Here is a 144,179-nt window from a genome sequence, read left to right as displayed (position 1 = left end):
TGCTATATTATGAGATAATAAACTATTTCTTCTTAATCTTATTAATGTAATTTTTTGTGCAGTATACACCTTAATGATACGTAGGTTTTAAATCTATAGCGTTTACTACTCTCAGTGGATGAGGATTATTATATATAAACTATAATTCATAAATTAAATGATTTATGAAAGATTTCTTTATTTGCCTTCAATTTTCAATACTAATAGGGATTCTTACTATATTTCTAATATAGACATTTTTTATATTTGAGATCATTACACAAAACCGATTTGCTTATATATACACGTATATGCAATCAATTCAGCTGGCTGAACTGTTCACGTCTCTGTGGTTGTCATCGGTGTATACTAGTAACACTTGTAATTACGTTTTTATACACCCGTACTATCATTTTTGAATAAATTCAAATTTAAGTTAACCACCAGCTTGTTATTTGTATATTTTAATGGTTTAGATATTTCATTTAACTCTTCCGAAATATGCAACTGGGTAATCCTTGCGCATGAAGAATATTCATTATCACTGTGAAAAAAATCACAACCCATTTTCATCACAGTACATATTTAATTCCAGTTCGATAACATTAAAGTTATTTTTCCTGTTGTGCAAGATTCTTTCTCATGATGATTATAATCCAATCAATCAGAAAACTTGTTATAATTAAACAAAGAATATAACGCCAACTTCAGGTTGCCTGATTCGCACTTACAGAGATCCGAGGCAAAACTAGGAAAAACAAGACCATACCATACCATACCATACCATACCATACCATACCATACCATACCATACCATACCATACCATACCATACCATACCATACCATACCATACCATTTCCACGACTTAATTTCATAATTAGGGTTCACACTTTGGTAAGAGACATGCAAAGACATCCGCCAACTATGTGTTATGGAGCGTAATTCATCGCTCCATAACACAGCTTTCCAAAGTTCCATACCACTCTACAAGCTCCTCGTACCACTGAAGACAGCGCTGCATATTAGTTCGGTAACGTGGGTCTTGCATGTGGGTCCTATGATGGAAACCCATGTTGTGAGCTTCGTTCTGAATGCCGAGAAGACAGGTCTCCAATATGGAATTCTATCACAACGCCACTTTCAAACTCCGTCAGTGCCCTATTCCCAGCCGTTTCACCGGACACAGATGCACTGACTTGGGAGTATCATATTCCTCCAAATTATACCGGCTACAAACACGTGACTCGTTACATGGCACGAAGCACCTTGCCTTTGGGAGGGTCTTCGTTGACTTCTTTTCACGGATTGTATTTTCACAGTTGTTCACCGGAATGAGCAGTCATAATTTCCTCAACCTTAGATTTCCTCCTTCCATTTATGGTCTACCTCGCGATGAAAGTAAAGAAAAAAACTCTTCTTCTTCACTGTCGATCGCTTCGCTACTTGAAGTCTTCTCGTATCTTCAAACAAATGTTAAAAAGTTTATTTTTGACTCCAATATGGAATTCTGTACTTATTCTGTAGAATTTTTTTAAAAATGCTTAGCAGGAAAGACTAATGTCGGACCTTGTGAAAACAATAAAAATTTGCACACACCCATATCTCACACTAAAATATCGCTTTAAATTATAGATCCATCTCAAAAAGCCGATTTATATGGTTTTATGAACACTAACAGTATGCTTCCTTATACTCGTTGCTCTCCGGTTTGCCGAGTTGTATGTGTATTACTCGTCCTGCAGCCAATAGGTTGAGCTTTCGAATTCTACAGAGCATGGTAACTCTCTTTATGATTTATTTGATGATCAAAACAACTGCAACCGAAACCGGTTTTAAGGTCATAGAAAGAACATAAAATGATAAAATAATTACTTCCTTCAGTTTTGACATTAGTTAGACAACACATTCTTGTTATTGTTCCCGTATCCTAAAGGAAGCTTTATACTTCTACAACGAAAGAATCCAAGTCAAAGCTCGCTGTTAATGGACCTTTTATAGAATAGCACAGATAACTGGATCTTTAGGTTCAAATAACTTTAAATTCTAAACTTTAAATAATGCATTTTAACCTCAAGAATCACTCGGTACTTACTTAAATTTCAAACTCAATACTGTATAATAGCAGGTTTTAGCACACGTCAGTGGCATCCCAAGAACGAACTGCCGTTGGATATATGCGTAATCACGAACACGAAACGCTCAGCTACCAGGGTTTGAAGTATCATTTTATCAGTTAGATTTGAAGGCAAGAATAACTGGACGTTATGTTCATGTAAGCGAAAATTTCATGTTGAGCTGCCTCGCTTTCAGATATCTAATTTTGCTAGCCAGAATAATAAGGATAAGCTTTAGATGAATTAATCTTTAATTTTTATCCACACTACATAAATTTGACAAGAAAATGGATTGAAAGGTTCATTTGGACTCTAAAAGGTAAGAGGAGATTTACAGACGAGATGGGATGATTTTGAGTACATGAAAGTTACTGCAATTCTATCCAACGTACTCTCAATTAACCTTACCGGCCATTATCGATCAAATACGCATCCTCATACGCTTCGTATCCACCATAAATTTCAATGTAATATCAATGGTATTACAATTTTGATATGCACTTCGCATCCATGATAACCTTGACCGGTAGCGTGGTTAAAACAGTTCAAGTTTAAATAAATACTTGACCTCGAACACTTCTTCTCAAACAGCAATGAGATGGAATTCGGCTCATTTTTGTAGAACGAAGACAGATGCATAACATATAAATTCGGAGCTAACAATAATAATTTGGAAGTTATTTATACTGCATTATAATAAAACACGAAAATGAGATGCGCTAAGGTTGCATTGGAAATAGGAAGTTCAACGAAAGGAAAAAAAACAAATAATCGTACACGATTTTTTAATCACGATTTACATGTGATTACAAAACCCACCCAATTGGAAGTATAATTATGTTTTAATATGATGCATTTCTAAATCAACAGTCCCTCGTTGCACAACTTCATTCACACCAGGAACTCATTCAGTTCCTTTTGTCACGTCGACAAACTTCCCCTGTTAGGAAACATTTTAATGCGTCACGGAACAAGGAACTTGCTTTAAGATCGGACCACTTTTCTGTTACTTGTCCTTGAATGAATATGGTAACCATCGCAACAAAACAGAAAATGAACAGCTACTGTATGACGTCATGTCTTGAAAGTTTAGGGCACACACAAACACACATTTTTTTTATTATCCTGAACAAATTGCAGTCAATCTCAATCGTAGATGTTTTTTTTTTTTTATATTAGAAAACTATAGAAGTAAAACACTTATTCAAAATACTATCATTAAGTTGTGCTTACTGAAATAAATAGCCAAAAGGTTCAGTTCAGCGAAGCAAAATTACACAAGCAAAGAAAGTGGATATTAGTTCCCGCATTATTTCAGAGCCGAATGTAGAAACTATGAAAGTTTCGTAAGTTGACAAAAGAGTTCGCGGGAATTTACTTACGGGAATTTATTCTACGGCAACGCGTGAATGCCGAGGAATGTACTCCCGCAAGCTCTCTATTCACTTACGAAACTTTCATAATTTCTACATTCGGCTTTGAAATAATGCTGGATCTAATATCCACTTTGCTTATGTAATTAAGTTATGCCATTGTCATATTAGTTTCCTTTTGCAACAGTGCTGAAATAAAAACATACATCTACAAATCGAGATCACAGACACGGTTTTCCTTACTACAGTTAGTCCATATCAACATTTCATAGCTGCTAATTCCAACAAAAATAAATGTTTTATGCTTATCATTATAACTCTTAGAATTTAAATGTTCTATTGTTAAAACTTCCAATAGGCCTACTCAGAAAATCTTCAAAATGATTATATTATTTGATGCAACTGATATACTCCGTAAGAATGATTGTTCCGCATTCTGCTCACTCCCTGCGTCCAAAACCACGTAATTTTTTATTTATTATTCCTTAAGAACATCCGTAATGAAATACAACACACGGATTTCACTTAGACCAATTATAGTTGAAGATGGTAGTCTTCAACTATAATTGTGAGGGGATTTCTCTAATGTTGCATTGTGGATACTACGTCCGGGTTTCAGTGACCTTTCCTTTCAAGCATCTTCCGTTTCTCTACTGAAACTCGAAGCCGGAAACGTTTGCGGACTAAGTGACGATAACTGCCCCCACTTATATAAGTGTCTGTTGAAGATTTGCGTCATAACATAACTAACTTGGTTTTCTATTCAACTTAGACGCAAAGAAAAGTCTGATAGAAATGATGCGGTTTGCGGAGCTGTTCCTTGTGCTGCTCACAACGGCTATATCATGGGGCGCCATAACCCGAAGAGTCCTTCTTTATCCTGCAGATGATGGAGTTCGAAGGTCAGAAAGGTGTCGAACCGTTTCAACCGGAGAAGAAGGGGTTTGCGTGAGTGTTTTCAACTGTCCCAATTGGATGCATTACACCGAAGATCGGCCGTGCGATTGGGACGGACTCGTACCTTACTTATGCTGCCCATACACGCTACAGTTGGTCAAGAGAAATGCCAAAAGTATCCGTGAGCTACAAAACATGAAAGTGGATGGTAAGTGTCCTTTTCTTCACTTCATTATTATTATTTTTTAATCTTTATGGACGATTAAAACATGTTTATAAGACCGAATGATACTGATTAGAAGAAATTTAAGATCAGCAGGCTAAACTTGTCCAAAAGTATGCACTGCTGAGGGAAATATATTTTGGTCACTCAAATATTGCACAGATCTTGAAATACACAAGGGGGGGGGGAACTGTTCCAAATGAAAATAGCAAAAGTGATGAATAAATAAGAAAAATGATCTGTGAGTTGCGAGTTCATATATGATGAACAGCCAGTAAACGTATTTGGACAGAATTAGAGAAGAGGATATGTGTGAGGAAAGAGGATTAACTAATGTGATTCTGATGAACAACTATCACTGAAACATTTCTAGAAAAGACATGCAGCAAAAATTGTACTTATGTATCTAAGAGAGTGGAGATAATCTGGAAGTATAGTTGCAGTAAGATATTTTGTTAGGCAACCTGGAAGCATGTTAAAAGATTGTCGGTCGACAGTGGAATAACTATAAAGCTATAAATTCCAAAGGAAGAAATATAATACACGATATCATATGCAAGTGGTGGTATGACGTTGAAATATAACTGAAATATTTCTAGAAAAGACCAGCAAAAATTGTACTCACGTGTCTAAGAGAGTGGAGATAATCTGATTTATTGTAGCTGAACTTTCTTGTTGTGCCTAATACCAGACAGGCTTGGCCTTTCCTCTCAGTGAAGTGGACGCCACTCTATCCCCATGCCAAATTAGTTAACACCACTCAAGTTTTTAATGCCTGTTGGCTGTGGAAAGTAATGAGGCACTGCTAATAGGCTCATGAAGTTGAAGATTTAGACATAGACTTTGGTTGTGAAAGATCAAGAAGACATTCCTATAGTTCGGTTGCATTCTCTACATTGTAGGGGGAAACATCCGTCTCTCAGAACACAGCTGATTTATTCATCTGTAGGTCTGAGGTTTGTCTTGTCTTTTTTCTTAACGAACGATTGGTATTATTAAGTTATTTTTCTAGTCATTTGGTATTTTGTCTGTATTTTCAAACTGTATTTAGAATAGGACATATTTCTTTCGTTAATTGTTTCCCCTCTATTATTTAATACTTCATTCTGTGTCATATTTATTCTAGCTGATTTTCTGTTTGTAAGTTTTTTAAGAGTTGTTCAATATTCTTTCCTTCGTAAACATCATTATTCTTGAATATACGCATAGCTGCCACTGAGTTAGAAACGTCTATGCAGATATACGCAAACGTCACTTACGCTGCGTATATGCAAAACACTTGGCAATAACGTGCATCGCAACGTATTCTAGGCAAGTATTTAAGTGTGCTGTTGGTCAGTAATTGTCAGTAGCGTTGGTCACAACAGGAAAAACAGAGGATGTTTCCGATTTCGATAACATTTTGAAAAAGATTTTGAAAACAGCAGAACTAACTAGTTTCGCAAAAAAAAAAAAAAAAAAAAAAAAAAGGTGAGATATCCTGGGTATAATCAGTCTGAAAATAACCCACATTGCTTTTCTAGGAAGCGTAACGGTGGTCCTAAGATAGTCTGTCAGGTGCGAGATCCCCGTCGTTTGAGAAGGATTGTACGAAACAAACGAAACTTCCTTACGCAGAAGTTGACCGAAGCATTTCATGAAGGCTGTTCCTGACCCAAACTATGCGCAGGGTATGAAAAAGGATCGGTATTGGCAGTCGCATGCCTATATGGAAACCACTGATTTCTGCGAAGAACAGGAAGGTAAGTGTAAAGTACTGTTAGGAACACCGTTACTGGACACAGGAAGACTGGAAAAAGTCGTATGGTCCGACGAGTCATGGTCAGAAGATTACATGCATTTCATTACGTATGATTCATACATTTACATATTTTTTTTTAAAAATTCAATCTTTTTTATTATTAAAATTATGATTACATATTGGGATTACATATTTACAACAGGTTTAATTCTTTTTTTTTTATAACAATGAAATTCGTACAGATTTTCTTTCTTTTCTTTTCTTTTTTTCTGTATAATGTAATAATAATAATAATGCAGCATTTATTCATTTAACAGTGAGTTATATATATCAACAATTTTGATTTTAGTATATTTAAGTTCTGTAACTACAGCACTTAAGTGTGATATATGGAATTTTTCTCTTTTTTTATTGATCATGGATGAGATATAATTTTTCAGCTTTCGTCCTCGAAGCTTAGTTGTTAAACTTATCTGAGGATGACACTAGTTCGTTATTATTTATTGGTTTGGTTGCTGTGTTGGGAAGTAAGTAGGCTGATGCTTAATAGGTTTGATTTCCCTACAGCCATTGATTGAGAAATTTGCTTTTGTTGCTTGGTACAACAGATTCTGATTAAATGGTGTTAAGTACTCAGATAGAAAGATTGGTGTATTGTCCTGTGATGCGTTTAAACCCTTGGCAACTGTTTTTTTTCAGTCTGCTGACGTTTATGAGATTGTCACTTGTGGACTTAATTGTCAGACAAACTATGACTGATGCGGGTCGTGGCAAGCCTTGTTTTTGTTCTTCCTGAGAATGTGATTTATGGTCTGAATATCATTATGCTGTAGGGGATGTCAATTACATGGCCAACTTTAAAACTACGTCTCTGAGATTTTCTGTGGATGAAGTTCCGGATGTGTCTTTCATCAATTTGTGTTGCCTGTCAATCAGTACGTTAATGCTGATTTTAATGTCTTTTACCGTTTGTAAGACTTCTTTGACTGTTGAATTATTATATGTATGTTATTTAACAAACTCTTCATATTCGCTAATTTTTTTTTGTTATTTATTCGTTCTGTTTATCAAAGAGTTCTTGGACAAGATCTACTATTCCCTAAATCTTTTTCTAGTAATAAATTTATGGAATTCAAATTATAAGACTCACCTGTATTTTTTGGTCTGCTCAGTTCATCGTTTGTTTCTGCCTCCGGTGTAATCGGTTGCGCTGTGGGTGGCGGCGTTTCTTTGTTCTCTCTACAGTATAGGCATTTCTATTCCTCTCGTTTGGTATTGGATTTGTGTTGCCATGTTGTTTCTGAAATTCCGGAACATGTAAAGTGAAGATTCCTAAGGCATTTCCTGCAGGTTATATGATATCCTTCGACGATAAATCCTTCAGGCACTTGTTGCACTTCATCACTCACCTTTCTTCCTGTGAGCAACTGTAAAGATGGCGACGTCCTTTGTTCGTTGGTGATCACGGTGAACTCTGTTCAATTTTCAGCACACTCAAAATTTGGATTCCACTTGGCTGATTTCAGTGAATTATATATCCCTGTCTTCAGCGTGACAAGTAGAACTGCTTTATGACACTTTAATTTACAGTAAAAACAGGATTTAGAACCACTTTAAAATTATAAAAAAAAGGGAGCAACGATATCACCGTGCAGCCGTTCATTTGCCTACACAGCGCCCTCTAATGCTAAATTCTACCATTTGTGTGTTAATATTTTTACAACAGTATTTATCTGTGTGACGTCAACATTCAACTTTCCTAAATGAAAGATTTTTTTTATAACTCAAATGCCAATTTTTAACTAGACTTCTGTCACAATTCCTAAGCTGAGAAAGGCAAAACACTCATTTTATTTAAAATTTATTTGTTATTCCTAATAAATAATGCACTCACTCAGTGATTACTCATGTTATATATATATTTCTTTTTTCCTCTCCTGATTTCAGGGTATTTATTTTAACCTATTGAGAAATCTCTGTTAGTTGCTTGGGAAGTAATTCCAAACAACTCAAACTAGGTTAGAGTTGTTAGCACCTACAGAGAGCAGCCATTCGCTGGCTGTAAAGCTAGAGCTGCAAAGTTTCACAGTCAAATTTCTTGAAGTATTGAACTTCAAGAAACTATACCCTAAATATGAAATGATAGACCTCAGCGCTGTATTTCTTTGTCTTTTACATTTATATGTCCTGAGGAGCACACCTGTTATCTAAATACGTACTTGCTAATAGAATCGATTTTTCTTTCATTGCAGCTTGAAGATTTAAAATCGTGATGAGTGATAGAAACTCTGCTTCCGGTTGGACATCTATTTTGTTCCCAAGGAATGTATGCCAGATGAAGAAAGAAAACAGTGGTTGTTAATAAATTGGAGACTGAAATAAAGATCTTGTGAAATTACATATCTGGAAATAAAGAAATGTAATAACAATTTGATCTTATTTTTGTATTCCCCCACCCATCAAAGCACTACATTTGTGGTATTGCAGGAAATATTTAATCCCATCTGAATTCGTGTAAATTAATATTTTTGAGAAAAAATAAAGAGATCTACAAATTCGCGACTTATTCTTTAGATTTCACAAACAATGATATATGAGGGTGGTCGGAAAAGTTCTCGGCCGCGACCATAGCTGGCAAGACTATGGGCAAGATTTTATTTTCAAAGTGGGGACATCTGTCGTACGCATCCGTGTGAAATTGAAAGTCATTCTATCAAGTAGTTTGTTTTATACAGCTGCATGAAACAAAAGTGTTGTTTGTATCTCTTGAAATGGATAAAATGAGTATCGTGCGGTTAGAAAATTCTTTGTAAAAAAAAAGGTTTAACGCCAAAAGAAATTCACTCGAAGTTCATAAAAGTTTATGGGTACTCTTCTCCTTCGTCTTTGACAATTAAGAAATGGGCTGCCGAGTTTAAACGTGGCTCTACCAGCCTTGATGATGATGATGATGATCCATGCGAAGGATGTCCGAAAAGTTTAACAACACCAGAAATCATTGATTCAGTGCACGATATGGTATTGGATAACCGGCAAGTAAAAGAGCATGAAGTTACTGAGACTATCGGCATTTCAAAAGAACGTGTAGGATATATTTTGCATGAAGAATTGCAAATGAGAAAGATTTGCACAAGATGGCTACCGCCAGATCAAAAACGCACTCGCATGAAAATCTGTGACCAGTGCTTGGAGCGTTTTAACAAGAATGAAACTGATTTTGTGCGTCGATTTATTACTATGGATGAGATTCGGATTCTATTACACACCAGAATCCGTGGACAGAGGTTGTTCAGTGGCAAAAAAAAAAAAAAAAAAAAAAAAAAAAAAAAAAAAATCGGTTCCATCAGCAGGAAAGGTCATGGCATCGATGTTTTGGAATGTTAAAGATATTTTGTTTATTAATCATCCTAAATAGGGTGAATGCTCCAACAATAACCGAGGAATATTATTCCGATCTTTTAACCAGACTAGGCGAAAAAATCGTGAGAAAAAACCCAATTTGACGAAGAAAAAAATCATCTTTCATCAGAACAATGCACTTGTCCATAAAAGTGTTTTATCAATGGGAAAATTCAGGGATCTGCAATTGTTGGAGCATCCACCCTATTCTCAGAATTTGGCTCGCTCTGACTTCTATCTCTTCCCAAAACTAATACTCTTCCTCGCTGGTCAGTGTTTTTTTTCGAATCAAGAGGTGATTGCAGCTGCAGAGGGATATTTTGCAGATATTACTGAGAACCACTCCAGGGACGGAATAATGCATTGGAGCATTCATTGTGGGATTAAATATATTAGCCTTGAGGACCATTATGTTCAAAAATAAAAATCATTTTGAAATTATAAATTCGTTTTTTCATTCTTAGGCCGAGAACTGTTCAGACTACCCTCGTATATAACAGATATACTCATTTTTAAATGAAAAAAATCTCTCAATTTTTTCTCGTGTTTTTCATGACACCTTCAGCTATAATTGGTAATAAGTAAAAACAAATAAATGTGAGCTTTTTTGATTTAATTGTTTACAGTGTTACTACTATGGGTGCTGCACCACATTTAAACGGTTGACACAACTATTTTAATCTACTACAACTTCTCTGTTACTCGTCACACTCAGACAAGTCGATATTTAATTTAAATATTAAATCAATTTAAAATAGACTTTTAGTAACTTCAAAAACACCTGAACACAGTTTTATATGAAGGGTAGAAAATATGAACAGCTTTTCTTCAAGTTGAATTCTTGGTTCAGCATGACGAAAACAGAATTACTGGCATATTGAACAGATGGATGAATGTTATTTGTCAAGAAAACTCTAATTCTTGTATTGAATTTGTTTTATTAGTTTCAATAGAAACCATAAAGACGACTTGATATCACTTCATTCTAGATTTGACTAACAAATATGCCGTTTCTTATAAAAACAAATCATGAAACATTTCTAGACTTTTTTTTCAGTCGACTTCCGAGTTATCGAATTTTGTCGTACAAAACCGGGTTTCTATCCTAGATGAAGATTTAATTGTTAACCCTGTAATTTAAATAAAGCATACCGTATAACACACACACACACACACACACACACACACACACACACACACACACACACACACACACACACACACACACACACACACACACACACACACACACACACACACACACACACACACACACACACACACACACACACACACACACACACACACACACACACACACACACACACACACACACACACACACACACACACACACACACACACACACACACACACACACACACACAGACACACAATCAGTAAATACCTGCTGTGATCAGGAATATCGTTCTTTGTGTAAGCATATGACACAACGCACGCTACTGCTACAAGGATGAAAGGCGGAGAAATTTCTAAAACGGCGTGGCTAAATTCGTCAAGGGTGGAATAAATTGCTTCCAGAGAATGAAAATAATTGATTTCTTGGTGAAAATATCCTAATTAATATCTCTTAGTTTAAACAAGGTATACGAAAGTCTCATGTTAGCAATAAATTTATATATAATTAAAAAAACAAACAAACAAACATAGTTTTTCTCAATAATAAATCTGTTTACTCTCTCCCCGATGAAAAAAAAAAACGCCCTGAAAAATGCGGACATTTTCGTAGAAGCTGATAATTAAGGAACTGAATTTTTTTTATGTCAGTAAGTGTTTTTTAATTTTGCAGTAAGTGCTTCATTATGTAGAACGTACTGTACTGTGTAGTGAGAAATATAATAAAGGAATTTCTTTTGCTCAAACAATTCATTAATGCAGAATGCGCTTGTAAACGTTTATTTTAACGATGTCAGTTATCAGATAAACTAAAGTCAGAAAGTCATATTTTAATTAATAAATTCTTGTTATACACTCGGAAAGAAGTCACTGGACACCATATTGTGAGGAACAAACGGCCATAGTTCTCACCTTAGTAAAATGTAGGACCTCTTTTCGCAGCGGTGTACAGCAGTTCTACGGGACATATTTTCCAGAAGCATATGATAGGGATCAATGAGAATTTTGGACCATTCTTCCTCTATGCATGTAATAAGGTCCTGGACTGTTGTTGGGCGAACGTCCCATCAGCTCTAATTCAACTCTGCAATTGACTCCACAGATGTTGAATAGAGTTGAGTTAAGGGCTTTGTGGAGGCCATTCGAGTGTGGTGATGTTCATGTGCACAAACCACGCAGTTATAGCAGCAACCTTATGCCAATGGGCATTGTCTTGTTGAAGAGACACTGGCCAGTTTCTTACAAACGCTAGAAAGTAAGATGGATTTTATCGTCCAGAATGTTCAGATACTTAATGGAATTCACTGTTCATGGCATCATAAACAGAGGTTCGAGGCCAAACGAGTTAAAAACAGAAAAATACTATCACACTGCTACCTCCAAATAATTTCATAGTTGGGTTTACGCACTCTAGTATATCATCACGAGTATCAAGGATTTAGGCCTAGCATGGCCTGTTCCGGCCTTAGAAGTCATTGTTGAATCGTTTAAGAGGACGTCCTGGTTTTCTTTTTCCTAATGGCTTGTACTTTAAGGCTTGTTTTGGTAATCTTTCTGTTTTCATTCTTTGAACGTGTTCCTTCCATTTATGTTTATTTTTTAATTTTTTCTATTACTGGTTCTTGGTTTAATTCTTTCATAATTTCTCCGTTTCTTTTGTGATCAAATAGGGTATACTTTGCAGTTTTTCTCATTACCTTCATTTCTGCTGTTGTTAATCTTTGTTTGTCTTTTTGTTTTATTGTCCAGTTTTCGCTTCCATACATGAAGTCTGGTAGGGCTAAGGTATTGTATACTTTCAGTCCGGTTTGTTTTTGAACTAGGTTTGGTTTAAATATAGAATTAATTACACCTGTTATTTTTAAATGTTTTGCAATTTTTACGTTTATATCTTTTTTCATTTTTATATGTGATCATACATCCTAGGTAGTTAAATGAATTCACCTGTTCTAAGATCTTGTTATCTAATACAAGTTTAGTTCTTGCTAGATCGTGTCCTTTAAAGGCCATAATTGTTGATTTTTCTGTTAATATTATCATACCATAATCGTTGGCTATCTCATTTAGATCTAAAATGACTTTCTGTAAGTTATCTTCAGAATTTATAATTATTATTTGGTCGTCAGCAAAAATGAGGGTGTTTACGTTCACTATAGGAGAAAGTCCTTAATGTATATTTTTATTCCATCATTTTATTATTATTTCATTTAAGTAAATATTAAAAAGAGTATTCATTTTAATATAAACTGACTAAAAATCCGAGAGTTATAACAAATTGAGATTTATTTGAAAACACAACATGTTTAGTCGGGATTGACTTCATCAGTCGTTAAGAACATAGAAAGCTATTAAAAGACATTGAAAAAAACATTAAGACACTCTAAATGTTTTATTCTTAATGACTTAAAAACCGAGATTACTTATAAAGATTTAATAAGATAAATACAACTAGTTTCGGCTTCTAATAGCCTTCATCAGGTATTTTTAAAGGAAGAGAATGGTAATAAACATTGAAGTATCTAAAAACTTGAAAATACAGGTAAAAAATCGCCACACATAATTGATACATAAAAAACGTTGTATTTTTTCAAGTTGTTCTAACAGGCGTGCCATTGTTTATTGCAAGTATGCGTGCAGACTCACGTGAACGCTAATATTGAATAACTGCAGCATGGTTATCTGGGATGTTATATCTCAAATTGTTGTTTAAGTGGACAGGATTCAGAAGGATTTCCCTTGATTCTATAATTTTTCTCTCAAACTCATCATCAGAGCGAAAAATATTTTCTGATCGATCCCAGCAAACGGAGTGGCTTTGTAGATCATCATTAGGATTATTTGAAAAAAGAACATGACTGGATAACGCAGGTGCATGAGATCTTCTGTAAGAGATGTCTCTTTTATGCTCTTCTATACGTTGCTCAACAGATTTGTTAGTTTGTCCGAAATAAGGGATATTGCAATCGCACCATAATTTATATACACCTGGATATTTCAGGTTGTGATGAGGAGGCTTTGGATCGCTGATTAGAGAACGGATTTTTGGAAGGGTGGTGAAGAACGCCTTGATGTTATATTTTTTAAGGACGTTTGCTAATTTGTTAGAGACTGTGCTAATATATGGGATGGAGATGCTGCCTTTAAAATTACTAGTTTCTGTGGTGCACTGTCTAGGAGGATCCAGAAGAAATTTCTTAATCGTTTTTTCAGAGTAACCATTTTGTTTAAAGATAAGAGAGAGTTGATTTATTTCTTTTTGTAGTTCATCTTGTTCATTCAAGAGAGCGCGTGCTCTGTGTCCTAAGGTAGATATAGTTCCAAGTTTTTGTAGTGGAAAATGATGAGAAAGATTATGCAGATATCTATTGGTATGAGTAGGTTTTCTATATATAGAGATTTTTAATCTTTCAGAGCAACGTGTAAGCATGACATCCAGGAAAGGCAAGGAGTTATTATTTTCTAGATCAGCAGTAACTTTTATATTAGGATGTTCGATGTTAAGATGATTAAGAAAGGCTATGAGAGATGTGTGTCCGTGATTCCAAACAATGAAAATATCATCAACATATCTTTTCCAAACTTTCGGTTTAAATGGCTTTCGCTTCAAAATCTTCAAGGAAGATGTTAGCTAGAACTGGGAACAAAGGATTGCCCATTACCAGGCCTAGTTTTTGTTGGTAAATGGAGTTCTGATATTTGAAGTAACCAGAATGAATGCAATGTTTTAATAAAGCAAACATTTTTTTGGATAATTTGTCCTTTAGTAATGTAAGTTCCTCATCTGTAGGAACGTTAGTAAACAAAGATATAATGTCAAAACTTGCTAGAATGTCATTTTCATTGATGGGAATATCTTTTATATGTGAAACAAAATCTGTGGTGTTTTTGATGAAAGATAAAGATTTACTGGAGAAACACTTGAGGTCTTTGCTAGATATTTTGAAAGTTTATATGTAGGAGAATCAATTCCTTCCACAATTGGGCGAAGAGGGATGTTTTCTTTATGAATTTTGGGAACTCCATAGATGCGTGGGATAAGAGGATGTAGAGAGCGTAAAGAGAGGCGAACATTATGAGGAAGTTCACTCGCAGTCTTTAACAAGTTGTTTGTACGATTTTGTAATTCTCTTGTAGGATCTTCCTGAAGAATGGAATATGTCGAACTATCTCCAAGTAATTGAAGCATTTTGTTGTGGTAATCTTCGGAGTTGAGGATGACCGTGGAATTGCCTTTATCAACAGGTAAAATAATAATGTTACTGTTCTGTTTTATATTTTTTAGGGCTTGTCTTTCAGCCAGAGAAATATTATCTGTTGGAGGTTTAGCATTATTTATAATGAAAATCGATTCAAGAAGAAGAAGAAGTTTCGCCAAATGATTAGGAATGAGTGAACTTGCCTTTTCTATTTTTGTAAGGAGAGATTCTTTAGGGATAAAATTTGGTGAGGGAATGAAATTGAGACCTTTGCTAAGAATATCCGTTTCCGCATCCGTTAAAATATGAGAAGATTTGTTCACTACAACGTTTTCAGGATTAATACGGGCTTCACTATGACTAGATCTGTTTTGTATCCTTTGTAGATTATTAAATTTCCGGATAAGAGTAAACTTATTATTGTTTTGTATTCAAGTGGATTGTGCTTCACTGTTAATGATAAAAATAAGTTATCATTATCCATCATTTCTTCAAGTTTTTGAGCTAAAGATCTTTTAGTGGTGAACAAAAAAGCTAAACAACGTTTTGTGTCTGAAATTCTTTCGCTGAGGAGATCCATCTTAGCTTTACGATAAATTCTCCTAGCGTGTTCCGTTGTCCTTAAGTCCTTAAAAAATATAACATCAAGGCGTTCTTCACCACTTCCAAAAATCCGTTCTCTAATCAGCGATCCAAAGCCTCCTCATCACAACCTGAAATATCCAGGTGTATATAAATTATGGTGCGATTGCAATATCCCTTATTTCGGACAAACTAACAAATCTCTTGAGCAACGTATAGAAGAGCATAAAAGAGACATCTCTTACAAAAGATCTCATGCAACTGCGTTATCCAGTCATGTTCTTTTTTCAAATAATCCTAATGATGATCTACAAAGCCACTCCGTTTGCTGAGCTCGATCAGAAAATATTTTTCGCTCTGATGATGAGTTTGAGAGAAAAATTATAGAATCAAGGGAAATCCTTCTGAATCCTGTCCACTTAAACAACAATTTGAGTTATAACATCCCAGATAGCCATGCTGCAGTTATTCAATATTAGCGTTCATGTGAGTCTGCACGCATACTTGCAATAAACAATGGCACGCCTGTTAGAACAACTTGAAAAAATACAACGTTTTTTATGTATCAATTATGTGTGGCGATTTTTTACCTGTATTTTCAAGTTTTTAGATACTTCAATGTTTATTACCATTCTCTTCCTTTAAAAATACCTGATGAAGGCTATTAGAAGCCGAAACTAGTTGTATTTATCTTATTAAATCTTTATAAGTAATCTCGGTTTTTAAGTCATTAAATCTATTTTTAAAAATGTATCACAACAATAGAGTTGAAGCATATATATATATATATATATGCTTCATATATATATATATATATATATATATATATATATATATATATATATATATATATATATATATATATATATATATATATATATATATATATATATATATATATATATATATATATATATATATTTTTTTTTTTTTTTTAATGTGAACATAACAATCTTATTTACAGGATTAACCGGTTTTTGGTTCTCTGCAGTCATGCAGAGAGGTTACATGCTCATATTCTTGTTGAGGTATGTTACATCGAAGTCACTTAAAAGACAAATTACATTTTTTTCTTTTAGATTAAAGCCATTAAGAGTTATTCTAACATGATACTGTATAAGATCATAAAAGTGGAAGAACATAGGAGTTTCTATTGCACAATATTGTCTATTTACATGAGAGTGCCAGCGGATTAATTTTCGGACTGTTAAGCACAACAATCCTTCTTTCTTCCCCCTTTCTTTGGGGGGGGGGGATGGTGTCACTTTTATGCTGGAAAGTGAATTATAATGCGGTCGCCCTGCTCAGCCAGGAGTTGATTCCGTGGATCCAGTCTTGGTGGAAAAGATGTAAGGTGTTGTTTTGCCTGTGGTGGTGGTGATACTAGTGTAGGATCCGACTTCTCACCTTTTGTGGAAAGGCTGCAGTGAGTTGTTCAGTTGCCTCTCTCTGTGAAGTTGCTATGCTGTCTGGTCTTGTATGTCTGAGGTAGAAGTTGTATATTACCGCTTTCGCGGTGATGAAAAGGTAGTTGCAGAATGAATGGTTATTTGACTCCGCATGGACAAGATTGAAATATTCCTCTTCTGTATGAAGACTACCACAGGTGAGAGCTGCCATTTCCCGAGACAAACTGATTAATTGAGTGTTGATTGGGCATTCCAAGTAGATATGCGGGACTGTTCCTAATGGGTAGCAGAACAGGCAGTTATCTGACACATTTGAGTTAAATTTTAGTAATATAGTAGGAGTGGGTAATATATTGTGCCACATTCTCCACTGAATATCTGCGTCAGATTTGATGGCTCTTGTACGATATGGTAGATCCCATTAAAATAGTGTTTGATCAGATGATGCAGGATTTTCCAACAAAGTGTTTTGGTTCGACTGTTGTGTTAGAGTGCTGTAGATCTTGTTGGTGTTGCTGGGTGTAAGTTTCTCCCATGAGTTATTGGTTTTTATCAGAAAGATAGGCGCCAGATCTTCTGAGTTGGGAGGGCTAAGCCCCCTCTTCTGTTATGCTATCGAGCATAGCGGCTTGAAAAGCGGCCTTGACGGTGTTTATCTGCTCAGACTGATTCCCATATTCGAGGTTTTCGAGAGAATTTGGAACGCGCCAGGTGAGGCTTGGAGAAAGAATGTCCCCCAAGATCCTCACGCTCCGCCAGCTCCATGAAGGAAAGAAAAACTCTTTCTGAGTGATCGGGCTTCTTACCATCGTGTTGTGAAAGATGGGTTCCATGAGGATTTCAGGTAGGGATGCTGTCTTCAGTGTGTGTTGGAGGTTTAGCTTCTTCCATCGTCGAAGGGCATCTTTGTAGAAGTTTGTTAAATTTACTGGCACTTGAGCTGTTGTTATTCTTAAGGTTGTGGAGAGAGAGAGACCTCTAGTGGCAGAAGTGAAAATATATTCAGTGGTGCATTTGTGTGATATTTCCTGTTGTATGGTATTCAGGAGAAATCGAGCGCGGAACGTTGTTCTCCTGTTGTCAATGGAGACCAAATTTTGTCCTCCATCTTTGAGAGAAGTACATAGCTTGGAGTAGGAAAGCAAGTTTGTTTTGTTCCATATGAATCGATATATGATTGACTTTATTTGTTTGATGAATTGCTCTGGTGGCGTAAGAATCTTTAGTGTAAGCCAAAGGACACTGGTGGCTATTTGGTTAACAATTATTGCTCTCCCTCTTATGGAAGCAGAGGCTCGTATTGCTGCCCACTTTCCTAGTACTTACTAGAAACGCTTGTTCAGTGCCTCCCAGTTCTTATCCATATAAGAGGGTGTGTTTCCGAGGTAAATCCCCAGGTATTTGTTTCCCTCTGTGGACCAAGTACCAGACATTGGGGAATCCGTTCGATTTTTCCATTTGCCACACCACAGTCCTGTGGTTTTATGTGTGTTTAGTTTCGCTCCTGAGGCTGCCCGATATTGTTGGTATGCCATCTGTATGTTATGGAAGTCCTCTTCTTTGCGGGATATGATTGTAACATCATCAATATATGCTGTCAGGGTTATGGTTTGTTAGGGAAGTTTAGGGAGGCATGCCCTGAGCAGCATGCTGAGTCTACACAAAAAGGGTTCAATGGCAATTGTGTAAAGAGGACCGGAGAGTGGACAGCCTTGTTTAATACCTCTGCTGTATGGTGCAGTTATGGTAAGCCTGTTGTTTATTTTCATGCAAAACTGTGCCTTGGCATACATTGAAGCATAAAAAAAAAAATAAAAAAAAAATAACCGCGACTCTGAAGTGTGCAGATCACGTCTCTAAGGTCGCTCTTGCCTAAAGTTGTATTTTGTGCGGTCGAATACGTCAATCAACATGAAGATTTATACCCACATAATCGTAAGCACCTAATCTATCGCGTTAAAAAATTAGTTTTCTAAATTTGTGAAGCTAGGAAAAGTTATTTTAATTTTTAAATTTTAAAATCTTCTTTGTTCCTGTGCTTATTGTTACAACGGTATGCCTTCGAGTAACGGGAAATTGTGATAGCTTGCGTTTCGCCTTATTAGCCCGAAGCAATGGCCAGTATAAACCACAGCATATCACCACCAGCAGCAGCCGGTCCACACCCGAGCTCAGCAGGAATCGGTCAAAGGTCGCAGAATTCCGATCAAGGAAAAGACGCCAGCCACAGCTCCCGAGAAGGAAAAGACATCAGTCACAGCCTCCCCGGACAACAACAGACAAAGGTCAGTACTCTCTGTCTCTTATGCCAACATTGTAGCTAATACCTCTGCTCGAATTAATACTACTGCAACAACCACCACCGCGCGTACAAACATTCAGCTAGCCAACCGTGTTTCCCGAGACAACGGAATTGTAATTTTCGCCGTTGAAAATACCCCACTGGTAAAATATCTAGAAGCAGTGGTCCAATATGTTCCCGCCAAAAATATAACTCACATTTCAAGAGTTGCCAGAACCGTACAAATGTACTTTAACAACGCATCTTGGTCTGAGACATTAATTGAAAAGGGAATAGACATCGGAGCATGCCACGTGAATGTCTCACCAATCGCAATTTCTCCCACAAAAGTAACAGTGTCAAATGTCCCACCGGAAATAAGCCATCAAATGCTTCGCGGATTACTATCTAAATACAGCACAGTGACAGGTAAAATCCGAACGCTACGTGCCTCTACAAGTAGTTCGCTCACATCAAGAGCTTTAGAAGACAGGCTCTAATGCACTTTGGCAACAATACAATCGGCTCCATACCCAAAATAATCAACACAGAAATAGACGGAGTACCCTACACCTTTTATATTACTGTTGCTGCTCAGTGCTTTTAATGCCACGAAGAAGGCCATGTAACGAAATTATGCCCGTATATATTCAGAAATGAGAAACCGGTTAACAATACTACCAACCCTAGCGGATCAGAGAACCAGAAGCAGCAAGCAGTCAACCCCAAAAAACAGAGCATCCCTAACAAACAACAAAGATCTCAAGGAAACAGCTCTCAGCCGAGTACCGGGGAAACAAAATCAAGTGGTAGCACTAACGAAATCCACCTTTCGGAAGAACCTCCACCAACATCGAGTAAAAGCAATCCTAGAGAAGAGGAAATAGAACACAGACAACTAACTCTGAAAAAGATAAAAATAACGAAGAGCAACAAGAAACAAAAACGGAAAAACAGACAAAGACACACCAGCGCAGCTGCAGCAGGGAACCTTTGCCTCCAAGCATTCTGGAACCCTCCCAACAGCCTGAAGAGGGGGATGAAGAGATCGAGCTTCTTGAGTCCTCAGATGATGAAGAGGAAACTGGAAATGCAGGTCTTCCTCACACTGAAGGCCCACTTACGAATGAGCAGCTTCAGAGCTTTCTTAAAAAGGTTCGAGGCTCTTCATAAAAACTGCTGACAGCCTATGACTACGCCACTGACATCAGTGGCCTTATCACACAGCTGGAAGAATTAAGAACTATTCTGGCAAGAAAAAGAGGGAGAAAAACCACCAATCTCAGGAAAAGGATATACTACCTGATAAATGGGCTTGAATCCCAGCGGCAGCGTAACTATCCGTAAAGGAAGTGAAGATTACCGCACCAAATAAAACTAAACCATAAAATAATGAGCACCTCAGTAAACCTTCTCTCACTAAAGGCTAGAGAATGTCACACCACTGCGAAACAGGCTGGTCCTACAGCATATCCTTGCCCACCGGCCAGAAATAGTTATGCTGCAGGAAACTAATTTCCATTGCAACAGCAAAGCTTCATATCAACACTGGAAGAACTGGCCTTATACCATGCACCACTGTCCGGCCATACAACTTCATGAATCTGGAGTAAACACTGGAATTCACCAAAATAGCGCTCTAAAAGTAGAAATAATTGATACCTTTCCTGGGTGTGCAATATATGCACTCATTACAACTCAGACAGGAAAGAAAATATATATCATTAACATATACATCCTGCAAAATGAACAGCTTGCAGTGCAGGTACTAGAGTTTGTGCAAAACCACCTCAGCAAGGTGAATGACGACATCATACTTGCAGGGGATTTCAACTGCACTCTGGATCCTGCAATGGACAGACAGCAATGCCAAGAACATCGACACGCACTAGCTCAGCTTCTCCAGGATGTAATAAATGACCTCGAGCTGACTGACACCTACAGACACTTGCACCCACATGAGAAAGTATTCTCCTGGAGAGCCAAAGGTGGTCCTACAAGTGTCCTATACCAGGCACGACTCGACAGATACTACACTTCGATGCACACAATACCCTACATCAGGAGAAACAATTACCATTCATCTCATGCATCAGACCATGATTCCATCCTTCTTAGCATTTGCATTCCTGGACACACCAGACACAAAGGAGGAGCATACTGGATTTTTAACAACAGCCTACTAAAGTATACAGAATATCTCAGAACCTCCAAAATCTATATCGAATCTCTCATTAGAGATATACCTACTTCACAATCAATTTCCGAGTGGTGGTCACCTTTTAAATCCAAAGTTAGGGTATTCACCCAAAAATATAGTCACAGAAGAAATTTGAATAAGCATTCAGCCCTTAAAAATTTGCAACAACAACAGCAATTGCATCATCCAGAATCTGAGGAATACCAATACCTAGAAGTCACCATACGCTCACACTTAGAGCACTCTGCAAGAGAAGCACTAATAAGAGCACGACGCAAACATATCAACTTCGCAGATGCCCCCACAAAGTATTTCTTCTCACTAGAAAAACGCCAACAAGAGTGCACCACCATATCTGCTATTAAAACAGATAATGGAAACATCATAGAAAATCATGACGAAATCCTCTTACATACCTTACAGTACTACTAAAATTTGTACCAAGCCAATTCAACATCAATGGAGGCTATGAATATAATTCTCTCCGATGTGAAAAGACTCTCACCAATAACAAGGAGTAACACAGAACTCCCCATCACGTTACACGATCTGAAAACTGCCTGCACCTCCTCACCTAAAGATAAATCTCCTGGCATAGACGGGCTCACCACTGAATTTTACGAGTATATCTGGGAACAGCTTGGACCTATCCTCTACAGAGTTTTTGTCGACGCGAATACCAATGGCTTCCCACTCAATATGACAACATCAGTTATTAAACTCATTCCAAAGAAAGGAGACGCGACGAAACTAGGAAACTGCAGACCCATCTCTATCACAAACACCGACTGCAAAATTATATCCAAAGCCATTGCCAACAAACTTAAACCCGCTCTGAGCGAAATTATAAATAGGCATCAGAGCTATTCCATCCCTGGAAGATCAATCCACGAAAACTTACACCTCATAAGGGATCTCATAAGCATAGCAAACAACAACAATGAAACAATGGGTCTTGTAACACTAGACCAAGAAAAACCGTTCGACTGCGTTGAACACCTGTACCTCTTCAACTGCTTGAAAGCATTTGGCTTTGGTTCAGGAATCATTCACTCTATTAAGATGTTGTATGCCAAGGCACAGTTTTGCATGAAAATAAACAACAGGCTTACCATAACTGCACCATACAGCAGAGGTATTAAACAAGGCTGTCCACTTTACACAATTGCCATTGAACCCTTTTTGTGTAGACTCAGCATGCTGCTCAGGGCATGCCTCCCTAAACTTCCCTAACAAACCATAACCCTGACAGCATATACTGATGATGTTACAATCATAACCCGCAAAGAAGAGGACTTCCATAACATACAGATGGCATACCAACAATATCAAGCAGCCATAGGAGCGAAACTAAACACACATAAAACCACAGGACTGTGGTGTGGCAAATGGAAAAACCGAACCGATTCCCCAATGTCTGGTACCTGGTCCACAGAGGGAAACAAATACCTGGGGATTTACCTTGGAAACACACCCTCTTATGTGGATAAGAACTGTGAAACACTAAAAAAGTGTTTCAAGCAAGTTCTCGGAAAGTGGGCAGCAATACGAGCCTCTGCCTCCACAAGAGGGAGAACAATAATCGTTAACCAAATAGCCACCAGTGTCCTTTGGCATACACTAAAGATTCTTATGCCACCAGTGCAATTCATCAAACAAATAAAGTCAACCATATATCGATTCATATGGAACAAACTGGCTTTCCTACTCCAAGCTATGAACTTCTCTCAAAGATGGAAGACAAAATTTGGTCTCCATTGACAACAACAGGATAACAACGTTCCGCGCTCGATTTCTCATTAATGCCCTACAACAGGAAATATCACACAAATGCACCACTGAGTATATTTTCACTTCTGCCACTAGAGGTCTCTCTCTCTCCACCACCTTAAGAATGACAACAGCTCAAGTGCCTGTAAATTTAACAAACTTCTACAAAGATGCCCTTCGACGATGGAAGAAGCTAAACCTCCAGCACACAGTGAAGACAGCATCCCTACCTGAAATCCTCATGGAACCCATCTTTCACAACACGATGGTAAGAAGCCCGATCACTCAGAAAGAATTTTTCTTTCCTGCATGGAGCTGGCGAAGCGTGAGGATCTTGGGGGACATTCTTTCTCCAAGCCTCACCTGGCGCGTTCCAAATTCTCTCGAAAACCTCGAATATGGGAATCAGTCTGAGCAGATAGACACCGTAAAGGCCGCTTTTCAAGCCGCTATGCCTGATAGCATAACAGAAGTGGGGCTTAGCCCTCCAAACTCAGAAGTTTTGTCATCTTTCTGATAAAAACCAATAACTCATGGGAGAAACTTACACCCAGCAACACCAACAAGATCTACAGCACTCTAACACAACAGTCGAACCAAAGCACTTTGTTGGAAAATCCTGCATCATCTGATCAAACATTATTTCAATGCGATATACCATATCGCACAAGAGCCATCAAACCTGACGCAGATATTCAGTGGAGAATGTGGCACAATATATTACCCACTCCTACTATATTACGAAAATTTAACTCAAACGTGTCAGATAACTGCCTGTTCTGCTACCAATTAGGAATGGTCCGGCATATCTACTTGGAATGCCCAGTCAAGATTAAATTAATCAGTTTGACTCGGGAAACGGCAGCTCTTACCTATGGTAGTCTTCATACAGAAGAGGAATATTTCAATCTTGTCCATGTGGAGTTAAATAACCATTCATTCTGCAATTACCTTTTCATCACCGCGAAAGCGGTAATTTATAACTTCTACCTCAGACATACAAGACCAGACAGCACAGCAACTTCACAGAGAGAGGCAACTGACCAACTCACTGCAGCCTTCCAACAAAAGGTGAGAAGTCGGATCCTACACGAGCATCACCACCATAGGCAAAACTACACCTTAGAACTTTTCCACCAAGAATGGAATCCACGGAATCAACTCCTGGCTGAGCAGGGCGACTGCATTATAATCCACTTTCCAGCATAGAAGTGACACCTTTATCCCTCCCCAAAGAAAGGGGGAAGAAAGAAGGATTGTTGTGCTTAACAGTGCGAAAATTAATCAGCTGGCACTCTCATATAAATAGATAATATTGTGCAATAGTAACTTCTATGTTCTTCCACATTTATAAGAACATGTTAAAATAACTCTTAATGGCTTTAATTTAATTAAAAAAATGTAATTAGCCTTATAAGTGACTTCGATGTAACATAACTCAACAAGAGTATGAGCATACATCTATATATATATATATATATATATATACTGTATATAGATGTATATCTATATATATCTATATATATATATACAGGGTGTTCGGGATAAATTTGACATATTTATAATTAATTATATTTTTCCGTAAGTTACATGTATTAACACACACTTCTCTTCATTTAAAAGTTTGGACCCTTCTTCATTCATATACAAGATGTCAGAAAGGATGGATAGCTGGAACCCACCTGAATCATGGAAGAGAATAACTTGTATCATGATGATTCGTGCCCGCCATCAAAATAAGGATATTACGACTGCTGCCCAATGCTCCCTGAATACAGTAAAAACAATCAGGCATGAACTAGAGACTTGCAATGGTGACTACGAGGATGTAGCAAGAAGAAAGATCCCTAGCAGACGATCTGATTGCGTTCGTACAGCAGAATTCCTCGCAAATCTGCAGGAACAGGTGTTGAAGAACCCTGGCATTGGAATTCGGGCTTTGTTCGTGGAGTTGCTAACTGTAGTCAAGCCCTGGATAACAAGGGTAGCCAATGGTAGGCCGTATGTATGGCAGCAGGATTCGGCCCCTTGCCACACCTCTGGGAAAAGTCAAAAATGGTTGTCTGAAAATTTCTACGACTTCACCAGTCCAAATGTTTGGCCTCCAAACTCCCCAGACCTTAACCCCATGGATTATATTGTATGGGGCGCAGTTGAAAAAGACACCAATCGCACTTCCAGTAATACAAAAGCCCAGTTAATGGATAAAATTAAAACATTTTTTGCGGCCCTTCCCAGGGAGACTGTAGCATCAGCTTGTTCGAGGTTCCGAAGCAGAATTGAAGCTGTGATCGATGCTAATGGTGGTTATTTTGAGTAAATCTTGTTGATAGTATTGTAATTAACTCTGCCTGTAATGTTTTTTTGTCAATTCATTAAATTTAATAGATACAAAGAAGATTTTCTTTTTCCTTACGAAACTGTCAAATTTATCCCGAACACCCTGTATATATACTGTATATATATGATGATGATGATGATGATAATGATAGCCTATTTTTCTACCCACTGCAGGGTGAAAGCCTCTGCCATTGAGGGAGGGTTTGGGTCAATTATTCTACTACATATTGGGAGAATGTATCTATACTTGAGTGAATAAATGTATGAAGGTGGAAGACAATCACAAATATCCATGTCTATGCGGGATTCGAATCCACAGCCTCTTGGCTGGAAAGCGGATACGCTAACCCCTCGGCCAATCAGACCAGCACGCACGCACTCACGTCTCCCTCCCCCCGACACACATAGATATTCAATCCTGTTCTTAGGGTTCCAGATAACAGTACTTTATTTTCTTGATCTTCATTTACAAAACTATGTATATAATGCTCAGATGATTTAAGGTTCAAGATCTTCTTTAATCAATGCCTTAATCATTGATATCCTTGTTATTATCAAGGAGGGTGAGGATAAGCTAGTAAGTTGCCATCGAAATGCAATTCTGTCTCATTTCCCTGAAGAAAGAACATGCTTCACTCTCCCTAATGTTTTTCAATATTCTGTTCACAGACAAAGATCAGTTCTCTTCTTCAGTTGACAATCACACACTTGGCCTCTCTAGGCACAACCACATTATGCTCTTCAACCTCCAAAAATCATGGTGTTCTTTATTCTTCCAAATAGTACTTCTATATAATAATAAGTCTAAAATCTTCTCGACCTTAGAATATTGTTCTCACATTTGAGGTAGTGAACCTAAATCCTCCCTCAGAATGTTTGTTTATATTGTGAAGGCAGTTATTCGCTTAACAGACGATCCACCTTAAAGCCGACTCCATTTGTAGTATAGACGCTTTGTGATACATGGACACTGCTCCACTGAACTGGTCAATACAATTTTTGTACCTTCTTTAAATCGTATACAAGAAGAGCAGATATTAGTTATCACCTCTTTACAGTTCTTTAATGCTTAATCGCACCCTACGAATAATGGATTTAGAAGAACCGCTATTACTACTATGACGATATCTTTGTTGTTTTTTTTTCAAATCCTTCTTATTCCTTCCCTCCTCTTTTACCTTGCAGCGTCGAGGATTTTTCTACAAATAACCGCTACCACATCGAGGATAAGGTGGCCTGTTTTGGGGGACGAAAAACTCGAGTTCCCTGGTTAAAAAACCTTACTTCCATATTAGACCGGCTAACTCACCTTTAGTCAAAATAGACAGGATAAAGGTTCCTCACGTCACTGACGGGAATCGAATTCAGGTCTTTCCGACTAAAGGGCTTCGACTATGCTGACTGAACTACAAAGGCTCTTTTTTAAATCTTAAGGTATAGTATTCGAGATTTTAGAGTGCTTACAATTGATTTGTTTGACAAGAACTGGGAATTATACATTTCCATGACCGATTTTTATAGACTTCTTTTTCGTAAGTGAGGAAAAAGGAGTGTATAATGTATCATTGAGGACACTATATATGGCATTTGTCTGTTTTTCCGGATAAAAATTAGTGAAGGATTACTGATGTAGATTTGAAATAGTAAGTCAAAGGATTATATTTGGAGAAAAGTTTCATTTAAGATTAGAAGAAATAAATAATTAACGAAACATTGAAATTTAGTCAAATGAAAAAGTTGTTAATTTTAATTTTGCCACAGCTAAGAAAATTAATCCCCACGCCACCTATGCTTCTGAGAGAGATTGCTGATAAGTGAAACGATTGCATCAAACGTGAATCATAATGTTCTACTCTTTGTTTTATATATTTATGTGTTTGCCCACTTGAAAAGCTGTCTGGTTTCCTATTAAAAAACTTAAATGACAGGATTTCTTTAAGTGCCTTGTACGGAGCGCATGTTATTAGTCTCATTTTCAGAAAAGCACGCTGAGCAGCACGTTTAAAATGCGATCTCTCTCTCTCCAAGGTGTATCAGGAAATGACATCTTTTTCCTGCTGTGTTTGGTGAGTCATTAAAGCTTCTTGAGAATCTAAGGTGATCGAACTTTGAGTTTTGACTTAACGATTGCTAATTAAACGATGTTGTATAAATAAATTTGAACTAAGTCTTCCGGAATTCTCGAGTATTTTGATAAACGCGTGTTGGTATTCTTTTGTATGTTTTAGTTTCTCTTATGAATACAACCTGTGGTGTGGCACATGAGCAACGTTCTTCGAAAACATTTCTGCAATTCTCATAACGGCATATGGTACAATTTATCTGAAGAATTAATTTATGTTACAACCAAATCTGTAGTCATTCTAAATTTCAGATTAGAGCTAAGTTAGTTTACACTAACTGGGATTTAATTATATAAAGTTAATTAAATTAATGCTGTTTTGCTTCTTATCATGATAACAAACAACAAATCTATAGGAGATCTTAGCATCACATGGAAAATTCCTCCTCCTCCTCTTCCTCTTCTTCTTTTCTAAATAGTTCATATTTTCAACCAGCAGTTTCTGTGAAAAAGTAAACTAATAAAGCAAAAAAGAGGTGAAAGCGCTTAATTTTTGAGTGCAGCACAATCTTTCGGTTATGTTAAAATCACTTGTGTACTATTAACAAACATATTGCTATTTATTTATTTATTTACTTAATACATATGCACATTATTACTTAATGCCAGCATTAAACATTATAAGCTATATTGTACTTCAGACAGCTATTAAAATTTAATGGAGAAATACTAAGTCTTTGAGTCATCTCTTTTTGTTTCCCTTCGATGATTTCATTATTCCTGTTATTGACACAATCAATTCAAAGAAGCATGGCTTCTGAAAGGCATGCTCAACTTTCTGCTTAGCGCACTCGCATAATGGGTTTTTATCAGAATTATTGTATGAATATACAATGATTTCTGAATGAATTCTCTCAGCATAAACGTATCATGGCTGGATGAATGAAGAAGATATAAACTTTTTTCATCAAAAAAGTAGTGTCCCCTTGTACTACGTTATTGAGACGTACAAAATGAAATGCAAGAATTCGCTTTTCTCGTTCTACTTTTTTTCTACCTGTTCTAGTTTTTTCTACTTGTTCTACTTTTATGATGTATTCGAAGCTCACATACGTATGGTGGCAATATATATTATTCACTAGTTTTAAAAAGTTCTGTGTTCCTTCAGTTGGTATAGTCAGGAGCTCTGTAGTACAGATATAATGATTGCCATCTATTCCTTTGCTTACAGTGTGCTCGCGTTAATTAACAAGATTTATATGGTTGGAGAAGATGCTGCTTTGTTTTTGACATCCTCCAAATTTGAGGCTGAATACGACTACATTATAGGTAAGTACATTTTTGTACTTCGTTTTTCATTGCCAATTTCTCTAGCACGTATTTTACCATTAGGGATGTGCGCAGCTAAAGAGGATTTTTATTCTTTATTTATCTCATAACAGATAGAAATATTGATTTCTAAATAACTTCTAAAAAATAACAGTTAAAAAATGCGAGTCCTTCGGTTAAATCATGCCTTTTAGTTAAAAGGAGATTTTAACGTTAAAAGGAGATTTTGGTTAAAAGGGTTAGACCAACTAACTCTTTCTACTGAAAGGGGTAGTTGGTCTCATATGGAGGTAGAACAGTTTTTCTTCTTCCAAAACTCATACTTTCCTCAGAGGAAATAATCCAGAAATCTATTCTGTGGAAACACGGGTTAATAATAATAATCAAATTCTCCTTCATATGATCAAATGCATTATAAACAGAAGCTATTTTGCTATTTGAAGCACATTCCGATATCTGAGAAATATCACCATCTGTTCAAGTGTGTCAGTTTAAAAAAAATTAAATATCAGTCCTCAATATTAACTTATGCCTGCACTCAGTTTCTTTGCATACAGTAAAAATGTTCTAACAATAATTCTGATTATCTGAGCCTACATTTGTTTAATTTAAGCTTTATGACAATAAGTATATGAAAATCATACACTAGTAACGAAGCACTAGTGAACGATTTTATTATAGAATTTTTCTGATATGTTTTCTGCTTACCTTCAAGAATAATAATAAGTAATTTTATTTAAGAACTAAAATTATTTCAAAGAAATATGTATGTTTTGCGCTTCTTTCTTATTTCCTTAAAATATTACTCAAATCAGAAGCAGATCTAAGTAAATAAAATCCTACAGTATACGGTGGCAATGTATATCATAGTTTGCAATGGTGACTTTGAATGTACTAATGCTGTTTGTCACAAATATCTGGCATCAAGAGTGAAATAATGTTGGTTAAAGAGCTAAACAGTGCTAATTTTACTTCGGAAAGTCTTACTTATTCAGACTATCTCATAAATAAATTTCTAAAGAAAGTAGAATATTAATCAGAAATAAGTTTAGAAATAGGAAAAAAACTTACCCAAGAGTATATTGCGAAATACATTTTTAACGATAATTTCACGATAATTGGTATTTCGCAATACTTTGTTCATCTATTTCATGCAATGATTAGAGTAATACGTTTGGATAATATGGTCTATTTTCTAGTTTTTTTACGTTATCTTACGTAAGATAACGTAATATAAATATATATAGGAGGGAATGTAAATTTAGAAAGTTTTTTACCTTGGGTATAATATATGTTAAAGGTACCAAGCTATTTTAAACCTGGTCCATTTTCCAAGTAAGCAAACAGAGAAGTAAGTCAAGTTTGCGCCTGCAAGTAGTGCAAGTCTAGGCAACTTGCGGTGAAGGTGGAATAAGCTCTGATCACTATTCTTAATATTTACCCTTAATGCAAAGCCTATCTCCTTTAGGAGATGTATGATGGTATGAATTAAAGGCAAGGAGGCCACTACCCAGACCGGTTTCGACCCCTCATTGAGACCACATATTTGATGAGATCTCAATAAAGGTCGAAACCAGTCTGGGTAGTGGCTCCTTGCCTTCAATGCATAGCATCATACATCTCCTCAAGTAAATGTGCTTTTCATTAAGGGTAAATATTAAGAATAGTGATCAGAGCTTATTCCACCTTTACCGCGAGTTGCCTAGACTTGCACTACTTTGCGGGTCACCCAGACTTGCATTACTTGCAGGCGCAAACTTGACTTACTTATGTGTTTGCTTACTTGGGAAATGAATTAAAACCAGGTTTAAAATAGCTTGGTATCTTTAACGGAATGTAAATTTCTTCTCACATAACAAGTTCCAAATAATAACGCTTTTATTTTACTACTTTGATAAATCATGATTTAAATACATTTAAAAAGCATGCTGCACACTCTCTTTTATACATTTTTGAAGAAAGATACGTAAGAGAAACTAAATCTGAAAGATGACCATTGTAATCCTATGGATGGCAGTGAATAGCCGTGAACTACAAACCTATTTAAATGGTTATTATAATTACGGCTATTTTGCCTGCTTCAGTTTAGGAGTGCCCCTGTTTAACTGTCATTGGCTATTTACTCACGGATTCTTAGGGCATTGTAGATGTAAGTTTACCAAAAAGTATATGTAGCATAAGGAAGAGAAATTTACACATACCTTTTTCTGGGTGTTGCAGCTTTTCTTCTTTATGCGATGTCCGAAAACTATTGAGTGTGTGGAGGGGGGATAGGCAATTTCCGTGAGTAAATAGCCAATGATATTTAAACAGGGGCATTCCTAAACTGAAGCAGGCAAAATAGCCGTAATTATAATAGTTTATTAAGAGGAGTAACATGGGAGTTTTCCCAGAAATAATATACACTATTTAAATGGTGTTACCAAGCACACAGTGAACACATCTCCTTCCAAATGGAAATCTCATTATAATTGATATCAACATACATTAGCGTCAGTTTATATCAATATACCTTACTTCCTCACCCAAGAACACTTCGCTTCATATGTGTCCACATGAATGTTATATTCACGTGATGGTGAATATTACATCCATCATTACAGAGCTTACTCTGTAATGATGGATGTAACAATCAGAAACTAACAAAATTATACATCATAATATTAACCTATGAATCTTTCACAAAGTCGTAGATATATATCTATTTCACTACGTCTGTGTTCCTCAAGACGTAGTGAAACAGATTTATCTGTCTGACCTTATTTTGGTCAGACAGATAAATCTGTTTCACTACGTCTGACCTTATTTTGGTCAGACCTTATTTTGTCTGACCTTACTTTGTCTGACCTTATTTTGGTCAGACAGATAAATCCAGGTGTTTATAAAGTTGTGTGCAACTGTGGACGACCTTATTTTGGTCAGACAGATAAATTTATTTCACTACGTCTTGAAGAACACAGACGTGACATCTCCTACAGAAGAACCCGAGCGAGCGCCCTTTATAGTCATGTTCTTTTCTCCGCAAACTCTCACCTAGAAGAACGTCAACACCAAATTGATTGGGACAGCACGACCAATTGATATATGTGCAATGCGAATTTGAAAGACGCATTGTAGAATCAAAAGAAATAGTTCTGGACCATTCACACATGAACAACAATCTGAGCTACAGTTTACCTGATTCCCATAGCGCAGTAATCCAGTACTGGCGCCCTAAAATCAGCTGACACTCACATTCAACTCATGCTAACAGTAGCACGCGGTCACTATTTCAAATATGACTGTTGCTATTCTTCTTCTTTTTATTAAGCTGAAAAATCCATGTTTTTTACCTTGTTAGTTTTATAAGTTTTGTATTATTTCTTACTCACCTGAAGAAGTCGGGACACCGATGAAACTAGTCGTGATTCATAAAAGTTTTTTTGTGTTATATTCCTCGGGTTCTAGTCAGTACAAATATTAATTTTCTAAATATATATATATATATTTAGAAAATTTTCTAATTATATATATATATATATAAGTAAACAAACAGACAAATAAATCAAGTTTGTGCCTGATTTATGGGTCATTTACAAAATGACCGGGTCTGAATGACCCGTAAAGTAGTACAAGTCTAAATGACCCGTAAAGTAGTACAAGTCTAGGCAACTCGTGGTAAAGGTGGAATAAGCTCTGACAACTATTCTTAATATGTACCCTTAATGCAAAGCCCATCTCCTTTAGGAGATGTATGATGCTATGCATTCAAGGCAATACTTATAAGCTCTGTATTACTTAACCATAGTATTTCTAAGCCTGGCTCCCACTGATGAGACCTCAATAAAGGTCGAAACTGGTCTGGGTAGTGGCCCCCTTGCCTTTAGCGCATAGCATCATACATCTCCTAAAGGAGATGGACTTTGCATTAAGGGTAAATATTAAGAATAATGATCAGAGCTTATTCCACCTTTACCATGAAGTGCCTAGACTTGTACTACTTTGCGGGTCACTTAGACTTGTTCTACTTTACGGGTCATTTAGACTTGCACTACGTGCAAGCGGAAACTTGACTTATTTGTTTGTTTGCTTACTTGGGAAAACGGAGTAAAACCAGGTTTAAAATAGCTTGGAATCTTTAACATATATATTATACCCAAGGAAAAATCTTCCTACATCTCTCTCTCATCCTGAGATTTTTATTTAATAAGGTCAAAGCACCTTATGGTAACTTGTTTTGGTAAAATACTTATAAACTCTATATTACTTAACTTTAGTATTTCTAAGCCTGGCTTCCACTGATGAGATTTCAATTAAGGTCGAAACCGGTCTGGGTAGTGGCCTCCTTGCCTTTAATTCATACCATCATACATCTCCTAAAGGAGATAGGCTTTGCATTGAGGGTAAATATTAAGAACAGTGATCAGAGCTTATTCCACCTATATATATATATATATATATATATATATATATATATATATATATATATATATATATATATATATATATATATATATATATATATATATATATATATATATATATATGATAATAGGATGAATTCTGGAACCTGCTAGATGAAGTAATGAGGGAACTGGAAGAAAACGCTTTTGGTCATTGTCGGAGGAGGCTTGAACGAATCTGTAGGGTGACAAAATAAGGACTGTGAAAGGGTTCATGGTGGCCATGGGATGGAAGTGATGAACCAGGAAGGAGAGAGGATTTTGTGGACTTTGCAGTAGCGTTTGATCTGGCAATTGTGAACTCCTTATTCTGTAAGAGGGAAGATCATTTGATAACATTCAGAAGTGGCTACAATAGTTCACATATTGACTACATTTTGACTACAAGAAAACATCTTTAGGCAGTAACAAATTGTAAGGTAATCCCAACAGATCAGGTGGCGCAGCAAATCGGCTGCTGTGCTCGGACTTTAAAATAAAGTCGAAGATAGGAACCTTTGGAAGCCATGAGAGGAAGAAAATTAAGTGGTTTCGCTTAAAAGTAGAGGGTGAGAGGAACCGTTTTAGGGAGAAGGTGTTAAAGAGGATTTTGGATGGACTAGAAAGTATACAAGCTGGTGGAGACAGAATTCCAGAGTAATTATAAGCTGTGCAATTGAGGTGCTTGGTGAAACAGAAGTGGGACGAATCAAGACTGGAAGAGGAGTAGAGAGAAAAAGCGAGAAGCCAAAAGAGTTGTTGCACAGGCGAAGGCCATGGCATATCAAGACCTTCATGATCAAGTAGAAACAAAGGAAGGACAGAGAAATATTTATCGTTCGGCAAAACGTAGAAATAAAGCATCAAATGACATCGTACTTGTGAGGCAGATCAAAGACTCTGGAGGAAGGGTATTAAGGTAGAATGCGGATATAAGAAACAGATGGAGAATATACTTTGAAGGGCTTTTGAATGAAGAAAATTCAAGGACTCACAGAGAAGATAGGGAGCTAATGAGGGGATGCGGCAGAACATTAGTAGAGTGGAAGTGAAGGGAGCCGTAAAGACGATGAAGAATGGAAAATCGGTAGGCCCTGAATCCCAGTGGAGGCATGGAAGGCACTAGAGGAAGAGGGAATTGAACTGCTGTGATACTGATGGAGGTAGCAGAGATGAGAATGCTTAGGTGGATGTGCGGTGTGATCAGAAAGGATCGTCTCAGAAATGATTATGTAAGGGGGAACGGTGAAAGTTACGAACTTAGGAGCAAAGATACAGGAGGCAAAGTTGAGATGGTTTGGTCACGTGATGAGGAGGGAGGAAGAGTGTGTGGGAAGAAAGGTCATGCATATGGATGTGCAGGGGAAGAGGAAGCGCGGACGGCCACAGAAGAGATGGAGGGAGACGGTGGAGGAGGACTTGAGGATGAAGAACTTGGATGTGGCTACAGCCCAAGACAGGAGGTTATGGAGGAGACTTACGACAAACAACGACCCCTACTTAAGTGGGAAATGCTGCAGAAGAAGAAGAATATGAAGACGACATGGAACTACTAATAATTTACAGGTAACACAACACTGAGCTCTCTCTCTCTCTCTCTCTCTGAAGCAGAGTAAGAATATTGTTCCTCTCTGAGAGCAAAACGAAATGATATTGCTAAGCGCAGTATCGCCTATTTTACATTTAATATTCAGTCTTAATAAACACCAAAAAATTGAACGCTAGTCATAAAACTCGATAATCGCGCTTTTTACACTTTCTTCACCATTTATTATTATATAGTAACTCATATAACTGCGTTAACATTGACAACAATTGCAATTCAATCGAAACTACACCCACAACACACATTACATAAGATCTGATCTTTTATACAGAGTGCCTCCTTAAATTTAACAATACCAGTCAAGCACGAAATAAAATTACCTACCGTGGTATTTCCGAAACAGTACTATGTTCTGGAATAACAATCTACGGTAACGCTTCAAAGAGTGACCTGTTGAAATTACAAATATTGTACAGGCAGATCATTTCCACTACTAATTCGAGATCCAGTATACACGATTCATTGAGCAACTCTTTAATAATTACATTTAAATTTCTAACAATATCAAAGCTGTAACACTGTTTAATTATATTCAACAATTATGTCAATACTGCCTACTGTATCAATATGCATACCGCATAACTGAAACTATCACAACTCTCTTAATGTGCTACAATAACGCAAACGATGCATATGTAAGAAAGCGAGAGGATGAATCTAAGAATGCAAGAAATTACAATTCTAATTCTGCTCAGCAATTTGACATTCATACCTAAAATACCTAAACAGCTACAGAACTCTCAAGCATGAACTATGGAGATGATTCAGTCATCATCATCGATGGTTCTAACAGCAACACAAGCACCCACGTCCTTAAAAGTATCCTTTGATTTCGTAACCATAATTCGCAGGTAAGGTAATTAGCCATATGTGTAAATTATCACTCTTTGCTTGTATCGTCACAATGTGGTTATATAGGCAAGGAGTCTCCAATTGACAGAGGTTAGTCTTAACTAAAGTTAATCTTTTAAAAATTGTAATACTGTATTTTTTTAAACTTGACTATTATTAATAAAACAACTTTCTTTTTAAAAAGCAATTTAACTAAATAAAAGCTTTGGCAATTCGTTACAAAATTGATCGTTCAGTTAAAAAATGGAAGTTTTGTGCAAATTGACACAACAATAATTTTGAAATAACGATAAAAATAATTTGCTGCAATAAATTCCCATGCTCATTAAAATTAGAAAAAAAATCTAAAAATTAGAAAGAAAATAATTAATTTTAACTGTAACTTCGATATTATTTAATAATACACCATAACTTGAGTGCTAAGTAAATACAGTCTCTTATAAGACAAACTGCACATAAATTTGTTTTGTAAGATTTGATTCCATTCTGTCTACATTATCCTGAGCTGTCTAAATTATCCTGAAAGTCTGGGTTTTTCATTCACATATTCAATAACATTAACTGTCGTCTTCTGTAAAACCAAGTAACATGATCGCGACAGGCTATAGAGTTATTGCCAGGAAACTTAATATTAATTCAATATTAATGTTTTATTATCGACGTTTTTTGTGTGCTTTGTTTTCTTTTAGCATGCATGCACGAGAAAAATTAAAGCTACTTTGTGTTTTTCTTCTTTAATTAGTTGGTGCTGGATCAGCAGGTGCAACCTTAGCCAACAGATTGACTGAGGATCCTTCGACGACTGTATTGTTGTTAGAAGCAGGAGGATTTCCAAAGCCAACGAGCGAAATTCCATTATTTTTAAACCAGCTGCAACTCACTTACAACGATTGGCAATATCAAACGATTCCTCAAAAGTATTCTTGTTTCGGGCTTAAAGGCAGGGTATGGACTTCATAGAATAGCATTACAAAGAATAATCAATCAGCGAACTATGAGGGTCAGTCAAAAATGGTAGGTCTGATGTAAATAAATCCCCAAATTATCAGTACAGCTAACTACATTCTTTGCACGTGATGATCCATTTGCTCAATGGTGATCAAAATAAGATCAAAACTGTACCACAATTATTTATGAATCTTCATCACACTCAGAGCTTGACTGTGAAGGGATTATACGTGGATTACACGCAGGGTTGGTTCAAATTCCCTATAAGACGCAAAAATATTTGAAAAGCTTTCCAACTGAAGGTGAGTAACCGGTGTCATATAGAGGTGTTCTTCTTCCCGGAAACTTGTTTTTGATAAATACAGCAAAAGAGCCAAAACAGAGAGAAGAACGCATACACACAATAAAAAGGCATAATGCACTCATCTCAGAGTCTTAACTTTTATGGTTGTATTAGATAACAATAATAACAAACCAAACGCAGGATACATGAGTAAAGTGCTTTCCTTTCGATGGTGATAAGTGAGTGCTTAGTAACTCTATATGAAGATGAATGTGTTTGCGGAACATCACTCCCTCAGAAAGCGAACCGAAGCACATATATCTGATTAATTCAAGCAGTGACCAGAAGGTTTAAATGGCAATTGTTTTGGTTCTTACGTAATAATGTTGCAACCTAAGTTATTTACAATTTACAATGCATATGCTCTTACTTTTCTAGTAAATTTGCCAGTAATCCATTTTTAATGACCATCATAGTTGGAATGTGCTTTGTGTTTTGTATTAAAAATTGTTAATGTATTTTTTCTATGAAAAGTATCGCTAATCTATTTTCTGGTAAGTGGACTTCATAAATATAAAAATGTTTCTAAGATCAACAAAAGTAAATTCTTTCAAGTAATTAATTTAGCGACATCTGTCAAATGAAATACTTGCATTTATCTTAGAAATACGAGAACATCATTTTCTGTCAAACATTTTTATATTTATTCTATGTTTCCTATTTTGTTCTCAAGATTCGAATATTCGTAACAATAAATATCTCACAGTGGAGGATCTATATCAACCATGTTAATTTTCTATAGGTCGATATTTAAAAAAAAAAAAACTTCCTCATCAGTATTCCTGAAATTTGGAATCAAATTTTTGCATGATAGTTCTAACAGTTTAGAAGATATCTTTCAATCATTCATATTCAAACTTGATTTTCTACGAATTCACGTTCCGCACAGATGAGACAATTCAATTACAAATATTGTGAGACTCACTTTATCGATGACGTGAAAAGAAGAATGTTGACTAACTGGCTTCTTTAAATAAGTGATAACATTTAGATATACATTCAGATATCATAACATATACATATCATACTACAAAATTGTCGGATATGCAAAAATAAAATAATTACTTAAATAATTAATAAAATAATTATGTGTCATTTATTAAATCAGCTGAAGTGTCGATGTCCGTGAAAAAGTTGTTGGCAGTACGATTGTAGATGATTTCCAAAGTGATCACAGGCTTCATAAACTGATAAACTCAGCCTTGGTGGTAATGCTACAGTTGAAGTCAAATAGAGAGAGAGAGAGAGAGAGAGAGAGAGAGAGAGAGAGAGAGAGAGAGAGAGAGAGAGAGAGAGAGATTTAGTTTGCATCTCTCTCTCTCTGTATATATAAGACGCGTAATAAAATTTCCTCGAGTCTTCCAGAGAGAAAGAGAGATACATAATCTTGAGGTCTCATTTCGTGGAAACTAAATAACCACATGTTTTTTCAATTACAATAGGGAGTTGTTGTTTTGAGTCAAAGTAGCTTACAAGCGTCATTTAACTATCTCAGATGAAAGAAAATGCTTCTGATCTACATTAGTGACTTATTCGTTTATGTGCATTTCATAACATTACATTAATTTATGGATTTCTTTTATTTTCACAGCGCAACAGATGGCCAAGAGGAAGAGCCATTGGAGGATCCAGCACAATTAATCATATGATTTACGTACGTGGAAATAAACGAGATTATGACAACTGGGCTCGCATGCACGCTTATGGATGGAGTTGGGAAGAGGTATTTCCGTATTTTTTAAAATCTGAAGACAACACTGATCTTCGTTTTCTTTTTAATGGTAAGTCGACTTTATCTATTAAATTCCTAACATAAATAATCATTCCTTTTCATATATCTGAAGTATCTATAGTATTCTGGCTGCTGTAGTATTCTATCTATAGTGTCTCGGTAGCGCAGTTATCAGAAAAATGCCATCACTTTTATTGAAGCACGTGAGTTTCGTACTCATATAATCATTTTTATGTGCATTTAATCTTGAATGATAGTCAGCTGATATTTTATGAAAGGAGGAGAGTTCCCCGTCAAAAGTCGGAATTTTATCCTCTCCAGTAAGCATATCAATGGAGAAAATGTGAAACGACTGATCGCTTTCATGTCAAGCATCAGGCCTACACATTAGCATTTTGCTTATTCTTCTCCTCCTTTATTTCATCTAACTGTGCGAGAGAACTTTTCGCACTTTGTTTTTCAAAAGAAGTGTCACTTTCTGTTTTCAAGGAACACATCGTAGGTTCCTCCCCCCCCCCCCACCTTACCATTAGAAATCTATAGCACATAATGATTCACTGGTTTCATAATCTGTGTCTGGATATGAAATTACAATGCATAAATAAAATGCATAATACATTGCTTGTATTGAATGATTATGAATGCATATAATTGGCCACACACACACACACACACACACACACACACACACACACACACACACACACACACACACACACACACACACACACACACACACACACACACACACACACACACACACACACACACACACACACACACACACACACACACACACACACACACACACACGAAGAATATTTCAAAAAATACAAATGTAGAAGGGATTTTTCTTCTGGAAAACTGGGTGCATCATATTTTAGTTAAAAAAAGAAGAAAGAAACGTTTTCAAGCTATTGAAATTATGAAGTAATTATACTTAAATTTTTCCTGGAATTTTCCTGAAACACAACACGTTTACTTTAAACTCAAAATTCAATATTTCTTAAATATCCACGCATTTAATCGAAATTGAAGAGAAATGAAAAAGAGTAAAAATAAAAATTAAAAAAAAAAAAAAAACTTTAATAATCTTTAGTGCAATTCTTAGTGCTAAATGTACATCTTATTCCACCATAGTAGTAGTAGTAGTAGTAAGCACTTTCATATCGCATTGCAAGATCACCACTTATTGAAACCTGAAATTAGCTTGAAAAAAAATGTTAATCTTTAGTGCAATTCTTAGATAAATGTACACCACACACGCAGTCTACAACTATATTCATTATATACAATGTAACTGTCTAATATTAATCATTTCAGGTTATCACTCCACTGGAGGACCTGTAAAAGTAAGTCGGGTGCCTTACTTTTCACCACTAGCGAAAGCGTTTATGGAATCTCGCAGTTACTTAGGATATCCGAGTATCGATGTCAATGGACCCATTCAGACAGGTTCGAAATGTTTCTTCTTTCCTTAAAAATTATTGCAAAAATTTTGTCTGTATCTCCTATTATGGGAGGACTGGATAACGCGTAAACTACCTCATTCTATGCATTGCTTACAAATTGAAAGGCACAAATACATATCACATATACGGAAGCATTTTAAGGGAAATTTAAAAGAGATATTGTAAAACTGCAATAATTATAAATGAATGGTGTAACAACAGAAAAATAATCATTTCCACACACGTCTTGTGCCTAGTTTATTAGAAATATAAAAACACTGTTTTTCAAAGCCAAGAGGTTTTTAATATGCCTAAGCACGCCAGAACCTCTGGACGGATATCTTAAAGTTCTATAGTTTCATCAGAATTGCTTGCGATCAGAAAATTTCATGAAAATTTTATTCCACCATATTCTTTCAGTGGAACTGAGATGATCGAGGGGATTCCATTCTGCTAAAATTCCTTTCAAGTTCTGTGAGCATTTCTGAATAACACGTGTCCTATCACATGGGCCTTTATTCTATTGGAAGAGTACAGTACATGCAGATTAAATACCAAATAACTGTACTTGGTCAGCAGTGTCAAGATAGTCACACCATTCTATCCTTGCTTACCTGGGTTAAGCTAAGAAGTGTCAGAAAAAATAAAACTCATACCATCACTTCAGATCAGCTACGGTGTTTCCATGGCTTCATGTAGTCGTTGTGATAGTCTTTGTCCTTCGGCATGAATTAAAATGAACTGGAATTCATCATGTTATGCTATATTTTATGCTTCTTCTAACTGCTGACCAAGTACAGTTATTTGGAATTTATTCTGCATGTGCTGTACTCTTCCAATAGAATAAAGGCCGATGTGATAGGACACGTGTTATTCAGAAATGCTCACGGAACTTGAAAGGAATTTTAGCAGAATGGAATCCCCTCGATCATCTCAGTTCAACTGAAAGAATATGGTGGAATAAGAGGTTCATAAAATTTTTCGTGTCAATGATTTGTTTTTAAAAATATTTAAAACAAATATTTTTCCTATTAGATTTTGTCTCTGGGATGGATCAGATTATTTCTGCAGCATGTTTACTGTTTATCTTACTATTCACATTACAGCAGACTACTTAATGTGGTCATCCTAGCAGAAGCAACGGTTTCCAAGACTATGGTTTCTCCATCCACATTATTTCACAAATCTTAATACAGGTACTGTTTTCTAGAAGCTTATCTACAGCTTATTTATATCATATACATCAAACATATCGTGAGCTGTATGCGTAGATTCAATCGATCATAAGATGACTAATATTTCGGCTCCTGAGAGTTTTCCTTTCAGCAACAATTCGCGGTTTGCTGGCCTATATAGTGACAGTTATCATATGTCGTAGGTGGATACTGGATACAAAGATCGTGCAATTTTAAACCATTAATGTTCTGTTGATCCTTTTTACAGATGTTTCTTTCTCTTTCTTTTTAAACACCTTTGAAAAAAGGTGAACGAAATATTCTTTGACATATACTGAAAGATGAAGATTTAGAAAATTACTAATTATAAATGGTAGTGAATAACACTGTATTTTATAAGAACAAACAATAATCTTAACGTTAAGGTTGTGAAATATTGAATCTCAGGTTTATCAGGGCGTTTACGTAATAAAGACATTAAAGGTAGAACCCATAACCTTTTCAGAAAATCGTACGTCATCAACAACAAAAATAGACACACAACTGAAATAGGGTAACTCCCTGAGGCAAATTATATAAAAATGAAACATCCATAAGCAACAAATATCAATCAGTTCTCTCATCATACCGAATCCCTCCTGTAACACATTTTATGATCCCTAAAACATTGAACTTTCATGTTCCCCAATTAATCCTGTCATTGTCCCTAGCATACTTTCTGTTTAAGTTAAAATGATGGATCACTATAAAAGACTTGGCGTTAGATTAATATTTGAAATGTCATTCCACAAGACATAAAGACACAGTTAAGAGAATTAATATAAAGAGACACGAATGAGACTTAACTATTAAATATTAAATATGCTAACATAATATGCAAAAGTAATATGCCGTAAATAATACTTAAGTACTTAATTTCTGCATTTAATTTAAGTCTAACTGAAATGCAGAAATTATTTCTATATGTTTCTTAGGACAATTGAAACCAGAAACTGATCATAAGCCTCGCCTGGTCAACGACTATCCGTCACTTTAATATAGCAATATGAACTAAACTAAATTATACTAAACTAAATATAAACTAAATACTAGACCACAAATAATTAATGTATCTCATTATATCTTATCTTAGCTATAAAATTCTTTGCAAAGTAATTTTAATTTTGTCGAGATGAGTTGATGTTATATTAAATATTTCGTAAGTTACATTAATTAGTTAATTGTTTTTATTATATTAATTGTTTCGTTTTTCTCTTGTCTACATTAACTTGCTTGATGATACCGATGAAACCAGTAATACTCTCTTGAAATAAGTCCATCTGTTGATTACTATGTTTATAATATTCTTAAAATCTTTAAACAGTTTTCATTTACTATCAACACTAATTGTTTTGATATTGTTTGTAAAGGTTTTATGATGCCTCATTCTACGAGTTTTCGTGGAAGAAGGTGGAGCACGGCCAAGGCTTATCTAATTCCTGCAGCAAAACGACCAAACCTCAGGATTTTAATGCGAGCTTTTGCAACTAAGGTTAGATTATGATAATAATGTTTATGATTTATTATTGTCCACAAGAGTAAATTAGATATGAGTCCTTCCCGGTTGTCGCTTTATTTAATTGATAATTTACAAACAGGTACTCCGAAATGAATACTGATGATGGTTAACTACGCTAAAATGATTATGAAGGCTAGCTTTTACTCAACTATATTAGTAATGAATGTTAATCCATCAGGGTATGAAATAAATACAGTGAATAGAATAGAAAAACACATTGTGTCAACAACGCATTGAATAATGTTTCCATATTCAGTTTTCAGCTTAAATACATAAGTGAGTCTACAGTTATTGTGCTAATTCATGTTTAGGAATATATCTTAACAAGAATATGAACTTTGTCTCGATAAATAGATATAAATTTTGCGCATTAAACAAAATGTGCGAAATTTCAAAACCACATAAAAAGCAATATAAGAACGATCTGATGTCCATCGGTTCCAAAAGTTTGTTTCAAATTATTTTTTTCAGATTTTTTTTACTGAAGATGAATCCGCGGTCTCGTTCGAAGCACTTTTTTTTGAATGAGTAAAGGTTTTATTCTTGAAATCATTAACTAGGCTTATGAGCTCATATACTTGGCTGTCACAAATCATTGAACCAAACACGCTAAGAAGAATATGAGATAAAAGTAACTGTTTTTCTATCAGAGGATTTTGACTTCTCCTTAAACTATCCATATTTATATGTATTCGGTTTTTTTCTATCATTCTTATTTTGAGAATAATGGCATATCTCCTTATTTTTATGTTAGTAGTGTGTCTAGCGTATCAATATAAAGAGAGAGAGAGAGAGAGAGAGAAAGACAGCAAACATGACAAAACTATTCTTTCTGTAATAAATTTGTTTCCATAAATTTATTAAATTTAAATAAAATTTCGTACAACTTTTAATAGTAATTTTTTCATAGCCGTATATTAAGTAATATTAAGTGATGTTCTTTCCCATATCAGTAAACAAAGCCATGTGAAATAAGGCCAGTGTAGAATTAAATGTTTCTTTACATACTATTTACACTTACTTACAAGGAATATCTTTTTCATATATGCAATATGGAGGTGCAGTTATAAACAATTATATCTAATTATTTTAACTGTATATCTACTGTGTAATTGCAAGCATTATTACATAATTTTTTGAACTGGGAAGCAACAAAGATTTTTTGTAGTAGACTACAAAAAACAAAGTTTGCCCTTCTAACAAAAAACATGTGACTGTATTCCACTTGACCTATTCAGTCATTCTTTGAGAAATTACGAAGCACAGATTTCAATTTAATTAGCGTATTGGCTTTCATTTGTAGTCGTTAAGTGGATAAATTAGATTTCTACATTTTCAGAGTACAATGATATTGATCATTTCTATCGCGTATAATTTCCAAGTTAGAATATGAATTCATTTACCGTAATATTTCTTGTTAAAAATCAGTTGCTGTTAACTTCAAAATGAAGAGGTCTTGTCTTCGTTAGAAAATAATTTTCTTTCGTAAATTAAGAAAATTATAAATGAGCGTAGCTTTTCATAAAACATTCACAAGAATGAATCAATCAATGAATGCTCAGAAAACCATTACTAATTTCTTTCTTATAAAAAACTGTTCAGCATTGCACCTATTTCTATTTCTATAGCACTGGATATGTATGGCATAAATATATTTAATTATAATGCATTATTATATTTTTTAAATCACCATATGAATAAAGTTTCATCTATATCTTTTCCGAAATAGCAGGAAGTTGCAAACGTAGGTGAACAGTTAACATTTAGCACCAAAATAGAATTCATAAGATAATGTCAGTTTTAAGTCTTTAAATCAATTGAATTATTACAGCATGAAAAAATAAAATCGAAATACTACAAACACTCTTTTAACCTACCTTATAGGTGCGGTTAAATTGATAATATTAACTTAATTCATTAAATTCAATTAATTTAAAGAAATAAGTTGATATTATCAATGGTTCCTGCACCGCACCTATGAGGTAGGTTAAAAGAGTGTTTGTAGTATTTCGATTTCATCCATAAAAGTGTTTTTAAATTTATTTGAATGTTTTCTTCTAGATTCTGTTTGATGGTTACAAAACTGCCCGTGCAGTACAATTTGACCGATTTGGGCTTACACATGTAGTGACAGCAAAGAAAGAAATAATATTATCTGCAGGTGTAATCAACTCTCCTCAACTGCTAATGCTCTCAGGTATCGGACCGAAGAATGATCTGGAAAGATTGGGGGTAAGTCCTGAGAGTGCACATATTTTTGTTTTTGCTATATTTTCCTCATACAATTACAAAAATAATGTTATGCGTTCTGTTATATTGTAACTTTTTTCCCATACGCATTGCATAAACGAGCAATTTACAATTTTACGACATATAAATGCTGTCTGAAAATTCTGGATATAATACAGTACTTAGAAATATTGCAAATAGTTATTGAATGGTATTCTGTATCTTAGATTCCCATTGCCCTTTTAATTTAAAATATAAGAATACTTAGCATTCTATGGAACACCCTACTTTGACGTACTAGTTTCGGTTATGGTTGATATGTGATTTTGATTTGAAAATTGATAGAAACAATACTAACAAAAATCAGCCGACTATTTCAATTATTAATGAAGCCGGTATCAAACGACTACTGTCCGACCATATTTATTATTATTATTATTATTATTATTATTATTATTATTATTATTATTATTATTATTATATAAAGCACAGAAAACATAGAAAGGCTGCCACTGTGAAGAAAAAAGCCTCCTAAATAGTTCAAAAAGAAGCCCACAATAAAAAAGAATGTGAACCATTAAGCTAGATGCAATAACATGGGATACATCGACAATTTCACAGTGATCAGACCTTTTAGTATTTATCTAATATTATTCACTTAACATTCTGTAATGAATTCTAGTAGTAAACAGAAAATGTGATAGTAATACTTCAGTTATATATTTAAGTTTAGAAATTATATATTTAACTTATATATTTAAATTTAAAAAAATTATTATTATGTAAACTGCCACATAAGTAATATTGTTTAACTTGTGAGTTATTAAGTGTAAAGTATTACTATGATTATTATTAATGGTAATAATACACACTTTTACTCTTGTGTCAATAAGAAATTCTGCAAATGATAATGATATTAAGAGTAATTATAATTCTCACTGAACCATTTTGCAAGAAAAGGTTGCATCATCATCATCATCATCATCATCATCATCAAATTCCTGCCATGTACCCTCAAGGGGTGTACACGATATGATAGTACTACATAACAAAAAATACATCATTACTAACTTCCTATCTACAATTTTCCTCCAAATCAGTCTGTTACTTGTCAAGACTCTAACATTATCAGATCTTATATTTCTATCGTCTAAGGCACTTTGTACCGCATCAATCCACCTATATCTTGGTCTTCCTCTGGGTCATTTTTCTGCCAACCTGGCAGAGAACACTTGTTTTGCTAATTTTTTTTTTTTTACTTTTTCCAAAATTAGAAAATGATGGAAAAAGTTGCATTGTTGCCTAAATATTAGTATATTCATGTAATTATTTGAGAGATAATAAACTATTATTATTAAAATAAAATAAAATGATTACTATTATTATTATTATTATTCCGGACAACTCCAAGGAGTCGACAGACTCATCGAGGAAGGCCCTAACATCATGTCAAGAACAACTATTCGACATTTACACAGTATCTATCATACCTTGCCTTGAACTCGCTCACTGTCATAGCACCCACAACAGACTCTGGCAGCTTATTCCACTCATTTACCACTCCAAAAGTAAAGAACCCAGCTCTAACACCCCCTGCTAACCACACTCTTGCCCAGCTTCCATAGGTCTCCCCTAGTTCTCCCACCACCAGTCCTGATCACAAAAATATCCTCTGAATTAATCCTATAGAAACCCTTTAGCAATTTGAATGTCTCAATCATAGCTCCCCTTTTCCGCCTATCAACTAGTTGCTGCAAACCCACAAATCTTCAACCTGTTCTCATATAGTTCATTCCATAGACCTGTTATCATCTTAGTCACTCGCCTCTGGATCCTCTCCACCTCCTCCCCTTCAAGAAGGAGCCGAGGTGACCAAATTTGGGCACGGTGGTCGAGATGAGGTCTTGTCAAGGCTCGGTACAGAGGTACAATGACTTGCTTGTCTCTGCTCGTCAAGGTATTTTTCAACAACCAAGTGAGTCGATGAGCTGATTTAGCTACTTTTGCAATATTCCCCCTAAACTTCATTTCCCTATCCATCAACACTCTCAAGTCCCTGGCCTCATCAATCTCCTGGAGTACAGTTCCATCAATGTGGTATACTGCTGCTAATCTTTTCACCCCAAAATGCATAACCTTACATTTTGTCACAATAAATTGACATCCATTCTCCTTAGCCCAGAACTCCAATCTATACAAGTCATCCTGCAAGATTTTGACATCTTCTGCATTCACTATCGCCCTACCCAACTTTGCATCATCAGCGAACAAATGAACTGTTCCACTTAGATCCTTCCATATATATCGTTAATGAACAGATTAAACAGCAGTGGTCCAAGAACAGAACCCTGCGGCACACCACTAGTCACAGGATGTCGTTTGGACTCTACTCCTGAATAAACTACTCTTTGATATCTCTCCATCAACCACCTATCTATCCATCTCACCAACCCTATATCCATTCCCATATGTTGTAGTTTACGGATTAGAATTCCATGTGGTATCCTGTCAAACGCCTTTGCCAGATCCAGCAGTATCACTGTAAGCCCATTTCCCTTATCCAGTTCAGCCGTCACCTTGTTATAAAACTTGAGCAAGTTACTGAAGCATGATCTACCCTTCACAAAGCCATGCTGTCCTCTGTATACAGTATCTCATTTTCATCAATCCATTCCTGTATTTTTCCCTTGACTACTTTCTCCAAGACCTTGACAATGACTCCTGATATGCTGATCGGTCGGTAATTTGCAACCGTAGTCTTGGATCCTCCTTTATGCAGTGAAACTATTTTCTCCTCTTTCCACACCTTCGGGACTAAACCAGACCCGAGACTCAGATTAAACAACATGGTCAAGGGCACTGATAATTCCTTAGCCGCTTCACGCAAGACCCGTGCCGGTATACCATCCAATCCCACAGATGTATTCACATTAAGGTTCTGTAATAGACTATTCACCTCCACTTCATTCATCACAATTCCCGTATAAACTAATGGTTCCTTCATTTTTTCAATGTCACCACCTGGATGATATACTTTTGCAAAGTGAGCGCTCAGTAACTCTAACTCCACTATATCGACTGATTCAGTGACTTCCTTACCATCGTCATTCCTTAAAATCATTTTGCCGTGTACAGTTTTTTCTTGCTTGCAGCATATTGAAAGAACGGTTTGGGATTCTCTTTTGCTTGCATAGCTAGTTTCCTTTCATAATCCGCTTTTGCTTTTTTTACCACACTCGTTACCCTTCTGGCCTGCACTTTATACCGTTCGTGTGCCTGCAGGTCACCCCTTTCTTTAAATTTCCTCCACAGTTGTTTCTTTTTTTGCAGCTCAAGCTTAATGGTGTTATTCATCTATTTAACCCTACTTGTTTTACTATTCGGACCTTGGTATACAATCAGCCATAACCTCCTGAAGTAGTCAAACAGTCAGAGCAGTTTGACTACTTCAGTTGTAAATATAATACTGATGCTATGCGAATACATCATCGGTATTCTGATGTTAGTATTAATCTTCTTCTTCTTCTCTCTTCCATCATCTATGTGGATGATGATGAGGCCGAATGAAGTCTTTCCACTTCTGTCTGTTCCGGGAGAGTCCGAACAATTCTGTTCAGTTTGGTGTCGCTCGTTGTGATTTGGTTTTCAGGTCCTCTTTTATTTTGTTTATCCATCTAATTCTGGGCCGTCCTTTAGACCTTTTATCTTCCATCGTTGTATTCAGGGATTTAGATGGTAATCTTTCTGTTTCCATTCTGGTCACATGGTCAAACCATCGCAGACTTCTTTCTTGCATTTTGTCTATTATTGTTATTTCTTGTTTTAATCGTTTCCTTATGTCTTCGTTTCTTAGTTAGTATTAATGTTAGTATTAATGGTAGTTAATATAGTATAGTATTAGTATTAATCTTAGTTAGTATTAATGGTCTGTTTAAATACAAATGTCTCACGAAATGTTATTACATAGGAAGGTCATTTCTCTATATTTTATACATTCTTAATAACTGTCTTAAACTAAATGAGATAAATGAATAAATCACAGCTGGTAGATCAAATTAACATCTATGAATCAGTGTTAGCAATTTATTAAAAATCAGTTCTTTGGATTTCTTGTAAAGATCTTTTCCTTGTAAGTTTTATCTATGTTTTAAATGCTTATAAAAGATAAACATATTGCCATCAATAAAGTGAATCTGGTTGCACTTTACATAAAATGAACTTGACCTGTCCTTAGATGATATTGAATATCGTATAATTTGATATTTTTATATATCAACCCCGGACAAAAGAAGTTAAAAAAATCTATAACGTAACAGTACCGTATGATGACAGAGGTTAAAGAAAAGAAACGAATCTTATTGTATTTCCGGAACTTCTAGGGGATGTAATTATTGTGTTAAACGATATGCCTAAAGGTGTATCGAACCGCCTATCAACTGATGCCTCTCATCTAGGTATCTAGGTAGAAGCCATGCAGAAAGTTTACTCTCTATGTCAACCACTTTCCATTTTTGGAACTGAAACTAGGTTACACTCTTCTTCATTAATAAAGAATGCGGAGAAAGCTGTAAAAGTAGGCATACGATTATTTTAATTTTATTAAAATATATCTAATTTGTCAATTTATTCCAGATTGTTCCTTATTTAATTGCATATTTTACTAATTGTTTTATAATAGACCGCTGCATAATTTAGTTTTGTATCATGAACATATGTGACTTCTAGTTCTTATTTCAGATTCCTGTCATAACCAACTTGCCAGTTGGCTATAATCTTCAAGATCATGTATCTGCAGGAGGTATTAATTTTGTTGTGAGCAGTCCCGTAGCTATAACGCCAAGGGTGTTGATACCGTCCAACTTATACAAATATTTGAAATATGGAACAGGTAATTGAAAGAATTTATCTTTTCTCTCTTTGAAATGAATTTGATCGTGTTATATTAATTATGCAGTGTAAGTATTATTAAATAGCAGTATATACACCTAAAAACATGTATATATTGTTTATATTCACGAGGTGAAGCTATATGTGTTTACGTCATAATAACAATGTCACTTATGATGGTATCTATAGATTTGCATCACGAATAGTTCTGCATTTATTAGATCAGCAATACAAAAAATAAATATGAATTCTCTCTCTCTCTCTCTCTCTCTCTCTTTTAACATTTTTGAATCGCACTATATTGAGCTTTTCTATACCGTTAATAATCCATACATTTGGGGAGTTAGTGTAGCTAGGAGTAAGATAGTGGAACTAAGTAACCACGTGCTTCGGAAAAGTAAATAAATAGTCCACACATATGGATGATTATGTATCATATAGCGCTATCTGCCATCAGCAATGTCAAGCATTGTATTGTGGAAAGCGCAGAAAGTCGTCTTATGTTTTGAAATACGTGGCATATCTGATTTCTGTGCTCGCCATTTGTCTGCAACAAACGACTATAAAGTGAAAAATGGTTAAAGGTGACATGATATCCACTGACATCCATATTTTCTACTGTAGAACTACTGTAACTGTCGATATTACAAATTGAACTATTCTATGCTGTTGACTCTATTCAGAGTTCAAGATCTACTGAGCGGCATTAGGTATTGTTACGTTATTAGATATAGCATACTGATTCAATAAGACATTAAAAAGCAAAAATCACGTGAAAAAGTGTGAGGCATCGTATTACATGTAGAGCACACACACTGCACTATATTTGAAATAGTTAGCATATGTTCTCGACTTTAGGAAAATGCAAAAATAGTCACCAACATACGAAGTTTCTGGTGTTGGGGACACACACACACACACACACACACACACACACACACACACACACACACACACACACACACACACACACACACACACACACACACACACACACACACACACACACACACACACACACACACACACACACACACACACACACACACACACACACACACACACACACACACACACACACACACACACACACACACACACACACACACACACACACACACACACACACACACACACACACACACACACACACACACACACACACACACACACACACACACACACACACACACACACACACACACACACACACACACACACACACACACACACACACACACACACACACACACACACACACACACACACTTTATATAATATCTATTCAGTTTATAATATCCATTCTGCGCTGCATGTTGTTAAATTACACCGTTAGCGTTATTGTGCAATGCAACGGCATTGACTAGTATAATAAAACCTGAAACCTGAAAATCATAGGGTGTGCTCCAATTCACTGCATTTTTCTGTTTAAACTCGAAACGTACAAGTAACCTATGCTTTGCTTATGTTTTGTCAAATGTTAGGGAAAAAAAATCTGCATATTCCGATTTCCAGTATCTTTCAGTCTAAACACGAAATATGTTATGTTATACACATACATCAGCTCACAATGTTGAACTGCAAGATAGCACAGTCTGTCATAGAGATAATGCACAATTTCTGCATAGATGACCACAGAATGTGTATTGTAGTATATGCGCTATATTTACATCACACATACATACATACATACATACATCTTCAAGGCCCACCTTTCCTAATTGGGTTGTGGGAGCAACAGCTGCAAGAGGAACTTCCAATGGTCACGATCCTCTGCCACCAAGCTCAGGTGTTCTGGTGGGATTCCCAAACGTGTCCACCCAAGGTTTTGGATATAATCTATCCAGCAAGTCCTTGGCTTTCCAGGGCCTGCTGAGGGAGCCTCTCTTGTGGCATTCTGACCAGGTGCCCGTACCAACGTAACTTTATCTCTCAACATGGAGAAGCAGCGGTTGAGTATTGAGGGTTCCCGAATTGCAGAGCTTCTGACTGTTTCGAGTCTTGTCAGCCCTGTAAACCCTCGAAGGAACTAATTTCAGTCGCTTGGATTCGTGTCCGCATTCTCTCGGTCATTACCCAACTCTCATGAACATAGGTGAGGATGGGGACATAGACTCTATTGAAGACAGCCAGCTTTGCCTTCTGGCTTAACTCCCGCTTCAATACTACCGAACGGCCAAGCTCCAGCAATATTGAGCTTGCTAAGCCAATTCGAGTATCTAGCTCTACATTCCATTTTCCACCATTCGTGAATATGGACCCAAGGTATTTGAACTTCTCCACCTGCCTCATTGGAACTCCACTTACATGTAGAGTGCACTGGGATGGTTGTCTTGAGACCACAAATGTTTCAGTTTTGGCCACTGATCTTCATTCCGGTCTGCACAAATAGCTGCAAACCTATCCAGGGTCCGCTGGAGGTCATCTGTGGAAGAGCTAAGCAGAACTACAGGGTGTTCGGGATAAATTTGACAGTTTCGTAAGGAAAAAGAAAATCTTCTTTGTATCTATTAAATTTAATGAATTGACAAAAAAACATTACAGGCAGAGTTAATTACAATACTATCAACAAGATTTACTCAAAATAACCACCATTAGCATCGATCACAGCTTCAATCCTGCTTCGGAACCTCGAACAAGCTGATGCTACAGTCTCCCTGGGAAGGGCCGCAAAAACTGTTTTAATTTTATCCATTAACTGGGATTTTGTATTACTGGAAGTGCGATTGGTGTCTTTTTCAACTGCGCCCCATACAAAATAATCCATGGGGTTAAGGTCTGGGGAGTTTGGAGGCCAAACATTTGGACTGGTGAAGTCGTAGAAATTTTCAGACAACCATTTTTGACTTTTCCCAGAGGTGTGGCAAGGGGCCGAATCCTGCTGCCATACATACGGCCTACCATTGCCTACCCTTGTTATCCAGGGCTTGACTACAGTTAGCAACTTCACGAACAAAGCCCGAATTCCAATGCCAGGGTTCATCAACACCTGTTCCTGCAGATTTGCGAGGAATTCTGCTGTACGAACGCAATCAGATTGTCTGCTAGGGATCTTTCTTCTTGCTACATCCTCGTAGTCACCATTGCAAGTCTCTAGTTCATGCCTGATTGTTTTTACTGTATTCAGGGAGCATTGCGCAGCAGTCGTAATATCCTTATTTTGATGGCGGGCACGAATCATCATGATACAAGTTACTCTCTTCCATGATTCAGGTGGGTTCCAGCTATCCATCCTTTCTGACATCTTGTATGTGAATGAAGAAGGGTCCAAACTTTTAAATGAAGAGAAGTGTGTGTTAATACATGTAACTTACGGAAAAATATAATTAATTATAAAAATATCAAATTTATCCCGAACACCCTGTAGGTCATCTAATATTTACATTATAATGCTGCAAATTTTAGGTTGTTTATATGATATCTAAAGTAACAAAAAATCATATCGATTCTCAGTTCATCGAAATACAGTGCCATCTACTGTGTTAATGTGCATTATTACGTTAAATGCATATATACATGGTATTGCTCTATGGTAGCTACTTGAAATTATAAAGGAACTTACAATGCTGAAATATTCATGACTTACTCCGATGCACTGCATTTTTGTTATTAAAGTAAAAAACCAGTCAAATATATATTTAAGATATATAGGCATTTTTTATTGGCACACGTGAAAATTAAAAAAAAAACATTTTAACGTGATATGTATTTGGCTCTGATCACCCAAATTCCATAGTCTTCACAAGTTTGTGCTCACACTGCTGGGTAATTACAAAATAGCACACTCGCTCATAGCGGTAATGAGAAGTTACTCTTCGGACTATTACAGTGTATATGTGCCTATTTTAAGTTGATTACGTAAATCTAATTTAAGAAAAGAATCAGCGTTTCTGTGTTAAGCGCCATCTACTGGCATTAATAGACATTACAACGTTAAATTAATATATACATTGTATTGCTGTGTTCTGTTTCATTCACTGCAGAAAACATGATAATCTAACAAAAGATGCTCAAAAATGCTTCATAAATATGAACATATACTTATCAATAATTTCTGTACTTATGAGGTTATCATGAATTTTTGTGCTTATGACGATACTATGCTTTCTATGCTTAAGACTACATCATGGATTTCTTATTTTTCAGGCATTTCTCTGTTTAATAAGTTTCGAGCAATTCCTTAACCATTTCCAGCATTTCTCTTTTAAAAGGTTTCAAGCATCACTCTGCAAACTTTCTATAATTTCTGTGCTTTTTTGAGCATTTCTGTGCTTAATAAGTTTTGAGCATTTCTGTATTAGGTATCTAGCATTTCTCTACTTAGTAAGTTTGAAGCATTTCAATGCTTACTGTGTTTCGAATATTTAACTGTTTACTATGTTTCGCGCAGAATTTCTGCGATTGTTTCCGGCATCTTCTGCTTATTAAGTTTCAACTAAGAGTATTTCTCTGTTTTCTGTTTTGACTATGTCTCTAAGAAAGTTTCAAGGCATTTCTTTGCTTACTGTTTCTAGCATTTCTATTCTTACCAAATCTACAGCAATTCTCTGCTACCTCTTAGATGCTCTATGCTTGATTTCTCGAATTTCCGAGCTTATTATGTTTCGATCAGCATCGTTGTGATTGTTCCGAACATTTTTCGAATCTAATTTTCGTGCATATAATGTGTTTTCAGTATTTCTTTGATTAGTAATTTTTCGAGAATTTCCATGCTCACTAAAATTACAGCTTTAAAATTTGCTTACTGTTTCAATCATTTCGTTGCTTAACGTTTTGTTATTTTCAAGTTTTGTAATTTTCGAGCATTTTTATGCTTACTTTGTTTCGGTCAGCATTTCTGCGATGATGGGAGAATATCTGGTTTATTGAACATTTCTCTGCCTATGGGAATATGGCATTTCTCTAGGTGGAAACGGTTTCTGTGATAAACACAGAAATTACTAGATTTTCTGTGCTTTGCTTATTAAGTTTTGTGTTGGGAAGGTATTTAGTTTATAGCATTTTTCTGATTACTAATGATGGCGCATTTTGTTATTTTAAAATGTCGCTCATTTATGTGCTTAGCAAGTTTAGAGCATTTGCTTACTGTTTCTAAAATTTCTTTCTTAATGTTTCTATGCTTACTAATTTTCGAGCATTTCTCTGCTTACTGTTTCAATTTTCCCAGTATTTCTTTGCTTACTATGTTTCAAGTGGCAGTCTGTGATTGGTTCGGCATTATTGTGCTTACTAGATTTAAAGCATTTCTCAACTTTCTCTTTTCACCACGTCTGTGATAACTATCAGACATTTTTCTGCTATGTTTTGAATATTTCTGTGCTTAATTGTTCGAACAATGCTGTTTTCTATTTCGAATATTTTGGCTGCTTGCTCATTTCAAGCATTTCACTGTATAATGTGTATAATGTGTATACACAAACGTGTAAAAATGTATATTATGCATGGCATTTCTGAAATTCTCTCTAACATTTCCTAGCTGAGTAACTTTCAAGCATTTGTTTACTATTTCGACCATGTCCTGCTAAATTTCAAACATTTCTGGGTTGTTTCGAGCATTTGTATGTTTAATAAGGTACGAAAAGTTCTTTTCTTACTGTTTCGAGCAGTTATGTGCACTGTGCTTAGAGCAATTCTGCAATTTTTATAACATTTCTGTTCTTGCTAAATTTCCAGCATTTCGTTTTTTCATTTCGGCTTAGAGGAATTCTGCAATGTTTCTAACATTTCTGTGCTTGCTAAATGTCGAGCATTTCTGTTTCCTAAATTTTGAGGAAGTGTTCTAAGTAGAGAAATGCTTTAAATCAAGCATTTCTTTACTTAGAACACTTCAAAATTTCTCTGCTTATTTATTATCAAGCATTTCTGTGCTAATAAATTTTCATAATTTCTGTACTAAATCAGTGTCGATCATTTCACTCACTGTTTTGAACATTTCTAGTAGGATTCGTGCATTTCTGCTTGAAATGCTTATCTTTCGATTATTTATTTGTTTATTACGTTTCGAATGTTTCTGAGGTTATTGATAATATACAGATAAGTGCTGAACTCTTCTCTGTATATTTAGTTTTAGATATTTCTCTCCTCATTGATTTTAGAACATTTTTGTACAGAGACCGTTTTGAGAAATCAATATAGGTTTCATATGAAACCTATATTGATTTCTCAGAACAGAAATGTTCAAACCACCACCAACAGAAATGATTTCATCCATTTCTGTGGTGGTGGTGGTTTGAACATTTCTGATCTCAGTGGGTTATCGTGCATTTCTGTTCTTATAAAGTTATTGAAATTTCCTTTGCTTATTGGGATATTGTGTTTGTCAAGATGAACATGATTTCTAATTATTGGGATTGTAGCATTTCTCTGATTACTAATTATCAAGAATTGATAATCGTTTGGAGCATTTATCTGGTTAATGTTTCGAACAGCATTTCTGTGGTTAATAATTTTAACTTTTCTGAGCTTAAGTTTCAAGCATTTCTGTGTTTACTAGTTTCGAATATTTCTATGCTAATTGTATTTCGTGCAGCACCTGTAGGATTAATGATTCAACAATTTCTCTGTTTTTTTTTAGGTTTTGAGTATTTCTCTGTTTGCTAAATTTTTAGCATATTATCTTCCTGTTTTGATAATTTGTCTACTTAATAATTGCAAGCATTTGTCTGTATACGATACTCCAAGCATTTCTATGATTATTAAGTCTCGAGCAATTCTGTGATTATGAAGTATGGAGCATTTTTGTAATAATTAAATTTCAAGGATTTTTGTGTTATTAGTAAGTTTCTCTGATTTATGTTTCTATGATTTTTGTGTTTAATATTGCTATGATTTCTGTGCTTACTAGGTTTCGAGAATTCCCTTACTACGTTTCATGACTTTCTCTGCTCAGCATGTTTCGAACTTTACCCTGTTTAATGTGTCGATCATTACTTTGCTTAGTAAGCGACGTGAGTTCTGTGCTTATTAAACTTCGAGCTAAATGCTTACTGCTTTGAGCATATCTCCACCTACTGTTTCGAGCATTTTTGTGTTTACTATCTTTCGAGTATATATTTCAAGAATTTCTTGGCATAGCAATTTCGATTTTTATTTTTTATGCTAAATATGTTTCTAGCATTTCTGTGTTTACTAAATTTTGATTTCTCAGAACAGAAATGTTCAAACCACCACCACAGAAGCATTTCTATGATTAATCTAAAGTGCGTTTCTCTGCTGTTTCGATTATTCTATGCTTAATTACTTAGTAAGTTTACAAGTTAAGTTTCAAGTATTTTTTACATATAAGTTTCAAGAATTTTCGGCTTGTTAAAGTTTCGAGTATTTCTTTGTTTACTATGGTTTCAGCTATGTGATTGTTAAATTTTGTTTATATTTCTCTTCTTTAAAGCATTTTTCTGAAAAATTAATTTTGGGACATTTTTCTGCTGAATAATTTTGTGTTTTTATGCTAAGTTTTCTGCTTAGTAAGTTTCGAGCAGTTTCTTTGTTAATTTAGGTTGGAATGTTTCAATGTTTCTCTGCTTAGCAACTTTCGAGTATTTCTCTTCATTACAAGGTAGACATTTCTGTTCATAGCAAGTGTGAAGCTGTTCTGTGCTTATTAATTTCAAACAATTCTATGCTTACTATATTTCAAAAGTTTCTGTGCTTACACTGTTTGGCATATTTTTCTGCTTAGTCTCGTAATTAGTTCTGTGTTATTGTTTTGAATATTTCTGATTACTGTGTTTTAAGCATTTATCTACTATTATAGGACTTTCTTTGCTTATTAAGGTTGAAACATTCTTAATACGTTTCAAATATATACATTCTTAGCGAGATTTGAGTACTTCTTTTGTTAGAGATTGTTGAAGATTTCTCAGCTTCGTAAGTATCGACCAGTTATTTGCTCAGTAATTTCGAATATTTCAGTTCCAATTTCTCTGCTTATATTTTCTGAGGGCTTAACTTAGTACAGTTCCAATTTCTCTGCTTATATTTTCTGAGGGATTAATACATTTTGGGTATTTCTGTGGTACTGCGATAGTTCCTTCCAGTGCTAGTAACTCTGTTCCTTTCTGTTCTCAGTAAGGATGATAATTTCTGTGTTTATTGAGGTTTAAACAGTTCTCAGTATATATGGTTTATATATTTCTCTACTTATCAAATTTTGAGCATTTTTGCACATTGTAAGATCTGAGCATTTTGTATAATATATGTACTTTAGAGGATTATGTATGCATATATGTAGTTTTTACATTTATGTGCATAATGCATGATGATCATTTGTCTGATTAATGTGACTGAGCATTTATCAGTGGTGGATTTCGAACACTTCTGCACTTGAGGTGATTATGTTCATTTCTCTGCTAAGTCAGTTAGAGCCTCTGTGAACTCATTGGATTAGTTTCCATTCCATTTCATTGCACTGCACATATTTCGTTTCTGTTAGTAGCATTACCGGATTAGTATCTTACTGTGAGAAGCATTTCTGTGCCTGTTTTACAAGTATGCTACTGTTTACAGTATTAATGTGCTTACCAAGTTTCAAGCATTTCTATGCTTACCAAGTTTAAACAATTCCTGAGCTTACCAAGTGTGTTTTATTCAAGGATTTCGGTCCTCACCAAGTATCTTATTTTGAGGCTTTTCTGTAATACCCATTATCTTACTGTTTTGAGTCTTTCCATGCTTAACTGTTTTAGGCAATCGTAGCATTTCCGTGATAATCAAATATCTTACAGTTTCGTGAATTTCCGTGCTTAGACGTGTCATCGTTTTGAGCATTTCCTTATCAGTCTGACTAAATCCATAATTTCCTACCAGGTATCTTAGTTTTTAGAATTTCCGTGATTACACAGTATCTTCTTTCTAGCATTTCCTGACCAAGTACTTTAATGTTTCTAGCATTTCCTTACCAGGTATCTTACTTTTTCTTGCATTTCCTTCAGAAGAACATACTTCTGAAGCAATTATGTCCTTCAGAAGTATGTTATTGTTTTCAGAATTTCAACGAATACCAAGTGCCTTCCTGTTTGGACAATTCAGTGCTCAATGCAGTAAGATGTTTGAACATTTCATTATCAAACATCTTATTGTATTGGGTTTCTGTGCTTATAAAGTCTGTTACGAGCATACCTGTGTTTACAAAATATCTTACGAACATACGAGGATGGTCTTAAACGGTCTCGGCCTCGACACGTTTTTTTCTAAGTTGGTACATCTGTCATAAGCATCCATGTGAAATTCCAAGTCATTCTATCAAGTAATTTGTTTTATACAGCGGTCTGAAGAGAAATATTGTCTGTATCCCTTGAAATGAAACTGAGTAGAGTGTGGTTATAAGACTGCGGTTGTAAAAGAAGGTTTAATGCCAAAAGAAATTCATTCAAATTTCATAAAAGTTTATGGGCACTCTTATACGTTATCAAAAATTAAGAAATGGAGTGTCGAGTTTAAACGCGACCGTACCAGAATTGAAGATGATCCATGCACGTGAAAGATGTCCAAAAAGTGTAACAACACCGAAATCATTGATCCTTGCATGATATAGAATTGGATGACCAGCGAGTCATCCAATTCTATATCATAGTGTATTCTATAACGAATATACTATGGTGGTCTGCAAAGTTCTCTGCCACTGCCATAGATGCCAAGACGATCGGCAAGATTGTTTTCCAAGTTGGTACATCTGTCATAACCATCCATGTGAAATTACAAGTCATTCTATCAAGTAGTTTGATTTATACAGCTGTCTGAAGAAAAAAAAGTGTTGTCTGTATCCCTTGAAACAGATAAACTAAAACTCTTCCTCGCTGGTCAGCGTTTTTCTTTGAATCAAGAGGTGATTGCAGCTGCAGAGGAGTATTTTGCAGATCTTCCTGAGAACCACTATAGGGATGGGATAATGGCGCTGGATCATCGCTGGAATAAATGTATTAGTCTTAAGGGAGATAATGTTGGAAAAGTGAAATAATTTTGAAATTATAAATTCGTTTTCTCATTGTTAGGCTGAGAGCTTTGTGGGCCACCCATGTATTATTCTTCATAGCATTTCTGTGATTCCCAGTACTTTACTTTGAGTATTTCTGAGATTCAAAAGTTTAACATTTCTATGATTAATAAATTTCTATCATTTCTGTGATTACCAAGATTATGCATTTGTATGCTTTCCAAGTCTCGTAAGTTTGTGATAAGTTTGCAATTCGCAAATATATGCTATGAGCATTTCGGTGCTTAGGTGATTGGCATTTCGGTCTTACTGAATTGAGCAATTCTGCGCATACAAAGTGTTGAGCAATTCTGCGCATACAAAGTGTTGAGCATTTCTGTGCTTCCAAAATATCTTATTGAGACTAGAATTTCTGTGATTAACAAGTACCTTACTCTTTTTGTGCATTTCTGTGCTTAGCAGTCAACTTATTCTTTCTAGCGTTTCCATGTTTACGAAGTGTCACTGGTACCAGCATTTCCCTGCATAATAAGTATCTTACACTTTCGTGCATTTCAGAAATAAACAAGTATCATTGTTTCGAGAATTTCATAACTTATCGTTATACTGTTTAGAGAATTTATGTGATTACCAAGTATCTTACTCTTTACAGCACTTCTGCATATAACAATTTTCAAGAATTTCGCTGCTTGTATTCAGAATTTATATGCTTGCCTAGTTTCAAGTAACTACTTTCGAGCAGTTCAATGCTAAGCGTCGAAGTTTCAAGCATTTCTGCCCTTGCCAGATATTTTATTGTTTCAAACACTTCAATGCTTATCAATTATAAGAGTTATATGCATCCATGGGCTTAATACGTATATTACTGTTATTACGAGTATTTCAGTGCTTATGAAGTATCTTAATATTATTAGCATTTCTTTGCTTTCAAAGTAACACTCTTTGGACCATTTCTGGGCTTTGAAAGTAACTCTGTGGAGTTTCAGTGGTTTCAAATTAACACTCTTTGATGCATTTCTGTGCTTAGAAATGTTCTTTTGAGTATATCCATGCTTTTCGAGTGTCTAATTTTCGAGAATTTCCTTTCTCACAAAGAATATTCCTGTTTCGAATATTTCTCTGCTTACTATACCAAGAGAGTATGTTTCAAACATGTCAGTGCTTATCAAGTTGGGAGAAAATGTGCGCTTACCACATTTTGAACATATTTGTGTTCACCAAGTAATTAGTTTTGAACATTGCATGCTTACAAAAAAAAATTACAATTTCAAGCATTTCAGTGCATACCATGTTTCAAAGATTTCTATTTACAAATTTCGAAATTTTCTGTGATTGTGAAGTATTTTACTGTTTCAAATATTTCCGTGCTTAATAAGTGTCAGTTTTCAGTATCTCTGTTCTTACCAAGTATATTACTTACTGTTACGAGTATTTCAATGCTTACAAATTATCTTAATATTATTAGCATTTCGGGGTTTTAAACTAACACTCTTTGAAGCACTTCTGTGCAATAAAATTAACACTGGAGAATTTCTGTGCGTTTAAAGTAACACTCGATGAAGCATTTCTATGCTTTTAAAGTAACACTTTTTGGAGCATTTCTTAGGTTTCGAGATAACACTTTTTGGAGCATTTCTGTGCTAAGCAATATTCTTTTGAACATATCCATGCTTACCAAGTATATCAGTTACGAGAAAGTCCGTGCTGACAAAGAATATTACCTGTTTTAAACATTTCTATAATTAATTTGCTAGCATTTTGTTGCTTGCCAAGTTGCGAGAAATTTTGTGCTGACCAAATTTCGACATTTTGTATTCCCAAGTATATTAGTTTTGAGGATTTCCATGCTTACAAAATAGCTTTACAATTTCGAGCATTTCAGTGCTTAACTACCTTAGCAGCCATTATGGGTCAAATGCGCATCCTCATACGCTTCGCATCTATCATATATTTCAATGTAATATCAATGGTATTACAATTTTAATATGCACTTAATGTCCATGATAACATTGACTCCTATAGACGTCTTGGCCAGTAACGTGGTTAATAATATCTTCCGTTTCGATCATTTCTGTGTAAATTGTGTTTTAAAGATTTCTGCTTACAAGTTTTGAGATTTCTGTGGTTACCACGTAATTTAATTTTTCCAACATTTCCATGCTTACCATGTATCAGTGTTTTGCGAATCTCTATTCTTATTAAGTATATTACTGTTACAAGTATTTCAGTTATTACAAAGTATCTTAATATTATTAGCAGTTCTCTCTTTAGATCATTTAGGTGTTTTCAAATTAATATTCTTTCGCGCATTTCTGTGTTTCAAAATAACACACTTTGTAGCATATTCTGAGCTTTCAAAATAACACTCTGTGGAGCATTTTTGCGTTTAACAATAATCTTTTGAGCATATCCATGCTTACCGCATATGTTAGATTCGAGAATTTCCCCGCTCACAAAGAATATTACTGTTTCAAAACATTTCCCTGCCTACTAAGTTTCAAGCAGTTCGGTGCTTTCCACGTTGAGAGCAATTTTGTTGTTACCAAGTTTTCGAATATTCCTGTGTTACCAAGTATATTAGTTTGGAGCATTTCGAGCAATCAGGCTTACAATTTTGAACATTTCAGTGCTTACTAAATATCTTTTGCGTCCATCACTTCTGTGCATACAATGTTTCAAAGATTTCTGTGTAAAGGTTTCAAGCATTTCTGCACTTACCAAATATTTTACTGTTTCAAACATTTCTGTGCTTACCAAGTGTCAGTGTTTTGCATTTCTGTGTTTACCAAGTATATTACTGTTATGAGTATTTCAGAGCTTACGAATTATCTTAATATCCTTAGCATTTCTGTGCTTTCAAAATAACACTCTTTGGTACATTCCTGTGCTTAAAAAGAAACATTCTTTGGAGCATTTCTGTCCTTTCACAGTAAGGACAAAACTATACAGAAATTCTCCAAAAGGTAGGCTTTCGAAGAATTTCTGTACCGTCAAAATAACAATCTTTGGAACAACATCGCAGTGCTTTAACACTCTATGGAGTATTTCTGTGCTTTCAAAGCAACACATGTTGAAGCATTTCAGTGTGCTTTCAAAGTAACACATGTTGAAGCATTTCAGTGTGCTTTCAAAGTAATTCCTGTGGATTTCAGTGCTTTCAAAGTATCCCTCATTAAAGCATTTCTCTACCTTCAAAGTAACACTTTTTGGAAATTTTCCCTGTGCTTTAAAAGTAACACACTTTGCAACATTTCTGTTCTTTCTAATTAACACTCAGTGCATTTCTGTGGTTTCAAAGTAACACCTTTTGGAGCATTTCTGTACTTAGCAATATTCTTTTGAGCATATCCAAGTCTACAAATTATCTTAATTTCGAGAATTCAGCGCTTTGAATCACTGAATTCTCGAAACTAAGTGTTCACAAAGAATATTATTGTTTCGATCATTTCTCTGCTTACTATGTTTCGAACATTTCCTTGGTTACCTAATTGCGAGAAACGTTGTACTTATCAAGTTTTGACAGTTTTTTGTTCCCACGTATATTAATTTTGAGCATTTCAATGACTACAAAATAGTCACACTAAATGCCTTATGTCTAAAACATTTCTCTGCATACATGTTTCAAAGATTTTGTTTTTTTACAAGTTTCGACCATTTCTGCGCTTTCCAAGTATTTTTCTGTTTCAAGCAATTCCATGATCAGCACATCCCTATGCTTATCAAGTATATTACTGTTACGAGTAATTCGGTGATTATGAAATATTTGAATATTATAATTTCTGTGCTTTCGAAGTAACCTTCTTTCAAGCATTTCTGTGCTTTCAAAGTAAGCTTCTTTTAAACAGTGCGTGCTTTCAAAGTAACATTGGAGAATTTCTGTGCTTTCAAAGTAACATCGGAGAATTTTTGTGCTTTTAAAGTAACATTGGAGAATTCGTTTTTGTGTGCACGAAATTCTCGAAACTATGATACTTTTTAAACATGAAAGTTTCGAGAATTTCGTGCACAAAAGAATAATACTCTTTAGAACATTTGTATGGTAACTAAGTTTGAGCATTTCGGTGCTAACCAAATTTCGATCATTTTTGTGTTCCCAAGTTTTCAGAATTTTACAATTTCGAGGATTTCAGTGCCTTCTAAGTATCTTCTGTTTTGATCATTTCTGTGTATACCATGTTTCAAAGATTTCTGTAAACAGTTTTTGAGCATTTCTGTACTTACCAAGTATTTTACTGTTTAAAAAATTTTGCTTAGCAATATCAATGTTTGTTATTACCAAAACATTTACCAAATCTAAGTGTTTTGGTCATCTCTCGGCTTACCAAATCTAAGTGTTTTGGTCATCTCTGTGCTTTCAAAGTGCATTACTGTTACTAGTATTTGAGTGCTTAAGAAGTATCATATTATTAGAATTTCTATGCTTTCAGAGTAACAATCCTTAGAGCATTTCTGTGCTATATTGAATAACACTTTTGAGCATTTTTGCGCCTAGCAAAATTCTTTGTATTATATTCAGGCTTACTAAATATCTTAATTTCGAGAATTCCCCTACTCAAAAAGATATGAATCATTCTCTTTATAAAGGAATTTCTCTTCAAAGCATTTCTCTGCTTACAAAGTTTCGAGCATTTCTCTGGTTACCTATTTGCCAGCAATTTTGTGCTTACCAAATTTCGAGCATTTTTGAGTTCCCAAGTATATTAGCTTTGAGAATTTCCGTGCTTATTTATTGTTAGCAATTTTGTGTTTACCAAATTTTGAACATTTTGGGTGCTCCCAAAGTATATCAGATTTTGAACATTTCTCTGTTTAATAGCTTACAATTTCATTGAATTGGTAAGACATTTCTTACAATTAATTTGGAAGCACATTTCTATGCTTTAAAGTAACACTCTATCGAGCATTTCTGTGCTTTCAAAGTAACACGCTTTGGAACAATTCGCTGCTAACCAACTATCAGTGTGCATATAAAGTACGAGAGGGGTTAGCAAAGTTCTCGGCCACGACCATATCGACCAGCAACACTATCGGCAAATTTTTTTTCTAAGCTAGTACATCTGTCATAAGCATCCATCTGAAACTGCAAGTCATTCTATCAAGTAGATTGATTTATACAACTGTCAGAAGCAAAAGTGTTGTCTGTATCCCTAAATGGATAAAACTGAGTATCGTGCGGTTATAATATTTCTTGCAAAAGAAGCTTTGATGACAAAATAAATTCATTCGAATTTCATAAAAGTTTACGGGCATTATCCTCCTTCCTTTTCGACAATTAAGAAATGGGCTGCTGCGTTTAAACGTGGCCGTACCAGCCTTGAAGATGATCCACGTGAAGGTCCAAAAAGTGTAACAACACCAGAGGGTATCCGGAAAGTTAATCGAAAAGGCAATTCATCGAGAGACAAGTCATCTAAAAGGCAATTCATCGAATGAAAATTCGCGGAAAATGCAATTCAGCGAAAAAAAAGGTTCACCGAAAATTTTAAATTTTCGAAAATGTTATGAGAAAATTGATCCATTTAGAACAAAAACTGAACACCGTGCAGAGTGAGAAAGCAATGCTATCATAACAGGGAAAAATTATAGAACAATATGGTTTCTTATAGTCTTTCTTGTGCGATAACTGTTTTATGTCTGTTCATGGGACTGATTTGCTTGTTTCCGGGAGGAAACGTCCAGCCATCTCCGTATTATGACAGCTAACTTATCTTTAGCTTAAAAATGACTGATAAAAATTATGCAAGTCGTAAGTGGGATTCCAACTACCCAGGTCTTTCTAAATAAACGGCTTCGTTTATACAGACTGAACTACGTAGGCTCCGTTATTATTATTTGCTAGTAGTAATATGTGACTTCAATACAGCAATTATTATGGGATGAATTTTACTCAGATTCGCTATTTGAAACTTTTACAAAAAATGTCTAACCGTTCTAGTTTTCAGTTTAGCTATAATCGGGGAGACAAAGAAATAACGTCTCCAAATTATGTACTGTATTACAAAATCTCTCTGACTTGCGGAATTAGTAGAAGTTGCCAGTACAAGAAGCTATCTTCATGGTTCAGTTTTTCTTCTAAATGGATTACTTTTATCATAACATTATCGAAAATTTTAAATTTTCGGTGAATTGTTTTTTCGATGAATTGCTTTTCTATGAATTTCCATGTAACCACACCAGAAATCAATGATCTAGTGCACGATATAATATTGGATGAGCGGCGAGCCAAAGTGCGTTAAACTGCCGAGACTATAGACATTTCAAAAGAATATGTAGGATATATTCTGCATGAAGAATTGCAAATGAAAAAGCTTTACGCAAGAAGTAAAGTGCTTGCTTGTTCACAGCAGATCAAAAATGCACTCACATGAAAATCTTTAAACAGTGCTTGGAGCATTTTAACAAGAATAAAACTGATTTTGTGCATCGATTTATTACTATGGATGAGACTTGGATTCACCATTACACACCAGAATCCAAACAGCAGTCAAAACAGTGGACAGAAGCCGGTTGTTCATCGCCAAAGAAGACAAAGTCGGTTCCATCAGCAGGAAGAGTCATGGCATTGGTGTTGGGACACTAAAATCATTTTGTTTATCTTGAAAAGGGTAAAACAATAACCGGGGAAGATTATTCCGATCTTTTACCCAGACTAGATGAAAAACTACATGTGAAAAGATCCTTGCAGAAGAAAAAATCATCTTTCGTCAGGACAATGGACATGTCCACAAAGTTGTTTTTGGCAATGGGAAAATTCAGGGATCTGCACTGCGAATTGTTGGAATATCCACCCTATTCCCCAGGTTTGGCTCCCTCTGACTTGTATCTCTTCCCAAAACTCTTCCTCGCTGGGCAGCGTTTTTCTTTGAATCAATAGGTGATTTCAGCTATAGAGGGGTATTTTGCAGATCTTACTGAGAACCATTACAGCGACTGAATAATGGCTCTGGAGCATCGCTGGAATAAATGTATTAGTCGTAAGGGAGATTATGTTGAAAAATAAAAATAATTTTGAAATTACAAATTTTTTTTTTTTTACATTGTTAGGCCGAGAACCTTTCAGACCACCCTCGTACTTGGGAACATTTCGGTATTCTCTGTATTTTGTGCATGTATACAACATGCCGCTGGTATTTCTGAGCATAGTTAAAATCCTTCCTTGCAAATTTACAATCATTTGTGTGCTTAAAAAGGTTTATAGTATTTCTATGTTTAATAAATACGAAACATTTTTGGACTTAAGGAGTTTCGACCCTTTATGTGCATATGTCTGTGTATTGGGTTTCTAGAATTATAGTGATTGAGGTTTTAATATATTTTCTCAGCGGTTTAAGTCTTTCTGGAATGATTTTCTTCATGCACTTTTATGCTTATGGAGATATCGAGAATTTCTGTGCTTATGGAGATATCAGGATTTCTCCACTTATGTTGATATCGAGTTTCTCTTGTTGAAAACGATTTCTGACTGTTGCATATTTTCGGTGTTAACAAGGTTGGAGCATTTCTGTGCTTGAAATATTGGACAATCGCAAGTTTTGGTCATTTCTAATTTCTCTGCTTAAGAAATATTGATCATTTTGTAATTACTAAGTTTAAAGCTTCTTTATAGTTAGTACTAATATTATTGTGTTTTTCTCATTGCTTGTAAGTTTTCGAAAATTCTTGTGCTTAATAAAGTTTACACATTTCTGTGATTCGTAAATATTAACGATTTCTATGCTTAAGAAGCATCGAGCATTTCTCTCCTTATTTTGTTATCCTATCCTATACTATAAGTCTATCCACGCGTTTAAATATTTCTCTCCTTAGTTTCTATTATTTATTTACTGTTTCGTGATTTTATCTGCTTACTAATTTTCGAGCATTTCTGTGCTTACTTTGTTTCAAGCAGAATTTCTGTCTAAATTTCGATTATTTCTATGGTTACATGGTACCAAGAATTTCTCTTATTGGTTCATTCAATTCTATGAATATTAAGTTTCGAGCATTTTCTTCATACTCTTGCGAGCATTTCGTTGCTTATTAGGTTTAGCATTTCTGTTCTTAATAATTTCGAGTATTTGTGTGCTTTCTAAATTTAGGCATTTGTCTTACTGATTTTAAAATTTCTGTGCTAACTAAGGATGGAATATTTCTGGGATTAGCAAGTTCCTATGATTGGTGTGCTTTGCAAGTTTCAAGCATTTGTGTTCTTACTGAGTTTTAAACATTTCTCTACCTATTGGTTTTACTGAGTTTCTGCACGTAGTAGGTTTTGAGCATCCTATGTGGTTTTGATTATTTCTCTCCATAATGTACCATTGGCATGCACATTCAATATATGGGAACCATCGTTTTTAAATCGTAAAAAATTATATTTCAGCTTCAGCTATGATGAAATTGAATTATTCCTAAATAGTTAGAAAATCTCTTTTTTTAACACGATTCAGAAATGCTTCTGGAAGTGATTTCATGTGTACGAAGTTAATATTTCAAGTTTTCATTTAAAGACAAATAGACTTTGCACTACAATTTCGTAAAATTGTAGTGCAAAGTCCTTCTCACATTTCAGTATATCAAGAGCCTCTGCCAATGGTGCTGGGAAGGCCAGATGCTCTTCAATATTCTTCAACTCATCTTTCAACATATTTGATGCTAAAGCATTTTGCAACTGACACCACTTATCTTTGATGGCTAAGATTCCTTTTAGAGACATCTAGGCATTTCTACACATTCCCCCTGGTTTTCTAAGAGTTTCTCCTAATACACAGGGAGATCAAAATTAAAATACCCATGTTTAACGCCTTGCAGAGCGCCATCTAAATGCTGACAAACTTTGCAGGAATACATACAGTGTGTATCATGCGAAAGTGATCTCTCAGGAAAAAAGCAGTTCCAAAATCACCACCAGGATGCGCTGTATGATATACCAAATGTACAGGGTAACCAAAATTGAAGTATCTCTATTCTGATAAAAAAAAAAGTAGTTCCACAATTTGCCACCAGGAGACGCTATATGACGCACGGAATGTAGATGCAATTTTCCTTGCTCATGGTGGTGTTCGTGTATTACTCATTGTTACCCACACTTTTAAATCATATGAAGGGGTCACAAAAGCTCCGCATTTGATAAATATTATTCAGTTTAATGGCATGTGCCAAAATCACATGATATTAGCGCATATTTAAATTATTTCTCGTTGTTTGCGATCATATTGTGAAAATGTCATTTCTCACTCTCACTTCCACATGCTATTTTGGCGAAGAGAATGAACTGCTGAATTTAAATGTTAACTTAGTTGAAATTAAAATCCCCAATGAAGTAATTGCTAAATGATGATTCTCTCCTGAAAATAGAATCATATAATTTTGTTTAGAGATATTAGAAATTATAGCATGAACACTGTTCTGATTAAATATTACTATGATTACGGCTGTACTAATATATTGATTGTATAAAGAATGCAGGTATTTTAAATTCAAACACTTAGTATTAAACTATTACGTGGAGTGCTGAGAGGTCTTGGAACACCTCGTGGAGGCTACACCATATTCTACACTATGGCGCTCTAACTGTAATCGACAACAACAATATTCAAATCGACCTTGCAGGGTCATTCCGCACACCGCCCCTCTTAAATGTATTTGGTTGTACCCATACGCATTCATGCACTGTAGCTCCCTATCTATTATGCAGAAGGAAGCAGGAGTTTCCGTGAGCAGAAGAATCTTCGACCGCTTTATGAAATCGGCTAAATCATTTTGTCTTTGAAAGCCCTTATAGAGATTATTCGCATTTTACATGAATTGGAACCTCGATCTTCTTTACCAAAATGATTCATCATTATCCACTTGGTTACAGACGCTCTCATTCGGTGGCTCTTTAACAAAGAGCTCAACACAAAGAGCTGTTTAATTGTTTAACAAAGAGCTCAGCACCACTGACTGGAATAAGTTAGACGCACATGTAGTTATAATAAATTATAATAAGTTAGACCCACAGTCTTAAGCTAGGTACATATCAGCATAATTTGAAAAATATTACATTTAAAACGCTGGCATTTTTGATGAACGGCATTGCATTGCTTGCAAGCACAGAAGATTTACAACGAATTTCTGATAAAATAAAGGAAGAAAGTATAACATTTGGGTTAAAAATAAATATAGACAAAACATGAATTATGCAAATAGGAAAAAGAAACACCAATCTAAAAATTGAAACTGATAGCAAGAATCTAGAACAGGCAGAAAACTTCACCTACCTTGGAGAAGTAATTGAGTACAATGGTGAAATTACAAAAGATATAAACAGGCGAATCAGTCAAGCATCCCAAACTTTTGGACGACTTAATAAAATATGGAAGTCAAGAGACATCAAACAAGTAACAAAAGTAAGAATCTATGAAACAATGGTTCTCCCAATACTCCTCTATGGAAGTGAATGCTGGAATCTCAAAAAGGCTGAAGAGAAAAAATTATTTACTACTGAAATAGGTTAGCGAAGAAGATTACTTGGAGTTATCTCTGCTGGATAGACTAAGAAACGAAGACATAAGGAAACGACTAAAACAAGAAATAACAATAATAGACAAAATCCAAGAAAGAAAACTGTGATGGTTTGGCCATGTGATCAGAATGAGAACAGAAAGATTACCATCTAAAGTCCTGAATATAACGATGGAAGATAAAAGATCCAAAGGATGGCTCAGAATTAGATGGATAGACAAAATAAAAGAGGACCTGAAAAACTGGTTAGAATTGTCCATCATCCACATAGATGATGGAAGAGAGGAGAAGGAGATGTCTGATGAAATTATGAATGTTTTTTTATATCAAACATTAATTTAAAATTATTTGCAAGTAAACACGTATGACGAATTATTTGGAAAAGTTAGTAAGACTGTTCTTATTGATAGTTCAGTAAACCTCTTGGAAATAAGTAAGTAAAATGATATCCATAGGTTTGTGTGTGTTTTATGGGTGTAATTGCCTCTTCAGAATTGAGAACCTGTTCAAACTGTAGGTATCAGGCTAGCTTAAACTCATTAAAAGCGCTAAAAAAAGTAAGATCCGAGTTCTTAATTTTTAGCATAGTGTAATACTAAAGATATTTGACGAAACAATCCTTTCGTCTAATAAATTTTTACTGTTTCAGGGCCGTTCACGCTGTTAGGCGGAGCAGAGGGCATAGCATTCGTCAACACTCCTCTATCTAATGCAACAGACGATTGGCCTGACATACAGATCCATTTCCTTTCAGCCACGCCGTCTTCTGATAGAGGAGCTAGTATTCGAGTGCTGACGGGACTCACAGATTTGGTATAGCGTAATTTTTAAAATTTTTTTTTTATATCAATGAAAATAATTATTGCCTTTGACAATTGATTCTAAATCTTCTATTTGAAGCATAGGAATTTATTTCTCTAATCAGAGTACCTCACTGCTCTTCATTTACGAAGTTCAATTTTCGAACTGGGGTTGCCGTAAAAATAACGACCACTATTTTCAGAGGGAAAGATGAAATATTCAGTTTTGACCATATTCGAATGCCACACATCGGTAACTCGATTGATCAATCTCCGCTTTTTCGACGATTTGGCTTCATCTGAATAGTGATGATCGAAGCACAAACACTAAAGTTCTGGAATGTGGCATAAAAGGAAACCACAAAAGTCCAGAAAAGGATGCATAATGGTGTCTGTGTAGAACAGCCGTATTGTAGAGCAAGGGATGCAAGGAGCATCATAAAGAGATATCACTACAGCGTCTCATCCAGGCATACATTCAGGGATTGTTTGAGACTGATGGTCTAAATGCTGATATACGCAGCTATTTCAAACAAACACACAAACGCTCGTTCAACATATATCTGTGATTATAGAAGCGATCTCCATGCTGAAGCAATTAAATAATTGTGCAAAGATAATATAAAAAAACGAAAGATCTGCTTTGTACTGAACTACTATAACTGTTAAAAAACGCGACTGCAGAGAATAATCGGTTGTTGTCTCATATTCCAATATACTTCAGAGTTTACTTGACCAGAATTGATGATTCCGATATACTTTGAGTGTCGTCATTTCGATGAAAAATTGCATAATAATATTTAGGAGGGTGCGTTTATTTCTTCAAAAACGCGCTTAGTTCAGTTTTAAGAAAGGCAAAAGGTTTTTTGTTTATTTTTTATTTTTTTTTTTGCATTTTTATACAAAAATATATTATTGCGTTCTTTTAACACCTACGCCCTTATAGGGCACTATTTACATACACTATTTTCTACTTTGTTATTAATTACAAAGTGAATAAATATTAATATGAAATGTATCACTTAAAAAATAGCACGCACCAAAAACATAAGAAAGTATATTCATCATATCTTACGATTTGCTATGCAGGCTCATTTCTTCTCTTCAAACTTCGTATGTCTAACAAATTTCCATTGCATATTATACAGATCAAATGAGATCAAACGGATAAGATGAGATTATTTGAAAAACTTTCTCGTTTGTTTCGTTAGTGTTATGATGTTATAAATGATGGTAACACTATGTTAGTATTATCATCATTTAGAGTCAACCCTCTAGAGTCAGAGATTGATGACTATTTGGATCCCAAACCAAATCCTGGTTACAGATTTGAAAGAAAAATTTCAGAGTATATGATACAAAAGAAAATAACGCAAAATAATGAACAGAATCTTAGAAATAGTGCAAGACAGCTTCTTCTTGGTCTCTTCAAATAGCTTAAGCAAAGGTTGCCTAAAACACTGAGCTATTCTGGGCTGAAGTACGAGAATACAAAGATGCATCTGGAATGAATGAATTTAAAGAAATTGCTTAGTGTGCAATCAATTTATTAATACTGTTAATTTCTGATGCTGAAATTGAACGAATATTTAGTTACATGAATGTAGTTAAAACTAAATTAAGAAAAGATGGAATTGCCAATGTTGACAGCTATTTTGTCAGTCAAGTATGGCCTCAGGCGTAACAACAAGTGGTGTAAAGACTATCATTTACCAGCCTCTGGATTGAGTAATATTGGATCGATGGTCGCATATAATTAAGCTGAAAATCTAAGTGAAAACGAGGGTGAAGCGCAGAAGACCATTTGGAAGATGTCTTTAGCCCCTTAAATTGAAGTAACACTTCATCTTGAGTAAAGCAAGTAACTGAAAAGTATCTGCTGCTACTTCTAAAATTTTAGCTTCAAATGTTCATTTTCTACTCCTGTTTAGCTTTTTAGCTGTTTTTAGTAATTTTAACTTTGGAAACACTGAAAGGAACCATCTGTGGGCCGCCAACCAGCCAACGAACTCGACCTGCTACTGATGACGTAGTGTTAAATGTTTCACTATCCTACTCAATACAGCAGTGGCGGCCGGTGAAAATTTTAAGTGGGGGTGCTGCATATACAAAATAAAAAAAAAATTTTTCCTAATCAGTAACCAATTTATTAATAAATAAATTTACATATTACAAATTGCTTTATTAAAAATATTTCACCCCTACCACGAACAAACACCAATCTCACAGAAATAACGCGCGCAACCAAGCAGTGTCGGAATGATCTTGTAACGTGCAATCACAAGCGCAAACGAATATCGGCGAGTCTGGCTGCATTTCGCCAAACGCAATAATTCTGACACTACGTTAGATCGCAGTGTATTTGTTTTGTGTAACGATAATTGAAAAAATATAATTCTTTTCATATTTTCAACAGTGACATTCGTCATAATTCAGCCTTGTATCTATAATAAATAAATAATTATATGTTATTTTAACAGAATAAAATAAAAGATTTGCAAAAAATAATTCACCCTCACCACGAACACGCACCAATAATAAAAGTTTCGTATTTCACAGAAATAACGAGCGCAAGCATACGATACACTGCTCGTTTGAGCAGTGTCGGATGACTTGTAACATGCAATCACAAGCGCAAACGAATATCGGCGAGACTGGCTGCAATTGGTCGAAAGTGATAATATCGACACTGTGTTAGATAGCAGTGTATTTATTTCGTAATCTAAAGTTAATCGAACAATTCCAATTATTAACTATTCAATCACTGTCGAAACGTAAGCTGTAACCTTTAACATGTTGTATTGCATTTATATAATGTTGTAAGCATTGTTATTATTCATAAACACAAACAAAATTTAAAATTTTCAGTTTTTCCGTGAGAGTGCTGCAGTGTCGCAGTGCTTATGTACGGGCCACCACCGTAATACAGGCTCTTTTCAGTCGAAGTAGCCTAATTATGACATGTTTAACTCTTTCGTCACTGCACAGTCGTTACCTAGACCCGTTAAACCTAGACACAGTCCTCTAAGAAATTTATTTATACAGAATACCTGAAAGATGTCCCTTGTCCCCACATTGAACACGTAGCTTATACAGCTGTTATGACATTTCAGAGAAAAAAGGAATCAGTAAGTTTATGGACAGCTAATTAGACTCTGTATATATATGGATAAAACTCCCATACTTGTATCTGAATGTTTTTAGCTGTTGTCCACCAACAACGTAAATATAATCACACTTTTGTGCACAACAATGGATAGAATGGTAACAATTATTTTGAATTATCCTATGTTATGCCATATTAGATTATTAAATGTTTAGTAACAAATGTTTCTTTGAGGTAACTGACATATATAAAATGGCAAACATACATTTCTCTATAGTGTATGTTTCATATTTTTATACGTGGATCTCCTACCAACGAAATTCGGGTTTTTTCATCCCCTATGAAGGCAAAAATATATAAAATGGCAAACATACAGGTTGAGGGGATGCATCAGAACAAACAGAGGAGAAGAATTGATAAGCTGAAATGGTTAGAAGTCTAATGAAATAATATAGAACAGCACTATGGAGAGCATAAAACTAAGGAGGTGTACAAAATTATTAGAACCATTAATAGCAGGTGGCAACCAAAACAGACCACAATTAAAGATTAAAAGGGCAAAGTATTGATGAATAAAGATAAAATTTTACAATGGTTTAAAAAATACTGTAGTGAGTTACATGAAGAAAAACTAGATTTAGATCGCTTGGGAAACTGATTGAAGAATTGAAGCTGATACCACTACCAGGTAATGAGTATGATGCAGACATTTTAAGAGGAGAGATAGAAAATGCAATAGAACGACTAAAATACAACAAAAGTCCTGATAAGGATAACATCACTGGAGAAATGATTAAATATGGTACGAAAGTATGGTTATAGAAATGGCCAAACTATATAATGTGGTATGGAAAGAAGGGAAAATATCAGACGAGTGGGTGAAATCGATATTAGTGACATTATACAGGAAAGGAAATAAGCTAGAATGTAAAATATAAAGAACAATTGCTTTGACCAGTCACCTTGGTAAGATGATGATGATGTTATTGACAGAAATATTGAGAACACAATTGGAAATATATCTTGCATAAAAAGAAAGCAGGATTTAGGAAAGATAGAAGAACAGGTCAACAGATTTTGAAAATGCTGTTAATAGTAGAGAAAGCTAGGAGAAAAAACAAAAACATATATACCTTCTTTGTTGAATTTCAGAAGGCATTTAACAGTATCGACCAGAAAGTGACATTAGCAGTGGTAGTGCTAGGATCCTATGGAATTGATAGAAAACTAATAGCTATATTAACAGATGTTTACAAGAATGCAGTTTGCAGCAGATAGAAGTGATGATTTTTTGAGTTTGAACAAGCAGAGGTAGTAGACGTGGGGGGGGGGGGACCCAATATCACCAAGCATTTTCATCTCACATTTAGAAAGAGCAATGGATAGAATGAAGGAAAGTGCAAAAGGAATATCGGTAAAGGGATGAGAATTAACAATCTGAGATTTGCAGATGACATTGTTATTATGGAAGAAGAAGAAAGAGAACTACAAGATACATTGAAATTATTAAATGACAATGAAAAGAGATTTGGAGTTGTTATGAACTTGGAAATAACAATGACAATGATATTTGGTGAGAAGAATATGAAACAGAAGGTACAAGTGGATGGAATTGATATAAATGTAGAACAGTTCACATATTTGGGAAGTAAAATGACATATGATTTGGACTGTAAAAAATAAATAAAGAACAGGATTGCAAAGGGAAGAACAAATCTGAAGGCCATGGATAACATCTGTAAAAGTAAAGTGATCAACCTGCAAACAAAACTAAGAGTACTGGAAACATTTATCGTTAGTGGTGTACTGTATGGATCTGAAAAGTGGATAACAAATAAGGAATCAAGAAAAAGAATTTTGGCATTTGAAAGAACTTGTTACAGGAAGATTCTAAGAATGGGATGAGTACATAAAATCACAAATGAAGAGGTCTATCAGAAGAAACAACCAAAGGAGAATCTAAATGCAGAAGATTATAAAATGGAAGCTGCAATTATTTGGACACATCTGCAGAATGAGTGAGGACCGGAAGATAAAGACATTCATGTTTGGTATTATGGACGGTGTAAACAGAAGAGGTAGACCATACAGAGAATGGACGACGACATAAAGAACTGGTGTGGAATGGATGTACAGAAACTGCGACACTGTGCACTGGACAAAGACAGGTGGAAGATGAGAGTGAATGAGGCATCGGACACCAACTAGCAGTGATCCCATGGTTCGTGATGATGATGAAACATACAGTTCTCCACAGTGTGTGTTTCATATTTTTATATGTGGATCACCTATCAACGAAATTCGAGTTCCTTCATCCAGAGAACGCAAACACTTTAGACACAAAAATTACATTACAACAACTAACATTATTATATTGATTTCATAAGATGATGCAGTAAACTCCTACACCTATAGGACTTGCAGCCTTTGTGTGCTCATAAGCTAAGTATAAAAATAAATAACAACGAAAATTTGCAAACATATAGTGCATTAGAATCGTCGGCGGCAACTTTTAAGACTTCTTAATTTTGGTCTGTGGGAACTACGAATCAAGTGGAATCTATTCTGATTAATTTAATTTTTCAGTAGTAGTATTAGTGAATTAATGAATGTCATCTATTAAATAGGACTATTTTATGATTTATTTATGAACAAACATTAACATTTTGAAATGTGAATATTATTCTCTCTCTCTGTGTGTGTGTGCGCGCGCGCGTGTGTGTATTCCGATAGTAAATAATGCGTGTATCGTATTCTCCCATTAGGTCTGGAAACGTGTGTTTGCGCCATACAGGCGTCATGATTCATTCGCTTTATTACCCGTATTGTTAAGACCGAAGAGCAAGGGGTATATCAAACTACATTCTGCCAACCCATATGACTATCCGATAATCAATCCAAATTATTTTTCTCATCCAGAAGACATCAAGAGACTAGTAGAAGGTAAGTGCCACATAAGATTCAGTATCCAATTTTCCATAAATATTATTGTAATTATATAGGGTGGCCATAATTAAACTTCTACTCAGAGTCTTATGTAGCTCGATCTAACACCCGGTATGTCACCAAATTTAATAGAGAGAGTACTCAAGACATGGGGAAGAAGGATTCCGCGAAAATAAAAAAAAAATAAAATAATTCGAAAAGTCGTCGATATGGAATATGGCGCTGTACGATGTACAAAAGCGTAAAAAGGAACAGAGAAATGAATAATAAAGAATAAACTAAAATGAAAGATTACCTTTATGCGTGACACTTATCATAACAGCAATAAAGTTTTTAATAACAATTTATTTTAGCACGGTAATTAAGGTATTGCAGTTACTGGAGCATAAGTATCGTCACAAACTTGTTGTATAACTCGGTACATTGACATCAGAAAGAGGACCACATTCAAAGCGACCAAATTGCAAAAAGTTCAAAGTGCATCCTGTTCACAGCATTCTCAACAGCAGAATGTAACATGACTGTAGGAATATTCGTCACAGTCCGTGATGCTCGTATGTTGTCCTTCAAGGCCGCCAAGTTCGAGACACTACCAGGATAGACTGTGACCTTCGAGTAACCCCACAACCAAAAATCGTAGGGAGTAATATTAGGGGAGCGATTTGGTCATGTAACTGGAAAGTTACATGACCAAATCACGTTGTAGTGATTTGGTCATGTAATCAAATCACGTTGTAGTGATACACGTTGTAGTGACTAATCAGTCTTTCTCTTGTGATGTGATGCCGTAAAAGCTGCTATGCCGATAGTGCAATGTGAGAAGATGCTCCATCTTGCGTGATTAGGTTTTCACATCCCAACAGGAAAAATCATTGCTTTAACAATTCTAACTTTTGTGACCTGACTAGCATTTCTGTCTTTCATAAGTTTTTGTCAGTTTATCATGGCTTTTCTACCAATGGCTAACTGCATTAACCATAATTTCTTATTCTGAACCCCAGTAAATCATAATTTTAAACCAATGTCTATTTTATCTCCCTTAATTATTAATTCATTCAAATGGCGGAAGCCATCACTTTTGTTTCGCTGATGTTGAAATGAAGCCCGGCTTTTTCTCTCTTAATCAACAGAAACAACCGCTCCAGATCTTCCTAGTTTCCGCTATGAGGGTGCAAACCTATGAGGATTTATAGTACCTTAAATTGTTTATTTTCTGCAACCACCAATCCTAATTTCTACTGGTCTTTGTGTACGTCAATCATTCTAACAATGTATTCGCTATAAATATTAAACAGATAGAGCAAAAATATACAACACCCTACCGCATCTCGTTTCCCTCTAGAACACCGTTTGTTTTTCAGAAGACTGTTGTTTACTGAATCCTCTTGGTTGTCACAGCTCTCTGATTAAGAGAACTAGAATTACTGGTATATTCGAATTGTTTTCATTAGATTCCAGCTATGATTCAAAAATTAAAAATATTTCTTGTAAGACTTTTGAATAAGTTCCAGATGTTTTTTTTATGGAACTGAGATAGTGTTATAACTGGTGGAGTCAACTATAACAGCTTACAGATGTTAAATTGTGTTGGTATTTGTCCTAGTGCTCCTATAATAACTGGAACTGGTGTTCTCCTGTTCTAAATTATTTGAATTTGTTTCCAAATCTCTATGCCTCGTCAATTTTTCATGCTTTTTTTATTTTGGCTCTACTGACCCCTGGTATTTCCACGTAAATAAACTATACACGTTGTAGTTCGACTATAGTAATACATGGCCTATTGTTGTATTCTGAGATATACAGTATACCTGTCTGAATTTTAAAGTCCCATAATATTTTATCATTTTCATTTGCAATGTCTTTAAGCAATCCTCTTTTTCGAAAACTGATGAGCTGTTCAACTACTTTTTTTCTTTTTCATCTATGTAGAGTCGGTATCTTTATGGACCTTTTCCATTATCTTATCTTTCATATCATTATCTTTCTTGGATTCGTTTATCATACTTCTTCTTCAGCAACGAATATCAGACGCTTTCTTTCTTCATGGAGCTCTGCTGATGATATTGTCTCATCTAGCGAATCTCAATTTTTCTGTTAATATCCACATAATAACGAAGTGCTTTAATTTTTGAGATTTTCTCTTCTTTTTTTGCCATTTCTTTCTCCTTAATACAGCTTTTTTAAATTCTACTCTATCCACTTCTTTTTCTTTGTGAGCTTATATTATCATCTTTCCCACGTTTATATTGAGGTAAACATTTTAGCCCTAGATGATTTGCATCACCGGATGGATACAGGGCATTAATCACTGCCATTAATTTTCTTATTTTACGATCAAGGGCGTCCAGTGGTTTGAGTGAAATCTACTACCCCTACTGCGTATCTCACTGACTGCACTATGACCCATGTATGGCTGTTACAGAATTACGTCCATTAAATTGAGTTTTGAATTTAAAAACTGTTTTTTACTATTTTCAGATATTCACAGTCTGATTTCTGAATAAAAAAAAAAATTCTTTGCTTCGCTAATTCTTAAGTCGGGATTTGTCTTTAGTGAAATTTGGACTGTACTGACCATTGACTTTTTCTATAAATAATTTTCCACAGTTCATTCAACATCCGTTTACAACAATTGCGATATTTTTTTCTTGCTTATGTTGATGTTCGATATCTAGTGGTGTCAGTTTTCTTTAGAATTAGAAGACCCAATGCTAGGATAAACAATACAGATAATAAAAATTCATGTTGGAAAATTTCTTTCTTGATATTCACTGCATCCCGCTTGTTTTCTTTGAATATTAGTTCAATTTTCTGTGTGGTGATAATTGCTGATAGGAATTTTCCAATACTTTTATTCTCTCCAGAGGTGTCTCGCCATTTTCAAACCAAAGTGGGTAAGCAACTAATCAAATGATTTCTGATAATCAGTCCATGAAATATATGTTTGGTTTTCGTATTTTTCGAATATATTAAAGCCATTTTGCTTATTAGCAGTTTGTTCTTCTAGAGTGTTTTGAAGCGATCCTTTTGTTCATTAAGCAATAGGTGATAAATGCGAAATGAACTTGCTAGCCAATAACTTTAATGTTATCAGCTAGCAAGTTATTAGAATGTATTTACACTTTCCATTTTTATGTTTCAAAATATTTTTTTCCGGTGATCCTCCACTTTTCAACCGAAGCCGTATGTAATAGAATTTAAATCGTTAAGCCAGTTGTGGGTTACTGCTGGTGAAGTATTTGAGCCAAACATCTTGGAATTCATTCTTACCTCATGAACTCCAATACTTCACTTGCTTCGTTGGCCTTTGAATCATTTCTATTATTATGTCAAGGTCGTTCACCTGAGAGTTGTTCATTCTTTCAACATCTTTTATCCAGTGTTTACTGGGTTATTCCTCAGCTGCTTCCAGAATGAGATTCTTTCTTCTGCGTTCGGCAATACAATAATCTCTGATGATTTCCCATGAATATTTCAGCAAAACTAATGCTGGTTTATCTGGAACTGAATCTTTTGTATATTGACATATTCTGCTATTATGAAGAATGAGCTTTCTTGTCATGCTTTCAGCATTTTGATATTCTATCTCAAAATGCTGCATATTACGGCCATCAATCTATTCTCAATGCTAAAATTTTACATTCAAGATGTTAAGTTTGTTATTATATTTTGTCTTCTTTCTAAAGTCGCATTATAGGACCCAATCCTGGTAGCTACAACTGAACACGACAATCTAGATGTCGTCTGAAAAGGCATTGCGCAATCCACAACCATTTTATCTGTGCTGATGAGCGCCCATCTTATTATTTCAACCTTCAAACAAGCATTAATATTACTATTCAGTTTACAGTTAAAAATTTATAACTTGAAAGTTTGAATATTATTTGTTTGGAAATTTTTTTTTAAGTTGACGGACTGCTTATCACTGAAAACACAGAAACATATTTTAATACGTTTTCTAATATGTTTATTGTGAACTGTCAGAAAACAGCAAAATGCAAGTTTCATATTATTACTAGAAATTTTGAATTCGTTAATAAATCCTGAATACACGATAAGTGTCCCACAGGTTTATTACAGTTTAATCAAAGCACTTTTTGAGAGCTTAAAAGTCTCACTCCTAGCAATATTTTTTCGTAATTCCGATTGTGCGAGTAATCAGGCCTTTTTGATGGGTTTCCATCTCATAACATATTGTAGATATACATGAATGTAAAACGCTTCTTAATGTAATAATACGCTAGCACGTTCATTGCCAATCACGCGATATCGCGTGATGCGAGTTCTCACCCCCGGCGGCCGATCGCGCGTTATCGCGTGGGCGTCGCTTACTAAATAAAAAAATAAAAAAAATTTGGCCACCACACCAAATTCCAATTTTCAGCTTGGCAATGAACGTGTTAATATAAACGCATTTATGGCTAAGAATTCTAATCGTGATATTGTAAGCTGTTTCATCGGAATGAATTTTTGATGAAAACAATTCCGCATAAGCACTCGTGAAAATAATTCTTTACTTTTTTATCAGTAGAATCTCACTAACTTCTGAATTTTGATATTCAGCGGAAGCAAACAATAGTTTGTTTTGTGTTCCTGGTATGGTCATAAACGCGTAGGCCTGATCATTAGGAAGACGAATCTGTACCGTACCGAAGAATATATGAATGTTCGCAGAGGGGAAAATCCGTTTGTTAAAGAGAAGTGTGTTTCAATAAGTAGTTGCATTGTATAAAGGAGATACCTGGTTTCCCCAGTGAAGTGGGGGGGGGGGGTGGGGGGGGGGGGGGGTGGGGGGGGGGGGGGGTGGGGGGGGGGGGGGGTGGGGGGGGGGGGGGGTGGGGGGGGGGGGGGGTGGGGGGGGGGGGGGGTGGGGGGGGGGGGGGGTGGGGGGGGGGGGGGGTGGGGGGGGGGGGGGGTGGGGGGGGGGGGGGGTGGGGGGGGGGGGGGGTGGGGGGGGGGGGGGGTGGGGGGGGGGGGGGGTGGGGGGGGGGGGGGGTGGGGGGGGGGGGGGGTGGGGGGGGGGGGGGGTGGGGGGGGGGGGGGGTGGGGGGGGGGGGGGGTGGGGGGGGGGGGGGGTGGGGGGGGGGGGGGGTGGGGGGGGGGGGGGGTGGGGGGGGGGGGGGGTGGGGGGGGGGGGGGGTGGGGGGGGGGGGGGGTGGGGGGGGGGGGGGGTGGGGGGGGGGGGGGGTGGGGGGGGGGGGGGGTGGGGGGGGGGGGGGGTGGGGGGGGGGGGGGGTGGGGGGGGGGGGGGGTGGGGGGATGTTAAAAATTAGAATTCATTAACTGTTTCCTCTCTGTATTTACAGGGTAAAAGGAATTTCAAGACTAAGAGTCGTTGATGCTTCTATAATGCCAGCGATAGTTTCAGGAAATACCAATGCAGCTGTTATTATGATTGCTGAGAAAGCAGCTGATCTGATTAAAAGTTAACTATATATGGTGATTCTAGAAATGAATTCCAGAATCACAGAAAAATACAGATGTGAGAAAGAAGAGATTAGTTCCAACGAGTTAATCAATGCTTCTCTCCGCGGAAAGCAAGTTTAACTGAAGAGAAATTTACTAGATGAAGTGGAACGATAATTAAGAAGTCTCAAAGCGTTCAACTGAGCTTTATAATCTCATTTTATTGAAGTGTTATAAAGATCAATAGTTGTTGTATTCCAAGTAGAGAAATAAGATTTCCGATATTTGGACTTTAATTGTTTTGAAAATGATGATAAGATTCAAATATTTAATAACATTCGGAGCAACGCAGCCAACTTGGTACTATTTAATAGAAACGATCTCAACAGGATCCATATAATCGTCATTTATTAGTCGTTTGATGACAGGTTTGCACCTGAAGTTTGTTCGAAGGTTTCGTCATTGGTAAGAATTTCACTTAAACAATTCCAGCATGGTAGGGCAGTCATGGATGACTTATTTCATCACATCCTGTATCACTTACACAACATCCCTTAAGAATGGAACTTCTATGATATGCTTTGGATTTATGAGTGGTCTGCAATGAGAAGGAATACCGGGCTCCCCTCCTCTACATATCCTTCCATTTCTGCTATGAAAGTTTGACTATTTAAAAAATGTAAACTTTTGTTGGATCTTTGAAAATTCAAATTATATATTCAAATATTAAATATAACTAGAGGAAATACATATTAAATCACCATTCCTTATATTTTTTATAAAAATTGCACGCGCACACACAAAATTTCCTTGAAATGAAATCCTTGTCTTCAACTATAATAATTCCAGCAAATGTATTATATTCAAGTAAACTTTAAAAAGCTAAAACAAAAATTCCTGTATAATTCTACTGTATTATAACACAATAAACTGATTTTTTAATCTGTTGATTGTTACTAAAATTTGTTTTTCCGTGTAGGATATTATTTTATACAACGAAACAGCCTGTAAGTTGGAAATCTAACATGATTAGTATCGTGAGTAGGATTAGAGTAATGTAATCTAGAATTCATACTTCAAAAGATTTATATTTGATTTCTTTATTTGCTTAGGAACTACCAGTATGTTTCTGTCCACAGCGCCGACAGTAATGTACATCTGCATACAAAAATCACAATTTTATTACTTATTAGAAGTATATGGGTATACAAGCAGAACGTCTGCATTGGAGAAATATCATGAATGATGTATAGATAATGTAGATTACTAGTGGAATATGAGAATAAATCAGAAATGGCTATACTATTTCTTTTGTATTCTTATCAAGGACAACGAATTGATGAAGTAATTTCTAGCTCAACAAACAATACCTCACTTCGAAGAATTTGCTTATGTTTAGCAACTTAAAAAAATTGCTAGCGTAATATTTTTAAACTTAATGATATAGGGAGTTTCAGTACTGCCTATATGGAAGCCAGCAATATTTTACGAATTTTGTTTTGTCATTATTTTTTACTACTTCTATCACTACCACTACAATTAGTACTGCATAATGTCATCTTATAGTTTTTGGAATAACAGAGAAGTGTTAACAGTGAAGACAGAAAAAGAGGTTAACGATGCTCTGCATTGGAGAACTTTGAAAAACAGTTGTTTTTTTGAGTTTATCTTAAGCTCCTTATACTATAACTGCGTGGCAAGATAAAGGATAGGCAGTTACTTCTATAACTTAAAAATCTAGAGAAAATATCTCTACTCGCTAGTCGAGTAGCAGTTGACATTTCCAACAACACAATGGAAAAGGCTTTCTATCAAATAGGTTTAAAACACTGTTGTGAAGAGACCGTACACAACTCCTAGCCAGCATTAGTAAATCGGGGCTTGGAGATTCAAATAGTCAAAGCCAATCCCTTAAGTGTTTTCACACTACATGAAAAGAGAGCCTTGCCATAAATTTTCGTCCCTAAGATGCAGACAACATGGGTTTTCTTAAGAACATTTATTATACATAATACACTGGCATAAATCAGGGCATATAACATTTCGAATGTAGAACAATTTAAAAATTATTCTTATGTGGGGACAAGTCACATTACAATGAATGTGACGAATATATATCAGTAGCTTAGAGATGGAAGCATAATAATATATAGTAGTATAAATGCTAGCAGTAGTATAAATTACACTCACCGGTTGCAGTGGATGAAATAATGACTGGCTGGTTCTGCATTCATTTTGTGGACAAGGTGAGTATTTCACACTACAGAAGTATTTTAAAAAAGCAGTCGGTCGTCACATACTGATTACACTATGATTATAAACACATGGTTTGATGATCCTGTTAGAATACTACAGCAGACACCACAAACTGCGATATGAACCTCCAAGTATCACGAGACATCTTTGGATAAACTGAAAACAATACGAGCATAGTTACGCCGATTTTGAATTTAATTGTTATGGCCATAGTTCAGCAACAGGTTATTAATTTGTGTCAAAAAAGATATATTTGTTTATGTATTAAGTGGATTTAAGCATTAAAGTAATATAATTCATTACTAAAACCGTATAATGGTTAGATCTGAGGAGAACCAAATTATGAATTTTAAGATTTAAGATTTTTCCTGCTCACGTTGCAACTACACTCGAAATGCGGTTTACAAAAATTTACTTAAAGAACTTTTCATTTAAGCTTACAAATATGATTTAGTCAGTTCCTCATAGTAATAATGAATAATAATTATTATTTAAGCTTTAATCGACCATTCTGTAAGCATACAGAGTATTTCTTTTACAAAACGCTTATTCATATGAAACATGAATGAAAATTCAAGAAAGTGATGTACTTATTTATTATACGAGGGGTCTGAAGCGTTCTCGGCCTCGATCATAGATGGCAAGATTTTTTCTTAGTTGTTGGTTCATCTGTCATAAGCAGTGTGAACTATGGAAATTTTAACAAAAGGCGCGCATCGTCGAGCAAAAAAAGCCGTATTTCGCGCAAAAAGGTTTATTAATACCGCTTGTTCACAAATGCCAATCAAAAAAGTATGAGGGAACAATCAACCTGTAAAGGCAATCATTTTTAAACAAATCTTTCATGATCTAAAGATGAAATATTTGCACACAATCATCTGTGTTAATTTATCTTACATACGAAAAATATTTTTAGCTATCAAAATATAATAAGAATAAAATCTTTTATAATCGAACATATGAAAGAGTCCGCAGTTTTTATAAACAAAATAAATTTCTTTTGTTGCGATTGAAGTTTTTATGACAAACAATCTATAAATAAATATTATCTAAACACAATAATAATGAATTACGTTACATTTCTCGTTTGTTTTTTATACTTCAAGTGATAATCAACGGTACCAATCAAGGGACATTATTTTATAGTCCTATTTATTTATATGCGATTACCAAAAGTGAATTCTTATTTGTAAAATGGTAGTAACAGTAACTATAATATTTTATGTAATAAAATCACTTTGTTATGTTACCGTATGAGTTTGTTGCTTAATATATTTCAAATAATATTTTGTTTTTGAAAAAAAATAAAAAAGTAAACAAGAAGAACAAAGGGCTCGCAAAGTTGAGAAAATTTAACGAAGGGCTCGGGCGAGCCCCTTATAGCTCACCAATGGTCATAAGCATCCATATGAAATTGCAAGTCTATGAATCATGCAATGTGTCCAAATACACTGTGGGGATTTTTCCCTCACAAGGGCTTGTAAACTTTTAAACCTTCCAGACAACTCGAGCACTATCAGAGCAAATATCAACACAAGAATTGCAAGGGGGAAGGTGGGGGCGCCACAAAAACTAATATTAAAAATTAGGGCACACATGAAAGAAAGTCGAGAAACAGTGGTTTAGATAAATTGAGTTTAACTAAACAAAACTACTCATCCGTGACGTCAGTGTTAATAGCGAATTTATAATAAGCGATTTTTCAAGTCAGAAAAGGTTACAACTTTCTTAGAGTGCAGCTAGCTCCTACTCTTTGTTAACTACCTTCGCTATTGCATGACAGTCTCCTCATCCAAGGAAGGTTGTAAAGACATAGGACATTCATAGCGTGGGGAGGATGAGACAAAGAGGAACTACCAGTTTTACAGACCAAACACAAGAATTGTAAGCTACTTCAGGCCTCCAGTAAGTTGGATGGTAGTCTCACACATCGGGCGATGAAATTCACAGCCATCTAAAGAAGTTCAGATTTGGAACAAATGTATGCTCTGTAGAATGAAATGATGACGCAATGAATGCTAATTGACATTCGCAATAAAATTCAAGCAAAAATGGATTTTTTTGGTAAAGGTTTACTTATAAATATTTATTAAGAATATAAAATATTTATCAAGTCACTAACGCTAACATAATATTTTTAATGTCTGAAAATGGTGAGGGTTAGACGGCCGATTTTGTTGAGTTTACGGGGCGAAAAAAACTTAGTTTCCGGGAGAATAAACCAGCTTGCCCGTGCCAGAGATAGACTAACTCGGGAACCGGTCGGAAAGAGGATTAGAAAATGTTCCTCTAGTCAGCGACTAGAGTATAACCCCAGTCTTTCTTCGTGCGGTCAAGCGTCTTAGAGTGCAAACGCCACTTCTACTGAGCTACACAGGCCTCTGTTTACACAGTAAACAAGTAATAAAATTGATTTAAATAAAACTTACGAAAAATATACGGATACGAATGAATTATAATGCTGAAATATATTTTCATGACTGAATAATTAACAGTTATTTTTGTTTTAAATCTAGAGGCAAAAATACCTTGACGTAAAATGCACAGTTTACCGGATTTATGCGGTAGTATTGTCAATTCAGTTTTCATCGCACCACCCACGCTGTGTCAACAAATGCTCCTCTTATTTAACGCCTACTGATTTTGTCAACAGATTGTAAACATGATTAATGATTGCTTTTCTTTTCGCAAGCGAAGTCTCTGCTGAAGAAAAAGTGGCAAGGTCTCCGATGCTCTTTCCACACACAATCCCATGGTGAAATTCGAACTCTTTTTATTGCAGAGAGGGTATGTATTCACTCGACCAACCAGCTCAGCAGACTAGTGTGTGATGTCGGTTAATTGTTTGTGTGCTTCTGGTTGGTTTGCGGGAAATAGTCGAGGTTTCTGAAGAATTTCCTACTCCACTTCCCAATGAGAGCAATAATCTCATCTTAATTTAAAATCCTTATGATTATTCGCGTGTCACAGACAGGATTCAAACCAATTTCTTTCCGAACGAACGGCAATGTTACAAACTGCTTGTGATCGCCCGTTGCAGAATGAATTCGCTTTTTTTCCCTTTTCCTCCCTCTCTTTGAAAATTCTGTTCTAGAGGATCTAACTGGCGGTATTATTATTCTTTAGTTGTATTATTATCTTTGCTATACGTATCGATATTTTTCGTTGTGATATAACTACTAACGTACTTAATACTAATAATAAGTATTTATATAAATATACTATTCTCACGGGCACTTAATCCTTACGAGTACAAATTTTACAGTAAAAGTTGATCCGTTTAGCTTTCTCTTAGCGTAATATTTCTCAAGAGAAATTTGCTCTAAATTGGATCACTAAGCGGATAGCTTTCCCAAACTTAAATTTTCATTTCATATTTATGAGAGCAAATGGCTCAGTGATTACTGCTGAGCATGAGTTTTATTAAATGAACGTATCAAATAAGTAATCACTTCTAAATAATATATGCATAGCCTAACCTGGAATATCCGTGAATTAATTTATTAGAGAATAAATTAATACAGGTATTCCTGTTTCCTATTATATGCAGTTTTAATCAAACACATTGGTTTCCATAAATTAAGGAACAAAGAACAAAATCCCGATAAACCGGGGGAGGAACAGGAAAAAAAACGCATGAAAATCAGGTATATTAGGCAAAATGTGACGCTGCCTTGTTATCGTATAAAAAAATGTGTGGCGCTGTCAGCAGTATATGCAAATGATCACGATATAAAAGCATAATACGGAAGCGCCGGCGTTTTCGAATAATTTTCTGTTTCATGGTTAGCCTCAAGTATTGGATGATTGTCAGACGTGCGTTGATACACCAAGTAATTTTTTTTATTATTATTCAATTTATTCTTTTGCATATGCCGACATTTTTTAAATTTAACACAAACAATGCTGGTATTAATAATTATTGGTACGGGATCTATGCACTACACGGGAAAAATTCTAGATTTAGAATTTACATTCCGAATATAGCCATGAGTTTCTTTATCCTCTTAGAACGCTCGGTTTCGAAATCAGTGATGTGTACGAAGAGGTAGGGCAAATACTTACAGCAAAGTATGAATAGAGATTTATTGGTTTACTATATATTCTAAGCAGTAACGCAAGATGTGCAGTGAGTGACTTATTACTAGAAGGCTTTCTGTGTAGAAGCGTAGTTAAGCTTTCTTGAGGGGTAGTTCGATAAAAAAAAAAGTTTTCCTTTAGAATTTCGGTATGAGGTAATGATATCATTCATAGCAAAAAACAGGATAGCTTTATGGCACTACGAAAGAAATTCGCGGTGGAAAATTTCCAAGGGCTCAGTTGGAAGTCAGGAAGTAACAATTGCTACGGACATCAAACACCCCTCCTCAAACCGAGTCTTAAAGGGCATGATGCTGAATTAGCAAGAGTCTTGTAGATAATACCAGAGGTGTGGATCTACGAGCCGTATGAGCCCAAGCTGTGACAAATTAAAATGTATAAAAAGGTAATAGCCCAGGACATAATATTAGACAGCATTTGATACCATGCAAAAATGCAGCAGCGTGATGGGCAAAATTAACACGCGCCCTCTTAAAACAGTCTCAAAGATGGCTGCCGAATGCAAGCAGGAAAGAATTTCAGCCAGTGATAGAAACCTGCACTGCTGATCCCTCTCCCAGTAAAAGAATAATTTACAGGCTTAATATGAAGTGCCAGAATTGCCGATATAGAGGAAAATCCATTACTCGGTTTGCAGGGAAGTGGCTCAAGCTTAATTTAAGAAAAAATACATCAAGAACATGGGTTCTCCTCCCTCAGATTACTCCAGCGAAGAAATGGATGAAGAAAGTAATAATACGGAAATAAATGATAGTCAACAGTACTTACCCTCCCCCTTCGAAATCCTCGGCTAAAGAAATAATTCACGTGAGCAGTTCAACAAAGCGTACAGCACTAGAAAAAGATAGAACAAGTAAAATGAATAGCAATAATAAAAAATGAAGTCGATTTCAGTCTTAATCCCTCGGCTGAAATAGTGATCTGAAAGCAGTCAGATCAAGAGCAACTACTTTTTCACTCGGTTTTAATAAAAGTGAATGAACATGAAATAACAGCAGCTCAGGAATGGTCGTCTGAGAATGAGAGAATCGGTCAGCTGAAATTAATCTTCATTGCTGAGGGTGAACAAATCTTTAATAATTGAATGAGTAAATATGGAGTGTAAACCCATGAACACGAGATCGGGACTTTGGGATTAAATTAGATAGATGATCGAAATTGCAGTAAATGGAACAACAAACCTTAATTCACGCACCACCGGAATTACTAATGAGTGCTTCGATTACTATTATCACCCTCAACGTAAGAGGCTTCTTACGAGAAAGATTAAGATCAACTATTAAATTATGCTGCTTTATCACATTCGTTTTTTTCTACAAGGAACTCATTTTTGCAGTTACGAAAATAAGTTATCGACTGACTCCCCTATTTCTCTTTCTGCAGCTGCGGTGGGACCTGGATTAGTTGAGTGGAGCTTTAATAAGGCTTCGATTTTAAGACATTCAACTACGAAGGGACATAAAAGGAAGAGTACTAGTGTTGCACAGGAAGTATGCCATGCTGTAACTTCATATACACCGAACAACTGTATAGCTCGCTCTATTCTCTCACGCATTCTCATAGGTTGAAGTATGGCTACAACCCGATTGTTACTCTGATAATCAAGACGTAACCCAAAATATGTGACGTTGAAATACATTGATGTTGGCGAAGTGGCGTCACTCGAGCGATCTCCGCATAGGCCACTGGGAACCTATGCGCCACGCGGAAGAATACGAATCACCGGGAAATTTAGAAAATATTGATTTACGACAAGGAGACTCTTTGAAAAATAATTTTTGGAAGGATAAAAACAAATGCTACTAATTATAAAAATAGAATCATAATAAAAAAGAACATAAAAAAATGCATGAGATAAATAAATCTGCCCAAACAGAATCGTCCCTAAAATATTATCCATAATACCAATCGTTTATAAAAGCAAGAATGCAAACAAGCAACGTCTCGCGAGTTAGAGTTAAATTAGCATGTCACAAGGAAATTCGAAAACCCGGAATGGATGAAAAAGCTGCAGTACCTTTCACATTAAGCAAAAGCACAGCACGAATTAGAGAAGAAATACCGCCATTGATATCAATGCTGGAGCTGAGAACAACACCAGAAGTGCAAAATGCAACGGAAACGGAATAAAGGTAAGTTTTTAGAACTCTTATTTTACATAATTTAGTGTACTTGATCTCTCGATGACAACGAAAAACCAGAATTGCAACTCTGTAATTACGGAAGTCGGCGAATATTGGTACGTGTTTTGAAAAAGTAGAAGAAAAATAGAAATAATGTTATTTACGATAATTTGGCAACGTCGACCATATTTTGGACAGCCAATATTAAGGAACGAACTGAAATGGCCAAATAAAACTAGTAGAATGGTCTTCATTTTGCCGAGAAGTTTGTATTAAGTGGGCTCACAAAAAATCAACGAAAGGGGAATAATGTCGCATTAGACGGATATGGCGCTATTCAAGGAGAGAGAAAGAATATCCAAAAAGAGTTTCCTGTTACCTAGAGAAGACGGGACTCGAGAAACGCTATTATAAGTAACCACTCAATTTTACCTTCAATTATAATAGTTTGAATAATGAAGTTATTTAAAATATAACAACTAAGCCTAAATTACCAAATGAACTTCGTGAGTCCAGAATAAGAAACGGGATTCCGCACAATCCAAAGAACATGGAAACAAGTAAGGAACAAATTACAGAAAGTGTGAAGAAAGGCCATTTCATAGATTACTTAGCTGAATTCATGAATATAGGTAATACGAAAATTAATACCTACTTGATATACTGGGACAGACACGGATTATCGAGATTTTACAAATTAAATATTAACTTTCATTTCCTATTTTTGATAAAACTTTTTTTGCTCCAATTACCTTTCGATTTTAAGTGTGGTGAATGATATTCCTCTTCGGAATTGAAATACGATTTGTGATAAGCTCATTCTTGATGCTAAACATTTATATGCTTTCAATAACCGGAAACTCTTCGTTGTGAGTAAATTCTAACGTGCGATAACTACTAATAGTTCCTTCATCCCTATTTGATCATTAGGAACGCATCTTTTGTCCCTGTTATGCAGCAGAATATAACCATTCTAATTCTGCAATCGCTTCTTACGAGGTGAACTTACCAAAGTTAACTATGTGCACGTAAATTGTTTTCTTCTTTATTAAACTCGAGTTGTTTAGCACACTCAATCACTACAAGGATCTCGACGGAATGAGATTTATGAGGCTTTTAATTGTCCATACCAGTTCCAGCAATATTTCTAACATGCAAATTTAGAGCTAATTCTAACTCTAAATTAGCACGTCTAATGTAGAGTTAAATTAGACATGCTAATTTAACTCTAACTCGTGATACGTTGCTTGTTTGTATTCTTGCTTTTATATTTGTCAAAACTAACGTAACATAAGATACGTTAGTTTTGACAAAATGGAGTAATTTTCTTATATTACTCAATCTTCGTGAAAATAAAGACATAATTTTTTATACACTGGGTATACTAATAATTTTACTGGTTCTGCGAATTCTCATGTTGAAGTAATTGATCTCATTGGTAGCATTTCTTCACTTTCATTAAAGTTAATATCGACTTCTTGTTAAGGTATTATTCATTTGTATGGGGTTCTTCCACCGTCCTCCCTTAGGAGTGGTTGAGCTCTCCTACCTATTGAGGAAATAGGTATGTATTTTATGACTATAGATCCGTGTGTGTGTTCAAGGGCCAGTTTGCCTGCTGAGGGACAAAAAAACTCGAGTTTCCGAGTGATAAAACCCTCTACCTCCGTGAGAGACTAGCTAGCTCTCACGGAGTCGAAAGAGACCAGATAAAGGTTCCTCATGTCATGGACGGGAATCGAATCTTTCCGATCAAAGGGTTTCATCTATACCAACTGAGCTACGGAGGCTCTGTTAAGGTGCAACGTGTTATTACCCTTGGTATGGAAGTATTAGCTGTTATTTTTTAAATTCAGTATAGCTGTGCAATAAAATTTTCGCTAAGGAAAGTAAATCTGACACGTTAGTTTCGAAATCAAAATTAAATCCCATGAAACATGGATAGAAGAAAATGATTCCAACATGGAAGTAAGCTCCAATTAACTGTTGATCGGAGGATTCATATAGCGTGGCAGAGATACCCGAGCATTGAAGAATAGCTGATTATTCAAAAATTTGTGGTGTTGTGGGTTTATCTCTTTTATTTAAATTTTGCGGTTCTCTAGGAATTTTTTTTTTTAATTCAGTGATCAGTATATACAATATGGCGCAAAGTACTCAGTACTGAACTTTTATTGAGTCGATAGGCTTTCGTAGTAATTCAGTACTGTTTTCTTGCCCAACACCGTATTTAATACACATAATTTCTTATCATCAAAATTATTCTTACATTCTCGAAACCTATGTTCCATGACTTTTTTTACAGCTAATCTTCTGTCATTTCAAAGATTTCTTATGTCAGTATTTTGTTGTAGATCTATGAACGCATTCCCTTTTTGATAATAATACAGAGGACTCATTTACATGTAGGAAGCGATAATTGTTTAACTCTTCTTTCGAAGACTGGAATAAAAACATTTCTGTCGTGATCCATACTGAACAGACATTACTTCAGAAGCGGGGAAAAAAGTCCTATTGTATCATAAAACAGGTAGAAAGGAATTTACAGTAAGTAAATTTATCTACATTTAGCAACAACTAGTGTAATTATTTAGGATTTTATTATTGCATTATTTTAATTGACAACGGTGTCGCTGCAATGATGCAGCAAAATATTCCATATAAATTTTGCACCATGAATAATTATGGCTTTTTCTAAAAAAATTTTTATTGCGCAACAATAGATCATTAATAAATATGCCGAGTGTAAATACGAACATTTATTCATTTGTGATTGTTATAGATTATCCAACAATACCAAACGTAATAATAACCCTTTGTACACTATTTGTTTATATGGACAGATTCTCGAGCCAGCGGATTGGAACAGCCGAATTTCCGTGTGAACTGTTTAATTTCTATACGTTTAAGGTTTCAATTAGTAAAATACAAAAAGCGTGAGTGAAAATTGCCCTGTGACATTTACTAATTTAACTTAAGACATAGTATAACCATTTAAAATACACGAAGGATGTCAGCTACGAAAATATATCTGTATTATTTAAATGTTTCGTGTTTCTTTAGATAGCCGTGCTTACGATTCGTATGGAATCTTAGAGTATATAAGAATGTCATAAAATGATTTTTGCGCAAGCATCAGTTTTTTTTTTTTTTTTTTGTTAGTAAAAGTAAAGTGACTTCACTGTAAACTTAAACATTATATGACTAAACAAGCAAACTTACTTAAATAGAAATATTCGGCTCCGATGATGGCATTTTTGTGTTTCTGTATATAAAGAAAAAATCTGGAAATGAAAGTATATTCAGTTTATTCATTATAAAGTATTTTTGATAAACTTAGGTAAGCAGGCTAATCAGAAATCTTAATTTCCAGATATTTGTACACAACTATCCTCGCCTTATGCTAATAAAACAAGTATTTAAGAATATAAAAAATAAACTACTCAGCACAAATAACTAACATTCATATTATAAAAATATCAAATATTATTCATTCTATTGATTGTAATTATTTGAGTACTGTTATAATAACAGCAATATACAATTTCTTAGGTCTTGCTAAAAGAAAAGGATAAAAAAATGACAACTGAAGCAATATCGTTATCTTCACCGATATAAGAAGAAAGCAGGATAAGCCGTAAGTAAACTAAGACCATCTTACAGAATATTTCAAATGCAATTTGAGGTTTTATGCTTCAGTTAGAAGTGAATTATTGCATTTTAAGTAGATCAAACGCAATTCAGAAATCATTAGTCAGTACAGAGGTTTTAGGTATAACATACTGTTTTGATACACCTAAATATTGTTGTTAATTTACATTCCCTTAAATGAATGAGTATAAATCCGTTCTGAGTATAAACCTTCATTATAAAACTGGGAACAGGCAAAAAAATTGTCAGCAGACTCTGAATTTCATTCGACATATATTCGTTAAGTATTAACAGCAATCATAGCAATTCAAGAGTTTTAGGTTTGTAAAGATTTCAAATGATAATTATATTTAATCGTGACATTTTAATGTATAGTGCCAATAGAAGAAATTTAAGAGGCAGGTTAATAACAATAACGCTAATATACTTTAACTCTTGATCGGAGTGTCACAATAATTGTGGCATTCGTTATGAAACGAAAGAGACGCACTACAAGGAGCAATCGTTCATTTATGTCTACAACACTCACCCGATGAAAAGAGGAAACCAATATAAAGAGAAAATTGATTAGGCGAAAGGAAAATAAGTTTGCCGAAGAGATGAAAGTGGAGACTAATTACGTAGACACATTCAATATCGTGATCCAGTTGCTACAGGACACACAAGACATGTTCACTGGATACTGATGGAAGCAGAAAAGAAAAATAATTCCATACAACAGGTACAAAACAATTGCATTACTAAATAGCCAGATAAAGGTGAGTACATCAACAAAAATTCGAGATATTTTTGGAAGACATGACACGAACAGGTATTTATCTTCAAAGTGAAGTGGAAATATTTTTAATAAAAAATAACAAAGTACTTATGTCATTACCATTTTTATGTTATTATTCCGTTCCAGTCACGCACAACTCAATCTAGCTCTCGCTCATTTCTTTGCACCATTCATTCTCAACTTATAAGGATGATATCTCGTCATTTTCCCCACATAATATAAAAATTCCGACTTGATATTCTACAATAACCGGTTCCAGAAGTCTCTATCACTCATCTTTCTCCTATTTGCTAATCTTTGGATATCATCCCTGCGTACAATAGTCTGTGGCGACTTATCGATTCACTGTAAAGAGGCAAAAGGCTTCCTCATCTTTACACGTCGAAGTTCGTTTCTGCATTGCGATTATCCTCTGATTTGTATTTGCAATTCTTGCTATTTCGCCCCTGGAATTCGACTTCCTGCCTATTTATTCCAAGATCCCTAAACTAATCAGTTTCTTTTACCATAATTCCACCACCAATATAAATTGTGATATCTCATCATACCCAAAAGGAATGAATTTACATTTACTTAACAGTGAACCCATAGCCATTCTCACAGGCTCAAAATTCCAGCCTGTTAATCATTCTTCAACCACTGCATAGCAACTGCATTCCTGAATAAAATGTCTATATTTGCTTTATCAGCAAATTACTTTGTCGGCTGTCGCATACAATATCGCTCATGAATAAGATTAAGTAATAAAGGCCTGATCGCCCTGGCACACTACTAGTCGCATTAAATCTCTCTCCCGTCCCGACAAAAGCGATATCCTGTCAAAAGCCTAGCCTAGCCTAGCCTTAGACCAATTAGAAATCGAACGGTACTTAATAGTTTCTTTTTTAAAAACGTGATTTCTCTTTATAAATTTCGATTGCTATTTTACATATTATAATTTTTGAGGTATTATTTTTTTAATCATTTCTTATTACCGCTAAGTATTCCTGAATATTAGTTTCAAAGGCAAATTTTTTTTTTAAAATTTAAGAATGGAAGCAATAGCAGCTCCAATGTAGATAATTTTTCCACATGGTAACCATTCATTTTCTTTAAATGAAAAGGACTTAGAATCGATTCTTCTACTTGAGAGAATTAAAGATAAACAGGTTGCTGTTATTTCAAATGCAGGAGCCTATCGTAAAGGAAAATCATTTCTTCTGGATTTCTTTCTGCGATATCTATATGCCAAGGATAAATCGTCCAGTGGCTGAATAGGAAAAGAAAATGAATCACTTGCAGGATTTTCATGGTGTGGTGGTATTGACAGAGATACATCTGGAATGGTGATATGGAGTGACATATTTTTAACTACATTATCCACTGAAGAACAGGCTTCAGTTATATTAATGGACACACAAGGTGCATTTGACAGCGGTTCAACATTGAAAGACTGTGCAACAATTTTTGCAATTACAACCATGGTCAGTTCTGTAATGATATACAATATATCACAAAATATTCAAGAAAATGATCAGCAGAATTTACAGAATATGGAAGGTTGGCTTTAGAAGATTCACGTGAAACTGCATTTCAGAAACTGCTGTTTTTAAGCAGTTTCTGAAATGAGACTGGAGTTATCCTTACGATGCTGCATATGGAATAGGAGGTGGTAAAAGATCTTGAATAAAAGGCTACAAATTTCTGACAAGCAGCATCCTGAATTACAACAAGTTCGTAAACACATACAATCGTGATTTACTGATGTATTATGTTTTCTTTTACCCCATCCTGGTTTAAATTTGCCACACATCCTGCTTTTGATGGAAGACTCTCATATATTGATTCTGAATTTGTGCAGCAACTACAAATTTTAGTGCCTTTAATTCTGTTTCACAAGAATCTTCTTCCAAAGAAGATTGGTGGGCAAAAAATTACTGCTAAAGAACTGGTGGAATATTTAATTGTATGTTAAGATTTTTCAAGGACATGATCTTCAAGAACCAAAGTCTATGTTACAGGCAACAGCAGAAGCAAACAATTTAGCAGCAGTTGCTTGTTCAAAAGAATATTATAGCCTAGCCTTAGTTAAATCTAAAAGTATCTAAATGGTTTATCCATTCTGCTTGTATAAATCAACAGTAATGTTATTACAGAATGTGAGCAAGTTGCTCAAACATGATATTTACTGCAAAGTGTAGATTCTCTGTCGATCAATTTCTATAAGAAAGTCGAAATCGGTTTTTCTACAAACTTCAATATTGTGGAGATTCTTACTAGTTGTTAGTTGGATGCATCTCATCTGTCCATGCACCACCTCTGTACAATGGGATTACCATACATACTTTGCAATCCTGTGGATCCTTCCCAGTTCAGAGGCGAAAATTATAGCCTAGTTAAAAGAATGGTAACTTCAGCTAGTTCTAGCATCCGTTTTGATATCCAATCAGTCCCTATATACATAGATGTTTCATTTAGTTAGTGAGATGAGTGATGATACACGAGGTTCATAGCTATCAGTAAAATAGGCACGCATTAGTTCAACAACCTTCTGCAACTGTCATCCCCATACACTGAATTCAACAGTTATTCTTTCATATTCATTCTTAGTTTTACTTTATTCATGAAGTTAGAATTCTGTACGAGGTTACTTAGCTTGCCCAACTAGCTTTTTCAGATAGCTTTCCGTGCAACAGTTGGACGCTTCTTGCATGCGCGGTATTTTCAGAACTGGCGTCATCCTTGTGAACACAGTATTTCTACCATGTTATTCTTTAAGAATCTCTAGCTTAACAGAAAACATATTTCACTACAGCAACATTTATTCTTCGAACTCCAGGAATATATTCGGATATTCAATCCTCTAAATGTTTAAGAAATTCCCATGCATTATTCCGTGTTGTTGTTGGATGGAAATCCTTCCGTCCAACAACAAATAGAATAACATAGAATAAAAATCAATCATCAGTTAGGCATAATTTCCTGCTTTGTAGCACAGAATGACATTTTCTAAATGTAATGTTCACACACTAACACTTCTCAAATTAGTACTACATAACCACCATCTTCAACCGGAAGCAGAATAATAAAATATTTGAATGAAACAACCCTCTATAATACTAATCAGATAACAATCTTTCAGTTCGAGTTGTTATTATCTAAGCCCTCCAGGGAGACAAGGACTCATCGAGGGAGGCTGTAAATTACCCAGTCCTATCATACCTACCCTTGAATTCATTCGCACTAGATGCACTCACTACCCGTAAGGGCAAATTATTCCACTCACTCACTACTCTATGGGAAAAAAACCTAGCTCTTAACCCTTTCTTGACTGAGAACAACCTTAACTTCATGGATGTCCATGTTCTCTCGCCGCCTTCCATATAACGAAAAATTTTATCAGTTGAAATGCTATAACACCCATTCAAAAGTTTATAGACCTCTATCATATCACCCCACTTTATCCTGTTAACCAGAATCTGTAATCCATATACTCGCAATCTGTCCTCATAATCTGAATTCCATAATCCAGATGTAATCTTTGCAACTCTTCTTTGCACCTTTTCCACAACTTCTTTATCCCCTTGGAACCCGGGAGACCAAATCTGTGCACAGTAATCCAAGTGTGATCTTATCAAAGCCTTATAAAGAGGCAAAATTACTTCCTTATCCTTACATGTCAAGGTTCGCTTCAACATACCAATTATCCTCTGAGTTGTATTTGCAACGTTTGCTATGTGACCTTTCAACTTTAAATTCTTATCCATCAATACACCAATATCCCTTGCCTCTTCAGTTTCTTGTAGTATAACCCTGCTAATATAACATATCTCTGGAACTCTAATCACGCCAAAGTGCATAATTATACACTTACTAACATTAAACTGACAGCCATTTTCGTTAGCCCAGATTTGCAGTCTATTCAAATCATTTTGTAGGTGCTGGATATCAGTAGCATCCCTGAATTGCCTATCTTCACGTCATCAGCAAATAATTGCAAATATGACGATAGACCCTGCTTTATGTCATTAATGTATAGATTGAACAATAATGGCTGATGGACTGAACCCACTGGTTACCTTAAATCTGGCAGATTCACACCCACTGTATACCACTTTTTGATATGTCTGTCAATCATCTCCCGATCCAAGTCAATAGATTATATTCCAATCCCATATTCTCCAGTTTACGCAACAGCCTATTGGGTGGCATCCTATCAAATGCCTTAGAAAAATCCAACATTATCATAGTGTATCCATTCCCTTTATCCTACTCGACCGTAACATTTTATGAAATATGAGCAAATTGTTAAAACATGACCTTCCTTTAGTACACCCATGCTGTTCCCTGCATAATATAGAATGCTTGTCTACCCATTTGTGTATGCGAGTTCTTACCAACTTCTCTAAAATCATCACTACCACACCAGAAATACTAATAGGTCGGTAGTTAGATACATCAGTTGTTGCACCACCCTTGTGCAATGGGACTATCATACATTCCTTCTATTCCTGAGCTGAGACACAAGTTACACAAATGTGTGAAAGGCCTAGCCAATTCAGCTGAACATTCCTTTAACAAACGGGCAGATTTTCCATCTGTCCCTGTTGACAAATTCTTATCCAGATTACGCAAGAGCTCTTCACTCATTTTCATGAACCTGTGACCCTTCATCCAACGTAGCAGTAGCACCATGCTACATACACCTGGTGATATATCTTAGCAAAGTGAGCACTCATTAACTGAACAATCTCCTTAGCTTCCAACACTCATGTACCATCTGCATTCAATAAAGTTATTCTTCCACATTCATTCTTTCTTTTGCTTGCGACATAACGATAAAATTCTTTTGGATTGCCTTTAGCTTGCATGGCCAATTTCTTTTCATACTCCATTTTAGCTTTTCTCACAATACTTTTCTCACAATTCTGGCCTTATCTTTATATATTTCATAACTCCTCTCACTCTTATTCTCACGATATTCTTTCCACATCGACTTCTTGTGGATCTCTAGCTTAATAAGGCTGCACATCCATTTCACTCCCAACCTAGTTATTCTTCGAACACCAGGGATGCATTCAGATACCGCCTCATTCAAGCACTTTTTCAAAGATTCCCATGCATTGCTAACATTTTTTTCCATTCAGTAACTGATACCATGGGGCCAAAGATAGTATTCTTCTAAGTTAATCATAATTTCCAGCTTTGTAATTCAGCATGTAGCCTGATTTAATCGGAGCTTCAATACAAGTAGATACTTCCCAAGAAAGAACAGCATCATAACTGTCGCCAATTGGTGGTAAAATAGCCATATTCTTGACAGAGATCCCCTCTGATGCTACGAGCAAATATAACACTCTTTGACCTCGAGTTCCTTTTTTCACATGCTGCTTGAGAAAGTTTTATCTCACAACAATCCAATAAATTCCTGTTCTTTCTGATCATGAGATTTCTCTTTTTCCCAATCAATGTTTGGAAATTAAAGTCGCCCATAATGATCATTCGCTTGGTTCCCTTAAGGCTAAATTGGCGATGCATTTCTTCGTCCCCTAGAATTGAGCTTCCAGGTCTGTAGCAACACCCCACCATATATTTCATTCTGTTAACCTCCACTTCACACCAAATAGACTCAAACTCATCGCTACATGGAACATTGTTACCATCATTGTTTTATTGTATTTCTACCCTAACTGGACTTAAGTCATCTGATATCATTAGTAGCACTCCTCCTCCTGTCCTATCTCTTCTGTCATTCCTAAAAATAGTATATCCGTTACACTCGGTCCCATTTACCATATCTGATTTTGATAGGCAGGTGTCACTAATGCCAACAATCTTAGGCCACATCGTATTCAATAAAGCAACAAACTCAACCCCTTTGTTTTTAATGCTCCCAGCATTTGCATATAGACATAATAAATTAATACGTATACATAATAATATGCATCCGTACACATACCGCAGAGAAAGAAATCATGAAATATACGAATGATTATCATGCATGTTAATCAAAACATTTCAGGAAATCGAAGAAAAGCATATCGTAACATTGTACATGTAATAATTATAATGTCTCAAAGGCAAAGATTTCGTTATCTTAGTGTGTATATACACGCGAGATCGTAACTCGAATACTCACTTAGCCTACATAAGGTGTCATAGAAACGTTTCGTGATATCGTAACATTGTACATGTAATAATTATAACGTCTCAAAGGCAAAGATTTCGTTATCTTAGTGTGTGTATATACATGCGAGATCGTAACCTGAATACTCGCTTAGCATGTATAAGGTGTCATGCAAACGTTTCATGATATCGTAACATTGTACATGTAATAATTATAACGTCTCAAAGGCAAAGATTTCCTTATCTTAGTGTGTATATACACGCGAGATCGTAACCTGAATACTCGCTTAGCATGTATAAGGTGTCATGCAAACGTTTTGTGATATCGTAACATTGTACATGTAATAATTATAACGTCTCAAAGGCAAAGATTTCCTTATTCTAGTGTGTATATACACACGAGATCGTAACCTGAATACTCGCTTAGCATGTATAAGGTGTCATGCAAACGTTTCGTGATATCGTAACATTGTACATGTAATAATTATAACGTCTCAAAGGCAAAGATTTCCTTATTCTAGTGTGTATATACACGCGAGATTGTAACCTGAATACTCGCTTAGCATGTATAAGGTGTCATGCAAACGTTTCGTGATATCGTAACACTGTACATGTAATAATTATAACGTCTCAAAGGCAAAGATTTCCTTATTCTAGTGTGTATATACACGCGAGATCGTAACCTGAATACTCGCTTAGCATGTATAAGGTGTCATGCAAACGTTTCGTGATATCGTAACACTGTACATGTAATAATTATAACGTCTCAAAGGCAAAGATTTCCTTATCTTAGTGTGTATATACACGCGAGATCGTAACCTGAATACTCGCTTAGCACGTATAAGGTGTCATGCAAACGTTTCGTGATATCGTAACATTGCACATGTAATAATTATAACGTCTCAAAGGCAAAGATTTCCTTATTCTAGTGTGTATATACACACGAGATCGTAACCTGAATACTCGCTTAGCATGTATAAGGTGTCATGCAAACGTTTCGTGATATCGTAACATTGCACATGTAATAATTATAACGTCTCAAAGGCAAAGATTTCCTTATTCTAGTGTGTATATACACGCGAGATCGTAACCTGAATACTCGCTTAGCATGTATAAGGTGTCATGCAAACGTTTCGTGATATCGTAACACTGTACATGTAATAATTATAACGCCTCAAAGGCAAAGATTTCCTTATCTTAGTGTGTATATACACGCGAGATCGTAACCTGAATACTCGCTTAGCCTGCATAAGGTGTCATGGAAACGTTTCGTGATATCGTAGCATTGTGCATGCAATAATTATAACGTCTGAAAGGTAAAGGTATACATATCCTTACCTTTTAGTATGTGTGTGTATACACGCGAGATCGCAACCGGAATACTCAGCAACTATAAACTTTCTGGCATATGTTTAATGATGTTGTACATGTACATGTATGAATTATAATGCCTCAAAGGGAGAATATACTCGACACAACCCATCATTATCTAAATGAGAATATACTTAAGTATCGTAACTGAAATAGACCACATGTAAGGTGTCATGCAAAATTCTCGTGGTATCATAACAGTTTACGTAAGAATTTTAATATCTAAAGATGCCTGTCGAATGTGTGTGTGCAAATAATCTTAACCTAAATACTCACTAAGTATAAATTATGTAAAACTTTCTTCTGAGTGCAAGATATTTAGTAAGCTCTAGATACATCTGAATATATATGAGTCTATGGAGTCCAGATCCATCGAGGCAGCCATACTCTTATTCACTCGGTACATATCTTAATTTTTCTTAGTGGCTTGTTAACTATTTATGCACCCACAAGTACCACCAGCAATTAATTAACGAACCACATACAAAACTTTAAAAGATTTCGCTTTGTTTTCACCCAACTGCTGATGGATTAAACAAACAAATTCCTGTCCTTATAGAATATCTTCAGTAACTAAGTTCTGTCATCTCTGGTTCCCCCTGTTAACCAAACTTCCTGAGTTCTAAACCTAGATATATAATCTGATCTTATAGGTATATGTTGTGAGATAAAAGCTTCCTTATCTTCATTTCTTAATATATTCAATATTCAAGCATTCCTCTGCTCAATAACGCTAACCCTTGCAATGTGTTCTGACATTCAAATCTATCCTCCATCACCTACAGATCCGTCGTCTCCATTCCGAAGTGACTTATAACCTAAATAATTTCAGTGGATTTTCAAAAAAGACCATACCATTAGACTCTTTACGTTTTGCAACATGAAATTGACGACCGTTCTCTTTCAGTCTTCATGCAGCTGATATGCAGTGAATGGAGAATGATTGCAACAGCCTGTAACTGATTACTTACGAAAGGGACTGAGTTCAATATCAGTAAAAGTAAAGTCCTGCACTTTTGGTTGATGAGATATATATCATTTTAGTGAAAATAAATTGAATAATCTTGGAGTATTAGTAGATAGGAAGTTCAAGAGAATTATAGCAAGATTGCAAATATAACTCATTGGATTACTGCAATGCTTAAACGAACCTTAACATGTAAAAATGAGGAAGTCTTTTGCTTAACAATGCGTATATAAGATCTCACTGCCTGTTGCACGCAGGTCTGATCCCCTGTAAACTGGATTTAAACTTTCTCTTATATGGGAAAGAGTGAACCGATCGCGTTAAGATGGTATCAGCATTGTGAAATACTGATTATGAAAACACATTAATTTTTTTTTAAACTAAAAGCAACAAGACAAACAACAAACAGGGGAAAACAGACTGATAAGAGTGAAACTTAAAGCTTTGAAAGTGATATTATGGAATACAAATATATGGATTTTTTTATTCCTTTTATTTTATGGTGGGAATGGTGAGAGTTAATTTTTGAAAATTGAGAATGAATGCCCTGAAGAAAGGTGTATGGGTCTTGATTTTTCTCTGAGTGGCGTCTGATTAGAATGGATTGCAATTGGATGTGTGTGTGGAAGTAGTGAATGAATTAAAGTACTCGCCTTTATTTGACTATTTAGTGCAGCTAAGTTTTCTATCTGGTGTAGCGAATTACCTTTTTCAATTTTGATTCCGAAGGTAAACATTGTGAATGTATGATGTTTTTTTGCGTCTTTCTGTGCCAACTGGATCATCAGGTTGAATATTTATGCAATTAACTTTTTTTCCCACTTCGTCCAGACTTATTCTGTTCTCGCTTAATTAGTTTTCCCTTTGACTTGTTTTCCTGTTTGCATTGGGTGAGCTTTGTCATAAATTGGAGATCGCTTCTTGTTGAAGTGCCTCGCTTTCGATTCATAAGTAATTCACCAATTATTCTGATACCTTCCGATTACGAATTAAGGTTTTATTTGTGTTGTTGCTATTAACCTGATAGATTTTAAATTTCTTGTATTGGCTCTATACATTAAACTGCGACGAGAAAACAATTATCATTTGAAATCTTCTGCATGAAATTCGTGACATATTCCTTTCAGGAGTGTACAGAATTTGAAATCTTTATAAACCTAAACTCTCATATTGCTACTATTGCATTAACGTTTAACGTATGTAATGTCCTTAGGGCTCACTTCAGTGATACGGGCGTGGCAAATCTGAACTACCTCATGATGAAAAGAAGAGATATGAAACGAGATTTGAATGACACGAATAAAATAGAATATGTGGAAATTGTAAAACTATAAGTAAAAGGATGAAACATGAAATTAGATCGTATAATACTAGGAAAATTAAAGAAACAATAGTAATATGAAGGTCCTAAGACGAACATTATCAGGTGGAACAAAGGAAATAGCTGCTGTAAGAGGTAAAAATGGTAAACTTATAAAAAAAAATTTAGAGATTCAATAACCAAAAGAATTCAACAATTTTATAATCAACTCTATGAAGAAAAAGACCGAGACATCCAAGAATCGTCAATGGATAAATAGAGTGAGGAAGAACACGATGGCCCTGAGATCTTACGAAGTGAAGTGGAAATGGCTGCGGGAAGTGAAGAATGGAAAGGCCTCAGGAGAAGATGGAACTATGGTAGACTTCTTAAAACTGGAAGGAAGCCCTATCATCAAAGAGCTGATTAAACCTCTTTACAAAAATGCCTACAACAGAGAAAATTTTCAAAAAATTGGAACAATTCACTTCTAATATTAATTTTTAAAACGGGCAATAAGGAAGAAATCAAACTGAGCCTATAAGCCTACTCCCCACCATATATAAAGTCTCTAAGCAAAAATTATAAATAATAGAATAAAATCTAAACTAGAAGAAATGCAATCCTGTAAACAAGCTGGATTTAGAAAGAATTACAATACTTTGGACCATATTCACACATTAAGACAGCTCATTGAAAAATCGATTGAATACAATAAACCCTTATGTCTGGCCTATATAGACTACGAAAAAGCATTTCATTCAGTTAAAATATCTGCAACACTAAAAAAACTTGAAACCCAGGTAACTGAGTGTTAACGGTTGCTATACCCATGCCACTGTAAAATATGCTATCTATTTATGCTGTATTATTTAATTCCTATTCTTGGTTCTATCTCTTATTCTACCTTCCGTGATTCTATATTCTCATAGCTGAGAACACTAGAAATTTATTACTTATTAAAGACTGCACCACTGGGACTCCTTGTGGTATAAGAAATAATAGTACTTCCAGTAGGTGTCTAGTTAATCCAAATCATCTCTTAATTAAATTACAGTCGTGGCTATCTATGCATATCATTTAGTTCCCCCTGCTCACAGGATCGAGTTTATTTCGAAACAGTGAATTGCATATTAAAGATCAGGTGGTACTCATTGAATATAAATAACAAGCATGTTTATTAAATACTAAGGCTGAATATGCAATAAGGGAGTTGCTTCTTATATCTTTAGCTTAAGCTACACTCTATATGACAAACTACTACAGCATACTTCCACAATTATGTAACATATCTTACAAAATCACTGCAATATAATTTGACTCCTATTTTAAGCAAAGTAATTTAGAACAGAATCTATATGGTAATTTTCTGTAATTATGCAGCATAAAGCCTTAGAATTCCTTACAATTAAATTTTTTTCATATCACTTCTTAGGAATTTACTACGCTCTGGTCCATACCTTAATAATTCCAACCATAAAGTTGCATTAATTATTTTCTGGCTATAACTATCTTATCACATTAAACTTAGCTTAGCAGTCCATTAAGGTAGTTTCCCTTACATCACATACAAAAATAATATACAACAATTGACTCATGAATTATTTTTGCCTTTAGTGCACTTCTCTATTCATCTCGGAGTCCTTAGTTTCCTTTTCCGTCTCGGGTTTTGAGTTCTTTCCTAAGAGGTTTAAGGAGCACCGGCATTTCATTCAGAGCGATTAGCGGGTCTGGAACGCGATTTCCCGGTGTCTTGGAGCTTCGGGCAAAGGGGATTCAGCGTACGGAGCACATGTTGATTTGTCTGATCAGCAACGCATCGGGTCCAGCTCGGCTGCTCCCTCCGTAGTTAATCGCTTCTAGTAAGCGTCATTTTTGATCTTGACGATTTGCCGTGGATCGACCTCCACCTGGTTACCTCCTTTCGACTTCTCTCTGTTCTAGCCAAAACTGCCGACCTCTCCTGGTTGAAGATCCATGCCTTTTATATTCAGTGTTTCCTGAAACCTTGGGTTAAGGATTGAAATCCCCGTACTTTCCCATGCAAACTGTGGATGTAGGTTTGGGAACCTCAGATATTTCCTGGTGCCTCTCTTGATCCAAAATTTCTGCCGACTTCTCTTTTCTCCCCTTTCGTATGTCTTTTATCCGTTTTACCGGACTGCAGAATTTGTTTGATTCTTGCCGCCCCTTTCTCCACTGACCTTGAAGGTCGCCTAAGACTGAATTTGTAAAGAAAAGGGCTCTCTTACACTTTAACCAGACACTAACATCAAATAACCTTCCGAAGGCAAGGCATTGCCCATGGCATTACCATTTTTTACATTCTTTGGTTATGCGATCCAGCAAGCTAATTCCCTTTGGGTTTATACTCAGGCTTTTAGTTTTCTATTTACAATTTTCTTCTGGTTCCCATCTGCCATACGGCCGGGGGAGGGTAACTATTTGCTACCATTCTAGGGAGAGATGATTATGAGCAAGGTGGTTTCCAGTTGCCTTCCTTGCCGTAAGTATTTATGACTGTAACCTATGTATTCACGGGGCCGGTTTTCCTGCTTGCGGGATGAAAAATCTCAGATAAATAGTGGAAAAACCCTGCTGCCGACGCCCAAGACCGGCTAACTTGGCTATGGCTGAGGAAGATCCTTAAGCTCCTCACGTCGTGGACGGGAATCGAACCTAGGACACTCCTTCCCCAGGCATATGGTTGCGAAGCGCAAAGCCACTAGGCTAACCGCGCGGACCTATTTACAATAACAAAGTTTATTTTTACAAGCTTTCTAGATGTGACCTATGTAAAAGTCGATGCATTAAAAAATATAAACTTTTACGCTGAATCGAATTTTACAAAGGCTTTCACGAAACATTTTTCAGCAATGCATATGAATGATAAATTTTTTTTTTCTGTACATTATATGCTGTGTTACTTTCTCTCTGGAGTGGACAATAGTCAGTTTTATTGGCGTTTTGTGAGTTAAGAAAGCACTCAGTCCGATACATGTATAGCAACTCGTTCTGTTGCTATACATGTTGAAACCCACGTTTGTGAGTCAGTGCTTAACCTTGGGCATTTATTTTTCACTTTATACCATGCTCTCTTTCTGTTTTCTTCAAAATTTGTGCGCGCATTTCTATTAACTTCTTTCGCCTTTTGAATCCTCCGTAGTTTAGGTAGGGTACGTAACAGTACGTGATCTGGACGGCTAGGTTGTCTGTCGTTGTTCCCTTCTTCTTTCTGTATAAAATTTATTTCCATTGCACCTTTATCTTTACTTCCTGTAAGCTCCATATCCTTTTCCTGACTTACTGCTACCCTCACACTTGAGATGTGAAAGGTTTTTCCCACATCACCTTGTTGGATGTCTCTAATTACTGAGGGATCATTTTCTTCCTTTCTGCCAACATTCTCACTTACCTCAACTTGTTTATTTCCTCTATAGTTGTGGTTGTTCTTCCTTCTACCATCAGTGACTCTGTCAGTTCGAAATATCCGAGTACCATTCTTTCGAGTAGCCTTCTTCACCCACATCAGGGAGACTTCCTGGGTGCTGAAATTACATGTCAACCCATGACATTTTAAGAAGTCGGTTCCCAGTATTATTTGAGTCCTACGTCGAGAGGTCTCTGGGAGAATGAGTAGCTCAGGTACGACATATAAACTGAAGCCAGGCAACCACATGTGTACCATTAATTTTCTTGGCGCATAAATAGTGGGATTTGCGATCCCACTTAATAGGTCGCCTTAGCCTTGTAACACAGTTAGATACTCTGGACCTTAATCTTTTTGAATAACGATCCAGTTATTACCGATACTTGGATCCAGTATCTAATAAAATATCACACTGTATTCCCCTTATTCTTCCTTGAATGACAGTCATGGGTTTAGTGTGTTGTTCCTTAAATTCTCTTCTTGATCTGCTTGTGGGATGTAACCAGTATATTTAATGCAAAATGGTTACTTTTATAAAAATTTCTTTTATTCTGGAAACAGTACCTGGCAATGTGCCCAAACGTGTTGCAGTTTTAGCATTGGGGTGCTTTCCCCCTCGTTACTTACTCGTTCATGACTCGACGTCTCTGTGGATGGTTTTGCTCTGGTTTCTTGTAGTTGCTTGAAAACAGAGTCAATTTTATCCATCATAGGTTGGTATAATCTTTCTCCTGATTACGGAGTGTATCTCTTCCATGTTGAAAAGAGTCTGCAACACTTGAGGTGGTCACTCGGTCATTTTCAACCTTGTTTACTACAGTTGCTTTACTCTTGTCTTGCGTTCTCTCTCTATCTGTTGTTCTTTCACCCTCCCCTTTGAATTCCCTGGATTCTTTTCTCGTTTTGCATCTTTCTTTGAATCAGATAGTTTTGTAATAGTGTGTATCTGGCTGGCGCTAGATGCGGGATGAAAGTTGCTTAGCCTTTCATCGTTTTCTTTCACTGCTAGGTAGCACTAGTCTAAATTACTAATTTTCTTTTTATGCCGTTTCCTGGAATTCTTCCCTTATCCCTAATCTGAATTGGTGAAAAACCGCCCAGTCGAGATGGCTTCTGTCATCATTTGATACGCTCGGGCTATTTGCTAAGATTAACAGTCTGTTGTAAAAATCAGTTATATAGATTGCTTTCTTTCCTGAGTGCATTAATGTAATCTCTATAGGTTCGGACCTGCACTTCTAACTTTGGAAAATTGGGATATCAGGGTATCCTTGAATTTATTGTATTCGAAAGTATCTCGCAATATAGGAGAGGAATGCAAAAAATTCTTGGCCCTTCCAACCAATTTATTCCGCAGTATGATCAGAAGTTGGAAGTCCGACCAATTGCCAATGTTTCTTAATTCTTCAGCAAATTTGAAGGACAACACATCATCGTGGTCCTCTCCAGAGAATTGTGGGATGATGATGATTAATTGTCCTAAAAAAATCTATCACCCATCGTGTTAGTACTAATGGCTCCCGAATTTACGCTATCCACATTCATGATTTAAAAAAAAGTTTCTTACAGAATATATATACACTTCCTTATTACACCTTGTGTTGGCTGATCTTTCAGCCAAACTGATTCAATCCAAATAAGTTATCATGTTTACTATTATTATTGATTTAATCCTGTCGAAGCTGCGCCGTTGTTAACGGTTTTGCTATTGCTATGACATTGTAAATTATGGCTATCTATTTATACTGTATGATTTAATTCCTATTCTTGGTTCTATCTCTTCCTCTACCTTCAGTGACTCTATTCTTCTACCTGAGAACACTAGAAATTTATTATTTACTAAAGACTGCGCCACTTGGCGTGCTTGTGGTATAAGACATATTAATACTTCCAGTAGGCCTTTAGTTAATCCAAATCCTCTCTTAATTAAATTACAGTCGTGGCTCTCCATGCGTCCCTTATCTTATCTATCATTTAGTTCCCCCCGCTCACAGGATCGAGTTTATTTCGAAACAGTGAATTGCATATTAAAGATCAGGCGGTACTCATTGAATATAAATAACAAGCATGTTTATTAAATACTGAGACTGAATATACAATACATGCAATAGGGGAGTTGCTTCTTATATCTTTAGCTTAAGCTACACTCTATATGACAAACTACTACAGCATACTTACATAATTATGTAACATATCTTACAAAATCACTGCAATATAATTTGACTCCTATTTTCAGCACATTAATTTAGAACAGAATCTATATGGTAATTTTCTGTAATTATGCAGCATAAAGACTTAAAATTCCTTACAATTAATAACATTTTTCCGAATCACTTCTTAGGAATTTGCTATGCTCTGGTCCATGCACTTAATAATTCCAACCATAAAGTTGCATTAATTATTTTCAGGGTATAACCTTATCACATTACACTTAACACTCCATTAAGGTAGTTTCCCTTACATCACATAAAAAAAAAGAATATACAACAATTGACACATGAATTATTTTTGCCTTTAGTGCACTTCTTTATTTATCTCTTAGTCCTTAGTTTCCTTTTCCGTCTCGGGTTTTGAGTTCTTTCCTTAGAGGTTTAGGGAGCACCGGCATTTCATTCAGAACGATTAGCGGGTCTGGAACGCGATTTCCCGGCGTCTTGGAGCTTCGGGCAAAGGGGATACAGCGTAAGAAGCACAAGTTGATTTGTCTGATCAGCAACGCATCGGGTACAGTTGGGCTGCTGCCTCCGTACTTAATCGCTTCTAGTAAGCGTCATTTTTGATCTTGGCGATTTGCCGTGGATCGACCTTCACTTCGTTACCTCCTTTTGACTTCTCTCTGTTCTAGCCAAAACTGTCGACCTCTCCTGGTTGAAGATCCATGCCTTATATTCAGTGTTTCCTGAAACCTTGGGTTGAGGATTGAAATCCCCGTACTTTCTCGCGCAAACTCTGGATGTAGGTTTGGGAACCCCAGATATTTCCTGGTGCCTCTCTTGATCCAAAATTTCTGCCGACTTCTCTTTTCTCCCCTTTTGTATGTCTTTAATCCGTTTTACCAGACTGCAGAATTTGTTTGATTCTTGCCACTCCTTTCTCCACTCACCTTGAATGTCGCCTAAGACTGAATTTGTAAAGAAAATGACTGTTACAAACTTTAATCAGAGCACTAACATCAAATAACCTTACGAAGGCAAGGCATTGCCCTTGGCTTTACCGTTTTTACATTCTTTGTTTATGCGATCCAGCAAGCTAATTCCATTTGGACTTTATACTTAAGCTTTTAGTATTCTATTTACAATAACAAAGTTTATTTTTACAAGATTTCTAGATGTGACCTCTATAAAAGTCGATGCAATAAAATTATAAAAATTTACGCTGCATCGAATTTTACACTGAGATATAGTGAAACACTAAAACATATTTACAATAATTTAATTTCTGTAATTAAATTTAATTATATAAAACATTGGAAAATTCCCAATACAACAAGGTATCCGGCAAGGCGATGCCTCTTTGTATTGGGAATATCTCCTAAATTATTTACAGCTGTACTAGAGGAAGTGTTTAAAAGCCTTCATTGAGAAACAAAAGGAATAAACATAATTGGAGAAAGGCTGCATCATCTGAAATTTGCAGATGATATTGTCCTAATTGCAGATAATCTTGAAAATCTGGAAGAAATGCTAAATCAGCTAAATGCAGCCTCCAAATTAATTGGATTAAAAATAGAGAAAAATCAAAAATAATGATGAATAAATACATAAACTATAGAACTGTCGAAGTGGAAAACCATGAAATGTTTTTTCATGGTTTTTTCATCAAGTTACTTCATATGTATATTTCAGCCTATCAGTCTAAAAAGGAAATATTTCGACCAGTGCATACTTCCTGTCCTAAAATAGGGAGGAGAAACATAGACTTTAACGAAAGCCCTAAACAAAAACCTGAGTACAATACAACATCGTATGGAGAGAAGTATGCTAAAAATAACATTAAGAGATAGGAAGACAAATACCTGGATAAGATCTCAAACAGTTGTCATGGATATTGTAAAATGCATTAAACAGGCTAAGTGGAGATGGGCTAGCCATATTGCCAGATGCAATGACAGGAGAGGGAATAGAAAAACAAGAGTGGAGACCAATGGATGGAGGAAGACCGAGAAGAAACTGAAAGGATGAACTGGAACAAATTACAGGAGTGAGATGGATGGGAGAGGCAGAAAACAGAGTGGTCTGGAAAATCATGGGGGAGACCTTCTTCCAGCAGTGTACAGAACAAAAGGTTGTAAGAAAAGGAATAATATCAAATGCAATTCAGTTTGCTGTCATACATATGAAATAAATCTGAATGGTCATAGCATATCCCATCAATGTTACTCATTCTTCTCTTCCTTGAATTTTTTTTCGTCTAGAAGTTATTTCAAATCGTATTCCTAACATTAGTACAATGAATGACCTTGATAAAGAAGTCTTGTCTCAACAAGATGGAGGAAAGATTAACTTATTTTGCATCTAAAATATCTGTATTCTAACTTGAAAACAACACATTGTTTATAGTGTTTTATTGGTACATCCCTGACATTTAAATGAAACTTTAAACATTAAATGAAAATAGTCATTTTTCCTCATTATGACGGAAGTTTATTAATATTTCGTTGATCGCAGTAAATCGAAGATGAAGTGATGTCTTCATTTGAACTGCAAGAATTGTATTTCCTTCCTTTTAACCGAAGTTAACGAAAATGAATCTCATTTATTATTTTTTAATCATTCAGGTTCTGTTCTTGTGCAAACTTATATTTTTTTTGCACATTGACGAGACAAACACCGTTTTATTCTGAAGTTACGCACACGTTTTTTAGCAGTAATCTTTGTAACGCACGGAAGTAATCCATTAATATGCACTGAATGTTCAGTTCATTAGAGACATCTACCTATTAACCAGTGACGCTTTCTTCCCACGTTATTTGTTGGAACAACTATTATGTTGTCTGAAAATGCAATATCCTTTACATTCTAAGCCTTAACTACACCATTCTCTGTCGACGAACTCTTGCTTTTAATTTTTTTTTTTTTTTTTTTTTGCTAACTTATGCTGACCAATCCATTCGCATTTAAACATTCCCTTGCGGCCCAGTCACATTTGTTCATATGTTCGAAATTTAGTACTTTCTATTTATTTTCTGAGGCAACGACGTCCTGGGTTTATATAGTTCCTCATCGTATGTTTTCATTCCTTAAACCTCCGTTGGCGAGAGGGGGGGGGGCTATTTAGATTGCTCAATTTGTTATTATGTAGAGATGAATAGACTCAAAAATTTTTCACAATGACAATTACCCAAGTTACTGTAGATAAAAACACTGCTTAGAGAGAGGCCAACGAACATCGCAGGGAGATAAACAGCCAACCTTAAGATCTAGGACTTCCTTTCGCAGCGATGACTGACTGCATCAATGCTACCGGACATTCATTCCACGTGAATACGATAGCGATCAATGGGAATTCTGAGTCATTTTTTCTCTAGCCATATACCGAGAACCTGGACTGTTGTAGGACGGATGAGAGTTGACCTCATCCGATATTTTTGGCACAGAGTTTTCATCAATAATTATTTTCGGCACTACTTTACGCACTAATAGGAAATGTGCACCGTGCCCAGACAGTATTTGGATTTTGGGCAGCTTGCTCTCACGTGATCTGTGGAGCCACAACGGAGACACTGCTTTTGGACTGCCGGGTAGCTGTCCATCACTTGGGGAGTTTCAATATGGACAAAGTTGAGGACCGGGCGTTTTCATCTCCATCGTGAAGGTGACTTGCCGATAACCACTTTCGATCTGGAATTGAGATGTTTCTTCACGTTGGAGACTTCCCCCATTTTGAGAAAGTTAGCAGTAATATTTAATCGTTGGCTTCTGTATACCCCATGAGAAATAATTCTATTTTAATTTTTACATGGCTTCCTATCATCACTGGCTCTATTTTTAGGTCTTCAAAGTCGAAGCTAAATATTAACTTCTCTCGTTTTTGTGTTCTTTACTACCATCGTATACTCCCCCTCCATAGCGAGGGAAGAAGATGTTTTCTGCACCTACTAATTCTTTTAGTAACTCCTTAGTTCTTTCACGCCTGTGATTTCAATCCCTACACTCATTGTCCCTGGTGGGAGATTGGGACCATTTTTCCTAATATTTTGAGCTGTTCATTTAATTTGTATTAGAAGAGTGTGAGAACTCTCTACCCTGTAGTGAGTAGTAGTTTACTCACTACTAGCATTTCAAGAGAGAAGGGGTAGAACGTTAAACGTGGTTGCAGTTTTGCGAGTCCCGCAATGTTTTTAGCAGTGCCAGAAAGATGTAATCCTGCGCTGCATAGTGTTAAGGATCTTATCCTATACCAGTGAGATTAATATTAGCAATCATATTGTACTGATTATAACTCAGTACTAGCATTTATCCTGCACTACAAATGCCAGCAATCGTGCACTGTCTAAGTAAAGTCAGTGCTAGCAACAAGCAGTGAAGAAATAATAGTTTCACTTACCATCCCCTTCTTGCGGAGCCGCTGCAGTAGCCGTTTCACATGGACAATTGAGGACCAGCGGCAGCTGGTCCTCAATTGTCCATGTGAAACTTGTAGCCAATTTACTGGGTACAAACACGTGACTCCTTACATGGCTTCACGCACCTTACCCTTGGAGATTTCCGTTGATTATTTCCAAGCAGTGTATTTTCTGCATAACTAATTACATATTGGCTGTCATTAGGGATCTCCTCTCCTTAATAATTGTTTTAAGTAACTTTTTGTTCCATGCTGCAATAATTTTATTGATCAATCCGTTTCGTCCATACATATGAAATGTTTAAACTTCTAATCAACATTTTATTAGAGACATCTTAATATCGATCTCATTTAACAATTTATTAATTTTATTAATTTTCTCCCTTTCTGCCAACATCCAAACCGGAGTTTTAATGTCGTCGTAAATAGCAGATGAAGGAATTTTTCTTTTAAAGAAATAGAAGAACCCATTACAGGTAATTATAATTATCGTAATTCAAAATCTTTTTGAATAACATCTAAAATATATTGTCGCATGTTTTCTGCAGCAAGATGCACAGTTTCATCAATCTACGCGTAATTATTTCCTTATTTTCAGTTATTAGACTTTCTGGTGTTCTTAAATCCAGGCGCATTATTCTAGATTATTGTGCCCTCTTACACAACATTATGAATTACACTAACATTGAACAATGTTACTGTAATTCACATCAGATTGTTTTGAAGGGTGAAAATGATGGACGTATCTCCCATCAACCCAGATCAGGATATATACGATGTGGACAAGAGTATCTTAATATCGATCTCATTTAACAACTTATTAATTTTATTCTTTCTCCCTTTCTGCCACCAACCTAACCGGAGCTTTCAAGTTGTCGTAAATAGTAGATGAAGGAATTTTTCTTTTGGACACCTAATAATGTTTGTCAAATAATGTGTTTTGAATACATTTCTTGTAGCGAGTGGGGACTACCTTTTGGCTGAATGACAGCGAGTATGTTGAGTGTCCTGTTGAGTCCATGCGTCTCAACAGGAATATTCTTCTAGCCCTAGTGAAAAGCTTACCTCTAGTGGTGATGTGGTCTGGAGCGAATTCGGCGTTTGTATCGAATTCGTCCCAACGATGTTCGATGGTTGAGGTCTGGATTCTGAACCGGACAGTGGTACACTTCAACGCTTTGTGGAAACTAGTCTCAGGCATGTAGCGCGTATGGCATGGAGCATTGTTGTGCTGAAACGTTCTTCGGCAGTGACCTGTGCAACACTGCTGAGCCTTCATCAAACTTGACAGTTGGTAGATGTATCCCTGCTGGAACTGTCCCACGGTTTATCTCTAGATCTAAAGACTACCATCAGAGTGAAACATTTGGAAGAGTGTAGTTGTTGGAAAATCCTTTTCCAACAACTACAGTTCAGGATTGGTGTGAAAGACACTAAACACCAGTCCAAACGTCATTTGGCGTTGGGGGGGGGGTGATATGACTTGTGATATCAATTATGAGTGATATGACCCAGCTCTGCCATGAACATACATGCATGCAGCTCTTTGCCGACAGTTCTAGTGCTGACAGGTGTTCCTGCAGCATTTTCCAGATTGACAGCGAAGTCCCCCTCCGATGACGTGAGGGGTGCTCGAACATTTCGGTCTCGATCACTGAGTGTCGGTGCCCTCCCAGTGCCTTTTCCTGCTCTGGTAGTACCATTAAATTTCCGTTTGGCATTAACTCCTGATTTAGGTACACTATATGGGTAGTAATGTCGCGGACAAAAACACCACTGATCTGACGCCCAACTTCCATCCTTTGAACTGACAGTTTTGCTGAATGTGGCATCTTGGCATCGAGTAATGTGTAAAACATGCAGCACATTATTCTACCTTTTTATTACCAGACTTACGTTAATACTTAATGAATATTTGCATGTGGGAGGATTCGAAATTTGCATGGCATGTAAGGTGTCCAAATACTTCTGTCAACATGTGTCCATCCTCTACCTTGAAGACAGACTGTATTTTCATTTCTGATTTCTCTTCGCATGCGGCTGTGCATCTGCCATATGAAATTTAGATCTCAGTGACAACATTGAATTTGAACATTATTGCCTCTCTTAGCTATCTGCGAAAGCTTCGGCTAAGTGTAAGCGATCCATTATTCTCAGGCTGCTCGTCAAGAATACTTAACGATCAGCTGTGGATTAATATTGTGCTGCCAGTGTTTGTCTTTTCTAGTATGAGATTTTATTTCTCTGAGGAGCCGGTTTAGGGGTGCGTGCCTGATAGTGTCAGCAAGTACCTGAGTTTCTAAGGATCTTAATTATCCATTTCTTCAGTTGTAATTAGGCTCGGCCAAAGTTTTCTTGCAAAGTTGCAGGAGTTCTTTTAAATTGGTATTGTGTGCTATTAATTTATATTCGTTTCTTAACCGGAATATAATTGCAATGTAGCGCACAACTACTAAATACAATTTGGTAGTTGTGTGCTACGATTTTATTTTTAATTTTTAAAATAAATTCCATGCTATTTTTTTGTCTGTGTATTTTGCATTTCTTCTCTCTAATCTCATTTCACTCGTTTTTATTCATTTTTTTTTTATCTTGTTTATATGCTGCCCACATTTCGCTATCATGCGGGCACTGCTAAAGTACTGTTTATTTTCAAGCGTGTTTCTTTTTGTACAATATTTGAATGTAATGTTTTATTTATCAGCCTTATATTCTAAAAAACGTTGAAACTTTTAATTTACTCTTTCTCCTTCATATGATATTTCACTTTCAAGATAACGCATTTATCTCTTCTATTATTTTTATTAACTATTTTACTTCTAGCTGGAGTTAATCCGCAAAATGCCATTCTTTTATTTATGGATATTTTCATTCCAAACTGTTCTATATATTTTTTTTATATATTCCCTTTGTATATTGTCTTCCTTATCTGATATTACTAACTGATCATCTGAAAATAATGGTGTATTTTTGTTATCCCGGGGAATTTCTATACCTGGATTGTTTAAGGTGTTCCATTGTATTAATATTTCATTAATATAAAGACAGAGAATTGCTGGAGACAGAGGGCATCCCTGTCTTACTCCTTTGGTTTATAGATTATTTTTCGGACTTTTTTTTCACTTATTTTTAATTCATTATCTTTATATTCAATTGAATTCAATTCAGTATTTTACGTAGTGAAATATAGGTATATTTATTACATAGGCAGATTTGATATTAAATCTAACATTATTTTAAAGCCGAATGTTTGTAGAAACTATGAAGGTTTGGTAATTTGACCTTGAGAGCTTTCGAGAATGCAATCCTCGGCATTCCATAGTTGCCTTAGCGTGGACCACTTAAGACGTGCACTGGCCAAGCATCCATGTCTTTTATTAGATGAGGTTTCACTGACCTGACAGCCGTTTCGAACTGGTTGGTTCTGTTCAGAGACTAGGCAGAAACCTCGAGAGCAAAAACTCTCGTTCACTGCTAAAGAAATTGAAATATCAGAGATATGTATTTCTGACATGTTCTGTTGATACGGAACTGGTCCCTGATATTAATGGAAGATCGGGTGTCTTCCAAGAAATTTCTAACTAAACCTTGTCGCCGATCAAATTTATCTTGAAATGTTGATATTTTTCCCCCCTCTCGCCCCAGCAGGTGCGGTTGTTTCTTCATGGACGACAATGCTTCTGATACCTTTTTTAAAACTTGTTCATCAGTAGTTCGGCTATCATTTCTACGACTTCCACCATCTATCCTACCCCCCACAAAGCCAGTACCTTTGCCTGTGTATAAGGCACATATTAGAAAAACAGAACTCAGAAGCAAAGTACTCTTCCGTTCAATTTTTGCCAGTTAAAGAATTGTCTGGTTGAACGCTTGGTATGTTGTAGAAGAAGCGCAATACATCGCTTTGTGGTAAATAGGACAAACCGCGTATGTACTGAAATTCGGAATAAGGGAGGTCCAACACGATATTAAATAAGTTTCTAATTCAGTGAACAGAATTTGTACCTGTAAATAAATACTCGTGAAGATGATAAAAAAAAAAATATAATTTAATAATTGTTTATCCGAAAAAATTGTTTTATAAGAGTATCATATGATTTAGTAGACACATCGTTTAGTAGTATTTGGGAAAAAAATTCAGAAAATGAAATATAGATCTAGATTATATATTAAAAATCGATTTTCTAAAGAAATTATTCATTCGAAAAACTGATATTATTCACGAGGCAACTGAATTCAGAATCAAATTCCGAATTTTTGAACTGTGATCGTGCTTCATGTAAAACTGTTAATACGAGGATTGGGGTGGGGGGGCTGCACAATTATTAAAGCAACGGATGTAACCCCAAGAAATAACATACAAGGCGTGTTATAAAAAAAAAGACCGAACTTTTGCTAGAAAGACAGTATTGCTAATTTTACAACTTTTAATCACTGTCCCTTTCAAAGTAGACCCCTCTACTGGCGATACACCAACATTTCTTACATTGTTGGAAAGTTTCCTGGAACGCACTTTTTGGATTGGCGCGCAGTTCTCTTATCGCATTTTTCTAAATCTCCTGCATGGTTTGGAAACGACGTCCTTTCAAAGTGGTTTTAAGTTGGGGAAATGGGAAAGCGTGTGCTGCTGGGGCTAAGTTCGGAGAATGGGGGGGGGAGCACTACCGAAGTCTGATGTTTTTCCATACGGATGACTGCGCATTGTCGTGGTACAACATTAAATATACCACAGTTCAGGCCTATTCTTGTGCACAGTATCCCTCGAACGCATTGAAACTCTCTCGTACAACTCTTTGTTTACCATCAGATCACGTAGTACAAATTCATAATGGACAATGCCCTTCCAATCAAAAAAACACAACAAACATCACCTTGATCTTTGACCGAATCACCCATCGACGCTTAAACCACTCATAGCACTGCGTTCGGCTCATGCAGTCCTCTCCGTATGCTAGGTTAAGATTGAAATGTCTTCGTAAATTTTCACACACACACACGTTGTTCTTCAAGCTCTTTTATTGCCATTTTGTCACTACTCCGAAGAGCTTGTGCACGTCTTCACTTAGCGGGCGCAACTCGACTAATGCTCGTAGCAGAACGAGAAAAATGGCAGTTTGTTATCGAAACCTGCGGCTAGGTGCGCTCAGTAGCTGCACCACGCTCGCTTTGCCGATTGGCGCGCTATTCAAAAAGTCCGGTCTTTTTTTTTTTTGAGCACCCATTGTATCTTAAAACCTTTTTAACTCCCCTGTTTCATCAAATTGTAATAAGTTCTTCTTTTAGGATATTTGAGAAGAGTTGCTTTTAAGCGTTTTTATCAGAATTCCTCAACTCCCCCCCTACCCCTGTAAAACAACCGTTTTAAATTGCTTACATTTATCTAGTATTTAAATATACCTCAGGGACGGTTGGAGTAAAGGGAAATGCTTAACAAATGTTAAGTATATTTAACCACAGACACTTCTATTCATTTAGAATAACGGAAACAATTATGCTTTATTCTTTCTCTTCCGTTGATGAAGAGGATGAATAAAGGGAAGTGATTCAAGATAATCATAAATTTAAAATGGCATTTCTTGAGTAGTTTGTTCATGTACAAGATTTCGGACAACTTTTTGAAGGGATCTCATTGTTACTGTTCAATTCGGGGTCTGACGGTGTTAACGTCTTTACTAGTAATTCGTTTTTTCCCACATTTTTATGAAGTTCTCATGATTGCAGATCAGAGTGTGTGCTAACTTTACATCATGCATTTTTTCTACTCTAAGAAACGCCATTAATGATCACGTGATCCCAATAAACACATCTTGCCATTTTAGAATTAATTTTCCAACATCTTATAACATTCTTTTATGATAAACATTTGCACGAGTTGTCGATTTCTGCATTTCGCTATTTTCCACTCGATGGTAAAGATAGAAAATTAGTCCTTTCATTTTTTTTTATTGTAAATCAATATATAAATTATAAAATTTCCATATTTTTCTGTACTTACTTTAAATTGCTAATTGTAATAAAATTACTTTGTTTCTTCCTTGAGCTTTTAATTTATTTGAAATGTACCCATTTCTAAAATTGTATTTTATTGTTATTGTACTTTCAGAATACAAGCCTGAGATTGAGGTTCTGTTGAATTATATCGCTTCAAATTAAGGTCGCTGGTTAACAACTTTGCGCTTGGATGGCTAAGATTTAATGTTGCAGTTTCAAGATCGCTTATGAACGAGGAGTTTTTCTATGCCTTTTCTCTGATCAACGTTCAGTTTAACAAATGTCAGACCTATTTTGCAGGGTTTTTACTCCCGGAAACTCGGGTTTTTCCTCCCACAAAATAGGAACTTTATCTGACAACACATTGCATTGAAATAAGAGAAATGTCATACTGGAACTGTTTACTTTTAAATTCTGTCACCAAATAAACTGTCTCAAATCCTATTCATCGCGTCATGGAAGGAATTAAGGAACGGACAAAACTTTTTGATAATCCAAAAGAAGATGACTTTATTTCTTATTTCTGATGCAATGAGCGTAACTCTCAGCGTGGAATAAAAAACATACTTCGCATTGTGTTGTTCATGTTTCTTTACTTTGTAAACGAACACGACATCACTGATCATCAATTTTATTAAATGTAACGGGCTAGCTCTTACAAAATAGTACAACACTTATATTTTTTTTATATATATCTTTTCATATTCAACTAAAATAAGCTTCCATAATTTTATGTTTTAAGCGCTATGTTAAACTTTCATTTATTTAAAAACAAGTTGAATGCATTTTAAATTAACACAAATATGTTGAAACGAAATGTGTTGCAACAAGTAGGAAAAGTAGAAATATTGATTAAAATATATCGGATCTCAAATACACAATAGTGATAACGAAATCAGGAGAAAATTAAAGCGGATCATCAGAAAAACAGTATTGATTATGAACAACAATAAAAAGTGACGATGTAACTTTTTTGTTTTCGTTAAAATGTTACGTTTTTTAACAAGTTGGTAAAATTCTGATTTAAAATATGTGCTTTGGGCAGGGCCGGATGCATATCCCAATGTTCGGATATTCCAACGAGGACACCCCGACGTCTAGCAATATCGGGAGACTGGTTCCCTACTAATGGAACATTCTTCGCACTATCTCTAAAATTTTAAATTGTGTTCAAGAATCAAGCAAGTTTACTGCTTCATGGGGCTCTCGTCAAACTCTGCCTACATGGACGTAGACAGAATAAGTAAATAAATCTCCGAAAGTAAAAGAGTAACGCAAAACTCATTATCAGCGTAGCTTTAAGTAAAAGGCTATAATGAGCGTAGAAAGCCGAGGAAGAAGGTGGGGGGGGGGGTGAAGGTGCGAGAAAAGGAAAGATAAGGAAAATGAAGAATTATAGAGATAGGAAGGAGGATTAAGTATAGTCAATAGTTAATGATTCTAATTTTTCCAGCTCTGCGTCTAGAAACTTTTTAGCGTTGAAAAACTTAAAGTTAACGCTTTGCCTCCCAGTTTCATTGGTTTGGGGATCACCGCGGCAACCGACGCCTAGGTGATCAACCCATTCTGGGTCGATCGCCTAGACTTAGCTTTCGCTGCTTGGGATCGTCTCTGAGTTAATTTCCGTGGGATATCCTGTACTAATACAAAACCTAAGTGAATCTTGATGTTAAAGGATATAGTCTGAATTTAGAGAAATACCTCTATTTATTAAGGTGCAGAGGATTCAGAGGTGAGCACAATATATTATTGAAATTTTTACTCACCCATAGTCCCTTTCTCACTGTGCAGGAAACTTCATGGTGATGTGTAAAAACAACTTAAAATGATCCGAGATGCATTCAATTCGAGAATTGGTGTTTGTCGCATGTTTCTCCTAAACTCCCATAAGTGAAAAGAGTTATTTGATTATATAAATCAGTAGCTTCTACTTGTTGTTCATTGGTCGTAAGAACTGCAGGTAGATATTTTCCTGCGTTAGAAGGGGATGCAGTGCATGTTAATACACTGCATCCCCTTCTAACCTTCAGATGGGTCCGCATTGTCTATACTCTATTGGTGTTGTGGAACCGCCAGATATTGAAGTTGAGTGGAAGTTTTCGATAAGCTCCCTTCCACTGCAGTCCTTTCTCGAAAGGTAGCCGCGACGTCCCTACCGTCAGTAAGGTGATAAAGATGAGATAAAACTTCTTGTTGTCCCAGATGTTGATTTTCTAAACACTAATAGTGGAGCTGTTGTAAAATCTGTCGAAGCTGGTTGTGGTATTCTGGGACAACCTCTTCTTTGTATTCTTGGTGCTTTGCGATTCCAAACAGGGGAAGCTTGAAACCCAAGTAATACCCAACAAGGTAGCTGTGAATCTAGATGTGTAATGTTGAATATCTGGTCTAACATATACCGTAACACGTGAAATCCGCTCAATTCTTGTACCGATGTTGGGGGGGGGGCAATATTTTAAATGTTTGAAGCACCAAACGTCGTACAAAAGAAATCTGCTTTAGGAACTGTGCTAGTTTATCTGTTTTGGGAATGACCCAAAATTTTGAGTGGGAGAGGAGGAATATAATCCCTTCTCTTGCTTCTTCTCGTCTTCCGAAGCTCCAGCGGTAGTATGAGCGGATGTCTGCACGCGAGTTTTCTGTCTTGAAAACAGCTAATGTGTGCGCTTTTTTCAGTAAAACGAATCGGATGTTGTGCTTCATCCCTCAACTCATAGACAGCCTGTTGTTTCCTGAGGTTAGGGAACACTCTTGTTTAAGTGTCGATACCGAAAGGGAGGAGCATGTTATAGTAGCAAGGGGGAAGGGTTAGAGACATGGTTGATACATATGACCAGAAGCGCACTCAGCATTTAATCTGGAGGGGGGGGGACGAGTTGAGTAGACGTTAGAGGATACACACTACGTATCGAATACTACCTATTACTGAGAATCTGCAATGATCGCTAATTCATAAGTAGTATAGAAATAGAAGACACAACACACACACACACACACACACACACACACACATATATATATATATATATATATATATATATAAAAATTAATTAGGAAAAGATTTTTGGAAAATTTTCTAGTATTTTTTTTTTCCTTTTTCTTTTGGGAAACCAGGGTCGCTGATCCCCCTGGTTTCCCACCCCCCCTTCTGGGTGCGCCAGAGGGTGGGTTCAGAGTATTTATGAACAGAAGGGGGACAGCATTTATGACCCGTATGAGGTCTAAGGGGATCATAAATTTTGTCAAGAGCCCTTCCGTAGTCGCCAGCTGTTTGCTTTGAAGGATCAGGTGACTTGTTGGAGGAGGGGAGGAAAAGGGGCGGCGTATCCGTTCCCATTCGGTGATCCTCGGGGAGAGGAGAGGGTGCGAAGAGAGAGGGTTGCGTGTTTCCCCCGTCGTGTGAGGGGGGCGGCGATGAATTGTATATCCTTTAGCCTAAGGGAGTTTCCCTGTTACTTGGGGGGGGGGGGGGAATTTCAGTGGGAAAATTTGTGTGATTGGAAGATTACTTGGGTTTTCGATTTCACGAATGTGTTTCTTTACGTTGTGGTTTGAATTTTGATGGCGTGTGTTCTCGTGTTTTTCCAGGGTTAGGTCATTTTGCTCCTATATCTATTTTCGTTTATCCATTTGAATGCTCAGACTGCCTTGATTTAGATAGATAAATAAATAACATTGTTGGATTTTGCTTTTCTTCCAGGAGGAGATGGAAATGTCATTCCAGATTCTCATTGATTTCTTGAGTATTGAATGAATTTCCTGTATGTAGAATCGAATACTGGTAAAGCTGTAATTGGATAGGTTTCATTTATTTTGCGGATGTTCAGATGTATTGTTATGTAATTTCTTGCCTTAAAGATTTTTCTAATGTAGCATCGATTACTAAACTTAAAGAAGAAATCATATACTGAGAAATAGTCAAGCTCAAGTCATTCATACCAAGAAATAAACATAGAAACACTACTACAGAGAACACAATCATTAGACATTTCTCTACTCATGGGGAAATCGAAGAGAAGTGACGTTTCGGGACCGGAAACTGGCAACCTCTTCCCACAAAAACACTTAAAATTAAATAAACCACCAGGTACAAGTACGGAAACTTTCAACCAACTAGAGGAAAAACAATGCATCTTTAAAAAAATATAATAAAAACAAAGTCTCCCTTTCATGCAGAGAATTAATTTCGACTTACTTTACACAACTACTGAAAATGTTAGCTAAACGGAGCAAAATGAAATATTACGATTCTCAAAAACCAAGAAACAATGCATGTGTAAAAAAAAAAAAAAAAAAAAAAAAAAAAAAAAACCGCACCAACATTACCAAGAAACAGACATCATGGCGCGCGAGACTGGGGGGGAAAAAAAAATAAAAAAGCTTCTCCTCCCCTCCGTACAAAAGTAGGGAATACCCATATTTAATTTTATTTGAACTCGTTTCTAGAGAAAAGTATCTTTTCTACATGAATATATCGATATTTTTAAAGAGTAGCATCTCTTTAATTTAGCATGTTACTACACTAAAGATTAAAACAAAATACTGCATACCTTTTTCACAAGAAAATCCTTCATAAGTACTACAGTGATTGACTAGTAAGGAGATGGTAAAGTACAGTTAGAAATAACAAGAGCCAAACATCCGCATACTGTGTGAATTTCTCTTCTGTGCTTTTCTGCCAGTTGAACCGCACATTCTAGGATGACCGAGTAACAGGATAGTCTGGTACTAACACTTTCTTCGTCTGAATTGAGCTAATCTGAGATTTCTGAAAGTGAACACAGAATAATAAATTACATCACTTCTTAAACGTAGACACAGTGTAATAAACTGATGCCTGACATACGTAAACGAAGTAAAATACGTATGTCATTTTACTTCGTTATATGAGTAAGCATTATTCCAAACTTAATATAAATTGTATGGATATATGCTATTACCGGAACACATCCTAATTACGAAGAAGTAATATTTCCTTTAACCACTCTACCTGCCAAGATGGATGAACTCGGACCACCTTAGCATATTTCATGGATCATAACATCATCTGCATTCTACCTTTGATCATGTAATCACTTCTCCGTCAGAAATCCCTTAAAGGTGATTGTTGAGCCATTAGCGGATTAACTAATGGGGGATCTTTGTGTCACTTTGTTAAACTGGGATTCCAATTTTAATTTAATATTTGTATTCATATCATATATCTTCAGTTCTGGCTTGCCCCCTTTAGTAACTTCTTAATCTAACATCAGTGAGTCATGTCTTAACTATCAATCTCGGCCGATAATCGATTTCAAATTTGCACGTGGGCTATGAAGACAAAGGAAATGTCGTTAATTGGCGCCAATTCTTTGTTTCAATTCTAATACTGGTTCCTTTTTAATTTTAGGGAAAATTTATATTTATATACTGCTCCACCCTAAAATGTACTTGATGAATATTTATTCATGGAACCAAAGTATTCACAATTAATCTCACTGTTAGGATTTATCTCGCAGTCGTAGCCCCCTTTTTTTGTTTGTTTGTTATTCTTACCTCCCGACTTGGTTCGAATTTTCATGAATGGTTCAGTAAAATGAAAATCAGCCAAGTCTTCATATTAATTTCAAAGAAATTCTCACTGACATTAATTTAATCTTGATAATATTGGGAAGTGAGTAGTTTCACTTATGATTGCTAAATCTCCTTTAACATATTAGATCATAATTTCATACTATTAATTCTAACAAAAATCTAACTCTTATCTATATATGACATCATTAAAGATTATTCTTTTGATACTTCAGATACATTAACAAATATCTTCACATTATTATTTCAATTAAAGTATAGAATTCCTAAGTTTCATGAACATAATTCCTAAAGTTCTTTCAATGAGGGCTCAGTCCTGAGTTGAGGATTTTTTCCCCTATATCTAATTATTGTCCCTACACAGTTTTACATAACAAATAAATGTCTACATTACCAGTGGTTGGGGACGCACTAGGCCTCCATGTGTATCCCTACAGCACCTTCAATTTCCATATTTACCTCGGCTTTTCTACACATCAGTTGAATTCGGACATGACACATCGCTGACGGGGGAAGCAATCTCGCTCGCTCATCAATCGGCTGGGCATGGGTCTTCGATCTCCGGCGTGATCTGGAATTTTACCGGACACTGCCGCTTGCTGCGATGACCTCACGATGGACTTCTCCGCCGATGACCACTCCAGTACAGAAAAGAAAAAAAAAAGCGACGAGCTGGCGCCGCCGCGCCTTTTAAAACGCGTGCCCTATGTTTCTTGCCTACGTCATCCTGATTTCTCCCTTTCCTCGCGGCGCGTCATTCCTTTCAGCACCTGGCGCCAATCTCTCCCCTAGCGAGCTCTTCAGAGGACATTCGCGTGCGCGTTCTATTAGGTGCACGTGTATGACTTCAGGCCATTGCTGTATAATCGGATTGTCCTTACGCTTCAACATTGTAATAGCACTTACATAGATTACACATAGTTCAAACTTCACACAACACTTAATTATTTTCAATATGATGCATTAGGTAAAACTTTCTTAAATATTAACAAACTGATAAATTACAATTGGTTATTTTTCTCTTCATATATTAATACTGGCTCCGGAATTGATAAACCGTGTTAAATGTGAATGAAGGTAAAGGTTTCGACTTTTCCTTTCGTTCAGAGTATAACAACTTGACTTGAAGTCTACTGTGTGTTCTAACAGCCAGAGCTTGACTTACAGTTTATTAATAAAAAATTCTCCAAAAATTTGTGGGTGTTTTTATTATTTTAATAACCACCCTGTACAAACAATGGATTTTCATACTAGTGGAAGTGTAATGATTGTGATATTTAAACCTTGGCCAACTTAATTTATTCCAAACAACACATTCACGGACTTAAAGCACTAATTTTATTTTCGAGAACTTGAGTAACTGGAGTGGTTCAAAATCGTTAATAACTTCATTTTTGACATCTTTATAATTCTGAAGACAATTGTTTAAATAATTAATTAGTTACGAAATCCTTCGTTTGAGGCATGGTTGGAATAATAGCCGAAATAGATAACGCAATGAGCCCAGTGTGACTGTGAGTTCATTTTTCACATTTGATGACTGGTACTGGACGCCCTATGGCAATTCTCATATTCCATAGGACTTTCTGAGGGAAGTCTTTGTTGGGAGAAAACATGGAAAGGACTTAGATGTCCTTTTCACACACAGGATTGGTAAGACAATCACAAACATCCAAACTCGTGGCAAGATTCCAACCCAAATCATATTGGTTGGAGATCGGGTATGTGTTCACTCTGGCACTTCCCAACGAGAGCAATAAATTCACTTTACATTAAGATCCCTATAATCGTTAGTCGCGTCTCAGAAAGGATTTTAACTCAGTTCTTTCCGAATGAAGGGCAATATCACCAAATCCTCGTGACTGCATGTATTTCCGAGTAAATGGCAATTTCTTTTTCTTCTCCTCTCTCTGATGATTCGGTGTCGCGGTATTCTTTTTTACTTGTACTATTACTTTAGTTATATGTATCAATATTTTACGCTGTGGTATATTCTTACATGCACTTAAAATTTAGTGTTACCATAACATAACCAAACTTGATACAATCATTCTATTTTGATTTTCTTTTAGCGCAAAATTTAAAACGTTTTATAGGAGAACTTATTACTGCAAAATAATTAAAAAGAAATTTGCATTAGCAAATTGAGCGGATAGCTTAGTTTAAAATTTAAATTTAAAATTTCATTTCGTATTTATTATTTTGAATGGCTGTTAAGCAAGAACTTTATTAAATAAAGTTAGGGAATAAGTTATCACTCAAATAACTAATGCATAACCTAACCAGAAATATCTGTATATTAATTTAATAGGGAATAAATTAATGCAAGCAGTCGTGTTTAATTTATGCAGTTTTAATTTAATCACTGGTTATCGTAAATTAAGGAACAAACAGGAAAATCGATAACTCAGGAGGGAAAGAAAAAAAATATAGACATGAAAATCAGCTACTTTTGTAAAAAGTGAAGCTGAATCTGGTTGCCAAATGAATGGCGTTTTCTGCGGTACATGCAAAATAACCAGAGTATAAAAGCATAATATGAAAGTCCCGCCGGCGTTTTCGAGTGGTTTTTCATTCTGTGCACTTTGAGCATATACTCCACAACTACTGAGCAATTACTGGACGTTGCGTACATAAAATTACGTTTTTTTAAATTTATCTTTTGCCAAGTACTAAGAAAATTTTGAAATCACCGCTAATATTGCTGGAACTAATAACGTATGGGTACGAGAATGCTTTTGTTTTCTTTCCTAATGATCTACGCAGAACTAGGGTTTTTCTCACAGACCACTGAGCGAATGGAATACTTATCTTCAAGGGTAGTGAGTGCATCTAGTGTGAATAAATTTAAGGGAAAGTACAACAGCTGGTTTAGGTGATTTATAGCCTCCTCGATGAGTCCTTGACTCCCTTGAGATCTCAGATAATAATACTTCACCAAGTTCAATGTTCATGGCGCCAGAGGACCGAGATCAAAACAGTAAAACTTCATCACACTGCCGGCAACGAATTTCATAGTTGAGGTTACGCAACTCTGATAAGAGACTTTCACAGGCCATCCGCAACACCTTAACCTGTCCATCTGCTCACTAGAGAGTGGAGCGTGAAAGCTCCATAACACAGCTTTCCAAGCTACCTTGTCTAACTGTACACGCTTCTTGAACCACAGAAGACCACCTCGCATGTTGGTTCGGGTAATGTGAGGCTTGCGTATTGCGATCCTGCCATGGTAATATGTTTGAGCCTCGGTTCAGAATGATTTTGAGCAGATTCTTGTTTAAGTCGATGATCGAAATTCCGCAGTTAACGTGTAATCCGACAAACAGGGTTTATACATATGCTTCATAGCATTCTACGGTCACGTATGTTTAGTGTGCTGGCCCATACACTGCGGGTATGACTTGCAGTTTACTTCCTGCGGGTCCATCTGAGTATGGTATCACTGATTGTAGATCTGTTATTGATCAACAGTCAATGAACAATCAAAACTTTGCCGAACAGATAGGCCTGCAACATGGAATTATATCACAAACACCCTCTTTCAAACTCCTTCAGTTCCGGCCTCGCAGCCATTTCACCCAGAGTCAGTCGCAGTGACTTGGAAGCATAGTGTTCCTCCAATTTATATATCGGCTACAAACGCGTGACTTGTTATGCAGCACGGTGCACCTTGACCATGCGGTGAACGTTGACTCTTTTCAAGTAGCATATTTGAAAAAGAAGTGACTTTAAAGAAGTAGAAAATGCTTAACTTTTTAAGCATTCTCTACTAGAAATTTAGTACTTGCGGTCTAAATTTAGTTGACTGCATTAAGTCAACTAAAAGTTAGTCTTGTATTGTTCCTGAATCTTTGGTAAATTTGCTTTATTTTTTCTTCCATCTGATCTCAGGAGATTCAATGCGGAAATGATATTGCCTGATTCTCATCCACAAATGTGAGCAAATATATATAATATAGCTCAGAAAATCTTTATCTCAGCTCAATATTAATTTTTTTACATCTCGGTTTGAAGTGTGGTGACGTTCATGTCCACAGAGCACGCAGTTACAGCCTTATGATACGGTTATATGATATATGAGCCTTATGATACGATGCATTGTCTTGCGGAAAGAGACAGTAGTCGGTTCCGTAGAAACTCCACAAAGTAGAAAGCATTGAATTATCCGGAATGCTAAGATACCTCTCGGAGTTCAATGTTCGTTGCACTACACTGACATGACATTGCCACCTCCGAATTAGTTGGGATTACACACTTTGGTATGTGACTTTCACCGGTCATCGGCCCCACTCCATCTGTTCAGCAGACGGTGTAGCATGATTTGTCGCTCCATAAGCCCGAATGTGACCGTAGGTGCTACGAAGCACCTACGGTCACATTCGGTAAGTGTGATAGATCGTCCACTGTAAACAGCACTTGCAGTTGTCTGCCTGTGCTTCCATCTCAGTATGATGTCACTGATTGTTGATCTGGGATGGCCCAATTTGTCAACAATTTGCCGAACAGATAAAACAACATGGCAACTTATCACGCATCACGCCTTCTCTTACGATCTCTGTCATTTTACCCCGACACAGTTAGTCTTAGGAGAATCATGTCCCTCAAATTTATACCGGCTACAAACACGTAACTCGTTACATGACACGATGCACCTTGCCTACGGGGGGAGAGGGGTATCCGTTGATTTCTTTGCAATCATTGCATGTATTTACATACAATAATCACATCTATTATAAAGTGTGCACATAAATGTAAATGCAGTTGTAATTTTTACTATGATGGTTTCAGTGAAAGCCAATTTAAAAAGCTATTTAAATATAGAAAATAATCATGGGAAAGGGATTCGTGCAAATTTGGCGAAAAGCAGTCCTGATTAATGCTCAGATTCTTTGTCTCATAAGAGACGCCCTTCTAGTTTTGATCAAAACCAGCCGACAACTTCTCCCACCGGTGATGACTCGTGAGGTCCAGAGATAAGTGACACGAATAATATCTGCATTACAGATTTAATGGGCATAATAAAGAAAGTATGAAAATAACTTAGAGCTCTGCATAACATAAAAACACCAGACATTGCATTCGAAACTTAAACCGTTCTTGAACTTTAGTCCGAATTACAGCACACATATGCAGTTTGGCATAGATTTTACAAGGTGTTGGATTTTATCTACTTCATCATATGAAACGTTACCAGTGTCCTTTAAGTGGCTGAAATTAGATGTTCCCGGATCCCTTCTTCTAAAATGTTCTATACATTCTCAATGGGGTTCAGATCCGGACTTCGTGATTTCCTGGGAAGATAGTTGGAAATCACCATTCTCGCTGAACCACTGCTGAACAATTCTTGCGCGATGCATAGTCAATCATGAAGCAACTGCTGGATAAAAATCGACCTCGTAGGATGAAATTGATCTGCAGCAATGTTCAGATATTCCATGGAGGGCACCCGATCTTTCAGAAATATCAAGGGACCAGTTTTCCCACCACCATGACACTATCCCCAGGATCTTGAGTCATGTTTTGAAGGCAGTGTGGGTTGCAGAACAAGAAGTATCGTAACACGTACAACATGCTTTATTTCCAGTGTCCAGTCATGATGTTTTTGACGCCACTATAGACCAACTTTCAGAATCTTCGCAGAAATCTGTGGTTTCCGTATAGGCATGCGAGTGTCAATATCGATCATTTTCAATTCCCTGAACATAATTCGATAAGACATGGGTCGGGAGCATTAAATGCTTAAGTCAATTGCTCCACACAAGAAATTCTATTTGCCGTACTAGACTTCTCAGACGACAGCGATCTCGTTCCTGACATACTCTCTTAGGACCACAGTTACGCCTCTTAGACAAGCAACGTGATTTATTTTTCTGATTAAACACACCTAGGATGTCTCACCTTTTGAGAAACCAGTCAGCTGTGCTGTTTCGATATCGAGGCTCCAGTAAGACGGGAACTCACGATAAGGTCATTATCGAACTACGAAAGATCCTTGATTTTTTCTAATAGAAATCAACGTTAATGAGAATTACTGACCATCAGTATTTTTAAATACAACAATGTAGTTATCTAGAACGTGATTGTTGAAGCACGTGATCAAGTATTTTTGAATATATACTCTATGTAAGTCACTTTTACCCACATGTGTATAAAGGTTTCCAATTCATTGGACTGTGTGTGTAAATTTCAAGGAAACCTTGAGGTTTCCTTGGATACACACGCGTGCCATCTATCAGTATTAATTGTAACTATAACAAAGTCGAATACTCATTTTGAGCAGAAATTAGTAATAATTAGAATTTACGGTAGTCGAGGATTTAATAGCAGCGGCACTTGAGTTTGCTGTTGTTGCCTTTGTTTCGGTATTCAAGTTAATTGTTCATAACGAACGAGTCAATTGAAACGCCTACATGAACTGAACTTATTTCAGAACACGGAAATATAAGTCCGGTTGGCGGTGGGGAGCTACAAAACTATGATTATGTCAACTATATTATAGCCTAACATGCATTAATTTAGTTAGAATAATTAACGAAGCCTTCATGATTTAGTATAATATATAAAGAAGGGAAACTTAAAAGTTGAATGCACTTAATATGGCTTTCTTATGAGTATGAACCTTAAGCGAAACTTTCATACAATGGGTGATGATGATAATGATGATGATGATGTCCTACTGTGTCATTGCTGTGCGATATTTGTTTGTATTTGTTTGTATGCTTGGTAATTTGTCGTGCTTGGAATGCTTTATGATTTTCTAGTGCGTTTCAATGACATATTTATTTACTCGCTTTGTAATGAGCGTGTGTTATGTTCGATTTCAGTCTTTCACTCCCCAAAACCTGATATGGCGTATTTATGTGAACTCGCAGCCAAATCTGTTGTTTTGCAACTTTCAGTAAGTCACGAGCGACTTCATGTAAGCGTGTATTACTTTGAATTAAATTTATTATCTAACATCCCCAAAGATAGCAAGTAATTTCAAGCTAATAAATTTGTAATAAAATTAATAAATTTCAAGTAATAAATTTGTAAATATAAATTTACAAATTTATATTTGTGAAGGATCATGGTGTCACATAGCTTTAAATGTATATTTTTTTATCATCCTATTTTCGAAATGATTTATATTTTATGCGAACAATTTTATCTAATGAAAATTTAATAATCCGTTTAAAAGGGGGAGGGAGAATAATATTCAGAGTGTAACAAAATCTTTCCCTTATGCTGAAGCTAGTCATTCATTTTGTATTTATTCAGGCATCGCTTTGAGTTACACTTCAGCGATTTTGTAATTCCTGTTATTGACACAATTAATTCAAAGAAACTTCTCTTCTGAAACGCCTGTCTCCACAATCCCTCTACACCCACTTTCATAATGGCATCTGAATTATTGCATGAAAAGGCAACAATAACTGAATGAATCCTCTCAGCACAAAGTAAATCGGCTTGATGATTGAATAACACCTAAAACTTTTGCATCAATAAAACGTAGCGTTTCCTGATGCTATCTGATAAAGAGGAAAACTTCAAGAATTCACTTTACTCGTTTTACTTTAATAACTTATTCTATTTTTCATAAGGCATATTAAAAACCCATTCACCCATAAGGAATCTTTTAAAATCCGATTTATTCACCACTTTTGAAAAGACAGCACCTCCGGACAGTTAGTTAACAATCTTTGTTATTTACATTAATTTCTGGTTTTAATCAACAAGATTTTGATTTTTCTGATGTTGCTTTGTTTCGAACTTCCAACAAAATTAAAATCGAATACGACTACATTATAAGAGCCATTCTGCGCCTTTCTTTTCATTATCGGAGATCCAATAATCTGCAGTTTTCATTGGGAGCACCGACTATAAGTTTGTTTATTTTCAGTGTGTCATATTGAGATGTGCCATATAATGAATAAATGGAAAACACAGTTAATATAATTATTCATTAGTTATATTGAAATAAAAGAAATTTAGATTTCGACAGTATCGAGAATGAAAATACGGATTCCAATCACTTTCAAAGAGCAAAGTTTTAAAATAAGGTTCCGTTGCTTAGCAGATTTGTTAACGATGACTTCTTTTGACGACTTCTTTTTTTTTTCGATGAGATGATAAAATGAAATGGATTTTGTTTTGTTCTTCATCCGTTTGCGAAATTTACAAATGCTCTTATCAATGAACTTTTTGGAACGGTTCAAAAGTTTTTATATACTAGGAGTAAATAAAAACCTTTAACTAGGAGTAAATAAAAACTAGGAGTATATAAAAACATCATCCTCCTACTACTACTATTTCTACTATTATTACTGCTACTACTACTAATAACAATTATTGAATTAGCTAAAGTTTTATCGACTGTAATAACAATTAATTAGTTTTCTGTCACTCGTGCAGCTAAATAATTTCCTAACATTAGTTCTGTATTGAACTTCTTTTGATATAATTTCGTGCACGAACATTTCAAGAGGTTCTGTTGGCGTTACTAACCTGACTGACAATCTGCAACTGCTTTTGTTCGAATCGACTTGAACGGTTCAACGCAGTATAGTAGCATCGATTGAGAATGTCCTTCCAAAAATGAGACTGGTTTTTCGAAGGGAGGAAGGGAGGGAGGGAATCTTGAACATCTGGATCTGCCATGCATTCTTTGCAGGTATTTTTAACGCTGATATGCCAGAGTAGCGAAAACGTTAATATTTCTCCTATCACGAATGGATCCTATGCTCTGAACATCTTGATTCATTTTAGGAATGCAAACCGTTATATAAACAATTACATTCTTGCCGTTTCTCTGTTCTCTATGAATCGTTTGGAATCCCTTATACATATTTCAAAGGAAGTCATTTGTTGTAGTTTGTTTAATTTTTTGAAACGGTTTCGGCAATTTAATCTCTGTCTTTTGTTACTGCCAACCTAATTTACATTTCTAGACTTTAGCTCATTTACTACCATACCTTTTACAATGTTAGCATGTATTTTAAATTGCAAACAACATTAATAATGAAATTATACATTTGAGCAATGTTAGCTGTTTCACATAACGAATGTACTAGGAAACCTCTAATTTCCTACTGCTTTGTGCTTTTTCCAGTTTCGATTGCCTATTTCCTATAATTTATGTTATTTCTCATGCACTACTATAGTGGGTAATATAAATTAGCCCTTGGCAGTGCCGGATTAAACCATGTGGAGGCCCCTAACAGTCGAAATCTCGGGGCCCCCTCGCAAATTATCTCATAATACATTTTTAATTTTACCAACCAACAATTTTAATAACCCTATTTTATTACAAAAAACAAACTTTAACAATTATTAATGTTATGAAACAAATAAACATATTATATTATTAAACAATAATTATTAAATATTATTAATCAATATTACACAATATTATTAAACAAAAGGTAAGGACTTTTTAATTTTAATAAACAAACGAAACTTTAAACATACACATTCCTCAATTTTTTATGGTGAAATCTTTCAGGATATCTTGGAAGTCTACCTTTTATAAGATTCTTGTGTCATTGACGATAGATGACAATTTTTCAGCAGTTTTAATTTCGAAAAGGTTCGTTCGCCAGTAGCGTTCCTGATCATGTGACATCTATAAATTCTTAAAGCTATCATAACATTTGGGAATGTTGATTGCACCATATATTCAAAAATGAGTTGTACGATCGCGCTGCTGGTGCTGTTTCATCAGCTTTGAAATATTCTAACTGTCATATGAAATACTTGAAACGAATAATTTCATCTGCAAACCCCATCTCGATGTCCTCAGCATAATTCTCTCCAAATCTTCTTCTAAATTTTCTTTCAAGATCAATTCAATATTATTTTGATCCGTTGTCGCTGGGCCTCAAAACGGCGTGGGGCCCATAGTCCGGTGCCTCCTCTGCCTATTTGATAATCCGGCAGTGGCCTTTGGATAGTGAAACGTTTGCACTCTGATGCCATTTTGGTAGTATTCTGGAATGTATGTTTTTGAATGTGCACTTCCGTATACTCACTTAGCGCATCACAGTATTACCGAAATGTAGTTCTTTTTTGGGTAAACTCATCAAATCTATTACACTGAATAAACTAGTATATCTGATCCCTCTTACTGTTAAACATAATATTTTGAGGAACTTAGAATCAGTTCCTCAAAATAGGCTTTTAGGTAGTATTTAGTATTATGATGTTTTTAGCTCAAAATACCGAGATTCCTAATAATTGGGTACATTTTGATTCCTTTTTCTGGTTTTCTTTTTGGACATAACCGATATCTATTTATTCCATTTTTTAAATGACAGTTTCACTTGCTGAATTCTCATTTTTAAATTATTTTCTATAGAACTTACGTAGTATTTTACTTGTTATGTTTTTGCGTTCTTTATCCTAGAATGTGTTTTTGTGTTATATTATTTACTTCTTGTTTTCTTTTTCGTCTTAATCGCTTAAAGTTGACAACTGAGTAAAGGGAAACTAGAACTCAAAACAATTTCTATTACTTTCTACTAGAGGGTAAAACTACAGTGTTTAACAGGAAAAGGAGGTTTTTTCTTCAGGAAAAAGGACAAACTCAAAAACTGGAAATGCGAAAATAGTTATTTAATTTAAAACTGGAAGGTAAAAAAAAGAGAGAAAAACCTGCAATTTAGAATCACCACCGATTTTTTTCCCTCGTATGATTTCTGCGGTGAAAGTGTAGAAAGCGGGACACAATAAAGAAAAGCTGGTTCTTTATGAAGGGCTACGATTAAGCTGTTCGCGTGTAAGATACATTGTAGATCAACAGGACAGGTTTTTTGCCCTCTCATCATTTCTTTTTTTTTTTCCTGTTAGAATGTGTGCCAGTTACTAGGATGTGCCGGAAATGTCATACATACATACATACATACATACATACATAGAAAAACCTGTCTACTAAGCCACGGAAGTAAATAATACGCATGGTTAATATGAAGGCAAAACTTCAAACAGAAAACAAGCACGATACACATTATTAAGCAATTTAATTTTTAAAACAAGTGTACTGTAGAGGTACTCAGCTGAGAAGAGCACCTTTCAAAATCTGTATGTATGTATGTATGTATGTATGTATATACATATACAATATATATATACACACTATCTTGCCACCTGACAGCAAATGTTCGTATTTCCCATTGCTACACCATTGCTGTCAATACGAGGTTGGGTTTCTTTTCTCTGCTCTTACAGCCACTAAGTTCTGGTAAAATGTGTTTCCATTCCTCTTGTAGTGTACGGCGAATAGCTGACGTGTGTTAGTTAGGCGAGTAGTTCTGGCACGCAACTTTCGCTCAACCTCATCCTAAAGATGTTCAATAGGGTTGAGGTCGGGGCTTTGGGTTGGCCAATTTAGTTCTTCCACCTCCATTTCTTCAAACTACGGAGTTAGGGTCTTTATTTTGTGAGCAATGCATTATCGTGATGATACAGGAAAGAGCGTATTCCAAACTGTTACCAAAGTGCCGGAAGAAAGGAGTTGTCCAGAATGTCATCATAGACATCACAGTTTAAAGATCCGGACACAGAAACCAGTGGGTCCGGTCCAAACCAGGAAAACCAGCCCGAGACCATTATGTTATCGCCTCCAAATTTTACGGTAGATACAAGATATTACTGTAAGTATCGTTTAACGGATATGCAATCCTATGGACGTCCAGACACGTCCATCGGATTGCGAGATCGCGTATCGCGATTCATCGCTCCACAGAACCCTCTTCCATTGATGCACAGCCCACTTATGGTGTTGTTTTCACCATTCTAGACAACACCGGGAATTGCAGGTGTAATCAAAGGCTTGTGAGCTCAGTACGACCATGAAACCCAAGGGAAACGCCTCTTAGCGAATAGTTCTGTTACTGACCGTTCCAGAGCTCGTGTGGAACTTTGCGATGATTGCTAAGGTTGACTGACGATTTACTGTAACAGCACACTTGAGAGTTCGTCGGTCTCGATTTGTTATTTTCTTATGCCTACCAGTTCAGTGGAGGGTGTCTGGTGGTTCCATAAAGTTTCCACTTCAGGATAACCTCGCTGAAAGTACACAATGACACATACTATATGGCAGAAATCTCTCGGACAGAATGATCCGACGTTTTTGGCCTTGACTATCATACCAGGTTCGAAAGGTGTCAACTGTTTTCTTCCACTCATCCTCACGGTAGAGAATGTCTACATTGCTAATGTCCACTTGCCTGTATTTATATAGCGTTGCAACGTAGAGCTATGGGGGTGTCCGGACACTTCTGGCGACATAGTGTACATATATGCATATATATCCACATGGGGACATTGTATATGCATATACAATGTCCCGATGTGGACAGATCAAACATGATTCAAAACAAGCATAGATGTACCCACTCAGCAGTTGCCAGACACCTTGCAAAACCTATATACTGTATATAAGAGCCTGTAAGGGATCAAGCTAGAGATCAAATTTATTTATTTATATATGGAGTTTCCTCTCTTTTCTCCCCTGTCTCTATTGGGGCGAGTTGAGTCCCCCTCATGGGGGGTTAAGTATTTATGGCTGTAGATCCGTGTATGTTCAAGGGGCGGGTTTGCCTGCTTGCGAGATGAAAAACCCCAGAAAAACTGGGGGGGACCCTACTTGTCCACGTCCAAGACCGGCTAACTTGGATATGGCTGAGGAAGATCCTTAAGATCCTTTCATTTCATACGGAGTATGAAATGAAAGTTTATTGTGTGTCCTTTAAGATTAGAGTGTGTCCTTTCTAGTTAAAAGAACACACAAGAAACATATATCAAGAAGTATTTAAGTAATGACGCTTAACTGTAGCGAGTCACTAATTACTGTTATTACAATTGTGACAACAATCGTTAAGGCCATCATTAGACCTGCCGCTACTTCGGTTCTGAGCTTAATGTTATTGATCTGGCATTTTATTCAACAGCAATATTCAAAAGAACACAACGAGCAAAACTCAAAGACTTAAATCTAGCTGATAAAAAAAAGGACTGTGAAAATAGCAAAAACCTTCGGATGCATTTCGATCGATATCGAAGAAATTTTTTTTATTACAATTATTTTTAGTCCAATTGCACAAATATAAAGAGATTGTAAGGTAGGGTTAATTGCTCCGTAAACGTACACTTGCATTTTTCTATAAATTTTATGAAAATTTGGAAATCACTCTTTCCGCTTTTGATTATGTTCTTCTGAAAACTTCAAAATACTTGACTTCTCCCTCCCCAGCACAGCTAAAGCGAATCACCCCTTTCGAATACACTTCTGCAAGTTGCATCGTTGAGCGGATTTCGATCTAGTTTCGAATGTAGTTGTTTCTTGCATTGTTGCAGGTTTCTTAGAAATTGTGGAATGTTTGGAACAAACGGGGGTAAAGTAAAGGGAGAGAAAAATGCCACAAATACTGCTACGGGTTAAGCGATTTAAGATCCGTTTATTCACTAAATTTTATTCCCTTAATAAAGTGAATTTATTCTGCGACTGTTTTTTCTGTTAACAAAGAAATCAATATCACATATAAAAATTTCTGACGTGTAAAAAAGGATTAGCCAGAGTATTGTTCTAGATATTTGGTTGGCTGCCAATTTAAAACTGCTATTTACTGTTAAAACTGCTAAACATTATTGCTTTACTTGTTAGACTAAAATTTTACCTAAATTCTGAGTGGTATCATAACAACAGTAACAGGAATACAATTAATTGTTAAGAATAATATCAAACTGGTCACTTTTTTGTAGCAAAATGTTTAGCTAAAATTTATAGTCGTGAGTGGTCATGTGATTGACGCATTCTCTCTTCATTCGCAGTCCACTGTGGACATAACTGTTTTGTGGATATCTTTTTAAGGTAGGAAATGAATGTCATATCTTTCAAATTATTGGCTTATGATAATAACGTGGTATCAGCTAGATGGTAATATTACAGTGGCATCCAAACGCTAACGAGGAACTACAATTTTACCTGTATATGAAAATATGTTCATGAGTACAGCCAAATGTGGACATAAATTAACTACCAGCATAGTAACAAATTATATTACATAAAAATGTGTTGTAAATTACATACAAATTAAATGGCAATACATTTTTGAGAAAAGTTATAAATTTCCTAAGGACGTACTTAAGGAATTAATGTACGGTATTTACATAATACTATGCGGAAGGATTTTTCGGTATAGAATATGTCCACCCCGAACTGCTATGCAGCTCTCATAACATCGAACCATGCACTAAGTAATTCAGGAAATCAGGACCCACAGTAGCCCAATCCTTCTTCGGAGCAAGGATAAGCCCTTGTTTGTTTTCTGGAGGGGGGGGGGGATTACGAGCATCAACGTCTTTATTGAGTCCCAAAAGTTTTCTGTAGAGTTTAAATCAGGAAAGTGTGCTGGCCACTCAATTCGATTAATATCCTTGGTCTCCTAAGTATCTCTACTGCCCGTGTATGATGTGGTGCAGCATTGTCATCGATAAAAAGGAATTCTTTGCCTACAGCATCACCTAACAATCGAACATGACTTTGAAGAACTTCGTTCCAATATCATAGTCTCGTTTTACAGCTAGCTCGGTGCGTTCATTACGCACCGAGTCATTCAGTCCATTACGGATAATGCTTTATGCGTAATGGACTGAATATTCCTTTCAAGAACATTCTCGCGATGATAAGCAGTACAACGTTTACGCCAGATAAAGTGTCGTCTAGAATAGGAAAGATGACTAAAACGACTCTCATCTGTAAAGAGTACATTAGCTCATTGCTGTGTTGTCTAATTTTTATGGATATAACACCACTGAAAACGTGCTCTGTGATGAGCTGTGAAAAAATGGACGCAAAGTACCTTTGGACGTATAGGCCTATTTGCTGCAGACGCCTTGCCACAGTTTGTCGAGATATCCACGTACCTTTGCTTGAATGTAGCAGACTTGCAAGCTGATCTGCCGTGGTGCGTTGATTACGTTTAGCTGTTATAACCAAAAATCTGTCTTCATGCTCCAAGGTAGAGTGAGAGCGACCTCATAGCAAACGTCTGTAACACCTTCTATTGGTTTGAAACACTGACGAGAGCCTGGATACAACGCTATGTGACATTCCAAACTCTCTGGCAGTATCACTAATTCTTTTCCCTTCTTTAAGCTTTCCAATAATCATTCCACGAGTGAAATTATTCAGTTGAGGTGTTTGAGACATTCAAGTTTTCCACTTTCTTTCTTCAAGAAAAGAGCTTCCTTCAAACAAAATTCACTTAGTGCAACCCGGTTGAGTGCTTTTGGATTTTTGAATGTTCGAAAATTTGAATGTGTACCCGCTTTCCAGTCTAAATCGTCAGTTATACCAATTGACACAAGCCAAGCTGATACGTCTGAATTCGGTTTTAATTTTCAGAAATAGTGTTCGTCCTTAGGTGTTTGGACACCAGTGTATAATGTCCTGTTCTATGATGGCCAGAAGACTCGTGGCTAGGATTTTGCATGAAGAGAAAAAAATGATCTTTTTTTTATTTAATCAAATAGACTTTTTGTGAGATACATAAATAAGGGTTCGTAACCTTAGTTGCATTGCCTGTAAATCAACTAGATGAAACTTCTTTGACTGCTTGTAAAGACGCGTATCTTGAGCTGTGATAACTAACGAGTCCACAGAATCCTTCACTTGTGACCTGGTGATAAGCTAACGAAAGATGTGCATCAGTTGAAAATGACAATACTTAAACCGATTAAAAGAAAATTATTAAGCTAAGAGTGAGATGAATATGACTATTGTGTATTAATTTATGATTTATTTATTTATTTATTTATTTATTTTGTAAATAATTTCGTTAACTATCTAGAAAATAATCATGCTGAGTTCTTGGATTTTCAAGCACTAATTTTGGGTCTTGTATTATGTTTCTAAATTATGATTCGTCTATTCCTGAGTTTTTTTGTTTTTTAATTTAAAACGTCTAAAGTTTTTCAATCCGATTTATATACGAGTACTTCAACTATTTTCTCCAGCTATTCGGTTCGAATTTGGAGTAAATCCTGTGTAAATATCAACACTCATTTAATGCATTCTGCTTGCCATTCCTCTGCTGCATCTCCTCTGAATGTGTATATAACATCCGATATGTGTCCATGGCACTGAACTTAAAAGAAGGGAAACGTCCTCTCACTTCCACATAACACCGACATCTCATATCTGCTTTGCAAACGAAGGCTTGTTATCTGGTGTTCAAGAGGGGTTCATTCTGGAAAATTGAGTTCCCTACCCCTATAAAAATTAAGAATGGACTAGAAAACAAAGCAGTTTACAGACAATATCTTCGTCATAATTTTTATGAACAGCATAGTTTAAAAAAAGTAAACAGCATAATCTAAACATAACTACTTTTTCGTTGGGTCGCAAGTAAAGAAAATATAAGTTTAATTACTACTAATATTATAATTTTCATATGTGAGACAATCATCTTACTATTTTCTCACCTTATTCGGAAGAAGGGATAACATGTAAATAAATATGCCGACTGCTAAATTTAGCTTCAAGATAAAATTGCCATTTGTCAGTTTCGGAAGTTTGAGACTGCTGACTAATTGAACAAATTTTGAATCTTCATTAATACATTGCATTATATCATAAAAAGTAGATTATTTAAGATGTAGGAATATATCAGATGTGTTGGCTATTTGGATATATGGGTTCGATGTATACATGGTTGGCAATACTGCATACTAATCTTCCCACTGCTTGTTGTAAACCTTAATTGCTTGTGGAGAAAAGTACTTTACCTCTCTAATAGTTTTCTTTGCAGTTCGATAGGGAATCTCCCATTCCTTCTCGGCAGAAAAAAGTGGTTCGATGCCGTGGCGTCTAATAGCATTTTGAAATTAAAAACAAAGAAACCTATTTTTGCTACTCCTTTTGAATATTTTCTCTTTTTATAATCTGCATGCATATTTTTCTTCGAGCTGTTAAATTTACTGAACATATTTTGGCATTCATTCATAACCTTTATAAGAGTGTGTGAGACGCCGTTATAGACACGGAACAACGAACATAAAGGGCAACGTGAATGATTTTTATCTTC

At 35.8% G+C, this 144,179-nt stretch overlaps 1 protein-coding gene and 1 pseudogene across 1 annotated transcript; both read left to right on the top strand.

Moving 5' to 3' along the window:
- Window positions 1–28,962: 28,962 nt before the first annotated feature.
- LOC150099038 (glucose dehydrogenase [FAD, quinone]-like) lies at window positions 28,963–82,929 on the top strand. Its single transcript, XM_090405797.1, has 11 exons — window positions 28,963–29,032; window positions 36,654–36,856; window positions 38,794–38,983; window positions 40,258–40,389; window positions 42,970–43,091; window positions 45,180–45,350; window positions 50,085–50,235; window positions 71,297–71,460; window positions 77,319–77,496; window positions 77,853–77,856; window positions 82,806–82,929. The coding sequence occupies exons 1-11, from the start codon at window positions 28,963–28,965 to the stop codon at window positions 82,927–82,929; spliced, it is 1,509 nt and encodes a 502-aa protein (XP_090261923.1).
- Window positions 82,930–85,115: 2,186 nt separating this feature from the next.
- LOC150099037 (atlastin-2 pseudogene) lies at window positions 85,116–97,901 on the top strand (annotated as a pseudogene).
- Window positions 97,902–144,179: the final 46,278 nt, after the last annotated feature.

Source organism: Typopeltis vanoorti, chromosome 15 (assembly GCF_054136105.1).
Source record: "Typopeltis vanoorti isolate ZY-2024b chromosome 15, IOZ_Tvanoo_1.0, whole genome shotgun sequence".
Taxonomy (NCBI): Eukaryota; Metazoa; Arthropoda; class Arachnida; order Uropygi; family Thelyphonidae; genus Typopeltis; species Typopeltis vanoorti.
The sequence above is the reverse complement of the archived record's forward strand: the minus strand, read 5'-3'. Positions and strand labels throughout refer to the sequence as shown.

Coding starts and splice junctions, on each gene's coding strand:
- LOC150099038 (XM_090405797.1), top strand. CDS start 28,963: ATGGTTGGAGAAGATGCTGCTTTGTTTTTGACATCCTCCAAATTTGAG. Junction 29,033..36,653: donor TGAATACGACTACATTATAG/GTAAGTACATTT, acceptor TTCTTTAATTAG/TTGGTGCTGGATCAGCAGGT. Junction 40,390..42,969: donor CAATGGACCCATTCAGACAG/GTTCGAAATGTT, acceptor TTGTTTGTAAAG/GTTTTATGATGCCTCATTCT.